This window comes from Pogona vitticeps, chromosome 10 (genome assembly GCF_051106095.1).
Source record: "Pogona vitticeps strain Pit_001003342236 chromosome 10, PviZW2.1, whole genome shotgun sequence".
Lineage (NCBI taxonomy): Eukaryota > Metazoa > Chordata > Lepidosauria > Squamata > Agamidae > Pogona > Pogona vitticeps.
In genome coordinates this window covers 6,630,144-6,743,811 of record NC_135792.1, presented here as the reverse complement: position 1 = coordinate 6,743,811, position 113,668 = coordinate 6,630,144, and the positions used below count along the sequence as shown (strand labels likewise).

The 113,668-nt window shown below is 42.4% G+C and overlaps 1 protein-coding gene across 1 annotated transcript; it reads right to left on the bottom strand.

Moving 5' to 3' along the window:
- Positions 1–45,854: 45,854 nt before the first annotated feature.
- Positions 45,855–95,385, bottom strand: SLC6A2 (solute carrier family 6 member 2). The gene is made up of 14 exons (XM_072980495.2): positions 94,467–95,385; positions 76,729–76,860; positions 72,420–72,654; positions 68,654–68,792; positions 67,849–67,983; positions 64,733–64,836; positions 61,685–61,809; positions 61,137–61,249; positions 59,039–59,167; positions 57,012–57,111; positions 53,444–53,544; positions 50,265–50,432; positions 47,498–47,569; positions 45,855–46,113 (listed from the first exon to the last, which is right to left on the bottom strand). Exons 1-14 carry the CDS (start codon positions 94,810–94,812, stop codon positions 46,090–46,092), a joined length of 1,923 nt encoding a protein of 640 aa, XP_072836596.1. The 5' UTR covers positions 94,813–95,385; the 3' UTR covers positions 45,855–46,089.
- Positions 95,386–113,668: the final 18,283 nt, after the last annotated feature.

Sequence of the window (113,668 nt, the reverse complement as noted above, 5' to 3'; positions counted from 1 at the left end):
TCTCTGGGGGACATGGTGGCGCTGCGGGTTAAACCGCAGAAGCCTCTGTGCTGCAAGGTCAGAAGACCTGAAGTCGTAAGATCGAATCCACATGACAGAGTGAGCCTCCTGCCAACCTAGCAGTTTGAAAGCATGTAAAAATGTGAGTAGAATAGGTACTACCTTAGCGGGAACGTAACGGAATTCTGCACTGGCCGCATGACCACAGGAACTGTCTATGGACTAACACTGGCTCTATGGCTTGGAGATGGGAATGAGCACCATGCCCTAGAGTTGGATGCGACTGGACTAAATGTCAAGGGGAACCTTTACCTTTACTTGGCGGTTTGCAACGTAATCATACAAGTTACACATTGCCCCCACCCTCCTCCAATAAGCTGGGTACTCTATTTATTGACCTTGGAAGGATGGAAGGCTGAGCCAACCTCAAGCCAGCTACCTGAGCCCAACAGGATAGAACTCGGGCCATAAGTACAGTCTTGGCTGCAGTACTGCAGTTTAACCACTGTGCCATGAAACAAACAAACAAAACTCATTTCCATTTATGTTTTTTCTGGTTGTACATATGATATTGGAGGTGGAGGGAATCCACGGGCATACAGGGATTGTAAAAAATGGCCCTGGTGGAGATGATGGTTGACAGATTACTCCCCTTCATGCAGATTTTGAGATTGCCTCTTCTGGCAAAAAGGTTGTGTCCCTTCAGCTGTAGATGTTCAGAAAAGCATGCATGTGTTTGTATGTCAGGGAAGTTCTCTATCCATAGACATCATCCTTCCCACTCTCGTGAACAGCAATTAGAAGTGGGCGCAAAGTGCCAATTTTGTGGTTCATGCCAGTTCATCAGATGTTTGACACTTCCCATTTTGCCTTCTCTGGTGGGCACCCGCTCAGAGGCAGTGCCTGGAGGAGGTGGGGTGGGAAATTCAGGGCACTGTGTCTGAGTGGGTACCCACAGGAGGAGGTGCGCCTGGGACGTGCTGAACACCCGTTTTTCCAAAGGATGAACTGGAGCGAATTGTCAAACCCGCAGTTCGTGCCCATCTCTAATCTCCTCCAAACTTCTACAGCTGGTGGGACATCAATTTTTTCTGAGAGCCTATCCTCTCTTGATCGCTTTAGTTGAACGGGAGCAGAACAGGGAGGCTAATATTAATAGGGTTTCAAAAGCAGAATGTCAACGGGAACTGTTCTTTTAACATGGTTCCCTTGTACAGTCTCTATCTCTCTTCTTTTTGGCGGGAGAACAAATTAGATCACCCATTCGCCTGGATACCAAGAAAAACAAATTACAGCACTAACAGCTTTTTGTATGCACACACCCAGAAAATATATGCACTTCCTTCCCTTTAACAGAAAGAAGGAACCCAGGAATCCTTTGAATTTATGTATCACTTTATGTCTTCAAAGGCCTCGAACTTCAAAGCTTTTAAATGAGTACTATTAATATATGCACAAACCAAAATAGGTGATATTTTTTCCCCATTTGCACCTGGTAAAGGTATGATTTGCAAAAAGAAGAGAGTCACATCCACAGAAGTGGTTAATTCTTTTAGTGATTTTTCTTTGAAAGCCCAAGTTTCCTTTAGGTGACTGGTACTTTTGTAAAACTTGAGAAGAAGTCACTTTTTCTAGCATCCTGAAGGGGAAAGATCGAGTATTACCTATAGTACGTAGGCTGGGGATGGAGGAAGTTGGAACGAGGACGTTGCCTGGGGTCAACCTCTTGTTCCAGTCTAGTCTATTATGTATTTTGACTCAGAACATGGAAAATTACTTTTTTGGGGAACTAGAATTTCCATTATCTGCCAGCCAACATGAGAAAAAATGTAACTTTTTCAGGCTCTTTTACTACTAGCAGCAACCTTCTAGAACCTCACTGAATGCATACAAATACCGCGCCTGTATCTAGAAACAGTGCTCCCTTAAGTCTAAAAAAAAGTCTGGTTATGAAAGTTTGATAAAAGCAGAAGTATGCTCGGTGGAATGGAAACACTGGCTTCTTTTGCAGAACAGTTCTTGGCTGGAGCAACTTGGCCAATGATGAAGAATAATGCAAGTTCAGCCACATCTGGAGGGCTACAGATTTGTTGTCCTCTATGGTTTCATTAGAATCTCCAAGTGTGGACCAGACAATACTGAATTTAGCAGCACAAGCCTAGTGATGTCTCCTCAAGAGTAATTCCCATGGAGAACAGTAGGGGGATTACTTTCAGGTAAGAGGATAAAGATATATAGAGATTAAGTGGATAATCTCGTTTCCTTCCCCTTCTTTTTAGAGAGGTGCTTAAATATGTCTTCAGAGAGCCATTTCTGCATTATAGATTTGCCTTCGCAGCTCATGTTGGCCTGGCCCCCAACCCCAAAGCCCCTGCTTCCCATTTCTTCCCTACTCTAATTTTTCAAGAAATGTACACTGTATTGCATGACATCTCCCTTGCCAAGCAACAGCTGAGAATGGTAATGTCTTCAATTTACATTTGGCACCAGAAGCCACGTTGTACAATTTGCAAATGATAAAAGGCTTTCTTGGAGGAACAATGCAAATATATATAAAAAAGGAAACAGACTGCCAAAATAGCAACACTTTCTCATTAAATCCCAGCTAACTTTGGCTACGTTGTTGCCGTTGCTATCTCTGCATATTGGTGCTAGCATTCTTCTGTGAACATAGAGATTCGTACCTGAGACCAAGGATGAGGACTCTAGTAGCAGGACTCACTGTCAAGTTGAACTTAATTCGCACCAGTGACTCAACTCGGACTCCACTTCCCCCCTACCCCTGTGACTTGGACTGGACCTGTGACCCAGAATCCACCCACCCTCTCTATTTTTCTGAGGGGAAAAGCTTATTTTTAATAGGGACTCAGACTTAAGGCTTGGGACTTGGTGCCAAAGACTCAGACTTGGTACTTGGTACAGTGGGGTCTTGACTTGAGAACTTAATCCGTACTGGAAGGCGGTTCTCAAGTCAAAAAGTCTGTAGGTCAAGTCTCCATTGACCTACAGTGCATTGAAAACCGATTAATCCCGTAACAGGCCGTTTTTGTTCCATTTTGGTTTTTTTCTGGTCTGTAAGTCAATTCTCAGGCTGCAAGTCAAACCCAAATTTTGCAGCCAGAGAAGTCTGTAACTCAAAAAGTCTGTAAGTCAAGCCGTCTGTAAGTCAAGGGTCCACTGTACCAAAGACTCAGACTTGGGACTTGGTACCAAGGACTCAAACTTGGGACTTGGACTCCAAGACTTGCCAATATCCCTGCATTGAGACATGTTTGTTCCTTAAGAAGGGATCTAAATGAAGGAAATGCCCTATATGGTTTTTGTTACCGATGGCTTAAAATCAGTTAAGGGAAGGATCATGGGCAGACTGAAACCTTTACAGGTCAGTCCTGTCTAACAGGATTGGGAAGGAAAATCCTACAGAGTTTAGAGGAGTGAATTTGCAGAGAACAAGGGACAAGATAGGGCTGTGAATAATCTTTTTTCACCAGGTTGAGAAATTTTCTCCCCCAGAGCCATCGTTTATTGGGGAATCCACGAAGACTTCAATATTCATGGCAGGTACTTATAAAGTAGGGATGTGGAAGGCCAGTTCATAGCAGTTGGTGCAACTTCAGTAGGGCTCTTAGTTTTGGGGAATGCTGATGCAGGCAAGACAGGAAGCTTTTGGTCAAAACAATGGCACTCTGCAGAACTCTTCTGCGGATTTGTAATTAAGGGTCCTGCAACCCCCTTCTGTACAGCTGTGGTTATGAGGGTCAGGACATTGAACTGATCCTATAATCAATGGCTTTGTAGAAAGAAAGGCAAGGGAAATTCATTTTCAAGGTAAACGGTGCTATTGGTACCAGGTCAGCACTTTCCTTCCCTCTCTCCCTTTCCTTATCTGAAAAGAGGTTTTTTTTTTTTTAAATTAAACCACAATGTCAAATTTAACATGAGGGATCCAGTAACACAAACACCTTTTTGCTTTACAAGTCTGGTCACTGAAACATGGGGTTTTGAAGGAAGTGTGTGTGTGTTTTAAGAAATACACAATTACCTTATTGTTGCCTGAATTCCCTGTTAGTCTTATCTCATGTTTGGGGGGGGGGGAATGTGGGAAGGCAAAATATTGTGGCTACTCAAAGACTGACAGATTTGCTTGCCTTTATGTTTGGGGAAGTCCATTTTGATCCATGGAAGCTAAGACACCAACCAATCTGTTATCCTTCAAGGTGCCGCAATATTTAGTTCTCTCCTTCCACTTCCTGCTCTTTGGCCCTCCTTGTGTTCAGTTTTCTATAATTCGCTTCACATCTGTATCCCTGACAAGTTGAGATGTATCCTATTCAGAACAACTCCGATAAACCCTTGCATTTCACCAGAGGTTTTAATCCTTTGAACCCTGTCAAACGCTCTCTACTGTGTGATTCCAATTTGCCATGGAACGGACTGTGCATATAGAGGAAGCAGAGCTGTCTCCACACTCTGGAAACTGGCTTTCTATTCCATTCTGAAATAAAAATTCAAACAATGTTATCTTTGAATGGGATTAGTGTGCTGAGGAAGTCGCAGAGAAATTAAAATACATTTTTTTCCCAAGCAGGTCACCAAATATGTTCTCAATTCTACTTGAGAGTTTGAAGATGAGATGATCAAACTGGCTGATTCCACGTCAATACATTCTCTCCCAAGGCCATTTCCATGAACCTATTTCCATTTCTATTCGCAAGCATATTTAATTTGAGCGGTTATCCACAGGATCACTCAAATGGGACTCCTCAAAACCAACCCAGTTATCTCCCCAGCCCGGAGGAGGAAATGTTACTTCTTGGTTGGGCTACAAATCCCATGATCCCCTCACCAGAACTGCTAAGGACACCTGTTAAGCGGGTAACTTTTTCCAAGTTCTGCCCTATTAATTGGCCAAGCTGAGATTGGCAGCCTTGTGATTTTTCCACTCGACAGGACCAGAGAGAGAAAAGAGATGAGAGGAAGTGAACCTCCTCCTTTTTGAAGGCCTGCGAGAGACTCAATCATTATTTTCAAGGTGTCTTCCCTTTGAAGAGCTGTGGAATCAAAGTCTGAATTAAAGATAATGAGCCATAGGGAGGAAGGTCAGGGACCCTGAAACGGCTCAGCCATCACACGGCCAATAACACCTGGACTCCTCTGGCATGCCACTTAGTCATTGTCTTTCTGACCTGAATTATGCTCTTCCAACGATAAGCATCATTTCCCATTTATACATATAAATTAGCATATGCAATGTTAGGCAAATCACAGCCCTCTTTTGTCCTCCCTGTTCATGATAATAGGTGTGTTGGGACCACCACGGATTCTCTGGGCTCCTTCTTGTTGCCATCCTTCTACCAGCAGAAGAAGAGCTATCTTGTGAAGGTCTCCATCAGCTGCTGGACAGCACAGTGGTTTAGATATCTGGCTATGGAGCCAGAGGTTGGGGGTTCGATTCCCCAGTGTGCCTCCTTGACAGGGGGCTGGACTTAATGATCCATAAGGTCCTTTCCAGCTCTGCCGTTCTAAGAGAGAGAGAGAGAGAGAGAGAGAGAGAGAGAGAGAGAGAGAGAGAGTAATGTGGATGGACTGGCTGAACTCCCTTCCAGAAAGATAGCATATGGAAACTCAGCACTAAAAGATCTACAGTGACACCTACTGTCTCAAGGCTGTTGTGTTACTTAGAAGAATGTCCTTTTATGTTTCCGCCAGGGTTGCACATCAGCTTCAGATGAAGCCTGGGTTATTTATTTATTTATTTGATTTATTTATTTGATTTATATCCTGCCCATCTGGTCTAAAAGACCACTCTAGGCGGCTAACCCAATGGCCTGTTTTGCACGGATTCGTATGAGGTCTGGATTAAAGGAGAGCAGCCAAATTCACTTCTTTGGAATGCTGAGGTGAATTTACGATCTGAATTAGACACAAATCATGCTGGTCATTTCTGTTTTGTTTTTCCGAACAACTGCTGAAGAGCTCATTGGTTCAGGCATTTGGCTGTAGTGCCAGAGGTTGGGAGTTTGATTCCCCACTGGGCCTCCTGGACAGGGGCTGGACTCAATGATCCATAGCAGTGGTCCCCCCACCTTGTAGCCTGAGATGTTCTTGGAGTAAAACGCCCAGGGTCTTGCTGTGCTGGCCAGGAATTCTGGGAGTTCTGCAGTCCAAGAACATCTGGGATTCCAAGGTTGAATAGGGTCTCTTCCAGCTCTGCAGTTTTTATGATGATGATTAAAGTGTCTAGTATGCAGACCTTTGAAGCTATCATCACAGTAAGATTCCCCACCCCACAATATTTCTTTTTCCCCCCACTGAGTTGTAGTTTTAGAAGAGGTGGAGGTATTCATCTGTACTTAAAGAAGCATCACATCTCCAGGAAGAGAGGCATTTGACTCCGGTAAAATTCTTGCGCTGATATGGAGAAGGGAGCAAAGTCCAAGGAAGGAAGAAACAACAGGATTCTTGGCTTGCGACTTCCCAACATTCCTTACCGTCAAATATGGTGGCTAGTTGCTGTCCATCAACAGCTGGAGAGTCACACTTGACCCACCCCTGGTGCAGATAAGGCTACCTTGTTGGGATGAGTAGCTGAACGTTGGATAAGTAGTTGTGGCCGACCTGATCAGGCTAGGAGGGCCACCCGAGAAAGGGGACAGGGCCTCTGTACTTCTAATGCTTGTGGAGAAGAGGGAATTTCAGCACTTGTAGGTTGTCACGCAGACTTAACACAAATATTAAAGGTTCAAGTGTCGTAGGCTCTTTTCTTTTTTCATGTGACCACCCAAGCTGGGCCTGATCCACCTGCTTTGAACTCAGATGGCAATGGAAAAAAAACCACTCTCTGCCAGACAGATGGCCACCAGGAGTCAGAGGAGAGCATGCTGATCTGGTCAGGATAGAATGGGACATGAAGAGTCAGGTGGCTTTCTCCCACCCACCACCCCCAATGCACTCTTCAAGTCCTTCAATTCCTTGCTCTGGTTTCCTGCTGTGTGCACACCGAGAGAGATCAGCAGGCATGCTTGAGAGAGAGAAAAGAAGACAAAACAGTCAGTCGTCAGCTGTGTTGCTGCTTCTTGTGCAACTTATCCACACGATGGCAGCAGAGTTAAAGGATTGAAACATTGCAGCCTGCCCTAAGGGTGTCACTGGCAGGTAGCAGGGATCAACACTCAGAATGGTTTTAAACTAAACTTCTGAGAATCTCCTAGCCAGCCATGGGATTCTGGATGTTCTAGGTCCCCCAGCCAAAAGGGTAATGTGTCCAAGTTTTATAGAAGGATGGCAGGTGCTGAGAGAGACAGCCCTACCTTAGATAAACTGTGGGATGGCACAGTGGTTTAGGTCTCCAGCTGTGGAGCCAGAGGTTGGGAGTTCAATCCCCCCACGGTGCCTCCTTGATAGGGGTTGGACTCCAAGATCCATAGGGTCCCTTCCAGCTGATGATGATGATAATGGTAGAGTGAGATGGTGGCTTAAGGTGGAAGATTTTGAAGGCACCATTGAGAAACCAACAGCTGTTCCTCTAGAACATTGGTTCCCCTCCTTGAGTCCCCGGATGCTTCTGGACTGCAACTCCCAGAAGTCCTTGCCAGCACAGCTAGTGGCAGAGGCTTCTGGTAGTTGCAGTCAGAGAATGTCTGGGGACCCGATGTTGGGAATCACTGCCCTAGAACTTGACCTCAGGCTTATCAGAAGACCCTGTCCTGTAGCCGCTCTTGAATGACGGTTCAACAAATAAAAGTAAACCAATAAACTGCCAGTCCAGTCAGCTTTTGTATATAGAATGCTGAAGGGGTGCCATCTTACCCTTTGCCTTAGGCAGCAAAATGTCTTGGGTGGTTCTGAAAAAGTTGGGTTATCCCCTGTTCAGTAATGGAAGATTTGTTGTTTAGCCCTTAAGTCATGTCTGACTCTTCATGACCCCATGGACCAGAGCACGCCAGGCCCTCCTGTCTTCCACTGCCTCCCGGAGTTGGGTCAAAGTCATGTTCATCGCTTCGGTGACACTGTCCAACCATCCCGTCCTCTATTGTCCCCTTCTCCTCTTCCCTTCACACTTTCCAAACATCAGGGTCTTTTCCAAGGAGTCTTCTCTTCTCATGAGATGGCCAAAGGATTGGAGCCTCAGCTTCAGGATCTGTCCTTCCAGTGAGCACCCAGGGTTGATTTCCTTCAGAACGGATAGGTTTGTTCTCTTTGCAGTCCAGGGGACTCTCAAGAGTCTCCTCCAGCACCACAACTCAAAGGAATCAATTCTTCTGGATGGAAGATAGCCCCCCCCCAAAAAAAAATACTCTAGAAGACCAGCATTTACTGGTTGTGTTGCTGGAAGCAGGGGAGGCTGCCTGCACTGTCAGACATTTATTCCCAAACTTTCAAAAACAGTGCTTAGTTTCTTGAGGTCATGCCACCTTTTGGCACCTCAACAGAAATTGCCCTCTGTTTGATGAGAACACAAATTAAGGAAAATTGCATGGGTTTTGCTCTAATCACAGAGTGAAATCAAAATCTGTTCTCTTTATTCGGAGGATGGGTGGCAACAGCCTCTCCCTCATCATGGAGGGCTAAGGTGGTCCTTAAAAAGGATTTTGCATGGTATGTTTTCTGCTCCTGGGAGCATCCACAATGGTACAGGCAATTACAGCTTCTATTACCAGATATAATTGATGCTAAAACAGTTTGCCTGTAGTTTCTTTGAGAGTTTTGGGTTTTTTTGTTTTGCCAGCAAGTGGCCATTGAAAGTTTTTGAAATTATACAAACAAAACGCTGAGACGTCTGTAAACACAATTTCTTTTCTGTGCCTCATTGCCGTTTACTTGATACCGGGCCGTAGACTGCACCGCCAAATGACAAAACCATTTTATATATCTGGAAGTTCAAGATGGGAAGAATACTTTCTTGGTCTGAAATATTATTTTTTGAAAAAATCTACAGGGGAAAAAAACCACACAGTGAGAGACAGATGCTGTCCAAAGCCCATTTGAAATATTTCCTTTTTCTGCCTAAGCAGCTGTTCTCTCTTTTCTCTGAAATAACATTTGCGGACCTGGTGTGAAAGTTCAGAAGTGGGAGTGACTTTCATAACAAATTATGGGTGTAAATCCTATTCATGCAATTATGCTGTGTAAGGCTGGTGATGTCATCAACCACAGTGATGCTTTGTATTTTTTTTTTTTGAAGTATAATTTCCCCTCTTATGCAAAAGTCCAGAGACTCCCATGAAATCCACTTCATCATAGGGAAGCTAGCTGGGCTTCAGGATGGGAGAGGGTGTCTTTAATTTCTAAAAATAGCTGTCACCAGATTTTACGAGTGGTAGAGATTTTTGGAAGTTAAAGACTCCACCTCCAAAGGTCCCGTGGCCCTCAACAGGTCTCCTTGATGAAAGGGATTTGATAGAAACTGTGAGACCCTTTTTTTTTTGAGGGGGGGCAGAGGAGATCTTGGTTTCCAAGAAATTGCAATGGTTGATGACATCATCAGCCTTATGCAGTGTAGTCGCATGAACAGGATTTCAGTCGCTGTTTTTCCACTTCCAAATCTGTCTTGGTAGTGATGCAGAACTAGGCGCATCATTTCTGGTTTCATCAAAGCTGTGCTCTGTTGACAACAATGATTCTTGAAGCACTATGGGGCGGTATATAAGCAGCACACTTTGCTTTGCTATAATATCCCACCATCAGCTACACTGCTGGGAGGTGGGGTCCAAAACATGTCCAGAGGGTAAAATTTGCCCCCCCCCCCCAGACTAAACAATCTCCTTTAGATGATGAAAGGCTTTGATACAAACAAACTTCCTATTAGGATGGGGTGGGATCTTAGCAAAACTATCTGTTTGATTACAGTCCTCCATTGGGACAGCCAGTGGAATGATCAAGCTCTTATAAAGTGAGAAAATGAACAAATTACAACTTAGCAGCTCGCTGGTTTGATCTATGGAGAATAAAACAGACATAAAAGTCCAAGGTTGGGGATGGGAGAAGAAGCTGCAAGTCACAAGAGATGATGAAGGGGGACAAAATGAAAAAGGAAATGAAGAAGGTGGCCATGCTGTGAGAGAGTTATTGTCGGACTTGTAGTATAAAAAGTAGCATGCCTAAAGTGTGGAAAGAGCGCACCGTGCATAAAGTGTCTCCTGTGGAACTCAAGGGGCCATGCAATGAGCATGATAGGAATTGTAGTCCATCACTCCGAGCAAGAGGATTATTGCCATTACTAGAGGCCTCTGCTTCACATTCATTTCCATCTAACAATGCTTGTTTATTTCTCAGAAAAGCAACAACAATATAGGATTCCCCCCCCCCCAGGTGGAAAACCTGGCTGTGCTGTGGGGCTACTTCCTCCTCCTCCTTTGTTTCCCCTTCAAAACAGGCAACGTTGTAAGTTGTGGTGTTGTTGTTATGTGTCATCAAGCAGCCTTCGAAACATCCTGTCCTCAACAGCCTTGCTCAGCTTTTGCAGACACAAGCTTGTTGTTCCTTTAGGGAATTGGTCCATCTCATATTTGGTCTCATTCATTCATTCATTCATTCATTCATTCATTCATTCATTCAGTCATTCATTCATTCATTCACTCACTCACTCACTCACTCACTCACTCACTCACTCACTCACTCACTCATTCATTCATTCATTCATTCATTCATTCATTCATTCATTCATTCATTCAACTTCTATTCTGCCCATTGGGCTACCAGGGCCGCTTTGGGTGGCCTTCTTTTCCTGCTGCTTTGCACCAGCATTATTGTCTCTCCCAGAGAATATTACCTTCTCATGATGTGCCCAAAGTAGGATGGAAAAGGTGTGAAATACATATAAATATCATTAGTGATATTTGCTTCATACAGTTCCAGTTATACTATCCAAAACATGATTTTCTTTAGCCCTCTTGGAGATGTGCTACTTAAATCTGTCAATTCAGTTTCCATGTGCTGCCCATTCCATGTTTCTGGCCTAGCTGTTCCTTCCCTCCTCCTGGTTAGCTCTTTCTGGTTTCTGTTGGTGTTGTTTTTGAATTAGTTAAGCACAAAGAGCTCTTGCTCGAATTCGTTTGAAAAAAGAGGGAACACAGAGACTGAAAGTGAATTGTAACTCTTTCTTCACCTGCCTATGAAAAATTAGCCAGCCTTTTCTTTATTAAGTGAGAATACCTTATAACTGAGCCTCCATGAATTGGAAATAAGCAGACAATGGGTACTTGATGCATTTGTGCACTGGAGTAACATCAAGCACCCTACACCCAAGTATCCTCAACAGAAGGGTTGTGAAAATGGTCAGAAGTATATTCCATAGGGAAACGTAGTACATCACAGTGTTTTGCTTTGCTTTGTTTTCCTTTTGTAGTATCAGCAGGTCAACAGAGCAGTCACCTTGTCAATTATCTGCGACAAGTTGCACAATCCTTACATGAACACTAATAGGACTTGGGCCACTGCTTTTTTAAAAAAGGAAGTAGCTGTGCTATTCATTTGAGATAGCTGTGGTTGTTGTAATGTACCACCAACCCACTTGGTGGTACATTACAACAACCACGAATTAGTGCAAACTAATGGCCATGGCGTTCTTCATTGAGTTGACCCATCTCTTCTTTACTCTTCCTCTTACCCTGTGACCTTCAACGTTTCCCAGCATTATTGTCCGATCCAACAAATCTTGTCTTCTCATGATGTGCCCAAACTAGAGGCCACTGGATGATTTTTACTCTTGTCTTCCCTAAGCTTTCTCTGGCTGAGGGACATAGGCACTAGGTCAGTGTGAACTTAATCCAATGTAGGGGTTGTAATTTCCAACATTCGTAGGCTGGGTAAAGTTTCAGTTGGCCTTGAGCACACACTGCTGGTTCTCAGCCATCAGGGCTCATTAGAATCACAAGCTAATGCCTACAGCATGATTTTCTTTGTGTTCAATGCCCTGTTGTATTCATTGTTGTGATTTCCCAGTGATCACTTGTAGTATCTCTTTGTATGAGCATAAGCTCTTCGTATGAGCATAAGCCCCACTGCAACCTTTGCCACCTCAAACTGGAGATCAGAGGAATTCTGCGGGTGGAGCGTTTTGCCCTGCCAGTGCTAAACAAGATACCAACTGTAGTGTGGAGGGAAACCTAAATTCACTTCTGTGCCATAAACTGCATGCTTTCCAATTACTCTTTAGATGCAATAGGGGCATGGAGAGGCTTTAAGAACTAAGAAGATTTGGGAGTAAATGGGTGTATAATGATAATTACTTTAACAGATAAATGCATCATTGTTTGGCACTGTGAGTTCTCAGTACAATTGTGCCCATAAAGAACCCATCAGATGTTCAAGGAATGCAAGAATGAAATCCTTTTAAAAACGCTGATTGCCCTGGGCATATTTGTTCATTTCACACTTTTCCCAAGGAGGTTTCAATGCCAGTTTGCCAGTGATATTGGCTGGCTTGAAGGCACCGAGTGCCAACTTTTACAACGGAGTAGCGATGATTCCCTGAACTCAGCTCTTGTTCTGGGGTGGCAATTAAGATTTCCAAGAGGCTGAGCCCAAACTTTGTCATGCGTATACCAGATGCACAGAAATTCATGGGACAAAGCCTGCAGGAAAAGGATTCAATAAAATGAGTGATCATTGGGGTGAGGTGGGGTGGGGAGGCAAGGAATCACTCTATATGTGGCATCTTTGGTGGGCCTGAGCATCGGTTTTTACCTTTAACACCCAGCATGGACTATACCAGATCTGCAAATTTCCTCTCAATAGAAAAAGAAATAAATAAAATGGGGAAACTGCCTCCTACAATCAGCCTGATATTCACCCCTTCCTTACATTTGGAAGTTCCCAGGAATTAGGGGGGAGCACACCACATTTTAAATTGTTTTGTTTTGCATTGTGGGGGACACAAAACTGTAAAGGAGCCCACTGGAGTGCAACATGGCCCATCATCTTTTTGACAGTCCAGTCTACTCCAAGACAAAGTCTGGAATCAGCCCAATGTTTTAACAGGACTTCTTTCACAACCAAACATCTCTGAATACAGAGATGGGCCAGTCTTTTGTGACCCACCAAATCTAAGGTGGATCTTCTGAAATGGAGAGGCAGAATTACAGGTCATACTTTATGTGGCAGCTAAGGAATCGTTTGGAATAAGCAGTTTCTGCATATACCAGGAGAGGCGACATGGATGAATCTGAGAGTGTGGGGGGGCACTGTTTTTGGGTTGGTTTGTTTTTACTGGATTTTTCAAGCATTATGAAATTCAGGAAAGCAATGTGAGAGAAAGATCCCATTTTAAGGGTGGGTTTTGGTGGCCAGAGATGGAAATCGGGACCATTTCTTTCTTTCTTTCTTTCTTTCTTTCTTTCTTTCTTTCTTTCTTTCTTTCTTTCTTTCTTTCTTTCTTTCTTTCTTTCTTTCTTTCTTTCTTTCTTTCTTTCTTTCTTTCTTTCTTTCTTTCTTTCTTTCTTTCTTTCTTTATGTTTTATTTTTATTTTTTGGCCATATATGGGTTCCAGGCTTTTCCAGAGCTGCTAAATAAATAAATAAATAGATGAAAATTCATGAAATAACACTCAATTTCTTTGGCATATCGATGGAATAATAGAGAAACCTTGGCCTGCTCTATTTCTTGACCGTCTGGTAGTCTTTTTTAAGTCACAGAAGCTCTGCCAGGAATATATTTTAAGGCGACAACTCTAAAGCCAATAAATGAGTGTGTTTGCCAGGAAAAGAAAATGTTCCAATCTTCCACCTTCTTGTTTTACTGATATTTTTTTCCATACGGAGATATGTGGATCAGTTTCATGCTGTGGTTGTATAGGGCCCTCAGGCTGTAGTTTTTACACTTCAGGGTTAGTTTGTGTATAGGACCAGGTGCAAATTCTTACAAGGCTGTGAAGCTCACTGATTTTGAGTCAATTACCACAGGCCAACACACCCGTTTGGTAGCAAGACCCAAGCTTTGCTTTCAGAAAATCACCAGTTCAATCCGCAGGAGAACTACACAACTTTAACCTTGACAATGAAGAAATTGAAATAGTTAAAGATGTCGTATACCTTGGTTCGGTCATCAGTCCAAACAGAGACTGTAGCCAAGAAATCAGAAGAAGGCAGAAAGAAAGGCAGCAATGAAGGAACTAGAAAATATCTTCAAGTGTAAGGATGCATCACCTGATCACCATGTATAGGCCTGAAAGCTGATGGGGGAAAACTGATTTGTTTGAAATGTGCTGAAGGAGAGCTTTGCAGATGCACGGGACTGCCACAAAGACAAAACAAGTGGGTTCTAGATCGAATCAAGCCTGAACTCTCTCTGGAGGCAAAAAATGTTGAAACTGAGGCTGTCCAACTTCGGTTGCATCCCCACTTCAGCGAAAGAGGAGGCAGGATCCTCCGGAAAAGGCAATAATTATTGTCTTTACAAATCTCAATTGCCACCCCAGAAAAATGAGCTGAATTCAGGGAATCGTCGCTGCTCCTCTGGAGAAGACAATAATGCTCAGAAGAGTTGAAGCCAGAAGAAAAAGGGGAAGATCAAAAAGGAGCAAGCAAAGGAATGTTAGAATTCTTTAAAACGTTAGATGGATATGGCCTTGGTAGTGGCCTAATGGTGTGACATCAAGTCAATTCTGACTCATGGTGACCCTTTCCATGGTTTCCTAGATAAAGAGTACTCAGATAGCATTTACCATCCCCATCTTCTGGGGGCATCTTTGGATTGCGCAACTTGACCTAGACCACACAGTTCAGCTTTTCTGGGATGCAGAGTGGGAATCAAACTCCTGACCTCTCAATCCAGTCCACTATTGCTTAACTCAAGGGTAGCCAAAGAGTCATTCTAGGGCCATACATGGCTCCCAAGGCTATTATTTTGCTCTCCAGCCTTCTCTAGCCCTAGCTTCCATTAGAAAGGAACTGCTGGATAGCTATGTGTCTTAGATCAAGCCACAGGTTGGGAGTTCGATTCCCCACTGTGCCTCCTTGACAGGGGCTGGACTGGATGATCCACGGGGTCCCTTTCAGCTCTGCAGTTCAAAGGTTATTATTATTATAAAGGCATTCCCATCTTCCCTCTCTCGGGCTTGCTATTTTCTCTCATTCCCAGAAACACACAAGTAACAATAGGGAAACTTATGTTCATAAAGCCATTCCACCCATCTGCTCAAGGGCATTTAAAAAACAAACAAACCCAATGCTAATAGTTATCCCTTGGTATGTATGAACTCTTTGTCTCTGACATTACTTGACATTTGCCTGCCTTTTTTGCTACCTTACAACGTAACCCTTTGTCGTTGACTTTTGAGTTGTTTTCTTAAAATACCAAGCACTTCGTTTATTTTATTTTATTTTTTTATTTTTTATTTTTGCTTTGTACAAGGTTATGTAGAAGCACCTAAGGCAGCAGAAAGATCCGTTGCATGTGCCCAGTAAATATTATTCTGCCTCTTGTATAAATCTGCGCTGTCTGCTTCAACTAGAAGTGGGTTATTTTCACAGAAGCAGAGGGCAAGTGGGTATCTGTTAATGTTTGCTCCTACAGCCTCAAGACTGTCACCTCAAATCCTTTTGTTATGTTTCTTTTGTCAAGTATATTCATATTCCTCTTGCTTGTGCCTTTTTAGGATGAATGGAGCATCTCTTTGGGGGAACAGTGGTTGGAAGGGAAGATTTTATTTTATTTTTAAACCACCCACTATTTAACAAGGCCTTCTGCCCGGATTCGCCTGCCATTGCCTGCCCTTCCCCAACATGACCTTGTAGAGAAGAAGTAAACCAAAGAGAAAGTGAAGGGACCTGAACTTTGTGGGTTCTGATACGAACTGACTTGATACACACTTCTCCGATTGGAATGCTCTCCACTAGATTTTGTATTTCTCCGACATCTGTTAACACAGTCATTTTTTAAAAAATCCATTTATCTTAGTTCTTCCCTGGCCCACCCTATTGTACCAAGACACTCTTGGAATTTTTTTTGATAAATTCACATTTCCAGTGTTTCTCCCCACTTTTTAATATAATTGCCTGTGTTAAGCTCCACAGTTCCATGCCGTACAGTAGAACTGAGAATACGTCATATGAAAAAAAATGTGCATTCTGAAACCCCGTTTTAAGGTTTGGTTTTATATTACGTTCTTCTTCTTAAGGAAGCTGCTTTCGTTAGTCTCTGTTTGGACCTCTACAGTATGGCTGTGCTCTCACCGTTCTTTCAATCTCATGTCAAGGACCCTACATGAGTCACTTTCGTTTTAGATCTTTCACTTGATTTCTTGGTTTCCTAGATCAAATTAAGCCTGAACTCTCTCTGTTCAGGCTTGATTTGATCTAGGAAAATCCAAGAGTGTCTTGGTAAAATAGGGTGGGCCAAGGATTTTTTTTCCTGCCTGTGATTAACTTGTTTTTCTTCATTTTTAGGCCTTGTTCATTACTTACTACATTGACATTTTTGAGCAGCCTTTGCAGAATCTTGAATCAATATGCACCAGAAAATAAGAGTTACTGCTGTGCATCCTAAAGTTTCCAACAAGCAGCCAAATTCAGAATAGGCACCCGTCTGAAAGCCAACTTTGGGTAATCATGCTTACCTTAAATTACTTCTGCTCTACTGGTGCCCAATGTAGCTGATGGTTTCTCAAAAGGCAAATTGCAGATCTTAGAGCCATCAACGGGTCCTGCTTAATAACAAAAAGGTCTTTTGGCTTGCCCATTCTGAAGTATTGCTTGTGTTAGCTAACAAATGGCCGACATTTTAGAAATATCAATAGTTGTCCACAGTTACTACAGAGTTTTGACATTTTCATCATCCGTGATGGAGGATTTGTTTGTCTTAAATGTGCCATTTAAAATATTTTCAAGCAAGTTATTGGCATTTCAGCCTGTTTTTTCCACCCCATGAAGTGCTGGTCAGCTCAGTTTAATGAGAAGATAAAGGAGGGCTACTTTTGAGTGTTTATAGACACTGAACCGAATTTTTTTCCCCAATCTGAATCCCCCTCAAAATTTTGTTTGCTTGTGAGATGGATGAAAATGCAAGTGCCTAGTGGACAGCTGGAAGTTTGTGAGGCTGGTTGGTTGTTTTTCCTGTGGTAAGAAGGCTCCACAGGGGAGGAAATCACATGGAGAAACTCCTTCATGATGTCTTTTCCCAAAAACATTAGCATGACATGAAGCTTTTTTTTCCATCAGTCTGCAATCTGTCAAACTGCTCTTTCAGTACATAAAGGTGTTTGTTGGGTTATGACTGGAGGTGGGCACGAACTGGGGAAAATGGCAGTTCATGATAGTTTGCACTTCATTCCTATTCACAAACCAGAAACATTCACAATCTTTCTGACAAAATTCATTATTTTGTGGTTCGTGTGATTCGGGACTTCTGGGAGCAGTGGAATGATCCCTGTGTGAGACAGAGCTCTGAAACCCACAGTGCAGCTTCTGACAACTCTTCTCCCACCGCCTCCCAGTTGAGCAAACACTGAATTGGGGATGTCCGAGTGATAGCTCCCCAAAACAAGTCAACCTCGAAAGTATGTATGTATGTATGTATGTATGTATGTATGTATGTATGTATGTATGTATGTATGTATGTATGTATGTATGTATTTATTTATTTATTTATTTGTTTGTTTGTTTATTTGTTTGTTTATTTGTTTATTTGTTTATTTATTTATATCCCGCCTATGTGGTCTTGCGACCACTCTAGACGGCTTCCAAACACATAAAAAACAACTATAATAAGAAATTTTTACATCAATAAGCAAATTCTTCAAGAAAGGAAAGGAAATAGCAAAAGGTAAATAAAGAAAGGAAAGTCAAATATTAAATAGAGGGAAGGCCTGCGTAAACATCCAAGTTTTTAATTGGTTTTTAAAAATACCCAGCGAAGGGGCCGCATGGATCTCTGGAGGAAGGTTGTTCCAGAGGTGAGGAGCTACCGCCGAGAAGGCCCGGTTTCTTGTTTTTTCCTTCCGGGCCTCCCTCGGTGTCAGGCTCCTCAGCCTCACCTCTTGACTCGATCGGGTGATATGGGTAGATCTTGGTGGGAGGAGGCGTTCCACCAAATATCGAGGCCCTAAATCATTTAAGGCTTTATATGTAAGAATCAAAACTTTGAAGTTAGTGTGGAACCGAATGGGCAGCCAATGCAATGCAGACAGAATAGGAGAAATATGATGATGTTTTCTCACTCCACTAAGGGGTCTGGCCGCCGCGTTCTGCACCACTTGGAGTTTCCGCACCAACCTCAAAGGTAGCCCCATGTAGAGCGCATTACAGTGATCTAATCTTGAGATTACGAGTGCATGTACCAAGGTAGTGAGCGCCCCAACATCGAGATAGGGTCGCAGCTGGGCTATCAGCTGAAGATGAAAAAAGTAGTATGGACCACCGACGCCACCTGAATATTCTTTAATCTTCTGTGAGTTTGGCATTTCTAACTTGTGTGGGGACCATTCTACTCCTCCTGAAAGTCCCGAATCACAAGAACCACAGAGCATACACATCGATAATAGTTTAAGCATTTAATTTCATTCCGGGAGGTGTGTTTTCCCAAAGTGCCCCGAAATGAACCACGGAATGGACCAATTTGTGGGGTTTTCTGCTTCATGGTTCATTTTGCACCCATCTCGAGTCATGACCCATCACATGCAATCGCACCCCACTCGACTGGATCTGGTACAACCTATAAGCAGAAGAGTTTTGGCAGAACTGTTTTGGATGGTTTGTGATGTTAGAGATGAATTTGTCTCCTTGGTAAGTTGTAGGTAATTGAATTCTCCTCGCACTGTTTCGGGGACACACCATTGCAGTGTGCTACCAAATGGAAGGAATAAAGCTATAAACGAAGAACAGGCCAGCAGTAAGCCTGGTTTGTACACAATTTGATTAGCCCCTTATGAGCAGTGTTCCCTGTGGGATGCTCTGGTACCTGCAGGCTCTTTTTGTAGCTGAGCTTTTGTTTTTCAGTGAAAAGATTAGAACAATTGATGTGAGGAATGTGACCTGACGTAAAATGCCCAAAGAAGATGTCTAGTACTGGCAAATCAATATTCCAGGATCTGAGCATTCCTTCTTCTTTTTCCTTCCTGGAAAAACTATGCCTGGCAAGATGGGACATTTATAATTAGTTATAAAAGTGTGTATCCATTTTGAAAGAAATCAACCATGAGTGCTCACTGGAAGGACACAAGCCAAGGCTCCAATACTTTGGCCATCTCATGAGAAGAGAAGACTCCCTGGAAAAGACCCTGATGTTGGGAAAGAGTGAGGGCAAGAGGAGAAGGGGACGACAGAGGATGAGATGGTTGGACAGTCGTTCTAATCATCGAAGCGACCAATATGAATTTGACCCAACTCTGGGAGGCAATGGAAGACAGGAGGGCCTGGCGTGCTATGGTCCATGGGGTCATGAAGAGTCAGATGCGACTTAACGACTAAACAACAACAACGACAACAATAAAGTGTGTGGAAAAGGGTTTGCCCTGCGCAAAAATTTGTAAGGCCAACATTTTGAACCAAGCTTTGCTTGTTGCTGCTGCTGTTGTATAGTTATGCTCTGTCAAATTGCCCTGACTCATGGTGATCCTTTGAATGAGCAATCTCCATGGATGTCCTGTCCTCTACAGTCCTGCTCAGCTCTTGTAAACCCAAGTCCATGGCTTCTTTTAGGGACTCAGCCTATCTCATATTTAGTCTTCCTCTTTTCCTACTGCCTTCTACCTTCTCACAGCATTATTGTCTTCCTCATGACACTTTTGCTTTGCAGGCTGTAATATTCATAAGGAGTATATCAGGTAGTTGTTAAGAAGCAAAAAGATGCCAGCTGAAGATTTGGACTTATTTAATGGCATGAATGGAAATGCTTTTCATGTTTTCAGGGTTGCCTATCACAAGAGCAGTTATGCATCTGCTCTTGTAACCTTTGGAAGATCTGGCGCCCAAGGGGCTGTCAAGAAAACAAAGAACACCACATGTGTGATCGATCTTACATGACTGTATGAGCCAACAACACTCGAGTAAGAGTGCCTAATGGAATCTAAAACATTTATTGCGTCAGTGGTTTCTGTGGACTAGTCCAGTTCACCAGATTGGCCATTCTCAGACTTCTTCTTCTTCTTCTTCTTCTTCTTCTTCTTCTTCTTCTTCTTCTTCTTCTTCTTCTTCTTCTTCTTCTTCTTCTTCTTCTTCTTCTTCTTCTTCTTCTTCTTCTTCTTCTTCTTCTTCTTCTTCTTCTTCTTCTTCTTCTTCTTCTTCTTCTTCTTCTTCTTCTTCATGACCATTTTAGGAGCTCATTCCATGTTCCAGGACCCACTGTCAAATGCTACAACATAGCCATATGAATCTGTGGTCCCCTTCAAATGTGACTGGGCCCTCCAGGGGGGGACATGGTCCCTGTTGAGAACGACCAAGAAGTATTCAGCAGATTTCCACATATTTATGGAAACCATGTGTAACACAGAGAGCACTGGAATAGGTCTCAGGAGACCCGAGTTCAAATTCCACTCAGCTACCTGTTATTCTTGTTGGTCATAAAAGTTAACCACTCCTTGAACCTCTCACATAACTTGCAAAGTTCACCATAAGTTGGAAGCAACTTGACAACACAGAAGAAACACAAATAGTAAAACAGGCATGTATAATGCCTTCCCTCAGCTCCATACCTTGTTCATATGTAGGTTCTTTATCCTTGTCAGATCATGGAAAGTTCTTTTTTTTTTTTTGTGTGAGAAGTATCTAGTTATGGCTTAAAGCCAGAATCTACATTTCAAGTAGCCCCAGCTAGAGTGGACCCACTAATCCAGCAGGCTTTACTTGGGTTGACTCAACATTCAGCAATTGATTTCATGGAACAAGTTAAGATGAACATTCCTCCAAGGTCTACAAAACTAGTTAGTTCCCACTATAGTTACAATGTTTAAAAAGCAACTTCGTCCTTTCCAGTTTTTCACAGTTGCTGAAATAGATCCCTTTTAGTTACTAAAAAGTACAGCACATCTAAATACAGTTACGTGAGGCAGGAAATAAGACAACTGTAGGAACACTGGCTGTTTGCCCCTACCTTTAATCTAGTAAGGCCACCCCTTCTAATAATTAGAGTAATTAAAAAGTAACAGTTATTTCATTGCATTGCATTGAATTTATATGTGCACCCTTTCCTCCAATGAGCTTAAGGTGGTGTACCCTCCTAACACAGAGACATATTTGGGCTGCCAGTCTTGTTGTGATTGCCCATAAATTGAGAGCTACCTGGTTTAATAACCTTAACAGGAACTGTTCCAATAAGAAACAAAGCAATGTTCTGTCTATTATAGGAACATTCACTTTCCTAGCTATCTGGCTTTGAACAACTTTTAAGGGCTCTTTGTAAATCTCATAACATTGCTTTATTACATTTGGTAATACAGTATTATGATCCTGGCTTTTAAAATTAGGTTCTGAATTAGATTTGTGAGGAAAACATCTATTTCTTTTGCCTGAGATTGAAAAGACAGTTTATAAAATGCACCTTACAGAAATCTTCACCAGCACAAACTGTGTAGGTTATGGGACATCATGAAAGGAAGATGATGATGATGATGAGATGATGTATGGAGAGGTCAGGGCTTTGGGTATGAAAGTGAGAACAACCTGGTCAAGATTTTGTAATGGAGTCAAGACTCAGGGCCATCCAGAGACATTTTACTGCTCGAGGCAAATAATTTATTTTATTTATTTATTTGATTTGTACCCTGCCCATCTGGTCTATAAGACCACTCTAGGCGGCCATATAAGACCATATAACACTCTATAAGACCATATAACAATTTGGATCCTGATCCTATTCCATTTGCAAAAGTGAATTGGGCTAGCAATTCAACCGTTTCCATCCTCAACGCATGAAATGGTATAAACTGTCCTCCACCACACCAGAAGGTGGATGTAGGGCATAGTGGGTATAGATGCTTTGGTACCAGTCACTCATTTCTGCCCCAAGGCCACCACTTCACCTTGCCTGATGATAGGACAGATTCTACCAACTAGCCAAAGACTCTGTGGCTACTGAAATGGGAGATGACTGGGTTCCAGAGCAACCTATGGAAGCCTGGGCACTTTCTGATAGAACGTTCATAGATAAAGTTACATACAGACCATTTCAGAGAATTGCAGAGTGAGCAAGGAACCCAAGCACAATCTTGCTTGACCCCCTACAGATCCAGGAAATCCACAGCTGAAGCACCTCCAACAGAGGGTCACTCAACCTCTGTTTAAAAAACTACCCATGGAAGAGAGAGTTCGATGCTCTGTGTGGCAGTTTGTTTCAGGACCAAGCGGCTCTTACTATCAACAGATCTTCTATGTAGTTAGTGGAAATCTCATTATTTAAAATTTGACTCTGCTGGTTTGATCCCACCCTCTCCAGAAGCAGCAGGAAACAAATTTGCTGTGTTTTCCATGTCTTTCAGGTATCAGGCTGTGATATCACCACTCAATGCTCTCTTCTCCAGGCTACACACACCCAACTACCTCATCTTTCCCTTACAGGACTTGGTCTCCAGGGTCACCCATCCTGGTCAACTGTCTTTGGAGGCATGGCAATATCTACCTGGGTTCCTTACCTCTTGCTGACAGGTTTGATTTTCAGAAGAAGAACAATTAGTGTAGTCTCCAAATCCCATCTATTTAGCATTGATTAGGCCTCATTTAGAGTAATGTGTTCAGTTCTGGACACCACGCTTTAAGAACAATGCCAACAATCTGGAGCAACTTCAGAGGAGGGCAACAAGGATGATCAGAGGTCTGGAAAACAAGTCCTGTAAGGAAAGACTAAAATAACTGGTTATGTTAAGCCTTGAGGAAAAGAAGACCAGGGGAAGATACGATAGCACTTTGCAAATACTTGAAAAGTAGTCATGCAGAGTAGGGGCAAGATCTGTTCTTGATCATTCCAGAGTACAGGACACATAACAATGGTCTTAAACTACAGGAAGCCAGATTTAGGCTGAATATCAGGAAAAAGTTCTTAACTGTTAGAGTGGTACAATGGAAACAGGAGGTGGTGAATGTTCCAACGCTGGACAAAATTGGACAACCATCTGTCAGATCTGCTTTGATTTGGACTTCTGCATTGAGCGGGGCATTGGACTTGATGGCCTTGTAGGCCCCCTTCAACTCAAGTTTTCTATGATTCTTTGAGCTTATTAGCTTGCTGTGGCTGATGCATAATTCTAAAATAACATTGGGTAAGACAATGCACACTTCGCCAGCTCAGTTCCACATACTTTACAAGAACTGGTGCAGCAAGTTTGCTGAATGTGATTTGGACTGTTCTGAGTGTGCGTATGTTTCTGGAGAGGGTACGTCTGCTGGTCGGTTCTGAATATTATGGAATCAGTACCCTTGCAGGATGGTGTGTCGGTAGTGTTTGAAAAATGAATTCACCAGCAGGAAAGGACTGATAAGATGGCAGAATACTCTTTGTGTGTAAACAGCCAGCTTAGCGATCACAGAGCTGCCAAACAGAGAAGCACCACAGAGGCAGAAACAGTTGGACTGGGTTGGAGTTAGTAAAACAGTCCATATTTTAAAAAATTATCAGCAGGCCTGCAAGAGGCGACAAAAGACTGTTTGATGGCTTAATCTTACCCCTTTCAGTCCTGATAAATGTATTCGTTTTCTCTCTCCAAATTGCAGGTTCGCGGGGACGCTTTGCACACTCCAAAGACCCGATCGACCCAGCAGAGTTGCTATTCCAACTTTGCTGGAAGACAGCTTGTTATTGACCGAAACCCTCCTGTTCAGCTCGGGCACAAAAGATAAGCTTATCAGGCTGGGAGAGCCTTGGATGAAACCTCAGCAAAGCAGCTCCACCACCGTTAAGTTCCATGGAGTTAACAATGGGCCTTGAGAATGCTCTGTGCCAAGTTCATGCTCAACATCTACTAAAAAGGCTTTATCAGCGAGACAGATTAATGGGGTTTTCCATATCTCATGCCCTCTTATGTCTTTGCCTTCTCAGCTATGTTTGCTTCAGGGGGAACAGTTGCTCCGTCCAGCCGTTAGTGGCTGGGTCTGTATGGTGACTTTTTGAAGGGTGGGTGATCCACCAGTAGGCAAACATTTTGTCAGTGTCATTTGTAAGTTAGAGATCTGTCCGGACTTGACTTGGATGACCTATTTTCTGTTAATTTCTCTTTTTATTGTTCTGTCTACCTGTCTCCTTTTTTTTCCCCCTTCCCCAGAATCTTACCACATTGGGCCGAAATACTGGAGATTTTTGCAAACTCGCATGCTGCTTTTAATTGGGCGGGACCTGTCTGGGCTGGGGTGACTGTCAATCACTAACAGCACTAACCAAGAACTCCTTCCCTGCCTCTTATTCAAAGAGAGACCTGCGTCTCTACTCACCCCCCCCCCCCAAATTTCTTTTCCTGTTGTAAGTTGGTGAGTCTGTGGAGGCCTGGTACTGAAAGCAGCCAGTCATGTTTGTTCTCAGTTTGCTGATGAGTCTAAAGGTGGGTGTATTCTTCTGGGGAAAGATGATCCTTCTGATAGTCTGGACCCAAGCCACTTAAGACTCCTGGCATGGGCACTATGGGACTGAATAAGGATCTACATTTACATTTACATCTATAATTGCACCCAGGAGAGTTGGAAACCAGTGCAATACATATAATGTTGGAGTTATACACTCTCTGAAATGAACTTTTCTTAACATATTGGGTACCAGAGCATAGGATCCAATGAAAAAAGAGTACAAATCAATAGGAAGAATATGAATACAAATTGACATCCAAGTCGGAATATACCCACCCAGAGTAGTGCTGTGACACTAATGGGAGTGGGATACAAATTGAACGAACAAACAAACAAACGAACAAACAAATATACAAACAAACATAAATAAAGTATTTGCATCATGTTCATGTAGTGGGATTGTCCTATAATAAATGACTGTTTCTGACTTATGGCAACCCTTTTCCAAGACTTTCTAGGTATTTTATGTATGTATGTATGTATGTATGTATGTATGTATGTATGTATGTATGTATGTATGTATGTATGTATGTATTTATTTATTTATTTATTTATTTATTTATTTATTTATTTATTTATTTATTTATTTATTGCCCATCTAGTCCAGTGGTCCCCAACCTTGGCCCTCCAGATGTTCTTAGACTACAGCTCCCAGAAGCCTTCACCACCACCTCTACTGGCCAGGATTTCTGGGAGTTGAAGTCCAAGAACATCTGGAGGGCCAAGGTTGGGGCCCACTGTCAATTGACTACTAGTCAATAGAATACACAAGAGTCATTGACCATTCCTTTCCTCTAGGGGGCACCCTGGGACTCTACAGCTTGCCCAAGGCGACACAGGCTGGCTCTTCTTCCAGGAGCCAGGATGGGGAATCAAACTCCCAACCTCCGGCTCCACAGCCAGAGACCTCACCCACTGAGTCCTCCATCCAACTGAGAATATGGCCCCACATGAACTCAATACAAATATTTATGTAACTAAATATCCTATTCTTTGAAAGTCAGCGAGAAAGCAATAACATCAAGGGCTCTGTTCTCAGAACTGAAACCAGAAAATGCCACACAAGAAAGTTCATTGCAAAGTCCAACTGCAATTATTGGTAATCGGGAATGAAAATGTTGTTCCTATGAGCTGTGAATTGTTACTAGGGTGGTTTAAGGTCTTTTGATGATTAGCATTTATTTACTTATTTATTGGCTACTGTGAGAATAAAGGAAGGGAGCTTTTTATTTTTATGGATGCTAATTGGAAAAAAATGTTTCTTATATCTAGGATGGATAGAATCCAGACTTTCAGGATCTACACTTTTTTCTGATTTTTACTAGAACACTCAGTTCCATCAACTGGATCTTCCCCTCCCCCCTCCTCTCCTCTCCTCTTCCCTTCCTTTCCCTTCCCTTCCCTACTCTTCCCTTCCTTTTCTTTTTCAATGACTTCAGAAGAGTACAGCAACAACAAAATTGATGCCATTACAAGAAATTTAATCCTATAAGCTTTTGGATTTTGAAAGATTGGCATACAGAAAGTAACATTTCCATGCTTTGAAAGGGATGTGTTTAGCTGGGAGAAGAAAAGGCTGGAGGAAGGATACTCACACTTTCTGAATACTCATATGGATGCTCTTCCAGAGCCACTGCAGGGAGGGGGTCAGGAGGACTTTAGATCCAGTAGATCCAAGATCTGCCCTATCCTAGCCCACCTGGGAAGAACTGGATTGACTAGGCTTAAGTTACAGACAGGTAACTTTCGGATGAACTTCACGAAAAATGTCTTTGCAGATAAGAGGATAATAATGGCAATTGCCCAACCTGGAAGGTTGAAGACCACAGGGAGTCCCCTTACACTCCCTGACCCCCCAATTCTCAAATGTGTATCTGTTTCACCACATTTTTGTCAAGTTTTATCCAGACTCTGACCTCAAAATATGGTAAGCTGTTCCTTACTATAGATCGTGAAGCATGGCTGGATTTGTTGCCGTTGGACGTCCTTCCTTAAAGAGAACAATCTGAAATAAATTGTAAAAGTGTATTAAAACCCTGTTCAAATAGTCAGTAGAGCCGTCAACTAAGTAAATTCCCCTTCACATCTTGGGGACCTCTGAGTTTTGGGGCCCTGGGAAAAAAAGCACCAGATCTTCCAACCTAATTACAGCTCTGGAAGCAGAACAGCTTGCACCTTGAAGGATTAGTGTGTATTGTAATGTTGTCTGCTTATTAGGGGAATAAAATACTCCATTTTGGAACAGAGGTGTTTTCTTTAGTCTTAGTATTTTATTTTTGTCTATGGTATCGCTTGTAATTAATGAAGCGAGATAAGAAAATGCTATATATAGTGACTTTTTTGGTTTCTAGCTGGTTTGAACATTATGTGCAAATAGATAAGGTCCCCTCCCACCCCTGGGAGGAATTTCTGAGAAATCAGACCTGGATACAATCCATTATGAGCCTCTCCTTCTCAAGTAGGTTAAAAATAATTCTGGAGCCTGAATATATATGGTTTGGTAGTTTGTGCCAGTTTGTTTATTGGCCAAGCACATGTTGGGCACTTCATTTCCCTGCCTCCTCCAGCAGGCACCCGCTCAGAGGCAGCACCCAGAGAAGGTGGGGCATGGAAGCCTGGTGGCTGTCTTCAAATGGGTGGCTGCTGGAGGAGGCAGGGCTTTGAAGTGCCAAACAACTATTTGGCTGATAAACAAACCAGCATGAACCACTGAACTGGTGGTTCATGACCATCTCCATTCAGTAGATGTTTTCAATGGAAATAAGTGATGTTTACTAATCTTTCCAGCATCATCCTGTGCTCCTCTAACCATCCTTGCTGAGATGTCTCCTGAGCTTGAAAACATTATTTTTTAGGACTGCAGAGTCCTGAAGATGCAATGAACTATAGTCCGAGAAAGTAATTTTTCATTTGAAGCAGAATTTCTGAATTTGTATTTGGGGGGAAAAAAAGAATAATATTGCTTTGATAGAAAACCATGACAACATAAGGGTACATAAATCAACGGTATATTTAGAAATATAATATATTTCATTGACATTTCTTCTGAGTTTGAAATATTCCCCCCCCCCCGTAGTGGAGCCTCCAAAAATTGGCTTTGGATTCTGTGTCAAATTTAAAATGTGGTGAGCTGAGAATAGGAGAGAAATCTGTTTCCATTAAAAAAAACTACTACTATAATGAACCATTCACACATGGTTCCATATTCAGCATGTGAAGAACTTAAGAAGGAAAGCAAGCATATGGAGGATGAAACAAAACCGGCAATTGTGCTCATGGATGCCCCAGGCTCTGATTACTCTGTTCTCAACGGGCCAGACCAGACTGGCTCTTTGGGGTAGTGAGGTGATGGATCTGGCTGCAAAGGATCTGTCATCAGGGAGATAAGCAATGTGCCAATTGATGCGATCCTCCTATCTGAACAGCAAACTACCCATTGTAGCTATATCAGCTGTCAATTAAGTGCTTCCCCTGATCACCTAAAGAGGGTCAGAGGAAGTGAAATTATATTTTTGCATTGTTCCTTTTTCCCTCTCCTGGTGCAGTTCAATTTTTCCTTTCCCCCTCCCATTCCCTTATTCTCATCCCACTTTCTCTCTCCTCCCTGGGAATCTCCAACCACACTGGCAGAGGATGTTGGAGGAGGATGTTACCGTCAGGCTAAATAATGAACATGTCAAAAAGAATGCATATCCTACTGCTGGGTCAGAAAGGTGCATGACAGCTCTTAAAGGGGAAGGATAGCTTGATCTAAGTAAAGACACATGTGGATGAGGTCTTTCTCTCCTCCCAAATCTAAACTGTGCCCTTAGCAATCCATGTATCATGTCTATATGCCAGTGTAGACAGGCCTAAAGTCCAGGTCTGAGTCCCTATGTATATATCCATGTTAATGCTGAATTGGACTTGTCACCTCAGTTTTTGAAGAGTCTTCACATCTTCAACATAGACAAAAGGCAGCTGCAACATGGCTTGATTTCAGCAGTTGAGTTTGGTTCAATGCAGATGGGTGAATGTTTCATATTTTTTCCGAAGAAGTTTTAAAAACTGGAAAAAAATGTATTTAGGAGTTAAAGTCAAGTTTTTTTTTTAAAGTCATCTTTTAATCTGTAATTCTCCTCCAGTCCTGAGAAATGTCCCATGTCTTGGCAAACTTCCTTTAGCGTTCAGAACTTATTCCAGTGTTTCACCAGCAGGATATCTCTACATTTGCTTTCAAATTATGCATTGGGTGAATTTTATTGGGAAGTTTATGTTTGCATTTCTGAAGAAACTAAGGAGCAGGGAACAAGGGCCAAACCCTTGTTATTAGCTGTTGGAATAAACCAATTATTCCTTCGGTACCAATATTAGTCCTTGTTTTCAATCAAACTCCCAAAGTATATGAGAAATTGATTCTCGCAAACATACATTTTGGACAATGGCTATCCTCAGCAAAGGTGCCCTTTGAGAGTTTGTTTTTTATACAGTCTTAAAATATTCAAATTGGATTACATTGCAAGGTCTTCCTTGACAATAGTAGCTTTTAGCTCAGGAACCAGACGGATTAACATCTCGCCAATTAGATTAGCGTCACTATTGTCTGAATGAGTTTGTGATACAAGCTGGCTCTCCAGACACTCCTTTCTTCTCTCGAATTGGATTAAGCTCGTTCAAAGCCACAACCATTATGCTGAGGTTGGCGTTCGCTTATGCTGACTTTTATTGTTTAACCAAATTTGAAAGAATTTTGCGAGCCTGACCTTTCCTCGCATCTGATAACGAGGAAAGGTGGGGAAACGGGCTAGAAGTAAAATGGTCTGGATGGGAAAAATATCAAGTTGCCAGACTTTCTTGTACCTCATGCTGTCATCTGCAAAGACAAATTGCATTCAAATTCCAGAAGGGTTTAAAATGATGTTGTATAATCTTTACTGCCAGCATTATTCCTCCTTTGCTTAACGATGCCGTGTAAGGAATAACAAGATTTCTCCCTTTTCAAGAGTAGCACATAAGCAAGAATACCAGAAATTGCTTCTCAACAATTTGTTGGTGCTTGACGATGAAACACAAGTAACCTTGCAAAGTTTGCTTGCTTGCTTGTTTTTTTTTTTTAATATATTTTTTTATTTATTTATAACTATAACAAAAAAATCATATACATAAAACATATACACTTACAACACAATACCAGTGTTCCCCACCACCATATACGGGACCTCTTGCCATATTCTTCTTTTTCTTCTTCTTCTCATTCTTCTTCTTCTATTGTCCTCCTCTCCAGAACTGCATAGATTCTTGATTTGGAGCTCTCCCTTTTCCCCTTATTAACACATATTCCAAAAATTTGCCCCATATTACATAAAAATTATTCTTTTTCAACTCTCCTTTCTTCATCTTTAAATTACAAGTTAATTTATCATTTAATGCTATATTCCATATTTCTTTATACCATTCTTCAATTTGTAATTCAGTCTTTAATTTCCACTGTCTAGCAATAATCAATCTAGCTGCTGTTATTAAATTAGTTATCAATTCTTTAATCATTTTGTCATATTCCACATTCTCATATATTGATAACAAAGCAATCTCAGCCTTACATTCTATATCTTTTGCTTGCTTGCTTGTTTAACTTCTAGACCTCTCATCTGACCAGATGGTCACTCTGGGTGGTGAAGAACAATTTAAACAGCAAACCAAGAGCACATAAGAAGAAAAACACTATTTATTTATTTATTTTTATTTTATTTATTAGATTTTTACCCCGCCCCTCTAGACTATGTCTACTGCATAAGGCATGCAATAGACAATGATATGAAAATTAATTAGAAGAGTGCCTGTGTCAAACTCAGTCTTTAAACAATGGCATAATTTAAAAGGCTCGGCAAGAAAGAAAAGTCTTTTAGAGATTTCTTGAAGATCTCCAAGGAGGGGCCAGATGAATCTTGGGGTACAATTCATTCCAAAACAAAGGAACAACCACCAATAAGGAATGATTCATTGTTTCCTCATGCCAGGCTTCCCTGGGGGGTAAGCATCCTCAGCTGCCCAGCCTGAGAAGCACGGGTAGGATGGGCAACTATTCAAAGATTATGGCAGAGGGTGACATTTCCCCCAAATTTCAGGGATGGTGAATAATGATTTAATATTATGCAGCAGCTAAATTTCTTCCTTTCTTCATTTTTTAAAACTAGATTTTTAACAGTCTTTGGTCACTTGAAGCTTCAGGTCAACTCCCTCCACAGATTCTCATCATCTACGCTTTCCAGAAGGTCACATCCTGCCTCAAGAGGGTTCAACACTAACTTACAATCCCCTGCCACTGAGATATGCAGGCATGCTGCCTTTGATAATGTAGTATAGAGCCAAATGAATGAATGAATGAATGAATGAATGAATGAATGAATGAATGAATGAATGAATAAATAAATAAATAAATAAATAAATAAATAAATAAATAAATAAATAAATAAATAAATAAATAAATAAATAAATAAATAAATAAATCTTTATTCTTACCCTTCAGGGGCCTACTTTCCAATCCAACCTTCCTTTTCATGCTAGCTCAAATTGACAGCCATCACCTCCACACGTCTGTTGAGGAAAGAAACGTTTCCTTGTATTTGTCCTGAATCTGCCACCCTTCAACTTTAGTCAGTCATCTTGGCTTCTCGTTTTACGAGAAAATGGCTCCCTAAAGTTTCTCATCCATGTGCTATGTTAGCCTATCCCACCATCTTCATTTGACTTTCTTCACAGTGAAACAGACCCCGGCATCATAACTTTCCCTCCCAAATTGATTGCTTCAACCTCTTAACAACTTTGGCTGGCATTTCTGCTCACAGTTACTCCACAATGTTCACCATTGAGAACCCACAATAGCTGATCTAACATGTTTCCCATAGACAGATGTTGAGTAGAGCTTGCTTATTCTCATGTTGTATTCAACTGTTCTCAGTAAACATGCCAGGAGGGGAGCTCACTAGCTTTGGTTCCCTCTTCCTTATGCTTACTTTGAACATCTAAAAAGAGCTTAAATCTGCCCTAATTCCAGCAGCATCTCCACTAGATGTAGCCTGTGGGTCTCAGGAAACCTTCTAGTGCCCAAATGTAGCTCCAGGGCCAGGATCTCCGATTGGGGGGGGGGGGCAAGATCCACACACACAGAGTCATTTTTCTTAAAGGCTAAAAAAAATCCCTTTTGGTAGTGAAAACACACACACACACACACACACACACACACACACTTTACTTTTCTGGAAAGTTATTTTTAATATATATATATATATTTGAAATACTGGGGAGTGGGTGGAGTTCTGCAATGTCCAGGCAATGGATGGGGTGACCTTCCAACCACTAAATATTGTCCACCTTGGTGTTATACTGTTCAGGACCATGAACACAACGTCTTCAAATGGCAATAGCAAATCCAGCACTAAAATTATTTTTTTCCATGCAATTTGTTCTTGTTATTTCTTCTAGTGTATGGAAAGTAGTTTGTTGCTGTTACATATTACAGTGCTTGAAATGTAACTTTTCCCATTATTGAGTGAGACTGCTCATTACTCTCTCTCTCTCTCTCTCTCTCGGTAGGAAAAAATAGGATTGATAAGAGATGTCTGAATAATTGAAAATGTCCTGCCCCGATGCCTCTAAAATTGTCTTGGAAAGTAACTTTTTGAAAAGTAAAGGGAGGAAATAAGAAAGCTGGGAGAAAGGAATGATGGGGATATGCTCTCACTGCCCTGAAAAAATAGACCCTAAGTTCTTGCATCCATGAAAATGTAAGGAACACTCCCCCATCTTCCTAAGAATTTCTGCAGGGAAAAACACTAGTGAATTGAGATCTCTAGAGGCAGAGGGGGAAAGTGAACTGGCAGGAAATATGCTGGAAGGAATAGAATCTGCCTTGAATGTCATGCAGACATTACAACGTAGATCCAATTCACCCATATTATAGGCAGAGCAAATCCTGCTGTATTTGATGGTGAAGCTGTAGCAGAGACAGGAAGGAACCACCAGTTTGGCAGTCCATACTTCATCTGAACAGGGGTTTGGCATAACTATAGGAACAAGCCATTTGGATTGTGGGGATTGCAATGATGAAAATGGAACTTCTGAACTCATATCTTGTTAGGATTGAGCTGAAGTTTGTTTCAGTGTTAGAAAGGAACTTGCTTCACGCTTAGAACGAAAAGTTGGGTTTGATCCAGGTGACTGGAGCATTTTACAGTTTAGCAACTGCTCTATAAATAGATCTAAACATTTCATAAAGGATAGAACAATGAAGCAATTCAAGGAATTAGCAGTCATTTCAAGAGGTACATTTAATTATTTGTCCAGCGCAGACCTTGGTTGGTACACTCTGAGACGGTTTTCATCCACAGTAGAAAACATTAGCAGAATGAATGAACAGCCAGTCCAGTCTAATATAGTTGGGCAAAAACAGATGGATTCTGGGTGGAATAAAGTGAGTATGTGCCCTTAATCGTAGTAGTTACATAGAGGCTACAGAGAAGTTGTCAACTGACTTTAAAAATGTCAAAGTCAGCCCCTGTGCCTTTGATGGCAGGTTTATCTATAGAACCAGCATTTAAGCTTTCTGTACTGTAGTAATTGCAAGCCTTATTACTTGCTAATCAAGATTTTGCAAAAGACACAGGAGCAGGAGCTATCAAAATGCTGGCAATTCATGGGACTCCTTGATTTTATCTCCTCTACATTTTTTCTAGCTTTCTCTCCTCCTCGTTGGGTTTTTCTAGCCATTGCCTGCATGTTTTAAACCAATCTCTTGAGCTATAAGGCAAGCTAAACCCCTGTGCTATATGAAGACTCTAAGCCTTGTTTCTTTGGCTCCCAGCCCTTTCTTGGCCCTCTCACAGTGTGGCAGGATTAAAAAACGAAGCCTACAAGCAATACTGAGGTGTAAGAAGCAACGGCAACCAAAAACAGATTTTTGGAAAGAGGAAAAGGACAGCAGTGGGCTGGGAGAATTCAGTCTCAGCCAGCAAGAGGCTTCAGTTGTTCAGAAACTGAACTAGCATAGAAGAGAAATACAGAGAGTGGTGGACAGTTTATGAGAGTAGCAAGAGTCTGTGGGGTTCCACCAGTATTCCACCCCCTCCATGTCTAGTGCTCAGCTGCTGCAGCATTTTCTAAAGGTAACGTCACATGCGTTTTGTTCTGTCCTTTATTATTATTCAACCTCACCTGACATTCACCTCTTCTGAAGACAAATAGGCCACATAATGAAAGCAGCATTCACATCGTCTCCTTAATGCCTAGTTAAACAAGAGGAGTATGCTAGAGGAGGGGAAAGGTTGAGTCTTGGATGAAATTTGCAGGATTTTTGGAGAGTGCATGGCTCCATGCGCTCTGCACACAGCACAACGTGTGGTCTTCCAGATGTTGGTGGACCGTCCCTGCCATCATGCCCAGCAGTTCTGCCATCGCCCCTGGCAAGCACAGCTAACACAGATGGGGATGATGGGGATGACACTCCAATGACATACGCGAGTCCCCTTTTGGGGGTTACATTTCAGGGAGAATTTTTGAGACTCATATGTGGTGTTGGAGTGGCCTACCCACCACCCCTACCTGTTGGCTATGTGCTGTCCTTGGACAAATGGATCAGTACAAAATTAACCAAGGGCATTGGTAGGTTTCTAAGGCAGCCGTGGGATGCTGTTAAGGGACCCTCATTGCCACGAGTCGGAGGAACATTACATGACCCTCATGCTAAATCTTGGACTCCGACATTGAGGAAGGGGGAACAAAGAGGTGAAAGAGAAGAAATAAAAATGCTCTTTTTCCCTGGAAAGGTTTCTTCCTTAGCTTTCCTGCTACACATTGTTTAAATCATCACAGCCATGAAGCTCTCGCCATGTTAATTCCAGATCCAACTATATCTGAGAGTAACTGGAAATGGGCATGGAATGAGCTTGTCCTTTGACCGAACAGGAGTTTGGTGGTTCTCGGCCGCACCTCCTCCAGCAGGCACCCACTTACAGGCAACGCCTAGGGAGGTGGGGCAGGGAAGCCAGGGCACTGTCTTTGAGTAGGTGTCCACTGGAGGGGGTGGGGCTGGGAAACACTGGACGCCTGTTCGGCTGATAAACGAACTCTCACGAACTGTTGAACTGGTGGTTCATGCTCATCTCTAATCGTAAACCAATCAACACACAACTCCTTCCAGTTCCTCATTCAATTCAGGTCATCTTGACTCTTTCATTGTGATCAACACATCAACCTAAAACCATTTCTGGATATTTTTATACCGTATTTTTCCGTGTATAAGACTATACTTTTGTCTAAAATCTTTAGAATAAAAATTGAGGACCGTCTTATACACGGAAGTAAGCTGAGGAGAGAACAAAAACAAGTGGAGGGGAAAGCAGGGATCAAAGCGATCCTGCAAGGCTTTGATCCCTTTCACTTGCTAATCCCACTTAGATTTCTTACTTTTGGGTTTGAAAAGTGGGTGGCGTCTTATACACGGGGGGTCTTATACATGGAAAATATGGTAATTAACTATTTTTTTCTATGCTGCTTTCTATGCTATAGGTTTATTGGTTGATTTCCCCAACGTTACAAGTTCTCCAAAGGGCAAATGTTTATGTTCTCTGCAACCTATCCAGTCTGTTCTGGTATTGCTGGTGATGTTAATGAGATCCGTTTGGCACTTTAATGAGAAAAGTCTTGAGGCAAGTATTAAACAGAGATATGCCCAGCTAACAGGGCCTCCTTGCTGTTGATTCGGCGCCAGGTGTCCTGTCCAAAAACTCCAACACTGTTTCCAAACATGTGCTTCCGGTTAGCAGTTCGAAATGGGCAAGGATTTTATTTTTCCAAAGAAAAATTGACAACTTGAAAATAAGTGACTTGGGCCAGAGAAGATCACATTGTTGGTGAAATCTGTGGAACAGGACCTACCTCAGCACTACAAAGTGGGTGGGAAGAGGATGGCTTCCCTACAACTATTTCCTTGGTATAAACAAGTCTTAGAAATAGGAGGGTTGGAAAGGGTCTCGATGGACTTTGTATTTTGAGGGGAGGAGAAACTGACAAGCAAAGGAATGGACCACCTTTCAAAGCTTCGTCTCGGCTAATCATCACTTAGCAGGGAAGAGGCCAGGCAGAAGACAGTGGGAGAACTGGAAGACGTTGATGAGATGACAATTAAAGGGCAGATCAGACGGTGCTGTGAAAAGGGTTAGATGAGAGCAATTTCAGCATTCTTCAGGGCGAGAAAAAGGGGCTATGAGATGCTTTGGAGCGGAAATGAAAACTACTTACTCATTCTAGAGATTCTCAAGCTTTTAGAAGTTGGTCATGCTGGCAGAAAGCCTAATGTTGTCTGTTTATGTTGCTATGTGCCATCTAGTTGGAACTGATTTATAGAGACCCAACTAGGGCTCTCAAGGTGAGTGAGACATTTACAGAATGGTTTTACCAGTTTGCCCCCCCAATGAGTTTCCACGGACAAGGAGGGGTTCAAACCCAAACTTCCTGAGTCCGAGTCTTGCCAAATCCAAGATAAGGCAACCGGGGTTAGACACGTATGACGGGGACTCCCAGTTGTGTGAAGGACAATTGGAGGCTGTTGGGTGTCTGTAGATCAATAGTTCCCAACCTTGGGTCTCCAGATGTCCTTAGACTAAAACTCCCAGAAGCTTTCACCACTAGCTGTGTTGGCCAGGGGTTTTGGGACTTGTTGCCCATCTAGAGACCCAAGGTTAGGAACCACTGATTTAAATTAATGCCTCTTTGTTTTTGCTAAAGGCTGACCAGGTCACTGAGGCCCATTTTTAGATCCAAAGCATCACAACCCTTGCTGACATTTTTAGTCACAGTGACATGGACTTCCTTCCTTCCTTTTCAATATTCATCCCCATAAAGTTTTTTTTTTAAGACTTTCTTCTCCCCGGCTCTCTTAGCTCTTCATAACTGTCTTCTAGAAGCCAACAACAGCAGCAAAATATTTCTCATCACCTTTCATTATGCGGCTCTTAAGAAAGCCCCACATTTGCTATTAAACCATAGTGTAATGATTTATGATTGCGGCTAACTTGCCACAAAGCTATTCATTATGTCAAAGCACGACAGATGGCTTGGTCTATCAAATGTTTCCCATCGGACCGACTGCTCGTTGTGTTTCAAAATACAATCCAGTTTTAGTCCCACTTCAAATTAATTTTAGTTTGCTTTGTTTTGCTTTCTTTCATTTATTGTGGCCACACATGAGCCATAGAGCAGCACCTTTTACTGGAACGTGTGGATGGAGATGGCTGAGAAGTTTGTTCTGTTGAGTTTTAAGACAAATTTAGCCAGTCCATGCCTCACTGAATCGGATGTTCTCTTTTTATTATGTACGTGAAAGTGGCTTTTACCAGAGTTACTCTGTCTGACAACCTAGGAGGGACAGATAAGACAGAGAGGCACGTTCTCCTATCAACCCAAGCTGAATTTTCTATTCGTGTCCTTTAAACCTGGATTTTTGACAACACTGATAGTTGTTTTTAATTTACTTCTGTGCTGTTTTAGCTGTACTTAAAGGTGCAATCCTAACTCACCAAGATGGTAGTTGGCCAGCTGAGGTGACACCAGGCTAGCTGAAGCTGTGCTGATGATCCCAAATCCCTCTCAACCTTGGGATGCTGTAGAATATTCAAGACTATTCCCACCTTGGCCTAATTTTTGGGTTGCATGATGATTATTTCCCTAGATTCAAGACAGTTCAGATCTGGAGTAACCTCTCCCTTGTCCTGTCCATTCTCTGCCCTGTTTTATTTCTTTGGCTGGCTGATCTTAGCTAGCACAACAGATGTGTCAACAGCTAGCTCTTCTGGCAGATTTATAAATTTTTGAGAAAAGAATAAGAGGTTTCAGCCAAAGCTTTTCATCACTCCAAACCCACTAAAACCTCATCGTTGAATTAGGCTTGCCTTGTTAGTTTGGGGTGGAAAATAATGTGAGCGGTTTTGATATCCTTGTCAAAATTATCCATTTTACACCTCCCCAAAGTCTCTGTGTGAGACCAAGGACTCTGAACTTTGTACTTCTGTGGGGCTTGTAATATGTTCCATCCACATAGAACCATGCATATATTTTAAGAAAGGAGAACAACTTTAAAAGGTGTACAATTGAAAGAAATGGACATGCAGACAAATGGATGGCAAAAAAGGTTTTTGTCCATGGGGAAAAGTCTACATTCAGTAGAGAGTCTACATTCAGCAAAGTATGGAGATAAATATGTACAGTATGTCATGAAGGATTCATGCAGAAGTTCATGAGGGAAGGAAAGAACCTGAGAGATAAATACAATTTTTGTCCCAGCCAGAGCAGAGCCATTTGAATGAATGTGACTTGCTACTCAATATAAGGTACCGTATTTTTCGCACCATAAGACGCACCTTTTCCCCACAAAACACGGGGGTGGAAAGTCTTTGCGTCTTATGGAGTGAAGAAAACAGATTATATTTTCCTGTTTTCTTCTCCTAAAAAATTGGTGCGTCTTATGGAAAGGTGCGTCTTATGGAGCGAAAAATACGGTATTTCCCCTTGATTAAATAGGACTACATTCCTACAGGTTGCCAATCCGAGGGAAGCCAGGGAGACGTCCGCAAGGAACCAGGCCTTCTCAGTTGTGGGAACCTTTTGAGCATCCTAGGTTGAATGTTTGTTTAGATTCTTGCCCACCTCCTTGCCATTGTTAAAGTCTACTTAGTCTTCACATAATCATATATGTTGCTTCTTGTTGTATTATTTTGTTCTTATTTGATTATTTGCTATATTGAGCTGTTACATCATATATATATTGACCGGTTGTTGTTTTTTTTTTGTATGTAAACCCTCTGGAGTCATGGCCAACGCTAACTGGGTGGTATACAAGTCAACGGCAATAAAATAAATTTAAAAACAAACACCACCCTGGATTTAGAACAATGTCAGGGAACCTGATAAGAACAAAGAAAAGGATGATAATGCAGGCGGGTTTCAGAGACTCACAATGACATTGGAACCGTGAAGGTTTTCCAGATTCCCCTTCATAACATGGAACATTCCACATCCACAAGTGGCTCCGTATCAAATTCTGAGTTGGCGCTACAAGGCATCAGTGGTGGTGATGTTCTTGAGAACTTAAAGGCCCTTGGATCCATTGAATGTTGGCCGTTCCCAGCTGTTTGCATTAGTTTTTTCAGGAAACATATGCAAAATGCCAAGGGCTTGATCCAGGGAGGAAAGGATGTGAACTGGAACATTTAATCCGAAATGGGACTGAAGTGTACATTCTGTGCTAAAGGACCCGAAAATTAAAGATTGGCATGACAGGGCACCTGTTGCTCCCCCAGTTGCGGTTGTGCACATCTGGTCCCCAGCTGCTGTGTTTCAAAACTAGTTAAAAGCAGCTGTGTGGCTTTTGCTTGAACTTTTGGGGAAATGCGTTTGAGGTTGCCGTAGACTTCATGCAACACCAACCACAACAAATTCAAACATCGGTTTGGGTTTTTCCCCCTGGTGCCCTCATCCTGCTTAGTAGCATGTATTTCTGAATAATTTTATATGGCAGAGCATTTGAATGCCAGCCGTATTGGCCACTTGATACAATATTGGGGTCAAGGATCAACTTGCGCTTGGCTGGTTTATTAGGTCCATACTCCTCAAATGAGTAGGGGGCAGAAGAGAGAAAGGCCACAGACCCAAGAGACTCCTTAAAACTAGCAAATAAAGTTCGTATCTCCCATGGTCACGCTTTTCTCCATCCTCCGCTCTCTCTCCTTTCCTCTTCTCCATTCTTCCCTCTCATGTCAGCTTTCCTCTATCTTCTCCTTTCCTCTTACTGTTGACCTCAGTGACATGAATTTGAACTGGTCCCAGTGGGCAAAAAGCAAGTTGTAAATATTGGGACAGAGTAGTATTATAATGCTCACAAAAGCAGGGTGTGGCAGAGTGAGCAATTGTCGTAAGGTGAGAGAAAACAGCTGGATGGTAAAGGTATGCATGGAATAAATTCTTCTAATGCACATAGCAAGTGAACATTTACTCTTGTTTTATTTTATAATATATTACAATCTTATATGTTCTTTAATTGTATGTTTTTTTTAAAACTTTCTAGCTACATTTATTTCCTCCAACGAACTCAAGGCAGAATCCAGGGTTCTCCCCCTACACCCTCCATCTTCTCAACAACTGTGTGAGGGGAAAGACCATGACTGCCCCAAGGTCACACAATAATCCAGGCATACTCTAGCACCTAAGAGGGACAGGTTTGTAGACTCTGAGGGCCATTTTGATTCTGGGAGGGATCAGAGAGGTCTGGTTTGCCTGCTCCTTTTCCCCAGCCTATTTGAGGCTCAAAATAGTTCCCCCTTTAAAAAAGAAAAACTGGAACATAATTCCGGCCGGAAATAGGCCTACGAATGAAACTGAAATAGCCTTCAAGTTCAAATCGTCCTTCCACAGTTTCTGGGAAGCTATTCATAATTTTATCTGTAATTTTTCTTCATGTGTGTGAGGACTTGGATGACCTACCGGGGGGGGGGGTAGAATGTTCTTTACTTTCCTCTATCCTATCACAGACACTGGTAGATTTTACGTTGGGAAAGTGTGAGGGCAAGAGGAGAAGGGGACGACAGAGAACAAGATGGTTGGACAGTGTCACCAAAGCGACCAACATGAATTTGACCCAACTCTGGGAGGCCGTGGAAGACAGGAGAGCCTGGCATGCTCTGGTCCATGGGGTCACCAAGAGCTGGACACGACTTAACGATTAAACAACAACAACAACATAAATGATGATGATGACAACAACACAATAAGAAGCAGCGGAAAACACCCAGTAAATAGTGTATTGGTACAGAAGATAATCTTTATTGTATATACTTCTTCATGGTGCATATTTCTATCTTAACTTAAATAAGACTTTGTAACACAATATTTTAATAGAGCCGAAACATTTACAGTGCACAGTTTTATTTACTTTTTTAAATAGCAAAACCCGATTTTTATTTACAGTGATACACCAAAAGACGGGAGTGAAAAAAGGAAAAGAGGACAATACCGGACACTCAACAACTTGACCAACATCTTGAATATAGTCAACCAGTGTATACACCACACTTATTATGTCCATAATGATACAAAATGCAGCTATCCCTGGTCCCATATCTAGGGATACAGAACTGTTCCCATGGTTGTGAAGATGGCTAAGGCAGCAAGAAATTAAGAAATGGTTGCTTTCAGACATCTAACATATGAGGAGGGCCAAATCTATATGAGGAAACAACTGCAAAATATTTTTTAAAAAGAAAAACCTGGAACAATGCTTATGTGGGTGGTGAATGAGTTAAAACAGGTAGTATCTTTCTTGAAGATAAATATGATGTATGGAAGATCTCTCAACTTCCATAGTGCCTCCAAAGCCATTTCACCCAGACCTTGTTTGCTTACCATGCTGGAATCTCACTGTTCCTTCAAACATCTGGGGGCGGTTTCCATGTGGGTGGTCTCCTTTGATTCTCACAATCATCCTGGGAGATTGGCTGAGAGAGATTCGCCCAAGACCACCCAGTTGACTCAATGGCCAACCAGAGAGACCTGCAACTTGTTTACCCTTGTTGCTCTATCCCAGTTATTCCCAGCCATGGATCTTCAGATGTTCTTGAACTAAATCTTCCAGAAGTTTTCATCACTAGCTCTGCTGGCAAAGATTTCTGGGAGTTGCAATCCAAGAAAATCTTGAGATCACTGCTCTTCAAACAAATGATCCTTCGGTGAATTCAGAGGGTATCTGCAATGACTTCCTGGTTCATTTTTGGTGGGGGGAGTGATCCAGTACAGCTCAGTTAATGGGAAATGCAACGTGAAACAGGTCTGTGTGCATTTTGTACATGCAGATGATTAAACAGGGCAAGCAGATACGTTCTGTCTCCCACTCCTCAGTGTTTTGTTACATATACTTTTTAACAATAAAGTTGCACAGAAAAATACTCTCTGCTTTGTTGAGAATAGAGACTACAAACACACAGGATTTCCTTTATCATATTAAGGCAGCTTTGGAGAATACTGCACTGCAGATAACAACACTATCAATGTCAACGCATTATTCTCCTTGTTATCACATTACACTAAGGATCTAAAGGCAAATCATCCTACCAAACTAGATTGATCTATCCAGCTTGGCTGTTCGGATGGATTTAGAAGGGAAGGCGGGATTCGACAGGAGCTTTCCACACATAAAAGCTTCAGACGTAATGGTTTTACAATATACATTTGTTTTTCATTTGGTGAAACATAAAAACCGACAACTGATAAAAAATATTCATATACACAGAGGTACCCTTATTGAACCGTTTGCTATAAAAAGGTATTACAAATCAAGCCAATGGGGAAAAGGAAAGGAAAAGAAAATTTCCCAAATAAACCCCTTAACCAAACATTGGTTGGCATTAACCAAGTAAACGATCACAATAAAGCTCTTCTCCGTAAGGCAAACTTGAAAAGTCAACAAGGTGTGTCATATTTGGAAAAAGGTGTCTATGAAACAGATGACAGATAAACTTCCCAAAAAGCACACGGGCCGTGACCCAAAGTGAAACCTAACCATGGAATGTTAGAGGTTTTACATTTCCGGCCAGTTCATGGATGTCAGCCGTTCAAACTGGAGGGACAATGGTAGTTTCAAAACCACTTGGCTATATAAGATAGTGAGCAGATGTGAACTAGCCCTGAACCGATAGAGGATCAAGGGGGCATTTTCATGACGGTTGTAAAACGAGGCCAGTTGGTGGATCATGCTTTGCAACACTATGACAAACAACATCTAAGGAAAGCCCAGGTCCATCAGACCAAGCATCTGTTTTACCCAGTATCCTTCCTCTTTCTCAGTGGTCAGCAGGCTACCTTAAGAAAGCTTGTAAACAAAAGCACAGAGATCATGAGCCTTTTTCATTGATCGCCATCAATTAGTTCAGCAATAAACTTTTGGCAAACTTCAATGACTTCTATCATCTGAACATGGAAATCCAATAAGAGTGTCCAAAAGCAATCCCATGCTCTACTGATAAGGTTGGGCTTAATGTTAATACAGGAGCAACTACTGCCAAGGCATCTCACACTTGAAGGGCATGCACTACAAATTGAAAGGAACGCTGGCTAAAGAGAATGTTAGTGGAATCTGAGCATTCAGACAAGGGATATGAAGAATCCTAGCTAAATTCTTTGTTCATGTTGATTTCAGAGAAGAGTGGGCAACATACTATTTGCATGCAGCTCCCTGGATCCATTAGCCCTCCTAAGTCCATGTCTCTGCTGCCCTTTCCAAATTTGTCACCGTAATACTGATTTTAAAAGCTGTGTTGCCTTTAACACAAGATTCACCCTGCACATGCACCTTGCTCAGAGTTTGAAGGCAAGGATGAATACCTTTATTAGACCACTAAAAATTATTTTTTCAAACATATGCTGGTGTTCTAATAAAGGTATTGCCTTCAGATTGTGTGCAAGGAATATCTTCTCTTGTCACTGTTTAGCATCAAATAATATACCTGGGGTATACATAAACAAGGCTGTAGAGTGCACATATCTTGTTTTAAATGGGAAAAAAATGAATAGGGTTGCTGCTGCCACTACACCAAAAAAATAGATGGAGACGGTAGTGGTGGAGCTACTGGATTCGGGAAGGTGCCAATAAGACCAGCTGATGACCAAGCTTCTCCACCACAAAGGAGATCTTTGATCCAATGCCCTAATCAGAATTTCCCTCTGTAAAGCAATTAGATAGCTGGATGGTTTTTTTTTTACTTGAAGCTGTCTAAAGCAGTTATTAGGAGGCAATTAATGAAGGAGTGGGGCACTGCATAGAATATAGTGGAATGGTCACCTCCATAATTCCTTCTTCACAGTGGAAACTACTGGGGATCTGCTCTGCATTTTGGGCTGACACTAAAAGGAGTTATCCAAGGTGCTGAATCTATTCTGGGAGCAGGGCTTGCCCTCCTGGATAGCTCATGCTGTGAAATCAAAGCCAACCGCTTCCACTATAAGCTTTATATCATGCGCCTAGACAGAGCAGTTTGATTTAGAAGGGCGGAATGATCTTAAGGCACATCAGAGTCAAAGGAGGTCTAGATTTGGCCATCGAAACAGACAACACTCAGCGGATGTGCAAAAGGAAGAAGCGGTGGAGCAAACCTGGCCGCCAAACCATTGCCAAACATCTCACGACATTTGATTCTGAAAGAGGCATAAATGCATCCTAAGCTTGCCAACTTGAACACCAACTTGGAGAGTTCAGAGGTGCAGGCGAAGAGCCGCGGTGAGGGAGAATGCTAACAAGAAATGCAGGTTACAGAGAGAAAGAGCATGAGTGAGCATTCAAATAACATTTGCATGAAACTACATTGCACTGTTATAATAGTCTGATACCACTTTTACTGCCATGGCACCATCCTACAGGATTCCTCCATTAGCTGGTGTGTGTTTGTCTGTGTTCCTTAGAATCTGTGCTGTAGTTCAGGGAGTTCACTTAACTGCTGCCTAGCAAAGAATTCTAAGTGCTTTCACAAAACTGCACACCCCAGGATTCCACAAGACGAAGCCATAACAGGTAAAGCGGTATCAAACTGCTATAATGACACAGTGTAGCTATGCAGAGTGAAATTCAGTTCACACAGAGAGTGGAACTGTACAGCACAGATAATGTGCCATCAGAAGCTGGGTCGTGTTCCAGAAATGCAGTTCTAGTAGACCTTTGTCTACTAAGTGCTTTTGTCTTGGGGATTCTGGGATTTGGAGCAAAGACATTCAGGCTGTGGTCTAGAATCACAACACTGAAAGGTTGTGTGATCTTCTCTGTTTGAGATCTTGAAACAGAACCTGCACACCCTATTTGCCAGAAGAATACATTGGCTGTGATAACCTATAACACTTCCTCTAACTTCTTACACTATTATCCCATGATTTGATTATTCTGTTTCCGGAGGACTCCAAGTAAAGGTGTGATAGAAAGCAAACACTGAAAGAATATTTGCTAAATTCCTTGTTCACATCCATTTGGTCCATCTCAACATGGCAAGGTATCTCAGTGAGGAACTTTAAAGTCTCACAGTATTCTATGCAATCAGGAAGATGATTTCCTTTTTGCCCATTCAAGCTCCCTGCAGTTTGCACAAAATGTCTCCAGTGTCCCTTCCCTTTGAGAAGCAAAGCATGTGCACCCCTCCCAAATGCAAAGCACAGGAAGACTGGGTGATTTGCCAAGAAAGATGCAAAAAACCCATCTAGTGCTTCAAATCATGAAAGGAATCTGAAATCATACAAGTCTGCTGTTTTGTGCATAAAGGGAGGGGGCAGCAATGCACAAAATTAGCAAGATCTTTTTCTGACAATGTGAGAAGTCTACCAAGAGTGCCAGGAAATTTCTCAGCACCCTCGCCAGCGAGGGGAAGAATTTTGCACTTCTTTGTACTTGTGCGCAAGGATGAGACAAGGGAGCAGTTACATCCCTATAGGTCGGAACATCTGTTGAGAAGGGACAAGGTTTAAATGTCCTACATCAAGGGATGTAAATCCTGCAACATCAACGTCTCAACATGGAATAGAGGAAACAGTCCTTTTCTCCTCAAAGGAGATTCATCTTCATGATGTTTTCCCTCCAAGAAATCCCATGGTCTGCTTTTTGTGCAAGAAACATTCAACGGCACAGGATTATTACAATTCCTGTGCAGAATGGAATCTTTCCTACACAGGATTTGCACAAAAAGGGCAAGAGAAACATCAAGCTGTGCACATTTATTACAAATTCTATTCAGGCTGGCATCTTTCATGTGCAGAATTAACCTGCAAAAGGTATCCAGCTGTCTAGGATTCGGTTGCTTCCTGTGCAGAACAATAGGCAAAAATAATTGTTAAAAAGGGGGAGGGAAATTAGATTGTGATCTGATTTTTCTAGGAAGCTGGGAAATGTCACTAAAGCAGGGGGGAGCCTTGGCAAACAGTCTTAGCATGGAGAAACTAGGAAAATAGCTGAGAAATTTTTCAAGTAGTCATTAATATCCCTGCTTCAAAGGGGGAGAAGAGTGGGTGGCCTCTAATTCTATGATCCCATGAGTTCACCACCGAATCTTGGTCACAAGATTATGTGAATCCTGTTGAGGATCCAACTGAGAAGGGTCAGCTCTTTCACAGCTATCTAATGCCCACAGATTTTTCTGTAATGTATACCATGTCTTTAAAAAAAAGTTTACAAGTTGATGTATCTGCCCCACATGAAACAGATATCAACTAAACACTGATTATTCTTCACCAAACTTTTCTTTTTTGACTAGCAAAGAGGATCCTTATTGGTAAGGATCAAGGCCAGCACATGCTGCGAACCAGATTAAAATAAAAATAAACACTATTTGGGAAGTTTATTCAAAGGAACCGATCAACTGGGAGTGAAGAAGAGTGGAAGATGAGTTGTCACACAAAGAAATCTGGAGAAGATCTTCTGTGCCAGCCAGCCAGCCAGCTAGCCAGCCAGCCAACCGACAAGGATCAGGCATGGTTGAGAACTTCAGCGGTGACTTCTCAGGTAGTTTCAATTTAGCTTTATAAAGTACTGGCTTTCCCCTTCAACTTGCTCAGTCATCATATAGACAGCCAATGTTGGAGCTGCAAGGATGGGAGAAAAATGATTTGTCTGGGGAAAAAAAACTCATACTGCTTGTCATTTCATTGGGTTCTCCAAAAGAAAACATCACATTGAGATAATGAAGTGCAGTGGTAGATGTATCATTGGATGAACAAATAAATAAGAGCACGTGTAGACTCTGAACATAAAATCTTTTAGGGTTGTGGTATGAGACCTGTTCAGAGAAAAGGTTAACAGTTCTTTGGAACAATTATGCAGGATCTCGCTATATCAATAGTGCTCAACATCCAGCAGTTTTGGCTTTGAACTTTGAGAAGCTTTCAGCCCAAGTGACCAATGGTCAGTGATTCTGGCAACTGAAGAACAACACACAGAATCATAAAATAATAGAATAATGAGAGTCGGAAGGGGCCTATAAGGCCATCAAGTCCAACCCCCTGCTCAGTGCAGAAATCCAAATCAAAGCAGATCTGACAGATGGCTGTCCAATTTTCTCTTGAATGCCTCTAGTGTTGGAGCAGTCCCCACCTCCCAAGGCAATTGGTTCTATCGTCATACTGCTCTAACATGATTTTTCCTGATAACCAGCCTAAATCTGACTTTCTGTAGCTTAAACCCTTTATTACGTGTCATGCAAGAAAAGATCCTGCCCCTTTATTTCAAGTATTTGAAAAGTATGATCCTGTCTCCCTTCAGTCTTCTTTTCTCAGGGCTAAACATGCCCAGTTCTTTCAGTCTTTCCTTATAGGGCTTGCTTTCCAGTCCCCTGATCCCTCTTGGCCTCCTCTAAACTTGTTCCAGTTTGTTAGCATCCTTCTTCAAGTGTGGTGTCCAGAACTGGACACGATACACTGGATGAGGCCTACCCAGTGCTGGGGGTGGGAGACTAGTACTTTATGGGACTTGGAGGCTATACTTCTGTTAATACAACCTAAAATAGCATTTGCCTTTTTTTGTAGCCACGTCATACTGTTGGCTCATATTCAATGTGTGATCTACAACAATCCCAGTATCTTTCTCTCACTATTATTGAGCCAAGTATCCACCATCTTGTAACTGTGTGCTTGGTTTTTTTGCATCTGGAGAATCAATGGATGAAAACTATTATTTTTGATAAAACCAGCCCAATACATTCTGATAGTGACCAAACTGGATGGCCTTCAAAGAGAACTGGAGAAATTCATGGAAGGCAAAGCTAATGCCTTCCTGCCTGATTGGGGCTTCTCACTAGAACATCAGGATAGTCACAACAATGGGCTAGAGAAAACTTTGGTTCAATGCACCATACCTTCTATTATGTGCTTCATATATACACATGAAACACATGGGAAGATGAGAAGAGCCATGGTGGATATACACATACTTATCTCAGAATGAAGACCTCAAAGTCAGGAGAACACTAACCTTAAATTGTCTCACATTCCCGTCTTGTACAAGATGATGTTCATTCTCAGGAGTGATGCAATAAGCTAGTCTCTAAAGAAGGAGGAGAGAAAGAGAATAAAATAACCGTTCAGGAGACATATATTGGCACCAGTGCATACATACTTGGAGGGAATGATAAAGCTAGATAGATGAAATGACATCAATAGGACAGTGATACCCAACCTTAGGTCTCTAGATGCTCTTGGACTAAAACTCCCAGAAGCCTTCACCACTAAGATGTGCTAGTCAGGATTTCTAGGAGTTGTAGTCCAAGAACATCTGGGGACCCAAGGTTGGGAAGCACTGAGGTAGAAGTAGCCAAAGCTCTTGAATAATACATCTAGGTCATTTACTCACACAACTGTTCTAAACTTCAAGATCCTCCAATCTTTGGCTAAGTGTAAAGTTTCGGGCACACCATGGCAGCTATTCAGCAGGTGTCTGGAGATGGACTTGGGCAGTTTACCAGAAAGTGGTAGACTGCCTCATAGCATAAGGCATTCAAATGTGAAACTCAAAAGTTGTGCTTGCATCCTACGTTACTGAAGGGTGGAAATACACCAAAAGGGGAAAGAATTTTTTTTCTTAAATCCCCATATTGTACAGGGTTGTGTGGGATTTTTTCTTTCTTTCTTTTTTTTACAGTGCCAAGAAGAAAATTCTCCTGCGGGGGTGATTAGATTAGGCATCCTTCAGTCTCAAGAGACTATGGTAACGTGCTTTGTATGGAGGACTTGGAGAGTGTCCTCTCCAGAGCCCAAAGCCTGGGTGGAATAATATGGAGGATAGGCTGTTACCCAAGCAGCAAATCCCCCCTCTCCACATCACTGAAATAGTAACATCATTACCAATCTTCAATCTGCACAGTTCAGAGAAGGAAATTAGGAGGGAACTGTGGCAAAATTGGGATGCAGAATAATGGGGTGCACTTTTCCACCTTAGAAGCCAAAGCCCTCAACAACTGGAAAACAGCACAGTCTCTCTATCTGTGCAGATTTAAAAAGACAAATAATTGTTCTTTGGACAATTTTGGAGTCCAAAGAAAATGACTGGCACATTTCTGGTTTCTGGGTAGGAGGTTTCCTAGGATGTTGTCAGAAGTACAGAAGAATGCACTATCACATTATTCTCCTTGAATGATCATCATCATCATCATCATCATCATCATCATCATCATCATCATCATCATCATCATCATCATCATCATCATCATCATCATCATCATCATCATCTCAGAACTGCAGAGCTGGAAGGGACCTTATGGCTCATCGAGTCCAGCCCCTGTCAAAAAGGAATAGTGGGGAGTTTAACTCCCAACCTCTGGTTGTACAAACAGATACTTGAACAACTAAGCTATCCAGCAGTTCTTTATGGTGAATGTTTTCCAACTTTTCCTGGAGTCTTATAGTAATTGCTGTTTTTCATTAGTAGCATTTGACATTCCAATGTTACTCAATGTTCGACCACATCTGATCGCTGGAATATATTGGCCATCATTGTGTGACCGTCTTTGACAATATTTGCCGCCAGGCATTCAACAGAAGCCTACATGTGAGACTTTAAATTCATCATGTGCAGCAGCAATATATCTGAATACCAAGAGACCACATTATATGGACTTGGTTGACATATTTAGCTATGTATAAAGTGTCAGCTTTCAAATCTGGTTGTCAGGTTTAGATTCAGAGTCAGAACACTTAACTTGAAGGCCAAATTTGGATGACGGATTTAGAAAGTTTGGAAACTGCGGTGCTAGCTCTGTTCTGCCTCTCCATCTCAACAAGGCCCTTAAGGACAAACTAGACATTTTGCACAGAGATATTGCCCTACCGTGTGGAGATTCAGTATACTGGCCTATAGGGGGAAATCAGGACTGGATCTCTGGAAAGCCTTTGCCTTTACTTCAATCCCAGGAATTTTGGAGATCTGTTACATTTGATCATTGTTACAAGAGATAAAGGCTAGTGGTTGTTGTGGGTTTTTCAGGCTCTTTGGCCGTGTTCTGAAGGTTGTTCTTCCAAACATTTCACCAGTCTCTTTGGCCGGCATCTTCAGAGGATAGCACTCTATGATGCTCTGAAGATGCCGGCCACAGAGACTGGCAAAATGTTAGGAAGAACAACCTTCAGAACACGGCCAAAGAGCCTGAAAAACCCACAACAACCATTAGAGCCCGGCCGTGAAAGCCTTCGCGAACACGATAAAGGCTAGCTCCTGTTTTCCTTCTGAACTCTTTCGCTGATCACACATGACAGAGCTTCTGATAGATCTGCTGCAAAACAGTTACAGTTACTCGTGTTGCACACAATGTTCTTCCAACACAGCTAACTACACTTTCAGGAAAGAAACTTGAAATCAGGGGGAAATGGCATCAACTGTGCAAGGAAGGTTCAAAAGCGCCCTCTTCCAACAACTTCCTTGATCTAATTAGCAAGAGTCCCTAGCTGCTTTGAAATACATTAAAAACCCCAAAAACCTGGGAACATCTTATGACTGCTGCATTTCTAGTTTGTCCCATCATAGGTCAAATTCTGGGGGTTTGCTTTAGCTTCAAATGTCCAGGACAGGAAGTCAAAAAGAGTCCTAAATCCTCTGTCGAAGCGGCAAATTACTTAGAAGCTGTTTCTGAAAGGTCATCTCTCCTCAAAGCGTTTGTGGAATTAAAGAAAGCAAACTCTTAGCTTAACACTGGCGATTTTCATTTCACAAAGAACATTTCCATGACATTTCATTGCTTTAAACTCACTTGCTTAAAGGTCCCCCGTGCCTTCAGTAATTTATACAGAATGTACGCAGGTACAAGGACCATGGATGACGATGCCACCCCCCATCCGACAGAATTGGCCCAAGATGGGAAGACGTACTCATCGTAAGTCAGAGGCTTGAAATTTATTACACTGACTATTACCACAAACTATAGGGAGAAGGGGAAAAGAGCAGAGAGATCAGTTGCCTTTCAACCATTAAATTTACTCCTAATGCGAATTGAAAAAACCAAGAAGATTCTTCATATCAAAAACAGATTCTGGCATGCAGATAATCTCAAAATGATCACGGATCCTATATTTATGCTTACCTTGGTCCTCTAGATTCTGATCAAACTGAGTTCAACCTGTAGAACTGCAAGGGTTATTTCTGCTTAGAATATGACCGTTAGAAGGTTAAAAACAATATTTATTCGGTTTCTGCTTGGGGGGAGGAAGTGGTGTGAGGTATATGTTACTGTCTAAGAGGAATGGGCGAAAAAGGTTTTATTATTTGACTTTTGTTAATTGTGGAATATTCTGCTTAAGAAAATTCTTTGCAGGACCAAATTTACCTCTCACTCTTTCCCACTTTCACCTTTTGTGAATTTTTGGCAAAACTGATAAAAAAAGTGAACCAGAAGAGTTTTTTTTACCCTTCTCCACCTCCTAGAATTGGCTTTCATGGAGACTGTTATCACTCAGAACTATAAATTTACCCCAGTAAGATGTACACTGCTAGCCAAAGACGTCAGAGGCAAAATACTTTTCTGAACACGTTTCTTGCATCTGTTTCATTTCCCAAAAGTCTGAGGTGTGTCCTTAGTACAAAATTCCGATGGCCTCTGCTAACATCGTTTGACATTTGCTTTTTAACCGTGGCTATTAGAAATCAAATCACAAGCACAAACGACAATGTCAGGAAGGAGACCAGTCCTTAATGCACCTTCTTGTTTAATACTGAGTGTCAGGTCCGATCTCATCACAAAGAAAGGCCCCCAATTTTGCCTGCAATGTTAGTTATTAAGTCTGTCACTCAAGTATCAAGTTAAAGGTATTAGATGTCAAAGAAAAAGCTTCATTGCGAATGGACGTTTTCTTTAGTAGCACACTATATTTGGTGCAACATGCTACCACTAACAAAAGTCTAATATCATAGAAACCCAGGTCTATCAATCTGCTTGGCAGATGGCATCATCTCCAGAGGATTGTTCTGGAGCAGACGGCATGGTGGCCACTTAAACATCACCATAGAACAGTGGTCCGCAACCTAAGGTCACCAAGGTGTTCTTGGCTTGCAATTCACAGAAGCCTGCACAGCTGAGTTACCCAAGGCTGGGAACCACTGCCATAGAGGAACAAAATAAACCTCCAGATTAACGTTTTGTGGATGCTACTTTATAGAGATACAGCTTTTGAAAACTTTGCTATAACTGAAATAGCGATACATTATGTCTTGCCAAAGTTTAATGGACTGCGACCAGGTGAACTTGTGTGTTGACCTACCCAGTTTGTTGTCAAGGTGGTTGTTTTTGATGATGAAGATACTACTACTACTAATACTACTACTACTACTACTACTACTACTACTACTACTACACACTTTATACATAGTCAAATCATTTCTAACTTATGACTACCCTTTTCAGGGTTTTCTAGGTAGGGAATATTCAGAAGTGGGTTAGCTTTCCCTTCTTCTGGAGAAATCCTGGGAATGCGCAGCTTGCCCAAGGCTACACAGGCTGCCTCTTCTAGGATACACAATGGGGAACTGAATTCCCAACCTCTGTCTCTGCAGCCAGATGGAAATGCAGGTGTAAATGCACTTGCTAGTCCCAACTAGAACATACCCATTGCATCAATTGCTGAATTTCAGGGCAACACGTATGTAAATTCATTTTATTCAATGAGTCTACTCTAGTTTGGACTAGCAAGTAGATTTAAGCCAATAACTCTCCTAATATTCAGCCCAAATCCACACTTCCCTAAATTCACACAAATGTTTACCAGGGTTTACTGAGTTCATGCCTCCTTTACACAACATTTGGACCAAACTACCAGAATTTTTGCTTTTCTATTTGGTTCCTGATTGGTTCCACATTTGTTTCAATAAGCATCTGGTGCTCATCACCATAACTAGGAGCCAGGTTTCATTCTTCAAATCTTCTACGACAGCAGACTCCAGAAAAGTGGACCACATTTGTTTTTTATTTCTATTGAAATTCCACAATTATGCACTAAATGGTCTTACAAAACTCAATGATTAGAGCTAGTGAAAAACATTGTTGGATTTTGCAGTAGGTGATTTTTTTTTTAAAAAATAACTCTCTAAATCTTTCCAGTAGAAATATTTAAAAGACACGAAATGGCCTTTAAGCCTTTCCTCTTCTTTTAAGAGTGAATAAATAAATATCTAATGTTAGGAATTACTTAATGGATTCTCCACAACTATAGCTCAAGATCTAGGGGGACCTGCCCACCCAGCAAAAATAAAAAATAATTTTTTTTAAAAAAAAAATAAACAATATCTCTCATTTTTGCCCTTTGATCTTCCTGTCCCTGAGACTCCAAAACAATGGTTCCCAATCCTGAGTCCCTGGATGTTCTTGAACTAAAACTCCCAGAAGCCTTCACCACCAGCTGGGCTGGCCAGGATTTCTGGGAGTTGTAGTCCAAGAACATCTGGGGACCCAATGTCAGTAGGCACAGTAGTGAAGCAATCGACCTCCTACACAAACCTCATCAAAATGTATCCTAAACAGCCCCCCACTTTCCAGTGTGAGTGGATTGGAGAGTACCAAGATTCCCATGCACATACCTTTTGGCATGAAGACCTATGTCCCTGCATACATTACCGTGTATCAGTCTTCATCTAAAGTCAACAGCTGGGATATGGTATGCCTTCCCATCCCTCATACTCCCACTCTCTTTCAGTTCATATTCATACAGACAGATTGGATTCGAACCCATGACCATAAATCCAAATGCTAGGAGCTACCGAAATAAACCTACTGAATCAATGGGATTTATTACACCATTGACTTACAATCAGCAGCTGATTCAACATTTGTTAGTTGGGACTAACAAACAAATTGTAGATTCTGAGCTATCACCAAAGCAGCAGCTCTGACAGAGATAGATATACAAGTATTATTTCCACCGAGAGGACAGAAAGGCTTACCAATAAAAAAGCAGGGCTCACAAATTTCCAGCACAGTCTCCAGTAGAGGCCTGGCTTGAAGCCCATCATTCGTTGGATGTCTTCACTAAATCTGTCCACACCTGAAGATTGATCACAAGTGAAAGAAAGACACGGATAGCAGAACATTTGTTATAGTCGACTGTAGAGGCCACTATAATGTTTTCTGTGGCAGCTGTTTGGTTACCACCAATCCACTGAATATTGGTAAACTGTTAGTTATAACTGATTGGCTCATGGCACAGTGGTTAAATTGTTGTACTGCATCCAAAACTGTGCTCACCACCCAGAGTGTCAATCTCAGGTAGCTGTCTCAAAGTTTACTCGGCCGTCCATCCTTCTGAGGTTGGTAAAATAAGTACCGGAGCGACAATATGTAGCCTGCATAATTAACTTGTAAACTGCCCAGAGTGTGCTTTCAGTACTATGGGGCAGTATATAAGCAGCACATTTTTTTTCCATAGTCACATTTGGGACAGACACCAGAAATATCAGAATTCTCTTGGAGACCTATGAAATGGCGAAGAGTTGGCCAAAGAGCTACCATTGTGAAGTCATCACAGTCAATGGGCAATGAGAAACCAATGGCTTCCACCCCCCCCCCAGGTTCCATCAACTACAACTCTAATTTGGTTCAGTTCTCATGTGATTCTGATAAAGGTGTGCACATCTGGGCTACAGCTGTCTCATCATAGCCCTAAAAGTTTGTTTGCATTCACACTCATTTCAGTGCAAGTGAAATATCATAAGTTCACCACAAACAAAAACTTTCCCACATTGCCATGATGATTTTGGAAACCAGTTATGGTTCCGATGGACCGCCATCTTTTAAAACGTTACGATAACAAAAATCCAAGTCCTCCTTTGTAATGATTTCCAGATGTTTCTTCAAACTGGGGGCTAAAACTGTTTATGCATCTTCAGTGAGGGCAGTGCTAATCCAGGAAGTAATGTCTAGGGTTGCCAATTGGCTCCACTTAACCTCAGTTGTGACATCATGGGGCAACACCTGATTAACTACATAACTTCATGATGTCATCACGTGCCCCTATAATGATGTTCACTGGTTGGAGTTTGAGAAGGAACACAACCACTAAATGAATTCAAGTGACAGTGGATGAGGCAAACAATGTCAGAAAACTTGTCAGAAAGAAAAGAAAGTAGTAAACATGTGCACATTTTCAAGGGTACAGCTGGAGTGGAAACCATTTTGAAATCTCTCTTTCAAAGCACTAACTACAATAATCAGGACTAAACAGACAAACTGAGCCCCTATAAGCAACATTTGCTCTGTTGGCAAAGATTGCAGTTTGTCTTAGTAAATAACACACCTAACGTGTAACAGGCATTTGTAAGCACCCCTATATAATAATAATTAATCTGCCAAACACACCTGGAATTGCGGTTTCCCCAAAATCGTCTCGGGCACACTTTAATTACCATACAAGTATTTCAGGAAAAACAAAATAAAAATTGTGTGTTCGGTGCTAAAATGTTGAGAGAGCCTCTTAGCTAAAGAGAGGTTCATGAGGGTCACCTAGGTAAGTAGAGCATGATGGGAAGGAGACAGCAGGAGGAGGGGAAGGAAATTTAACCCAGAAAACAAGAGGTGGACAGAAGCTATGCCACTTTCAACTAATTATCAGTTTGAACATTTGCCCGCAGCCATAACAAACCATGCTTTATAGAGAAATGGCTTGTGATGTGTTAATGAAAGGGGAATATATATAGATCCCTTGTTGTCATGGGTCTCCACAACAAGAGACACTGTGATAAGGAATTCTGAAATGAGGTTATTTCTCATCTGTAGCAAAAGACAAGGAGCATTTTTCCGCACCAGGGGCTTCAGATTTTGTCAATATTCTCTGAGCAAAAATTGTGTCCTTTCTCTTTGAGAAGCATAACAAACATAGAACAAGCACAGAAAGACTGGCTGAATGTAAAAAAAGACACAAGCTACCCATCTTAAGCTTCTAATCCTCAAAAGTTCATACAATGAAGCAGCAACCTTTATATTTCTCTGCAATTTCTGGGGGAAAAAACACTTAATGCCACACCACTGATTGATACAACTAGTAATATCAACCTGGGAGTGGGAAGAGCATTTGGGCATTCAAATGAGGATTTGCATGCCACAATGGGGCATCCCACCGCAAAGACGTTAGATTGAGATGGACACATTCTGGTAATAACATGAGCCCTGACTTGTGGTGGATGGTCTTTTCTCCCACTTGACCAGCCCAAGTGAGACATCATGATGTGTTTACTTCTTGCCAAAGCTATCATAAATGATCAAGCACCATAGCTGGGGTTTACAAGAATACAGGTTTATGGTTGAAATATTTCCTGCAATAGGTTCCTGGAATCTGCTCTTAATTCATAGCAGGACTCTGCCTGGTGTGTGAGGAAAAGTTACTTAAACCATGCTTCAAATTCAGTTGCAAATCCCTCTCTAAAAAGCCAAGGTGAATATAAGGGCACATATGAACCCTAATGCCTTAAAAGAAGATACCCATCTACTCTTGTCCCCATTGGGACCAGCCAGATGTTTCTCTGATGGCTATAAGCAGATCGTGAAGATGGTACTCAGAAAGTAACTGGTGGAAAGCCAAGGTTCTTAGGCTTAAGGTGTTCCTGGATTCCTCTCTCACCAAACTGGTCCTAGAATGCTTTTCCTCTGGACAGAACAAAACAACAGGAGTGAAGTAATGTTCTGATTAGGTGGGAGACAGGATGGAGATCACTTTGCTTTGACTGTAGGAACTGGAAAAGCACAACTGTGTTCCTCATTATATTGCACGCAGGATATGGATGAAACACAGAAACAGAACATCTGGATGATTAAAAAGAGAATCATAAAAAACATTTTTTAAATGACAGTAGTTAATGTTGACTTTTTAAGTGGTGCATTATAACGTCTGAAATTACACAGCTGGAGCAGAATTACTTCTCTGAACCTGAACCGTTCAAAACTGGTTTTTATTAGGAGAAGAGAGAAAGATCACTTTCAATCAGCTTTATATTGTTTGTGTGACAATGTTCTTTTTTGTCTTTTCTGAAATACTTAATGAACTGTTGGCAGAAGAAAGTAAATTTCCACACATATTGGCTGAAATCAGTAAGAAGCTGCAACTTAGAGGAGGCCCATTGAACCAACAAGGGTCTGGTGAGTGGAGTCCTCTGTAAGTTCCATTGATTCAATGGGTCTACTTTAGGTTTGACTTACTACTTGATTTCCCTCACTGTAGCACATGGGGAGTCTCTTCTTATTTACAAATACGTAAACATCATGTCGAAGTTTTGGTACTGTTTTTGATTATTACCCTGTGAGCCACTTTGATGTCAGTTCAACAGAAATGCAGAATATAAGAAGCAAACAAATAAATGAACTGGAGCTATCCTGGAAGCCAAGGCATTGCTTATTGACAATCTTTGGTAGTTAACAATGTTTGGAACCAAAAATTGTTGGTGTTCTTTTTGTCATGTTAATTGCTATTTTTGCATTGGATCAGTTTGCAATAATAAAAATAATGGAGTTATACCAACTCACCATAAAACCAGGAAACGCCGATGGCTTCCATTAAAACAGCAAACAAGATGGACGTCCCGGCAGCAAATGTATCTAGCAGGGTAAGTACATAGATTCCACCCTAAGTGGAAACATTCGAGAAGATGAAAAAGCATTTTCAGGACATCCCTAAAGATTCAGAGCTTTGGCCAGGCAAATTTTTACTTGCTTGATTCCCTGTATGCCTAGCCAGTCCCTTTCAGCTCTTTGAGAAGTTTGATTCAACACACATCGATCAGGGGAATGGAGGCTTTGGGTAACAGGAGCCTTGCTGTTTCTGGGGATATTTTTGAAAAGATTTGGGGGTATTACTGAAAAAGTTAAGACATTGGTGTTGCTTTTCTAAAACTATGCATTACCACTACGCATTATAATTGATGCCCCACCACGTGTACCAAATACAGTGGTGCCTTGCTTAATGATTGCCTCATTAAACAACGAAACCGCTTGACGATGAAGTTTTTGCGATGGCTTTTCCCTGCTTCGGGAACCGATTTTTCATAAACGATGATTCTGAAACAGCTGAAACGGTTCTAAAATGGCCACCCACTGTGCAAAATGGCTCCCTGCTGTGTTTTCAGGACAGATTCCCCGCTTTACAGACACCAAAAATGGCCGCCCCTATGGAGGATCTTTGCTGGATGGTGAGTTTTCAGCCCATTGGAATGCATTGAACAGGTTTCAATGCATTTCAATTGGCTTTTTCGTTTTGCTTGACGAGGATTTTGTTTAACAGCGATTTCAATACAACGAATTGTCTTTGTCAAGCGAGGCACCTCTGTAAGATCTAGTAGATGACCAAGGTAACACTATTCAAGTAGCTCACTTCTGGTCAAAAAGGAACTGCTGGATAACTGTGGAGCCAAAGGTTGGGAGTTCGATTCCCCACTGGGCCTCCTTGATAGGGTCTGGATGCGCTGATCCATAGGGTCCTTTTCAGCCCTGCACTTCTAAGGTGACGATTATAGTCTAATTGGCTTAACATGTTAACTTGTTTTTAAATTTGTTTTTAATTATACCCATATTTCAGATGTGTCCATGATTTTAAATTGTGCAACACACTGAATCAAATCAAGGAAGAAGACTACTATGTTGATTCTAATGAGGTTTTTGAGAATCATTGATAAAGTTTTTTTCTTAAAAAAAAAAAGGAAAAAAGTTCTGTAAGCACCTGAAAACAGCTTTTTATAACACACATTTTTGGACTAAACAAACCACACAACATTAACTTTCAACACATTACTTTCAAACTGCATGCTCCAATTTTTTTAAAATTGTCTTGTTGGTGGTTCTGACCCACCCCCAGATCATTTCTTACGTGGAACAGCAGATACATTTCGTAGATATAAATAAATGTTAATATTATAGCAAAAACTGAAGGCGAAAGCAAAAGAGACACGGCTGCTCCAGATAACCAAAGTGTTATGCTCACTGGCTTAGGTATCTGGCTGTAGAGCCAGACGTTGGGAGTTTGATTTCCCACTGTACCACCTTGATAGGAGCTGGACTCAGAGATCCATAGGGTCCCTTCCAGCTTTGCAGTTCTAAGGTCTAAAATTATAATTCCTGTGCTATGCTTTAGCAACTGTCTTTTTCTAAATGAGAGCCAAGGAAAAACCAGAATTATTGTATGACTTTGAAAACAGTCCAGGGAATTATCAGACATAATAATGGAGACATTATTGTTTGAACGAATGAGTTCCAACAGGTCACCTTTCGATTCCGTAATTTTAGGCTGATGCTCATGAGCAGAGAGCATTAAAAACGTTGTAAGTTTTGTATTGGCTGAGAAGTGCAGGTGGCTGATTTCCTTAATATATTTATGCCACATCGTATCATATATTAGATACTCCAAACCCTGCAGAAAATTATTCCGCCCTGCCTGTCCATTTTGGAGCCTCCCGCAATTGACCTAAAAATGGATGGGACTTTTTCCTCCCTCGTTTCCTTAAAATCAATTCATTTTGAGAGCCCTAGTATAGGCATTCCCTCCCAAAGGGGATACTTACGTTTGTTATGCAGAAAAGAGCGAGCAGGAAGGTGCTGAAGGAGACACAGAATGTGAAAAGCTTCCTACGCCTTTTGAGGATCTGGAAATCGTCTGCTAAGCCGGTGATGACCGCTTCCATGCCACCCATCTAAGGAAGGAGCAGAAAAGACCAAAAAAAGAGCCATTGGTTAGTAAATGTTCTCTAAGAGATCATTTATGATTTCACTTTTTGGAACGGACCAATTAGAAGGTCAGTCTGCCTCCACTTCTGGCCAGACCAAAAGCCAAGATGGACAAGGGAGCCTCATAACAAGGGCAAGATGGACAGAAACTTTTGTTTGACTCTCCAAACAAAAACAAACAGATATGTGTCTGAGCATGGGAGATTTCATGGATAGTTGTGTACTCTCGCAGATGTAGGTGAAGCTGGTCCTCTGAGCATAGCTCTAAACCTTTAATAAAACCAAACTATTAAACTGAACACCTAATACCACATCCTGTAGCAGGGGATTTCACCAATTTAATTGTGCATTGGACAACCTTTTTATTATTGTTATTATTATTTTTCTTTCTTTGTCTTTATTATGGGAAGGAAAAAGCAGACATTGGAAGAATGCTTATTAAAGTTCTCATTCTCACGGCTTCATGCTAGTTTGCATTAGTCACGGCCAAGAGAAATTTGCAAGCCCCAGGAGAGTTGAGACAAGGAGCTCAAGTGTGCTATAATTCGAACAACGTGTCTCTACGTAAAACTATGTCCGTGTCCTTTTGAGAAGCAAAGCGCGCACAGACATCAGCCAGAAAAGGGCCAACTAATTGTTCAAAAAGATGCCAAGAACCCATTCAGTGCTTCTGTTTTTATAAGTCCATGAAACACAGCAGTAAGCGGAGTAGTTTTGCACCATGTTCATGATTTGAATGTAACATGGTTCTTGGAAATGTCAAGACCTTTGCCCAAATGGACAGGGGGAAAAAAGCTCTTGTTTTTGTGCATAAGAATGGGACAAGCATTCTTGGATTCACATCTATTTGAACAGGATTTGCATCTGTCTGAACAGTTGTCCAATTTCAACCGAGTTTCAAGATAAAGGACCCTACAAAGAGATCGCAATGGCCTGGAATTTACCTATCAATAGTGGTCACCTGGGCAGCAGCATGAGCAGGTGACACACAGGTTATCTGTCCATAGTTTTGAAAATGGTAATTGATAATTTCCATGCGTTATCGAGTTGAATGGGAGAAACTTGACATTCCTTTACTGAAAGTGATGTCATCTCTTTTCTACAGCACAAGGATTTGTGAATGGGTTTAGATGTTAAGAACAAATGAGCTTCTACAAACCCAAGCTCATCATGGAAAAGCTTACAGGTGAAGGACTGAAATCCCTTAAGCCTTGTTTTCTTCTTCTTGGCCACCTCTTCTTATGAAATTGCAAGAGGCATCATGAGCATCACAAAGTGTCAACCAATATACTTTTGCCAGGGACTGTGTTTGTTTTTCCCAGAAGTGAACTGACTCTTGATTTAAATATAGACAGGATGGAAATCTTGATGCCACTTCAGAGTTAAGAATGAGAAAGGCCAAGAGCTATTGGAGTACTCTGAATATTTGGAACAAACCAGGCATTTCTGATAACCTCTTAATTCATAGTTAAATAAAATACATATCTGCATTGATGAAAACATTTCCCCTTCCTTTCATGTCATTTCAACAAACCAGGTTGTGAATTACACTAAAACCACCAATTGAATTCAACTGGAGGGGAAAAAAAAACACCAAGCTAATATTATTTTAGCAAGAATCCCAAACCAGAATGGAGAATGGGAACTGTAGTCCAACGTATTTGAAAAATACCAGGTTGAGGAAGGTTCAACTGGTTGGAATCAGTAGATCCTCTTGACTGTAAAGTATGGATCCCTGAACCTCCCCAAAATCTGGGAGACCATGTGAAATGGGTCGTAATGTACTATAGAAGACTGTGGATGGCGCTCAGTTAACCCAAAAAAATCACAGTTCTTTAGGTGTACAAAGGACTGTCTTAGCCTATGCTTCTAAGAACAGCAAGGATTAGCAAACAGAGGGAGTTAGGAGAGAGAGAGAGAGAGAGAAATACTTACAGAGCTGTCAATGCCCAGTGTGAGCAGCATTATGAAAAATACTATAGCCCAAAACGTTGATCCGTTAAGCGTTGAAATAGCTTCTGGATAAAGGATGAAAACTAATCCGGGTCCTAAAGAAGAAAATAGAATTTGTCTCCTGATTTCATAAACATAAGGCAAGTTGGTATAATGCATTATTGTTATTATTGTTGTTCACATTGGATAAAACTGACTTTTGCTGAAGCAGTCACACTAGTTCAGGGGGTTTCTACATCCCTTGGTTGGAAACATAAACCTGCTATGTTGCAATGCTTATAATCTGTCAGTAGGTGTCACTATAGCCATTTTACACAACTAATAACACCAGTACAACGAAGCAGTATATAAACTGAAACATTCCTACCTAGGAAGAAAACAAACCAACACCCCTTGAAAATAGTCAATCTAGTCCTTATTCTTTATGGCAATGAGACTGAAGTTTGTCTGAGTAATATTCATATGACAATGATCAACTGCGAATTAATTCAGTTTTGGGGCTGTAGGCTGGAGAGCAGCCTTCCTCATACCTTCAGTGGCCACATCCTGAATGCCAACTTTGTATTCATGAGCCATGTAGCCCAAAATAGAAAAAATCGCAAATCCTGAGATGAAACTGGTGACACAGTTGATCGTACTGGTCATCAAGGCGTCCCTGAGGCAAAACAGAAGATAGCAAAAGAAAGGAAGGAAGCCCCCAGTGTCAAAGACATTGTGGAACTGGGCATCATGTAAGTAGTATGAACTCTGGAAAAGCCAGAAAATCATTAGCAAAAAAAACCAATTGTAACCTATAATTTGTTTAAAAACATATGTGAATCTGCTAGCAACTTGATAGATAGATAGATAGATAGATAGATAGATAGATAGATAGATAGATAGATAGATAGATAGATAGATAGATAGATAGATAGATAGATAGATAGATAGATAGATAGATAGATAGATAGATAGATGGATGGATGGATGGATGGATGGATGGATGGATGGATGGATGGATGGATGGATGGATGGATGGATGGATGGATGGATGGATGGATGGATGGATGGATGGATGGATGGATGGATAGATAGATAGATAGATAGATAGATAGATAGATAGATAGATAGATAGATAGATAGATAGATAGATAGATAGATAGATAGATAGATAGATAGATAGATAGATAGATAGATAGATAGATAGATAATTCCCTTCAAACACAGTATATTCCATTTGCTTTGGATCCAAATCTTATGTTAAGTTGATTAAAGATGAAATAATATTTCAGAAAACAGGGCAAATTGATATTTTCAGTAATGCACAAACAAGAATTTAATAACTTTTCAGTCATCTTAAACAGTTGTGGCTCTCTTCTCAAAATACCTTTCTGTTTAATAGATCCAGGGGTAGTGCTGGCCTTATTTTTTAGAAAGACGTTCCATGGTAAATTTACTCAGATCACAGGAGAAAAGCAATTATGTGGGAAGTCGCCCGGCCCGTTCCTCCCCCCTCATTTTTTAAAGACACACTTCCAAGTGATTGGTTACGATTAACAGTAATCTAATTGCCCAAGGCAAAGAGTTGTCATTTGGTTAACCATGGGTGATTACAGGTGTCACCGCTGCTACAAGATGATGGCTATTAATTATCACCAAGGCGTACTTGCAGGCAGCTGAGAAGTTGCCAAAAAGCCAACAAAATGACCTGCTGCTCAGATTGTGGGTTTCTTGTTAGCAAAGTTCAGCACAGGAGATGTGAAACAATCCCCAGTGGCCTGAGGAAGTGGGATTTTGCCCACAAAAGCTTGCAATTTGTTCCTTTTCTCTCTCTCTCTCTCTCTCTCTCTTTTTTTAGTGGTTCAATACGGGTATCACCTTATTCTTGCATTGGTGTAATCTTGAAACACATGTCCCTTTCCCAATTCTTTCCAGTAAAATACAGACTCCCTGGTCCAAATATTTTGTCTTGATGTCAATTTTAATGGTGGAGGAAAAGCTGACGCTTCTATTTAGGTAGGCAGTAGAGCTGCTGGATAGCTCTGTGGTTTAGGTCTCTGGCTGAGGAACCAGATGTTAGGAGTTCGATTCCCCCACTGTGTCTCCTTGAGACAGGGGCTGGACTTGATCCATCGAGTCCCTTCCAGCTCTGCAGTTCCAATATTTATAACGATGGGGATGACGACGACAATGACAACACATTAATAATCTTGCCCCAGATGTCCGTCCTAAACACCCCTTGTTCTTGCATCAGCTCAGCTGCCTCCGAGACCTCTCCTGGAGGATGTCTCTAGATGCTCTAGAAGAAGTCCAGGGGCCATCACTGAAAAGGGCTTCCCAACAAAACTTGGAAGAGTGACATTCGGACCTTACATTTCCCCCTGCACCCTCTAGTACTAAGTCTAGCGGATATGCTGACTGAAGTGTTCTGGGAGCTGTGGTTCAAACAAAGTAACTTCCCCAAACTCTGCTTGGAATACTCTCCCAGAGGAGAGTCACCTGGTGCCAAACGTAATTATTTTCAGATGCCAGGCAAAGATCTTGATATTTACCTAGGCTGTCTAATCTTTTCTCTTCTTAACTCCAATAAATGCAGCTCTGTGCTTCTTTTATTATTTTAAACTGTTCTGCTGGTTTGGTATCATTTCATATTATTATTATTGTGTGTGTGTGTGTGTGTGTGTGTGTGTGTGAGAGAGAGAGAGAGAGAGAGAGAGAGAGAGAGATGGAAATGAGAAAGAGAGAGAAATGTCTATACAGTATATTATAAAACATTAATATGGTAAACTCAAGAATTAACCCCTTCTGAGGAAACAACTATCTGAATTTTTTGCTTCCTTTCCATACTTATTTAAGATCACATTGTTTAAAAAGGAACTAAGTGCTCCAATTTATATATTTGAAATAAAACAATGGAAAATAAATAAACCTCTGATTCATTATCTATCTATCTATCTATCTATCTATCTATCTATCTATCTATCTATCTATCTATCTATCTATCTATCTATCTATCTATCTATCTATCTATCTATCTATCTATCTATCTATCTATCTAGCTAGCTAGCTAGCTAGCTAGCTAGCTAGCTAGCTAGCTAGCTAGCTAGCTATCTAGCTATCTAGCTATCTAGCTAGCTATCTATCCTGTGTAATTAGTGGCAGAGCCAGTATTCAGGGTGGCTAACAAGACGAAATAGAATAAATATAATAATAATAAATAAAATAATAATAATCAAAACATAAAATTAATTAATTAATTGGAGGCAAGGCTATGAAAGGCTTTCAAAAATATCCAGGTCTCCTCTTGTCTCCTCAGGACAGGGAGGGATGAGTCCAATCACACCTCAGATGGAAGGGAGTTCCAAAGCGATGCGGTCACCACCTAGAAGGGCCAGTTTCTATGAAGAGATTTCTGGTCCTTCCTCGGAGTGGCCACCTGAAGCATCCCATTATAAGAGGTATGGATGGGACAGGTGGACCTTTTGAGGGAGAGGCACACAGACAGGTAGGAAGGTCCTAATCCGTTTATTTATTAATCTATTAATAAATATTTATTAAAGGTTGAAGATGAACAAAGAAAATAACAGCACCTGGATTACCTGTAACAGTTGTTGTCAAACTTATTGTAGCTGGCAAAAGCTATCAAGACCCCAAACCCGGCTCCTAAGGAGTAAAAAATTTGGGTGGCTGCATCAATCCATACCTGCACAAAGAAAAATTTAAATGCCATTAATCTATATCCTGTTCTTCACCTTGTGAGATAAAAGAAAACAAATTTAAAAACAACAAGAGAGTAGCCAAATCTGGAAATTTAGCAAGCAATGCTTGACTTTGATGTACCAAAGGCCATGTACGTCCAGCATTTGATTACTGTAACTACTATAGTGAATTCAATGTGGGGCTGCCCTTGGAGACTGTCTATCTAGAAAACAGGCTATCTGATTTGATTTCAGAAATTAGATCCATAGAAAGTAGATTATGCATCTGACTTTCTCTGGCTTTGTTGGAGTTTCCCTGATAAATGGGAGGAGTGGTGTTGGAATGGCCTGCCCCATGCCAGTCTGAGGCCTCTGAAATTCCAATGGCAGGAAGTTGTAACGGCATTGATTCCGCAGTGATGAATGAATGGTGGCTACGTAGATGTCTAGCCTCTGAAACTGCGTATCTGTTTCACAAAAGGAGCAGCAAAAGCTGCTCAATGAAATCTGAGAAGCCAGGAAGCTCATGTATCTTTTCTTCATTGTTCTCTATATACAGCTTCCTGCTAATACTTGACTGTCTGTAGATCCCCTGATTGTTCTGTCTTCCTTATACTGTAAATTTGCCATTTATTATGTGTAAGCAAGAGTTATGCACCAGCAAAATGCCATCATGACGCATCCCTGCAGCTCAGAGGGAGAGACTGGCTGGCACCTCTTGGAAAAATATTTAGCAAACTGCAAATAGTTTGGGAAAGCTGCACTGGCAAATGAAGTCAATACCCAGTGTCACTGCCGAGTCAACATTTCAAGGTCTGTTGTGTCTGATAATCTACAACAACCATCACAGAGAAAGTTAGCTTTCTTTTAAAAACACATACCAGAGGAGAAATGAGAGTGCAAGCTTAAACAACAAAGGAAATAAAATTATTACTGGATAGCTCATTGGTTTAAGGTCTGTGGCTGTGGAGCCAGAGGTTGGGAGTTCGATTCCCCCCACTGGGCCTCCTTGACAGGAGTTGGATTTGGTGATCCTTAGAGTCCCTTCCAACTCTGCAGTTCTAAGATGATAATGATAGGGGAGGTAGGGATAGGGTCTGTGATGCTGGGATATAGGTAAAGGTAAAGGTAAAGATTCCCCTTGACATTTAGTCCAGTTGTGTCTGACTCTAGGGTGCAGTGCTCATCCCCATTTCCAAGCCATAGAGCCAGCGTTTTGTCTGAAGACCGTTTCTGTGGTCATGTGGCCAGCGCAACTAGACATGGAACACCGTTACCTTCCCACCGAGGTGGTACCTATTTATCTACTCACATGTTTACATGTTTTCGAACTGCTAGGTTGGCAGGAGCTGGGACACGCTATGGGATCTCACTCCGTTGCATGGATTTGATCTTACAACTGCTTGTCTTCTGACCTTGCAGCACAGAAGCTTTTGCGGTTTAACCTGCAGCGCCACCACATCCCTTAGTTTATAGTTTAGCATTAAATGAAAGCTAAAATCAGGGATCCAGGATATGTTTCTGCTCACAGAATGGATCCACTGGCGAAGTGTCTCATTGACCAATTTTAAGAAACAACATTTTCCATCCATACATTGCTTTCTACAGGTCTCCTGACACTTTTATATAGCATTTTTAGAACAGTGCAAGACTTATCAATCCACTGGAAGTCCCACTAACTCTAGAGAAGCTTAATTCCAAACAAAATGCATTCAGTTTTAGTATAGCCTGATTAGGCTTTTTTTGTTTTGTTTGTTTGTTAATTGGTGATAAGCCCTAATAAGCATATTCTGAAGATGAGTGGCAAGAAATTTTGCCATTTGAAGTCACAGCAGTAATGTACTACTGCATTACTCCTCATGAGATAAGTAAAATTGTTGTTCTTGTTGTTTGAAATGTCAGATTACAAAAAGGGATGTATATCATAGCTGGGATTGCTGAGAAGGAAGAAAAGTTGCCCTGGTGCCATCCAGATGATTTTGATTACAATAGCCACAGTCCCAGACCATCTAACATACCAGCCGAGGGCTTCTGAAAGTGATAATCTGAAACATCTGGAGAGCCTTGGTTGGGAACCCCATAGTCACTCAGAATTCATCTGGCATTGCTAACTTAGAGCCTGTCCATTTGTGTTCCTACTTAAAACTATCCATCCTTCCCCTTTAAGAGCTGGCCCCGTATCTTTCTGGCAAAAGGCTAGGGCATGCAGCCTTTTTGGGATGAGTCACTGAGATGCAAAATAGCTCTTTGTTCTGCCTTTGTGGATGAGTTTAAATAAATTGCACTGAAGGTATGGATCTTTTTAAGCACCAACTCAACCAATTTTCACAGTGTAGACAGGCCCTTAAAAGGTAAAGGTTCCCCTTGACAATTTTTGTCCAGTCGTGTTCGACTCTAGGGGGCGGTGCTCATCCCCATTTCCAAGCCATAGAGCCAGCATTTGTCCGAAGACAGTTTCCGTGGTCACATGGCCAGTGCAACTTAGACACAGAACGCTGTTACCTTTCCACCAAGGTGGTTCCTATTTATCTACTCACATTTGCATGCTTTCGAACCGCTAGGTTGGCGGGAGCTGGGACAAGCAACGGGCGCTCACTCCGTCACGTGGATTCGATCTTACAGCTGAAGATCTACAGACCTTACAGCACAGAGGCTTCTGCAGTTTAACCCACAGTGCCACTTAGACTGGTGCAAACAGACTATTAACAGGACTGGTTCCTAAAGATGGAATAGTTTATGCCAGATTTGGGACTCCATTTAAGACTCCTGACATCAAGGATTAGTTTGAAAAACTATGACACCATTGAAAAAGGGCCAAAGTTACCTCCCAAGACTAAGGGGGGGGGGGAGGGAGAGAGACAGAAATTAGACACATTTATGCAAAATTGGATTTACTTTGTTATATGGATAATAATAGCATGAATGATTTCAGTGAAGCATGTTTTTCTTATTACGGCTTTACTGTGATCTCCTGCAGTGTCTATTTGTAAAAAAGAAGGGGTAAATCGAACACTCACGGTGGCTTCTTTCAATCTTCTGAAATCAATATTGAGGTACTCTTTGATTCCGTCATAGGCACCAGGCAATGTCAGCCCATGGATTAACAGTACAGATAAGACAACATAAGGCAACGTGGCTGTTATCCATACAACCTGTAGGATGAGAGGAACACAAAAACTATGGATCATACTTTGAGATGGTGCTTTGAGGTCACCACGTTGATCTTACACTGGAGGGGGGGGGCTAGAATCTAGTTCTCTCAAGTCCCAGTCTAATTCAAAGATTATTCAGTGGTTCCTCACAAAGTTCCACCCACACCTAGAGGAGAGGACCAAATATTACTTCTCTTTGTACTGCCTTCTCCAGATGGAACATGACAGATTGGCAAAGTAGACATCCCTTCTCATATGTTGGCCTCTTCACACAACAAAATACCCTGATTTTCCAGGGCTCTAGCTCACACGCAGAGCTCACATATGAGCAAAAATGTCTTCTTTAGAGATGGGTGGCTCTGTATGATGATAAAGGAGCTGCAAAGGAGGAGAGGCTAGGAAATCAACCGTAGGGATGATAGGTCTATCCATGTGTAGAATGAATGAGAAGGGCTATTTAATGACTACACTGTTTTGGTTTTGACTAGATAAGGAGCTCCCAACCTTGAGTCTCCAGATGTTCTTGGATGAAAACTCCCAGAATCCTTCGCTGCTAGTTGTGATGGACAAGATTCCCAGGAGCTGTAGTCCAAGAACATATGGGGACCCAAGGACTAGAGAGAGGAATAGATGGGTAAAGGCTCTGTGAATTAAACAGTATTTGCCGTACCTTTCCAGATGTCTTCACACCTTTCCACAGGCTAAAGAAAAGAACAATCACCACTACCAAGAGACACAGTGTGAGCTGCCATTGGGGCAGTCCGACGTCTTGAATCCCACGGCTTTGGTTCAGCTGCAACACCCGTCGTCTGGCCAAAAAGAGACAGAGGAGTGGTAGGTTTCACTTTGTACAGAGCAGCACTCATGTGTCTCTTGCCTACCACGCCTCCCCTCCATCGGACCTAGTCCAGTCTTGCCAAAGTGTGACTTATTTGTGCAACCCAGGTTTCATGAAGCCAAGCACCAACCGGGACTTCAAGGAACAGTAGTTAAAACAAAAAGAAGGAAAACTCATGGTTAAGACCTACAAAGATCTATACAACTTGGGTCCGGACTATCTAAAAAGACTCCATCTCCCCATATGAGCATCCTCCAGTTCTAAGATCTTTAGAGGAGGTGTTCCTCTCACTCCCACTTCCTTCACAGACCCACCTATTCAACATGAGAGACAGAGCTTTTTGGTGACTTCTTCCACACTGGGAAAAACCCGTCCACAGGAGTCCAGCATGGGGAAATGGCAAATTATGCTCCATCCAATTTGATTTGTCCTCTGGATCCAAAGCAATTTGTAAATTAAGTTCGCTTCACCCTGGAACCAAAATTGGCCATCCTGCTTCAGCCCGACTGCACAGAAATGTGTCTGATCCCGGATGACTCAAGTGAGAAGTTGGAATTTTTCTGAATCAAGTCCACAGGCTATTTGGTACGATAGTTTCTCGGGAGTCTCCACCTGGCCTACTTTACAAGGTGATTGCCAGGATTGCAAAACTTGTCTATATGAGAAAGTTTTCTGAGACTAAGACAGAACAGCGAGCATCAGGAGTATGATAAGAGGAACAAACACATTGTAAAACTGTGGCAGACTCTTAGATTCCCCCCTCTGTTGTGTATGCCCTTTCTCCTTTGTGAGCTTCATTGAAAGTATGGTCTTTATGGCGCTGTTAAAAGGATATGAAGCCTAAACAGGAAACTGAATTTAAAAGAACATGACGTGACTCTGTGGGATGTGCCCATTTTGTTTTTCAGTTTTGGTCTTTCAAAAGAAGCCAGAACAAACAAACCTAAACCCCCAAGTCCTAAGCAGACGAGAGAGAGTTGCAGCTGCATAGATTCCACTTGCCCATAGAAGGTAAAAGCTTGAGATGGGGGGAAATATTACAGGGTAGGAGATTGGGGAGTAGAGAAAATTAGTGAACTACATTTCCCACAATGCCTTGCCACGAACCATACTGATGGGAAGTATCAGCCAAAACATCTGGAGCATTGGTTTCCAATCTTGGGTCCCTGGATGTTCTTGGACTACAACTTCCAGAAATCCTGGCCGGCACAGCTGGGGGTGAAGGCCTCTGGGGTTTTTTAGACCAAGAACATCTGGGGAAGGTTCTTGGTCAAAGGTCGGGAGCCATTGCTCTAGAGCAGTGGTCTAGAGCAATGGTCCCCAACCTTGGGCCTTCAGATGTTCTTGGACTTCAATTCCCAGAAATCCCAGCTAGCAGAGGTGGTGGTGAAGGCTTCTGGGAGTTGTAGTCCAAGAATATCTGGAGGCCCAAGGTTGGGGACCACTGGTCTAGAGCATCAACCTTTTCCATCCCTCCTGTAGCTGAACTAACTGCTTGAAATGCAGACAGAACCAGGATTAAGTTATAAGGGAGATCCTTGTTTGAATGTCAAAACATGTTTATCTGTTCCTAAAAGGAGCTTCAGAGTTGCGGGACCAATTTGCCCCCAGGTGGGAAAGGAGAATTAACCCGTCATGATCAAATTACAAGAGATATACAGCGACTGTTTCAAACTTGGATAGCTTCGTGAATTCATTGAAGGGAGGCTCGTTAAAGACCACGAATCAAGATGATTATGCATTATCTCCAGCATCAGACACAACACCTGAAGGACACGAGACAAAGGATGCAGTTGAACCGCTGGCTGGCTGGCTGGCTTTCCCCAGGTGACCTATGGCCACTGTGTGCATTTGATGTTGGACTTGGTAAAGCTTTTGGTTCTTTTTGATGGCTCTTTTTTATGTGTTTATATTTTCAATTAGAGGCACACAGATTTGGGTTCTTGGACTATGATTCTCAGAAGTCCCTAGCAGCACAGCTCTCTGTGGGGAATTCTGGGAGTGGCAGTCCAAGCTAGCAGATCTCTCTTTGATGAGGAGCTTACTGACGACCATGGTGGTGATGAGGCACTTGATGCTCCAGAGGCAGAAGGGAGTCATTTGAAGGTGTTTTGTTCAAAGCCCTAAAGAAATACAGGGCCAGCACTGCACTTGAGGGCTTCTTCCTCAGAAAAAGCCTAGCGATCTAATAAAACTTAATGAAACCAATTGTGAAATGAAGGCCCTTTGCCAAGAAGAAAGCAATCTATGTTTGTTCTTGAGCTGCCAATGTGATAAGAAGAACCACTCTCTGGCCGTCCTTCCTGTGTTATCATTTTGTTGCTATTATACAGAGAATGAAAGGAAACACTCCTTTTCTATGTCATCCCCTACTGACATAATTACTATCCAGATAAAATAATAGAGACAAAGTTATGCTTCCCCCCCCGTACGTGCCCCTTTACTATTTTCAAGATGACTAGCATAAACAACCGATTTCTGCACCATTTAATCACATAAATATGGAAGCCCCAGATGGGTTACCAGCAGTTCATGGTCAGCAGTATCGATGGGTACACAAATATTTTGATCCTGATTAACAAATATTTTGATCCTGATTAGCTTTCCATTCTTCTGAGGTCGCTGAAATGAAGACCCAGCTTGCCCAAGTCCAACCAACCAACCAACCAACCAACCAACCAACCAACCAACCAACCAACCAACCAACCAACCAACCAACCAACCAACCAACCAACCAACCAACCAACCAACCAACCAACCAACCAACCAACCAACCAACCAACCAACCAACCAATGTTGATTTGTTCAGTTTTGAATGGACCGCATCCACATGCTCTGAGACTCCCCATATTCATGAGAGAATATCCACAGTTTCAGTTAACCACAGTTTACTGTAGCCCTATATAAAATGTACATGGGGCAGGCCTTGTGGCCTTTGTCTCACCTCCTTGTGTGTCGTATATAAAGTTTACTAATATCTGCAGTTATAGGCACTTGTGGTACACCATGGAATGGATACCCTGTGGATACAGGGGTTCCTGCCATAAAGAGCTTTTCATTGTACCTAGGGCCATAATGTGAAAATGAGACTCTGCCAGTCATTGCTATGAGATCAAAGGTAGGGTTATCATCATTCAAGCCCCTAACCCTGTTCCCTCCTCAACTTTTATTTGTACAGATACTGAGGAAGGGTGGAAAAATGTTGATTCTTCAGATTTCTTGTCTTAAATGGGCAAAGATTAATGGGGGCTGCAACTCAATGCATTTCCCACTCCCTTTCTCAGGGGTTACTTAAAAACTGCGAGGAATTCCAACTCATGTGTAAAGGTCAAGCAATACAGGTAGACAATACAGTTAGCATATCATTAGTAGCAAAAGTCTCTTAAGATGTTGACACTCTGGATGGACATTTAGTCTGATCTAGGATGAGTCTCCTTGTATTTATAGCCTCAAAAGGAGTTCACATCCATCACTGGCAAACCAAGCTTCTGTACAGAAGGAGCTTGTTTATTGTGAAGGACAAGACAGAAATCCCAGAGAAATGACTTAAATGTTTTCTTTTTTGAGAAGCAAAATCTCCAGAAAGATTTTCACTTACTCATAAAATTCAGCTGCAGGAGTGATCTTGTACTTGGTGTAGGAGGTGCCTGTGACAAAGGATGATCCGTTCCTGGGATTGGTGCAGTTGGGGCTGTTCCAGGGATTGCCACACTTGGTCCATGGGAGTTCCCCCAGGGTGAATGATGAAAACAGGTAGTACAAAGACCAAGCAATGATCACGTTGTAGTAGAAACCCACATAGAGGGCTATGAGGATCACAGCATAGCCTACACCTGCAGAGAAAGCAAAATGAGATGAAAGATGAAGTGGTTCCTTCCTTCCTTCCTTCTGTCCTTCCTTCCTTGGGGGCAAGAGACAAGATTTTTAGTGGAGGAGTGGGTTGGAAAAGTATATGTAGGTCTGGTGTTACTCACCCATTTCTAAGAAAATCCAAGGTATCTTACAGCAGTGACTGTGACAATTGCCCACGTCACTCATGCTATTCATATTCATGAGCTGATTTGCATGAATGTATGAGAGGACTGGAGAGGTGGATTCAGCAGCTGCTTGAGGCTTGGCAGGAGAAGGAGGAGTCTGATAGGGCTGGTTAGTCAGAGAGAGAGGGAACAGAGACTGAGAGAGATAGGGCTGGTTAGGTAAATAGGTAGAGAAGGTGGTAATGATATAGCAATAGAAAAGAAGTATTTACTGAGAGAACTGTTGATGATTTGCTTATGTATAATGTGCATCTGAGAAACTCCTGTTATTTATCCAATCTGCTTCACTTCAGTAAATAAGTTCTGTTTCTGTTCACAAGACAAGTGCTCTGGCAAACATCATTTATATTGTGGATTGAGGTAATCCACTGGTGGCAGCGAGAAGAAAATGCGACGTGAACCTTTGTGAGGGAAAGACAAGCAGGGGCCACAAGGGCAAACATCACAGTGACTATATGCAAAAGTTATACAACTGCAAAACAATGTCATGAATGTAGCTTTGGGCCTACTCTAGTTATGACTTACTGTGCTAAGCAATGGGATTTCAGTCCGTTGATCTCACTCGACCCATACAGCCTGCATGTCACTGTCGTAGCGTGCACATCAGAGTCTGGAAAAGTTATATTTTTTTGGACTAAATCTCCCACAGTACCTCAGGCAGTATGACCCTCGGTCCTAGACATTAGGAATGGAAAGAGTACTAGTGAAATTTCACATTCTTACCAATTTTCAAGAAAAATCATTGCCCTCTTTGTTTGGAAGGAGAATCATGTTGCAATGTTTCCTCCTTATCCAAGAGGACAAGTCAAGGGAGAATTTCCGTCCCTAATTCTAGGAGGTGCTGTCTCAAAAAGTAACTTTTCCCATTTCTGGCCTGGTTACCTAACTGATACGAATGCAAAGCAACCGTTCAGAAGAACACACTCAGTGTAAATTGCCTAGCAATGTCATCGGAGCTGGTTAAGACATAAACACCACCTTTTAAGTCAGGATACAGTCCGTTATTAACTACAGCTGGGAGTCAACCAAGCTTCTAAGATTAGATCCTTTGAATGAACATTTCCAGGGTGATTGCAGGGTCCAGCGCCAGACAGGATAAGACCACGTCTTTACTGCCAACTCGCAAGTCCCAACATCGCCATGCGTATCTAATATTACCAGTGCTATGCTTTATGTTCCACTTGATGTCTGCACCTGGTTAGTCATCCAGACTAGAAATTTTTCAAATTATGGTTCCCTCCTCCCATTTATGGAAAGATCGTTCCCCTTCTCTTTTGCCAGCTTATACCAGTTAAAATGGCAATAAGCAGAGCAGCTCCAGATACGTTTGTCTGTAAGAATCTGCTTGCTTATTAGCACAGTATGATTGCTTTGGTAGATAGGGACAGTGTCTGGAGCTGTACCATTTGTGGTTTGTTTGTGAATTCGTGCCAGGTGGGTACAGTGTCTGGAGCTGTGTTCCGATCATAATGAACAGTGTGGGAAGAGGAGTTTAATTTCTGCAGCTTGGGGAAGTTAAATTTTTAGATGACGAGCCCCAGAATTCTTCAGCTAACATGACCGTAACATTTGCATGATATGCTCATGTCCTTTGTGTGTTTCAATATTATTATCTTCTGAATTATAAGAGCCTCATGGCGCAGTGGTCAAAACACTGTACTGCAGCTAAAACTGTGCTCACGACTTGGGGTTGAAATCCCAGGTAGCCGGCTCAAGGTTGACTCAGCCTTCCATCCTTCCGAGGTCAGTAAAATGAGTACCCAGCTCGCTGGGGGGGGGGGGCAATGTATAGCCTGTATAATTAAAAAATTGTAAACCGCCCGGAGAGTGCTTGTAGCGCTATGGGGTGGTATATAAGTCCAATAAATAAATAAATAAATAATAAATAAATCATGACTAGAGATGGGCATGAACCATTGTTTGGTGGTTCGTGCTAGTTCGTTTTTCATCCTAACGAGTGATTGGTGCTTCTCAGCCCTCCCTCCTCTAGAGGGAGTGCTTGGAGGAGGCAGGGCAGGGAAGCAGGGCTTTGCCTGTGAGCGGATACCCACTGGAGGAGGTAGGGCTGAGAAGCACCGGACATTTGTTTGGACAGAAAAATAAGGCAGCACGAACTCCCGCACCAGCAGTAATGATGTAACACTTAATTGTGAAGCTCTTATGGCTTCAGAATGCCATGTTTGTTATGGGCACAGGCACTGATTTCTTCTCAGGTTATCAGTTCGGGCATTAAAACGTGTTCTCCTCCTCCTCTGGAGTCCTGTCTGATGGAGTCCACCACTCCCTATTAAGAAAGTGACTGAAATTTACAGGATGGCATCATTTCTTACAGTGTCCAAACATCCTCACAGTAAGCATATTCAGACCATCACTGCAAGAATAACCGGATCAGTATAAAACGATGACACTTTACTTGCTTTAGGGTTTGGACACTGGTCAATAATTCATTCATATTATTGTGACGTATGCCGCAAAGCCATAAACAAAGAAGTTCAGTTATGCTTATTTATCAGAACTGCCTTTAAAAATGACATTAGCAATTTTTAAAAAACTGACATTTTGCATCTTATCTGTCAATAACTCTCTGATAGCCATGTTCCAGGATGACACCAAAAGGCAGAGCTGATCATCGACTCATCCACATATCATAACACTTCACTCTTCAGGGGCTATAGTTTAAGGTTCATCCTTTTTTTTCCTCCCAATAAATTTATTATACTGATATTATTATGCAATGGGTACAGTTTGCTTCATTGAAGCAAACGTTAAATCCTGTCCCAATAAAATAAGACCTGCTGAAATCAATAGAATGCATACTAGAGATGGGCACAAACTACAAAAATGGTGATTTGTGGTGGTTCGTCATTATTCACGAACCATAAACTATTTCATGATTTGTTTGATTCAGGACTTCCAGGAGCAGTAGAACAGCGTGAGTTGGAGATGCCAAACTCTTAGCTAAAGAGGACTTTTTTGGGGGGGGGATGCTTTGGGGGGGGCTATAACTCAGACATCCTGAACACAAGCTTCACCAAACTTGGAAGGAGTAGGGAAGAGAGGCAGACGAAGACTTGCTGTGAGTTTGGCAACTCTCTCTCACAGGGGGTGTATTGTGCTTCTTCTAGAAGTCCCAAATTGCACAAACCATGAAACATATGAATATAACCAATGTTGATAATAGTTCGGCATTACATTTCATTCTGGATAGGTGGGTTTTGCTGAAGCACCCCAAAATAGCCTGATTCATGGATTTTTCTTTTGCTTAATGATTTGTTTCATACCCATCTCTAATATGTATACATTGTCTGTCTGTCTGTTTGTCTGTTTGTCTGTCTGTCTGTCTGGCTCTCTCTCTCTCTCTCTCTCTCTCTCTCTCTCTCTCTCTCTCTCTCTATCTATCTGCACACACACAGATACACACACACACACACACATAGAGAGAGAGAGAGACAAAATAAAGCAGAGGTGTGCAATTTGTGACCCTCCATATACTGGAAACTCACAACCCACCACAATTGCCTACTCTCTCTCTAGGGCTGATAAGTGTTTTACTCAACATCTGGAGGGCTACATGTCACTCACCTTTGTTATAAAAGAATGTGAACCAAGAAAATTCAATGATTCTTTTTCTCCACCCAGATATCCAACCTTTTCCCCCCTGAAAGACTTTTGAATTCTGCACTGTCCATCCTTTAAGGCGAAACCATTCAACCCTATGAATGTCTGTTTCTTATGTGAAGGCGTCATGGGCCAAACAGCCGTAAAGCAACAAATTCTGGTCCAGCAAAGCCTTTCATACAAAGCATAGGGAATTTGTACAGTATTGGCAGCCACACTCCGTTTTTATGAAGGAGAAAACCCAGGATTTACCTTTAAAAAGTGGACAGATTTTCCATACGGTTGCAGCCCCTTCTCTGTTATACTGGCCCAAAGCGAGTTCCATATAGAATAAAGGCATTCCAGCAATAATGAGGAAGAGGATATAAGGGATGAGGAAAGCACCTGGGGAGGGGAAAAGAAAATATTAATTAGTAGCCCATTTTGCTTTGAGTTCTTTTGCCTTGAAGTCTTTCTCTGCCTCTTTCCTGACTTTTTTATCCCTCTCATTGGTTGATGGCAGTTGTTCACTTGCTGTTGATCAGTTCGGCTGGTGACCTATGCCTGCAGCCAAGAAAGTGACAAACACAAGCCTGTCTTTTTAAAGCAAATGCAAGTAAAGAACTTTTCATATTCTTTTTCTTCTTAAAGTGAGCTTTAAGAGCCAGTTCATGAGGAAGGGGTGGACTATCCGTGGAACTTGTAGTTATTCTCCTCTGTATTTCTACTGCAAAGCAATAAAGGAATGTTACCACAAATTCAAAATCCTGGAGGGGGGGAAAGAATTGTGCAAAACGGGGAAAAAAGTCACGACGGGATTGATTGTTGACTAAGGAGCTCCACAAATGGAGGAAGCTTCCAGTGGTTTCTTGATGGAATCAAAAGAGCTAGAATGTCCATCAGAGCTGAAAAGAGAAAACCATCAAAGGGAGAACCGAAGAAGGTGGTACAGTGGAGCCTCTCAAGAGACCTTCAGAGAAAGGTCTCAAAGACTTGTCAAGACTAGCCCACCTTATCGCCAGAACATCAAGAACAGTGGTGCAGGATCAGACGAAAAGCATTTTGCCCAAACGACCATCTACTGAATGCTGATGGAAAGCCTGCAAAAAGGTTTCATAGCACTATCCTGTTTACATTCCCCAGGAAGTAGCTTTAAGTCACATTAAGAGACCTTGGCTACTTACTGGTTTTGGACTGCTAATACTGGAACCTCTTAGCCAGCCTGGCTAGCTGTGGGCTAGCTGTGGGATTCCACAAATAATAGTTCAAAAAAAGTTGTGTTTCAAACCTCTGAGCAAGAGGGTCATTTTCCTCCCCATTATGGTTTCTGCAAAAATACTTCCAGGCTCCTTTACAACAACCCACCCAGGGCTTCAAATTCTTAAACCAAGAAGCAATAATCCTAGTTTAGGGCAACAGGCATGATTTGTGCAATTCACAGAGCTGTTTTGTGCAAAACTGGGCCTCTGCATGCAAGATAACTAACTATTCTTGCTCATCTAAGAAATTTATTGAGAACACCAGCAAATGGATTGTTATCTCCACTGGCAAAGGGGAGAATGTCCTTATTTACATGGCCTGTATGTGATAGTAAGGTGTGTGTGTGTGTGTGTGTGTGTGTGTGTGTGTGTGTGTGTCTGGAGAGTCTTGTCATTCACTTTTGATGGGTCAGGCATAACTGTATACCATGCCAACCACCCATCCCTTAATTTGCTATTTTTCAAAGCCTACAAAGCCCCAGCCTATAACTTTCCCTTCCCAACAAGCTGGACACATCCACAGAATAATGGTAATCACAAGCAAGCCAGGTCTAAAGCCGCACTTTTCCTCAGAATTATATCTCCACGCACAGACTGTATTTTTTTAGCCGATTGTCAGGTTCTCTTTGGCTACAGAGAACTTTGTTGAGTGAACAATGTGTCTTCAGATGTGGGATGCAGTGTAATGTTTTTGCCAATCTTTGTGTGTGTGTGTGGAGTTGATGGGGGGGAGGAATTATACAGCTGGATTGGAGTGATAGCTACAACGTTTGACGGAGTAAATCCATCTCTGTGATTGCAGTTTCCCTGGGAAAACAAGTGCATTCTCCCGTCAGGATGTGGCTAATTTAAATATCAAAGTGTAACTAGAGTTAATGGGGGATGTTTGAGATCAAAGAAAATAGACTCGGGCAGATTGCATGCATTCATTCGGGTAGTTTATGAACACCGGAGCACTACCAGAACACAGCAAAACACAAAACACACACACACATATTTGTAGGAGAGATAATTGGAGGACTGAGCAATAGCACCATTTATTTATGTATTTCTTTTTTCATTTACCACTGGGTTTCGTTCAAAACCCTTCCCAGTTATACCAACTTTCCAAATCCCTCACTGTGTGATTGTAGAAACACGGTGAGACCATTGTGCTTTTTTTAGCTACACCATCCCCACCCCCAAAATGCTCAGGAAAGCTAGGTATTTGGTATTTGTAGTGTTCTCTATTTATTGGGTCTATGGTTTATGTTTGTTATGCAATAATGGTTCATGCATATTCATATTGCTGAGAGAGATGCTATAAGAGGTGGAGTCAGAGAGTCAAGGGGTAGATTGGGTCAGTAAGAGAAATGTAAGAATCAGGCAGTAGAGAAAAAGTTAGAGAGAGTAGTAGAGTGTGTAGTTTGGAAATTCTGAGGTGTGATTAGTTACTGAAGATATCCATGAATCAATCTCTGTAATCAATAAACCAAAGTTTTATTTAAAAGAACTTGAAGTGTGGACCTGAATCATTCTGAAGTAATGGTGATTTAGAGATTGCCTGGTGGCAGCAGTGAAAAGAGGAGAGTGTTTGCCTTCCTGCGCTCTGAGGCTTGAAGGTCAAGCAAGGGGCACGAGGGTGGACGTCACACCAAGTCAAAAGGCCTGAAACCAGGATAGGAATTAAGCAAAGTGATGATAAATAATAATAGTCATCTTAGACCTGCAGAGCTGGAAGGGACCCTAAGGATCATCAAGTCCAGCCCCCATCAAGGAGGCTTAGGAGAGACTCAAACTCCCAACCTCTGCCTCCGCAGCCAGAAACCTAAACCACTAAGCTATCCAGCAGTTCTATTTCAAGTTAAGATACATCTTGGCCACAGGTGAACAAAATGATAGGTGGAGGTGGCATCAGTGATGAGTTTTGCCCCATCCTCCTCCTTTAGGTCTTGTTATTAGGTGCCATCAATTCACCTGTGGCGTACTGCAACCTTAGGAATGGATGACCCAAAGTCCTATCCTTAACAACCCTGCTCAGCTCTTGCAAACTCAAGGGCATGGCTTCCTTTATGGAGTCAATCCGCCTCCTCTTTGGTCGTCCTCTTTTCCTGCTGCCTTCAACTTTTTCCTACCATGGTGGACATTTCCTGTGACTTCACTTGTGATGTGCCCCTCCATCCATCCAACAGACTCAGTCCATCATTTTTTTTCCATGGAAGTACTGCAATATATATTTTCTTAACCTTTGTCTGGATTTAAAAAGAACTTCGTTGTCACTATCTTAGACCTGCAGGGTTGAAAGGGACCCTATCAAGAAGGCTCGGTGGAGAATCAAACCCCCAACCTCTAGATCTGCTGAGTTTGAATATCTTAGTTGCCATGAAGTCAAGAGAGCCTGCGTGGTGAGTTGGAACTATGGTACTCTGGTGCATGTGTTTGTGTGTCTTCTCTTTTTAACTGATTCAATAAGAACCCCTTCCTACTTTTCTAAAAGCCTACACCACTTTGATTTTCAGAGCTGAAGCCCTAAATAAACAAAAAAGCTGTGCGCCGTCTCAGAAGGACACTCCAAGAGAAGGACGGGAAAAATTAGAAAAAAAAAAAAGAATATACGAGGAGAATTGCTCCACATCATTGTTTGTACATCAGGGTGAAGAAAAGTGCTTAAAAATTTCTAAAATCAGCTCTGTGTACCTTTCAAGGGCATTAATGTGCAAGCCAATAGGAGGTAAATGGCTGATACTTCTACCAGGAGTTGGATGAAACCGAAAGACAAGCATCTTGAGATAGCACTTCAGATGTGTCTTACTGTGCCCTAATCAGCTGCATTTCTTAACTATGCAAGTGGTATGTCTTCAGTTTAGCAACTGGAGCAGAAAGGTTTACTGCTGTCTTAGAATACAACTGACAAAGCAGACTGGCAGCAGACACTGGAGACTACTGTAGTTCCAGTCACCATGTATGGGTGTGAAAGCTGGACAGTAAAGAAAGCTGCCAGGGAGAAACATTGATTCATTCAAAATGTGGTGCTGGAGGAAAGCCTTTTTTATATAACCCAGACTGCCAGAAAGATGAACAAGTAATAGGTCCCTCTCTTTTTTATGTCTTCCATCTTTTTTTCTTGTTGGAATTGTTTACTGTGGTGGTAGACCTTAGAGTTATAGCCTCTGGATATCTGGTGGCATAGTCCAATCCCAGGTAGGTGGGGCTCATCAGCCTTGGATGGCAGCCCATCTAGGAAAAGGAAAACTCTCATTTCAAACCTCCACTGCCTTGTGGCTAGATCCACCGATGGAAAAGGCTTCAGGAGTTAACCTCTAGGCAAAATCTAGAGCCAGTGTCCCGGAGGCAGTTCGTATTGTTCTATCAACTCCTGCGACATCGCTGGAACCAATTGTATTGGCTCTTGCCTTTCCATTCGACTATTCCAGCAACGTGGAGAGGGGGGATTTGCTGCTTGGGTAACAGCCTATCCTCCATATTATTTTACCCAGGCTTTGTGCTCTGGTGAGGACACTCCAGCTCAGAGCACGTTACCATAGTCTCTCGAGACTGAAGGATGCCTAAGAAGAAGTCAAGGTTCAAATCAAGCCTGAACTATCTCGGGAGGCAAAAATGATGAAACTGAGGCTGTTCTACTTTGGGCATATCACGAGGAGGCAGGATTATCTGGAGAAGACAATAATGCTGGGAAAGGTGGAAGGTAGCAGGAAAAGAAGAAGTCCCAATATGAGATGAATTGATTCCCTAAAATAAGCTGCAGGCTTCCGTCTGCAAGAGCTGAGCAGGGCTGTTGAGAACAGGACATTCTCAAGATCGCTCGTTCATGGGGTTGCCATAACTTGGGGGTAACTTGATGGCAAATAACAACAACCAAGCAGACAGGTGAATTTAGGACTCTGTTTCCCCCCCCCCCCCAACGCCCAAGCTTGCATCTCAGCAAAAGTTAACCATTGCACCCTTCAAAGATCAATATATGGAGGAGAAAGCAGCAGTTCTTCAGTTTTCTCCAGCATTTTCAAAGTTTTTGGTGCAGTTTTCATTAAGAAAAATGGCCAGGAACATTTGCACAAAAATGTACATTTTAATAACAAATATCTCTAGCAAAGCACAGAATTTAATTATGTTAAAGTAATCACACAAAAAAGTTTTTGCATAGTTCCAACTGTATTCAACTTTTTTATTTTTATTTTTCCCCTCTTTTTTGTCATCTGCAAAACTTGCAAACCATATGTACAATTTTATGGTTAAAATTCAGTTGTGCAGCTCTGCCAGGGCAATGGGAATGGCATCATCATTAGGGGCAGATTGTTGACAATTAAAGATTTTCTTTGTTCAATTCCGGCATGCACATGGCTCACACACAATGAGACAAAGTCATGAGCATCCTAAAATTGGGAAAGGAAGCTTTTCATTAGTTACAATCTTCCACTGGCAATGACATCATTCCCATTGTGCAGGCAGAACCCACTCAACAGGATTCTGACTCATGTGTGTGAAATGTATCAGTAACTTTGCAAGTATGCATTTTTGTCTGTCTGTCTGTCTGTCTGTCTGTCTGTCTGTCTGTCTGTCTGTCTGTCTGTTTGTTTGTTTATAGGCAAGGTGTGCTTTGGCTCATAATAAGTCTTGGGAGATGCAAAAGGGGTAATTTCAGTGAGACCTCTGAAATATCTAAAATTCTTTCCCTGTGTGCAGAATGACATAAATTCTGTTGCTTAGCGTAAGCAAATTTGTACATTTCAGTACATTAATGAAGAGCCCCCATCATGATTTTCAAGAGTACACAAGCACCCTCACTCGGTACCTGCATTCCTAAGAATCATGGTGGGGACTCTATTTCCCATCAAGAAATGGATGGAAAGTCAGAAATTTGCTCACATTTAGCCACAGGATTTCTGCTAGTATGACATCAGATGCACCTCTTCTTTCAACTTAAGTGATGTCTCTCAAGCATCATAGCTCGGAAGTCTCTTTCATTTGTGAAACTTTGATCTGGCAACTAGAAACCCCTTCGACACCCATCTTGATGTGCCTATGGGATAATTTCCATGGAAGTGGAATTAATTATCTCCATGTTGTGGTTCAATAAACCACCTTTGACTCTCCCCCCCCCCCACGCTCCATAAAGAGCTGTAATTCCGTACATGGTGAAAACATCCTGCAGAAATGCAAATGATACCCAGTTGCTTTGCCTTTGATCCTGCAATCCTTTTCCGAATGCGTTGACGGAGCACTTCCTATCCTTGTTATCCCAACCCATGCGACTGTTATTCGACATCAAAGCATTCATTTACGAGTCTTATCCTGAAAGGCTAAAATGTGCAAGACGAGACCCTACAAGGGAGGAAAATCATTTTCCCTCCCCCCCTTTTTTTTGCTTTACCTTTTAGAACATACTCCTAAAACCTCATAAAAGAGAATTCAAAAATCACATGGTTTCCTTCAACAAATTAAATATGCATTTTCTCCCTGTAAAGGAGAAAAAGCAGCTTTCGAGGCTGCCCATCCTGTTAAAGAAATTGTCTGCATTTTATTGTACTTTACGCACACATACACAAATACACATAGAGAGCAAAAAGAGTTATTACACCAAGCTTTCCTAGTCAGTGGTCCCCAGCCTTGGGCCTCCAGATGTTCTTGGACTATAACTCCCAGAAGCCTTCACCACCACCTCTGTTGGCCAGGATTTCTGGGAGTTGTAGTCTGAGAACATCTGGAGGCCCAAGGTTGAGGACCACTGCTTTAGATCACTGGTTCTTAACCTTGGGTTACTCAAGAGTTTTGGACTGCAACTCCCAGAAGCCTTCACCACCAACTGTGCTGGCTGGGGTTTCTGGGAGTTGCAGTTCAAAAACATCCTAGTAACAAAGGTTAAGAACCACTGCTTTAGATGACAGACCACTAACCACAACATCTGAATTTCACAGAGGTCTCTGAGAGCATCCTGACAAGATTCTGCCTTACCCTGCTGCCTTATTTTGGGTTGTCTTCTTGTGTTGTCTTCTTCTACCTGATTGGACCTGTTGTACTTATTTGTTATCATTCTGTTACCATTTATTGTTCTATTGTTGGATCCACTGACTGTTAACCACCCAGAGTAGTGTTTTCAATGGATGGGGCAGCATAAAAATGTAAGAAATAAAATGTATAAATGAATGGGGCAGTATAAAAATGTAAGAAATAAATAAAGTATGACATTCATTGGGTTTCTTTTGTTTTCCACTCATGAACTGGCATTTTAAGGGCCTGACAATCTCTAGCACAAATAGAAGTCCTTAAGAAACATATTTCGGGGGTCTCAAATTTTTTTCCAACTGTGGACGACTTTAAAGTTACATATATACTCGCTCTGTGCTGTGTGATTGCCAAGTTTTACTGCTCCACCTTGTGGTCTGATGGAAAGAAAAACGAATGCTAGAGGTTCTTTTGAAGCTCTGTGGCAGAAAATGCACAAAATGCTTGAGAAGCTGGTGAGGAGCCTCCCCCATCTGCTTGGTGCACTGCTTGTCTTTCCACTCTTTACATGCTTCACTCTATAGAAAATCTGCAAGGAAACCTTTGATCATTACCCTACCGGGCATTCTCGTTGTTGTCATTGGCACCAAGCGCTGAAAAAGACTGCGTATATATTTTGAAAAGTGCAGATGTTACAGAAGGGGACTTTTTTTGGAGTGAGGGAGTTTTCCATGCCCCAGCTTGGATTTTGTTGTTGGTTGTGTTTCCCCATCTATTTATTTTTCTAATTGCAGCTTTTTCTCTTGGCTTCATAAACGAATGGAGGAAGAAGAAAGGGTTACATCTCAGGAACAATGCATAAATGGGAATGCCTCGTCCAGCTTTGGGGTTTCCAGTTGGTTGTAACGGGAAGGCAGGCCGTGGGGCCACTTAAATGGTTTCTTGAACATGGATGCCTGAGGGTTTCCCCATTCCTCCCGATGTGACATAAACCCTAATGGGAATGCAATGTTTGAAGACCAAGAATGCTTCCTCCAGGACACAAGAGACGTTTCTGTGCAACATCCTTCTAGCTATGTTCACTGGGTTCAATGGGGCGATGACTGGTCTACCCAAGTGGCAAAAAGAGATAACATAAGCGTCCCCCTGTATCCCCAGGTGAGAGACTCCACATGCTGCCATGGATGTCTGAAACTGAAAGGTAAAAAAGGTAAAGGTTCCCCTTGACAATTTGTCCAGTCGTGTCTGACTCTCAGGGGCGCTGCTCATCTCTGATTCCAACCCGTAGAGCTAGCATTTGTCCACAGACAATCCTCTGTGGTCATGTGGCCAGCGTGACTAGACACGGAACGCCATTTACCTTCCCACCATGGTGGTACCTATTTATCTACTTGCATTTTGCATTTTGTGTGCTTTCGAACTGCTAGGTTGGCAGGAAATGGGACAAGCAACGGGGGCTCACTCCGTCACGTGGATTCGACCTTACGACTGCAGGTCTTCTGACCTTGCAGCACAGAGGCTTCTGCGGTTTAACCTGCAGCACCACCACGTCCCTTGAAAAAACCCTATTAGGGTCACTATAAATCAGTTCCAATTTGATGCTGGAGAAGTCTGGGGCAGTCCCATGAAGGACACCAGAGGCTTCTAAATATTTCACTGAAGTTCATATCTCGGAGTTCTACAGGATGAAGCCACTGCAGCTGAAGGGATATCACACTGATCTGTGAAATGGAGATACACTCAGAGTCTGAAATTCGCACAATCCTTTCTCAGCCCCCTCAGCATTCCAAACCTCAGTTCTGGGGCATGTGGAAACCAGACACAGCCTTATCCTCAAACAACCAGGATTGTCCCCTCAGTGCTGTGATTCTTGGAGCTGACCTTAGAAGTTCCACTCCTCTGACATGGCTTTTCTACAGGAAGCCATTCATGACACTGCTGACTTCAAGAGCGTTTTTATTTGCATGGGCTAAGAATAGCACTCCCCTGTGGTGCGGATGATTCTCTCCGCCTTACACTCATGTTCAGAGTGGGGAGTACAAATGAACAAACCGTTGGACAATCACGGGACAATGTTAAGCCTTTTTAATAGATGCCAAAGGAACGATTTTCTAATTTGACAGAGTACTTGCTAAAAAAAGAGAGAGAATCCTCTTTTTCACCCTCCTCCTTATTATTTGGCATACCGAAATGTGTGCTGTGCCATACGATCTCCTATTTGCAACCAGACGCACTACGATGTAGTGAGAGCTGGACATGCAACTCATCTGAAATTCAGCTCTACTTAAAGAGATGGGCACAAAGCATAGGTTTGGTGGTGTTTGGCACTTCCCAGTCCTGCCTCCTCTGATGGACACCTACACAGAGGCAGTGCACAGAGGAGGCAGGGCAGGGAAGCTGGGATGCTGCCTCTGAATGGATGCCTGTAGACAGGGCCGGGAAGTGCCAAACACCTGTTTGTCCAAAGAACGAAACAGCATGAACCAGTGGTTCATGCCCATCTCTAAGCAATCGAGTCTAGCCCAGTGCATCCACTGTTCATCCCAAAGAAGCCACGTTAGATCAAAACTCTACCAGTGTACAGAAGCTGTAGATTAATTAAGACTCTCCCCGCTCTAATCTCACTTTCTGCCAGCAATTGTGGCCGTGTCCCTTGACCAGAAGATCTGGATCTGGCATAATCTGGCTCCTTCCTTGCTTTACCCTGGTTTCCAGCAGATATCAGACACTAAAGCAGGTCTGCCACCCAACTGCTCTGTTGTAGATCTCCAAAATCAGCTGGCAGAAGAGGGTTCTGCAAGGAGAAAGGTGGTTCTGCAAGCCAAAGAGGCTCATGCCTCATCTTAACCCCCTTACAGGCATGACGTCTTTGAGCCAAGGTCACATCATTGAGCTCACCAGAGAGGCAGATTCTTTGTAAACTTGGCATGCGCTTCGGAGCATGAGAGAGTCTTTAGATGAAAGAGTCTGAAAATCTCTTAAGTGCTTGTTAGAAAGTTTTCACTTTCACTTTGTGTTAGTTCTGGGGGATACGTGACCTATAGATAAATGCTGGACTCTGAGTCCTATTATATACTGTACCTTAGTCTGAACAATGATGAAGGATGGGGGTGGGTGTTTACCAACAACTGGAGAATGGCAGGTTTCTCCTTCGCAGCTTGACAGCTATGGGTTCATGGGCCTGAAGATCATACTCCAGGCTTCTGATGAAATGAGCTACTGTAAGTGAAGGCTTCTAAGACTTCTGATTCAAATGTTTGCAAACTGGTCTTTGCTCTCTTGAATGCAACAGACTAACACAATACTCTTTGGAAACAACAACAACAACAACAACAACAACAACAAAAACAAAAACAAAAACAAAAAAGAAGCTCTGTCAAGGAGGTACAGGTGGGGAATCAAACTCCCAACTCCGCAGCCTGACACCTAAACCACCAGCTACTCAGCAGTTCTTTCATTGACAATGAGAGTCTCTCAAACATTCTGGAGAGCTACATAGAGGCAACGTTCTGTAGCTGCAACTAGCTTTTGAAGATTTCTTTGGGAAGATGCCTCCAGTGGCCCACCCTTCTTGTACTGGCCCACTTCATTCCCTTTCGGAAGACTCTGGCTGCCAAGTCAACAACATCAGGCGATGGGTTCCTGTGATGTCACAAGGAAAGACCCTGTGACATCAAGGGCCCTGTGACATCAAGGACCCTGTGACACCATAGAGGTGGGACAAGGAAAGGCTGGGAGATAAGCAAGCAGAACACACATACAAACATCCTTATGCTGACAGAGAATCCTGGCACCATGTGGGTATAGGTGAATATTTGTTTGTTTATTTATTTAAAATATGTTTGCTTCATCTTTCTCCATAAAAGGACCCAAGACAGTTTGCCTCAGTCATTAAAGAAAAGTCTGGCGGCTTGTGGAAGGACAGCAAAGATAGGGCCAGCCTGGCGTCCTGTGGGAGGGAGTTCCAGAGACTGGAAGTGGTGGAAGAGACAGCCCTCTCCTGTGTCCCCACTAAACATATCTATGAAGGTGGTGGGACTGAGAGAAGGCTTCCCCTGATGATTTTAAGATGAAGACGGATGCCCAGGCTTTATAGCCACTTTGCACACAAAAAACTAACTTTTGCGTCCTCCAGAATTGCATGCCTGAAGATATCTCTCCCTTCCTGGAAGCCCAGAGAAGCACAAAAATTCTTTGACCCTTCAGTTGACCCCCTCATCAACACTGCTCCTTCACTTTATCTTGCTCTCTTTTCAAGTGACACAACTTTCCAGAAAGTTATAAGCTTGGACGAAGCAATTCAATACAGAACAACAGCCAAAAGGAAGCAAAGAAGCAGGACTGAGGGTTACGGTCTATAAGTCATGGCATTCCTGTTGGTGTTGGAGTGGTGGCAGTTGAACAGCCAGGCCAACACTTGGTACCCTCCCTAAGCAGACAAAACCAACTCATGGCATTTACATCTTCCTTTGCAAAAGAGAGAGAGAGAGAGAGAGAGAGAGAGAGAGAGAGAGAGAGAGAGAGAGAGAGAGAGAGAGAGAGAGGCAAGTTTTGCTTTTATGTTTGTCATGTTTTTTCCCCAAAGGGGTTGAATATCATAAGAACATACAGAGATAATAGACAGGGTGTACTGAAATTATCATATGTGACCTTTGTAGTACAAGGGATAAATAAAAAAATAAATAAGTAGCAGAGAACAGAAAGCCCCAGAATATGTTTTATTTAATGATCCTTAAACTATGATTTGGGAAATAAAGCCAAAAAAAAAAAAAAAAGATGAAATTCAGAGCTTGTGCAGAACAATTAAGGTCCTAGTAGAACTCTTTCATCACAGATCTAGAAGCGTCGGCATCAAGATCAGCTAGGTTTTGTTATGCGTTGTCAAGTTACTTCCAACTTATGGTGACTCTAAAGGGTGTTTAAGGGAAATGAGATGTTTGAGACGTGTTTTACTACGACCATCACATTCCCAGTGATGGGAATTCAAACCTGGGTCTCCAGATCAATAAGCCCAACACTCTACCCACCACCCCACACTGGTGTGTTAAGCAGACGTGGTTAAGTACACAGTTCTTAAAGAGGGTCACCAGCAGGCGTAGGAGAACCAGTGGGCCAGGGAACTGGTGTCATATACTCCTTGATTTGGAAAATGAAAATTCACTGCACAACACACTGTCATTTGACCTGTCTCACAGCTTGTTGTGAGGATAAAGTACAGAGGAGGGCAGCCGTACACACACTGAGCTAAATACTCTGAGGGAAAGGCATGCATGCATGCATACCTACATACCTAGCTACATAGAGTTGACAGCTAGTTGGCAGAGTAGGGATTGCAACACCTTGGGTCTAAATCTATCCGCGAGCCCCAGCTAGAACGTGCGGTTTTTCTGTGTCATCCAGCTGCTTCCAACTTAGGCAGACTGCACGAACGAGAGACCTCCCAAAAGTCCTATCATTAGCAGCCCTTCTCAGGTTTTGAATACAGTACACCCAGTGACTGTAGAGCCCTTAAGTAAGTGGGAACATACCTTTGAGCAACTGGCTTTCACTGAGACTTGAAACAAAGTTCTGACTTTGGAGCCTTCCCCAGATATACAGCCATATCTTTCTTGAGACCTGGTTTTTCCATTACCATAATCCTGTTGAGGATTGCCTCTAACCAGGGAAGCCATGGGCAGAGATGGGCAAAATGCTGACCTCCAGATGTGGCTGGACTATAACACCCATCACTCCTCACTACTGACTATGGTGGCTAGGGATGATGGTGGTTGCAGTCTGTAGGGCTGCCTTCGGCTGTTCTCTGCTTAGAAACCTAATTTTTAACTTTAATTTTGCCGTGTTACCTCTGAATTATAATTTGCACTCTTTTTTTCATTCTGACATGTTCTTCAGCTTTAATACTTATACAACACCTCCTCCGGCACTATAGGCCCAAAGATTTCTCTCTCTTCCTGGAGGCTCAGAGAAGCAGAACCATCACCTAACCCTTCCACTGGCACCCTCATCAATACTATTCATTCACTTTCTCTCTCTCTCTTGCTCGCTTTTTAAATGACACAGAATAACTATACCTATTACTGCAAATGGGAAAATGACATTTCTATCTGTTTTTGAAGAATTTATCAGAATGCCTTCATAATTTGGATAGAAACACCCTGTGGCTGAAAAAGTTCCTTCCACTGAACTGGACAGTGAAACAGACAGGTCTTCTAATTTCTAATTACGCTATTTATCTTGAAGCCCTGCTCTTATCATATGATGGATATCACCCAAGGTTCTTGGAGGCTACGCCAGTTCACTACAAGGTCTTGGAAGTTCTGCCAATCAGTTAACGCTTTAAGTATGACTCTAGCAGTGGACTTCATGATCCAAACAAACTACAGAGGGGCTCATTACCATAGAGATGTGACAGATTTTGGCCAGTTGGTCCCTTCCTGTTGGGGCAGGCTGTCTAAGCTGAGAAGTCACTGAGACCCATGAGACTTATTGCTCCCGGTGCAAAATGAAACAAAGAATGCAATTTGAGCAAAATCCCTTTGTACAAAACTACCATCTCTCTTACGCAGAAAAACAAACAAACAAACAGACCAAGAATTGGATAATTAGTCTAAAGCATGCAAACCAACCACTCCAATAATTTTCACTCCATGCAACAGAGCAGTGGGGACAATAATTTTTCACAAGTGCTCGATTTTTTTCCCCTCTCACAAGTGTGAAAACTCTTGTTGGTAATGGGAGAAAAGAGCTTGTTGCTTTCCAGAGAAGAACTGATTTATTTTCCTTACTTTTTAACTGAAGAATAAGACAAGCGAAGGTTTACATCACTAAATTACACAAGATTAATCATCAGCTGATGAATTGGCCAGGGAAAGTATGAAAAACAAAACAGAGGGAATAGTTGGGTCCTTTACCGATAGAGAGACATGTGATGAAATCACAGGTCTTTGATGTAGCCTCAAAATAAAAAGCATTACAGAACCAATGTACAAAGTGAATTTTCCCTTAACTTGCTATCCTATGGCTGTTTATTTGGAAGAGAATCAGTGGAACGTCTTCCAGATCCTTCTGTATAGGACTGTAGGCAAATGTTCTGGTCACCCTCTTTATTGCAGAGTATGAATACTTCATGGATTGAAGCACCAAGTTGTGATTTGTGTACACGCACAGGCCACCACAGCAGCTACATCATAGATCACTGCCTTCTCTCGCCTCACTTGCCCTCAGATTTATAGTGGTTCAATAACACCTATTTAGATATTTAATGCCACATATGTGTGAGCCCATTCACACATACATCCAGATGTCTAGTGTACAGGACTTAGGCTTGCCAAGAACATGCAGCATACACACATGTGAATAAATCCAAACAAGAGCAAATGGGCCCTTTTGAATGTTGTAAATTCCAGTTACTCTGCAAACAAATGATGGTTTACAGCAATGCAATTTCGTTTTAAATCTAAGGAATCAGTGGCATGTTCGAACCCACTTTTCCAACGGTCAGTTGACATCCTGGCTGGACAATGAAATCTGGACACGCGGTTGAGTTTCAGGCGTTGTAGATCAGTTTTGTTTTATACCAACCCTTTTTTTAAAAAAACAACAACAACATGAACTTTGTAAAAGTTTACAGAAACTGAAAATGCAATTCTTCATTTCCAGAGATATTTAGGAATCTGTTTCCCATGTTATGTGGGTTCAAATCCCTCTTTTATCACCCAGGCACCATAAGATAGCTGCGCCTTCCATTCCCTGAGTCCAGACACCTTCGATTCCTATCTTTCCTCCCTCTTGTCAAGAGCTTCCCCTCTGGTGGCATGCTCTCTGTTCCTCCACTAGGGGACTGGCAGGTGCCTCATCTGGACTGTGGGTGGGGATTAGACCAAACAAACAGGACAGGGGGAGCTTGCTGTCAACACAAGGTCATAGTCCACCAAGATGCACATCACGGAACAGTTGACAACAGATGTATGAGCCAGCGGAGCCTACAGGCAACGCCCTGATAACTCTTTTTATTGACTTTGCAAGATTACAAAGTCTGTTGTGAGAATTCTGATAGGATACTAGTTGCCTAATTGTATCCAGGATTGACTGAAGAAACACTTTGACCTTATGCTGTAGCTCTAAGCGAAAGGGCAGATTGAGGGTTACCCCACCCGTTGGCTGCTGCCACTGATACAGAATGAAGCTACAACCTTTAGGCAGATGTTTCCCACAACCTTGTACCACTCAGCTAGGATTTTTCTCATAAAAGAGATAACAGTCTAGTCCTCATGGTTCTGGAGAAAAAGATGATTTAAAAACTGGCCCACTGGAATCTCCCAATGCTTGAAAAAGTTTTGGATGAGAATGACAGGAGCTGGCTCCTGTCTTCAATTTCATGAGTGTATGGGCTCTTTCATTGTTTTAATCAGCCCTTTGCCTGATATTTTACCCTCTGCTGTTTTGCCTTTGGTTCTGTCTCCTGCTCTTTTTATTACAATTCACGTGTCTCCTCTAGCATCCTCATGATTTCAATTCCATGAGTCACTTTGTTTATCTACAGGTAGAAAAAAGGGTGGCAAAAAGCAATATTTAAAGCATTCAACTTCTCAAAAACCGCTTTGAAAACACACTTTGCCTTTGTTTAAGGCTTTACATCCATGTCATGTCTGTAGGGTTTGTTTCATTTTGCTGCATTCATTTGGCTCTTTCCTCCCCTGTTTGCATATATTTACCAGCTAGTTCTAAAACTTGTGTGCAATTTATTATGGCAGGGAAAAAAATTGCCATGCAGATGTCACAGCACTCAAAGTTGTTTTTGTTTCTTTGTTGAGTGACAGACCAACACGGCCACTCCTCAGGAAACTAAATCATGTAGCCCAGGCTCCTAGTCCTCAAGATCGCCTGCAGTTTCTCTGACAAAAAAGAGTTGTTGGAAAAGTAGACCATTGGGATGTTTTACTATAAAGCGGAGTACTTGTGGCTGATCATAAAAGCGCAATGGGACCCTGTTTTAGAGGGTGGCCTGCCAGGGTGGAATCCATTTCCCAGCAATTTAAAGCAATTCCTTTTAGATTTATGCCAGATTAATCATCATCATCATGATCTTAGAATTGCAGAGCTGGAAGGGACTCAATGGATCAGGGGCTGGACTCAGGAGAGAGTCCAACCCCTGTCAAGGAGGCTCAGTGGGAAATCAAACTCCCAAGCAATACATAAACTACTGAGCTATCCAGTAGTTCTGGATATGCCTGATTAGCTGCAGTGGTATCAATAGCCATAGCTTGATATATTTTGGTAACAGCCCAGCTACCTCCAGTGGGAATTCCATCAGAGTATGTGTAACTTTGCAGTTAGAAGTAAATTCTGGTTTTTAAAAAAATACTAATTTATAAACCAACAGAGGCAGCATCAAAGGCCAAGCTACCTGCAATGAAGCCAAACACAGGCTAACTTCTCCTGCCAGGGGTAGACCATCAAATGTCCACCCAACTAAATCAAGTACTTAAATCCGGATAAGTTATTTTGGCCACTAAGAGAGAAAAATCTTACTTCTGTCTCTTCTCCTAGCCAGCATGAAAAATTCAACAATAATAATCGTGACTACAATCTGACTCTCGAGAGACCATTTGATGCTCCCTAATAGTACTGGCGGGATAGCCCAGTAAGTTAGGTCCGTGTTTGGGGAGCCAGAGTTTGGACGTTCAATTCCTGACAAAGTAGAGCCAGCTTGGGTGGCCTTGGGCAAGCTGCACAGTCCCAAGGCTGCCCCCTAGTGGAAGGAATGGTCAACCACTTCTGAATATCCTCTACCTCAGTGGTCTCCAACCTTGGGCCTCCAGATGTTCTTGGACTTCAACTCCCAGAAATCCTGGCCAGCAGAGGTCGTGGTGAAGGCTTCTGGGAGCTGTAGTCCAAGAACATCTGGACGCCCAAGGTTGGGGACCACTGCTCTACCTGGAAAACCCTGAAAAGGGTCACCACAAGGCAGATAGGCTATCTGGCTAAGATGCAGAAGACCTGGGTTCAGATCCCTGCTCAGCCATGGGAACTCATGGTTTCTCTCTCTCTCTCTCTCTCTCTCTCTCTCTCTCTCTCTCTCTCTCTCTCTCTCTCTCTCTCTCTCTCTCTGTGTGTGTGTGTGTGTGTGTGTGTGTGTGTGTGTGTGTGTGTGAATGATGAACCACTCATTGAACATCTCAAAAGGTCTACTAGAATTATTAGAGGTCAGAAGCAACTGGGAAGCACATAAGGACAAGTTTTTAATATTTCCCTCCCCCTTCCCCCACAAAGGTGGGTGTATGACTTAAACATTTAATTTGTTTTTGTTACTCTGAACTTTTTTTAAAATAATAATAATAAATAACCAAGGCTGAACCTGGCTGGATATGGTGGGATTCGAATCCATGGCACCTCAGCATTAGATTCTAAGGGTTCTTTCCCCCCTCCCATTACAAAGAACACCTCATTAGAAGAAGAAATGGATGAAGTGAAAGCTTCTAGCTTTGCCTCCTCCTCCTCTTCTTCGCAGGCGACCTTGCTTTGTTTTGTGATTGGTCCCGGGGAGGTAAACACAGCCATCCTTTACATGTCCTATTTCTCAGAGCTGACAAGTCTGCGGAAATCGCCTCTCTGAAACTTGAACTGCGATTTCAGCTACCAAGGCGAGCTTGCTTTCCTATGTCGCTTGGCCCCACATCGCCTCCAAAGAAGGGCAGAAACTTCCCAAGTCTTAGCTTTCATCATCCCTGCCCCGTGTCCCACACCGGGGAGAGGATGGAAATAAGAGCTGGAAGACAGACAGACAGAGAATGGTTCCCAAGCCTCTCTTACCTCCTCCGTTCTTGTAGCAGAGGTAGGGGAATCGCCACACGTTGGCCAGATCCACGGAAAACCCAATGACCGAGAGGAGGAAGTCGATCTTCTTGCCCCAGGTCTCCCGTTCCGGGACGGGCGAGCCGTCGGCCAGGGTGTAGATGGGGGTGCTGCCCCTCTCCAGGAGATTGGTGCTGGTGTACTGGACGCCGTTTTGCTCTTTGACCAGGATGAGCTCCACGTCTTTCTTCTCCGGGACCGTCGGAGGCAGAGGCGGCCGCTGGGGCGGCGTCTGCTGCGGATCGTCCCGTGGAGGTATCCCCGCGGAGCTGCGCTGCTCGGGCTGGCTCTGGGGCTTCATCATCCTCCCTTGGAATAGCCAAGAAGCGGGGAGGGGGAGAGAAAGAGGAGAAAGAGAGACAAAGAGAGACTCAGCGTGGGAGAAGGCGAGGGGAAGCGCCCGTGGGAGGCGAAAGAGGCAGGCGAAGGAGAAAGCGGAGCCGGCGCTCCGGGCGTGCGCCCTGGAGGAACCTTTCCAAGAGCGCAGCGCAAAAACGCGCGCCGCGGAGGAGGGAGAGGAAGAGGAGGGTGTGCAAATGATCTGGAGGGGGCGAGAGGAACTCCACGGCCCCGCCCCGATGGCAACCCCCTCCAGGAGCCCTTCGGCTTCCTCTCCTCTCTCTCTGCTCCCCAGCTTGGCCACCCAATTCCAGCCCACCGACTGGCAACCGGGTGGCCAAGCGCGGCTCGGTTTCTGCGCCTCTTTCTTCTTTTTTTTCCGCCCTCCTGGCCATGCCGGCCATCCTCCGTGTTCGTCTCCTCCACCTGCCTGGTTCCCTTCCCTCGCCCCACGCCGCTCAGGGTCCGGGCCGAGAACTCCAGCCTCCCAAAGCCCTGAGCATAAGGAAGCAGCAGGTCCGGTTCGGTGGCGCACAGGGGTTTCGGGGGAAATGTCCCGCCTGGGCTAGCCCAAACTCTGCCTCCTTCAGCCCAGGAAACCCACCCCACCTCCCCGACGCCCCTTTCCGAAATATACACTCAAAACATTTCAGGGGACAGGGAATCCTCAAAAGTTTTTGAGGAGCTGGGAAGGTACCTGAAAGTAAATTCAGATCTGTCCTTCCGCCACCTCCTGAAAGTTATTAAAGGATTCTTAACTGACTGTGGAGTTATCAACCAGGTAGCTGTGTTAGTCTGTTTCAGAAGGCAGGGGAAGAGTAAAAACAATCAGTTTTTTGAGTGCCACGGTATTTCTCTTTTATCTGTGTGTATACATATATACTTTCATTTGTATTTTTAATTCTGGGCTTTTCCCATTTATATTGCATTTCACTACCCACCGGTATCCTACTTAATAAGGCTGCACTCTATGAAATGACCTGGAGTCGACAAAAATCTATTCTAATTGCTACTTGCTAGTCTTTAAAAACCCAGAAGAGCTCCATGGGTTTTGCTAAACAGGAGCATTGCCCTCTGAAAAATATCCAGAGCATATTATTAATTTAGGAGGTCTCAGACTGCAGTCAGTTAGATATTATAACAAGGATCCTAGAAACATCAAACTTAAACAGACTTGCACGGAATCCATAAGAGCTGTTCATGCAGCTGGGGCATTATCATCCCCGTATCAAATACTTCCACCCTCCTGAGCTGGAGGACTACAATTCCATCATCTCCAACCAGCATGGGTGGCAGATGATTTGAGTTGCAATACAACCCTTGCCCCCTTATCCATGTGGGTTATGGACGGCAAGTCTCCATAATTAATTAATTATGAGCTAATTAATTAATTTGTTTTCTCACTTAATTTAGCCATTTGTTTGTACCACTGATCCATATAAACAATACCCAAATACTTTGGGTTGCTTACACAGACACTGCAATCGTAAGGACATCTTTTGCTTTCTCCATCATTAAATGCTTGAAAAGTTCAAAGGCTTCCTATCCCAGAACTACAAGTTTTGATTAGATCTTCAAAAATGAAATAAGTGACATTCTTGACCATTTACACTGGAGAAATTCAACAAATCCAGGCTTCTACTCACCCCCTAACCAAACAAGTATTAAAGGTGACACACCTCCTACAGGAACGAAAAGTGGGAATCTTATGCTGGCATCTCAGACATGGTTGGATGCAGTAGGAATCCAATCTAGACTTTTAAGATTTTAGCCTTCAGAGATGTGGACCTGAATGGTTCAACTGGTCAGTTTTTACTCCTTCTGCATTCTTTTTTCCTCTGAGTTGTACATTGCTCCCATCCTGAAGAGGATGTGAACAATATTCCCATCCGTAATACACCAATTTCCATATTTTTTTTTTGAATTTTCATAAATTGTTACTTTAAAAATGAACTGAAATACATTTGTGCTCAGATCTTAAGATTGCCAAGGGAGGCCAATAGTTCTAGACCAGCATTCCCAACTGGTAGATTTGGTGAGGACACAAGACAGGGCCTTCTTAGTGGCTGCTCCCAGGCTATGGAACTCCCTTTCAAGGAAGACTAGGCTGGTTCCATCCCTGCTATTGGCTGACAATGAAAGCCATTTCTGTTCACTTAGACCTGGGGCTACTGACTGACTGGTGAGGAAGGGCATTTTGATGGTAGATGTTCTTTTTGTTGATATCTTTAAATAGTTTCCCAAACTGTACAATATGTGTGTTCTCTTTAAGGTGATGGTCTGTTTTAGTACTGTAATTTATTGGCTAGAACCGTATTGCTAATACCCTCTTGCGCAAGTGCAGTCCACCGAACTCTTGCAGGCAAATTGCTGTTCATTAACACGCTGGTGATTGCATTCCCAGTCACGTGCACAATTTGAACTTGGCTGCGCACCCAAGAATGCAACCGACACTTTATCCATGAGCAGCGATCTGGTGCAAAGACTTCACAGGACTTAAGTGTGAATCAGGAGTCAGACCTTGGCCACTTTATTTTATTTTCACTCTGCACCGTGCATGTAATGAGAAAAGGTGAACCAAAGTGATCCTATACACTTTGAAAGAAATGCAACACATTGACTTTAACTGGAGATTCTCTCAGGAAAGTTGGTATGGAATTGGAACTATGCTGCAATTCATAATCCAGATACAAAGTTTGCTTTTGACTCATAGATTCCTAGAATAAATATTCTATATTGACTTCAGCATGGTACTTATTCAATTTCTCCCTTTTCCCCTCACCAGGGACTAAGGACATGGACTGACTAATTGTCTCTGGCTGATCCTCTTACACACAGAGAGAGAAAGAAGGAAAGAAAGTGAGAGAGGTGTGGGGGCATATCTAGAGTTTAGCAATGTATGACAACACTGAATTTCAGTTTGCCAAGTCCCATTTATACTTGCTGCCCATATCATGGAGCTGGGGTGTGCGCAAAGCGAATGAGAAGAAGAAGAAGAGAAATGAACCAAATAATTCAGTTATGGATCATGGTGGTGGTGGTGGTGGAACCAAGAAGACAAGAAATCAGTTTCAAATTGTGATTCATTTCAAAAAGCAGTGCCCGGATGGGTCTTCCACCAAGGCAGAAGTCCCATTCTATGCCTATAGTTGAATTAGCCAAACCTGAGAACATTTAAGCGCTATTGCTTGCACTGTGAAAACTGTTATGCCTCTATGCACAGAGTTCCTTTTTCACATTAAAGTCTCTGACATTTAAAAATGCTGAATGGTGCTCAAATCACAGTCTCGTCCTGGATTGCTCCAGAAAATTATTATACTGCGCTTTAAAGCTATCTGGCTCTATTATGAGGAAGGATTTTTTCCCCCACTTCCTGCCATTTTTGCTGTCCTTTCTAAGTAACACTGAAATCTTTGTGTTTTTCCCCCCACTTTTCAGCAACCAGCTCCTACTATGTAGTGGAGACTATAATGTGAGCTGGAATCTCTCCATAAAGAAGCAGTGCAAATAAATGCAAATGTTATGGCCGTATAGGCTTTGCTTACACACTTGGCTTATGGATGACTAGATGTTCTGTGAGCTCAATACGATAGTAAGAAATGGCTGGATTTAGAAAGGAACACTCTGTGTGTTTTTAAATCATCATTACCATCTTAGAACTGTAGAGCCAGAAGGGACCCCATGGATCATCAAGTCCAGCCCCGTCAAGGAGGCACAGTGGGGAATCGAACTCTCAACCTCGGGATCTGCAGCCAGAGACCTAAACCACTGAGCTATTTATGTGTGGGATATAAAGGGACATTCATGTTCTAAAACTCAATGGGTTTTAACCTCTCCTGAGCCTGAATCTATCTTTAATCCCCTATTACAATATAAAATCCATTGGATTGGGAGAGATCTGGGTTGAACTCCATACCTAACTAAAAAAACAATGCCTACAGAGTTCATACAATCACAGAATAATGGCACTGGAAAGGGGCCCAAGAGGTCATTGAGTCCAACCCCCTCTTCAAGGCAGGAATCCAAATCAAAGCAGATCTGACAGGTGGCAGTCCAATACTCTTTTGAATGCCTCCAGCATTGGAGCGCTTACTACCTCTCAAGATAATTGGTTCCATTGTCAGTTCGGAAGTTTTTCCTGATATTTAAGGAATACCAGGGAAATATGATACAGTATTTAATTTCTGAAGTTTTTTTCTGATATCTCTATCTATCTATCTATCTATCTATCTATCTATCTATCTATCTATCTATCTATCTATCTATCTATCTATCTATCTATCTATCTATCTATCTATCTATCTATCTATCTATCTATCTATCTGGTGAACTGCATCCCTTAAAGAGATCCAGAGCAACCTTGATTGCAGTGTTGTTTAGTTCTCATCTGTTTTTAGCTTAAATGCTTCTGTTTGTTAGTTCCTGAAGGGCGCAGTCAACCACTAAAAGCATATAATAGTGAGTAATAAGCAGAAGCATTTAAGCAAACGTTTTGGCTTCCACCTGCTTCCTTGTCTGCTTTTTCCTAGATGACTATTATGGAGACTAAATAGAGGACAGGGTGCTCCAGAGGAGATGAATTATGTCATGTGTTGCCTTCTGCATTCAGGCAGGAGGTGTTAAGGTAGCCAGCCCATAAATCCCTCTTTTTCACAAGTGTTATGCTGCATGTAGGTAAATGTGAACATTTTACTGGGAGGGCTTCTGAGAAGAACCTTTAGAGCCCATGGCTTAAAATGACTGAGATTGAAGTGGGAATTTGAACTTCATAAATAAGTAGACCTCAAAGGGAAGCTTTGTTATTTCCAGTTTGTTTGTTTGTTCCTTCGTTCCTTTGTTTGTTCTTCATTTGTTTGTTCAACTCTTGTATATTTTGTATTTTAAAATCTTGGTAGCAGCTCATATCCATGCTCAGCCAGGAACCTCTCACTGTTGTGGCCTTGAGCCAGGATCTTACCATCACATCGGCCTATTAGCCTTTGCCCTGCTTCGTTTTGAACTCCAAGGCCAAACTTATCTGTTGTTCCTTTTATCTCTTGACTCCTTACTTTAGCATTCCAGTCCCCTGTAATGACAAGAACATCTTTCTTTGGTGTCAGTTCTAGAAGGTGTTGTAGGCATCCTTCAGTCTCAAGAGACAATGGTAACATGCTCTGTATGGAGGATTAGGAACAGCGTCTAGTGTGGCTGAGAAGACCAATTCGGGAGTGACAACCCCTTCCACACTGAAGACAAATCCAATCTGTCCCCTGTCCAGCTCCCTGGTTTTGCTGCTTTCGGAACTGCCTCTTCGCCTCGGCCTGCTGGACAAGGGTCTCTTCAAATTGAGATAGGCCATGATGCATTGCCTGCTTCCAGGCTGAATGCTCAGATGTCAAGTTTTCCAATCTGTTGAGATCCATTCCTAAGGCCTTCAGATCCCGCTTGCAGATAACCTTGTATCACAGCTGTAGTCTCCCTCTGGGGTGATTACCCTGCACTAATTCTCCATACAGGAGATCTTTTGGAATCCGACCATCAGCCATTCTCATGACATGCCCAAGCCAACGTAGACATAGCTGTTTCAGTAATGTATACATGCTAAAAATTCCATCTCATTCTAGGACTATTCTATTTGGAACTTTGTCCTGCCAGGTGATACCAAAAATGCATCGGAGGCAATGCATATGGAAGGTGTTCAACTTCCTCTCCTGCCGTGCACAGAGGGTCCAGGACTCACTGCAGTACAGGAGTGTGCTCAGGACACAGGCTCTATAGACCTGGATCTTGGTCTATGCCGTCAGCTTCTTATTGAGCCAGACTCTCCTTGTGAGTCTAGAGAACATGGCAGCTGCTTTGCCAATGCGTTTATCCAGCTCAACATCTAGTGAGAGTCTCAGAGATCATTGATCCCAGTACAGCTTTTCCCAATCTTTTGTTGACTATCAGGGCTATTCCATTTCTTTTATGGGATTCTTGCCCACAATAGTAGATATGATAATCGTATGAATTGAATTTGCCCATTCTCATCCATTTTAGTTCACTGGCACCCAGGATGTCAATGTTTATTCTTGCCATCTCCTGTTTGACCACATCCAACTTCCCAAGGTTCATAGATTTTACATTCCAGGTTCCTATGCAGTATTTTTCTTTCCAGCATCGGACTTTCCTTTCACTTCCAGGCGCGTCCGCAGCTGAGCGTCCTTTCGGCTTTGGCCCAAGCACTTCATTAGCGCTGGAGTTACTTGTACTTGTCCTCCGCTCTTCCTCAGGACGCCTTCCGACCCAAGGGGCTCATCTTCCAGCATCATATATTTTAGCCTTTTGTTTCTGTTCATGGGGTATTCTTGGCAAAGATACTGGAGTGGCTTGCCAGTTCCTACTGCAGGTGGATCGTGTTTAGTCAGAATTCTCCACTAGGATCTGTCTGTCTTTGGTGTCCCTGCATGGCCTAGCCCATAGCTTCTCTGAATTACTCAAGCCCCTCTGCCATGACAAGGCAGAAATCCATGAAGGGGGTGAGACACATACCTACCTCAAGTTTATCTAAATTTGGCCCAGTCATCAACACCACCTCTTTTTCCTCCTCACAGTCTTTTTATTCCTGTAATCTTTTGAATAAATTAATGTCCTTTGCTTCTTATCTTCTTTCATCACAGCCCAAACAAGTTCTGCTGGTTTTCAAAAGACTCAGAGTTGCTCTTTTTTGGATCGATGGTCAGATTGCTCATTAAGGCAAACTACATTTCCTGCTCTTACGGAGTTATCTTTCCAGGCACACAAATCTGTCAAGGAAGGTATGTGCCTGGGAAATCAGATACAGAAACAAAGTGGTCTGTAGTTCCTGATGACCCAAGAAAGTAGACTAATGCGCCTAATACAGACGGAGACAACCTAATTTTAGAATTCCTTTTTGGGGCGCTATCCTTCTCACAAATTGTCCATTGGCCCTATAGCTCCCAAAATTGTAGTCCAAAAATATAAACTTTTCACTCTCTGGAAATAATGCAATTTTACCTGCCAGCTGAGCCATTTTTGCAGCTGAGTCAAATGGCCCTGTCCCAGCTTACTGGGCTCTGAAACATGGATGTGACCTTCCCTACTCCCGGGAAAAAGTAGTAGCAGAATGTGGTGAGCCCAAAAGAAAAAGAACATTTCTGCTTTTGAAAGGGGTGTGTGTGAACAGGCTCAGGAGATGCTAGCATTTCTTTTCCTAAATGTTGGCACCTCAGGGCAAATACCAGTTGTCTCCCTCTAGTTACAGCCATGCCTGTCAAATTGTTTTACTAGAAAAAAAACTGGTATCATATCATCTCTCCTCTTTATGTATTATGGGAGTAGAGATGGGCAGGATGTGGTTCTCCTAACATATCAGTTGAATTTGGGACCTTCTGTATGTCAAACAAGTAGTTAAGGCCTTAGCTATGGTCTTGGAACCTCACTAGATGAGACGCTGATTATGTCCCTGGAAACAGTGCACCCTTCAGAGGAAAATACTATCTGTGTGTCTGAAATGAATTTGTCTCGGTCTTCATTTGGCAAATTAGCCTGCTGTTCTTTTGTGATGGGTCCACAAAAGTCAGCCAGACTCTGTTTGCATGATTGATGCCATATCTATATAGCATTGAGAGATTTGTGTGTAATAATTTAAGAGATGGAAATGCAAATTTGGTTTCATGTGTGATGTGGCCATCAGGGTCAAATTAGACCCTGTAGTCAGCATGTCATTGCAAGGGCTTCAGCCACATAATGTTTTCTCCCAGCAGGGAGCCGAATGAATCAGAATGCAAACCAAGCCTAATTTTAACCCCAATTGCCAATCACGAAGCACAGTAAGCTAATTTACAAGCTATGGGAGGTGAGAAAAGATGGCAGAATTACAACCAGACAGCTTTTCACAAAAAAGTGGAATTGTTGCTTCTTACAACAACCTCTCTGCAGTATCTAGTTTGGCCTTCAGGCCCGCATTTCAGCCAGTTCTAGACATCTGGAATTCAGTATCATCCCAACAAGTTCTAGATTGCAACTCTCACCAGCCCCAACTAGCACAGACAATGCTAGGGATGATGGGACATGTAGTCCATGATATCAGGAAGACGTCTGGTTGTGTGACTATAAATGATGGCATGAATAGAATCATAGCTCACAGAATTACCATCCATTATAGATAAGAAGATATGATAAGAGCCATACTGTATCAATAAAAGGCCTCCGTAGTCCAATCTTCTGATCGTACAGTGGCCAACCAGATGTGAGCCCCTCAGTTTCAGGTTCCCCAGGAAATGATGCCTAGAGGCTTAATATTTCTGCAAGTGGAGGTGGTACATTGCTATCCTGACTTGGAGCCATTCATGGCCCCCAACCACGTGAATCTATCCAAGCTTCCTTTAAAGCCATCCAATTCGACAACTATTCCTGCATTTTGTGGCAATGAGTTCCACATTGGCTTATTTATGCTCAATACGCAGAAGCACGTATTTATTTATTTATTTATTTATTTATTTATTTATTTATTTATTTATTTATTTATTTATTTATTTATTTATTTGTTTGTTTGTTTGTTTGTTTATTTATTTATTTATTTATTTATTTATTTATTTATTTATTTATTTATTTATTTATTTATTTATCTGCCACCTCCCTCTCCATAAGGGGCCCAAGGCAGCTCACAGCAGATCAAATTGTTAAAGAAACCATTTCAATTACTATATAAATACCGCACTTCTTGTTATCTCAGCTGAATCCCTGACCCTTCCCCTTCAGGGAATAATCCTGGTTTCTGGTTGATGAGGGAGAGTTGTTCTTTACTTTCTCCACACTGCATAGTTTGAGACACATTTATTATTTCTCTCCCTACAAGCCTTTAAAAAAAAAAAAAAGCAAAACAGCCCTAAAACATTATAACTTTTCCTTAGCTTTCACTACATTATGCATCAGGCAAACTTCTCTCTAGGTTTGGCTAGAACGATTCTTGATCGGTTGAAGTGACTTTCACCCATGCATATGTGCCCACATAAAGAAAAATACACACACGGCCCAATTCTGTATGCTCACTGCATTGCTGTGCAAATGGGAAGTTGATATTTGCTTACACTGACAGAGAGCCACAGAGAAGCAATAAATCTCGCCCCTTCATTTGGACCAAAAACTGAAGTTGATTTACTGCCCTCTATGACCGTTGTGGATGTCCTGGACTACCAGAAAGACAGACAAGAGGAGTCCTAGAATCAAATCATGGCCAAACTATCTCTGGCAGCAAAAACGTAAAAACGGATGCTGTCCTACTTTGGGAATATATCATGAAGAGGTAGGATTAATGGGAAAAGAAAGGTGGAAGGTAGCCGGAAAAGAGGAAGACCAAATTCGAGATATATATCAGCTCCCTAAAGGAAGCCACAGACATGTATTTACAAGAGCTGAGCAAGGCAGCTGAGGACAGAACATTTTGGAGATTGCTCATTCATGAGTTGAAGGGGGCTTGACTACACACGACAAGGACGATGACAAATAACAGACACTCAGGGTTGAGTCACTAGCTTTGCTGTTTTTCAGGGCTGCCCAAATGGATTGATGGCGGCCCCCACCCCGCCAAACTGAGGCCTTAAGGGAACTCACCGGCAGAGACAGGTAAAGACTCTCAACAGGAGACGGCACTCAACGCCGAGGGATGTCCCATTCCCCGGGTGGGAAGATGGTGTGCCAAACACAAGAGATGGAGCGAGACCTTCTGCCCTTCAAATGCTGTCTCCTTTGGGATAAGAGTAGAAGCTGCAGGCGAGGCACGGGAGAGCTTTTTAAATGCCAGCCCCTCCACGTGATTGAATTACTGGATTAATGAAACCTCACAGATGCGTTCTGCCCTGGAGCATCTTCACGGCCGGGCTTCCTGGGAGAAGCTAGGCTTAGCCTGAAGCTGCTGGGCAAGGTCCCTTTACGAAAACCTCTATTTATCTCCAAATCCAGATGTTTTGCTGTAGGGACTGGGGTGGGTCTTCTAGGCAAATTTAACAGCAGGAGGTGTCAGAGAACACGAAAACTTATCTGGCCCTTCCTTCTTGGTTCTTCTGGAGAAGGGGATCTGGCGCGACCTTCTCCTTCTCTAGCCACGGAGCTTTTGAGCAGAAAAGTGTGAGCTGGCTGGTTAATGTAATAGCAGATACCCCCTCAAGGTAAGACCTCGATTGGATTTTTTTTTCCCCGTTTCTTTCTCTTTTTAAAATAGAGCTTAATCTAGAATCAGTCTGGTCCACGTTGTGCCTAATGGGGCTTGACAGGAGTTTAAGCACTTGCAGGCAAGGTGGTGGGGGGAGAGAGAAAGAGGAATATATTAAATGTTCTGGCTGTGTTGCTTTCCTGGAAGGGGTGAGTTAAAAAACATTTGGTGCCTTCTGTCAGTGGTATCCATCAGAGTGAGATCCAAGATGCGAGTTTAAACTTTAAACTTACAGAAGGTTGATCCTTCCAACGATGGCTCATATTTTTACCTCTTTCATTTGAGTTGGGAATTTGAGCCATCTACATCCTTTTTTCTTAAAAAAAGCTCTGGTGGTCTGAAAAAGAAACTTTTTAAAAAATCTTGAATACCTACATTATGATCCAGGTAGCTGCTTCCTAGCTGATCCGTTTTTCTGGTCTGCTTTTGACCTGAAGAAAAAGTCATTAGATTATTTATTCCCTGAACTATCTATCACTGGAGGCAAAAAATGTCAAAACGGAGCCTCTGCTACTTTGGGCACCTCACGAAAAGACAAGATTCTCTGGAAAAGACAATAATGCTGGGAAAGGCTGAAGGCAGCAGGAAAAGAGGAAGACCAAATGAGAGATAAACTGACTCCATAAAAGAAGCCACAGGGCAGGGCAGCTGAGGCCAAGACATTTTGGAAATCATTCATAGGATCACCTTTAATATTTATAGTTGGGAAACCCCCCCCCCCCAGTGGTGTTGCCTATAAAGTCTGAATTAAATCTCAGCACAGAGTCAGGGCCACCAGCCTCCACTAGATTAACTAGTGACTTTGGTAAACTCAAAGTCAGATTTGACATCACCCCCTGCAAGGTAGAACAAGTTGAAATCAATGTCTATCAGGTAGATGAGCCACCTGCTAAAAGCACCTCCAAGCACTTCCATTTTGTCAGTATACACCTTGCTGGAATAAAAGATGCTCAATGAGGAGATGAATGCTCCCAAACAGGCACCAAAAGCACATTCGACTAGTCTCCAATCATAAATAAACAGCAAAACAGGAAGCTTTGTGTCACGGGGAGACCAGATGTCCTGCTTGTATTATATTGGCCATCCAGTCTCTTAAATCTACATCTGAAGGTAATATATCTCTACTGGTCCTGTTGATGGTTTACACTAAATTTGGATCTTCTTTTTTCCTTTTCTTTTCTTCTTCTTTTTTTTGAGTTTTAGTATGATATGCGTAGGTTTTTCTTTTATTTATTTATTTTTCTAATGTTCTGTTGGTTGACTGTATAAAAGTTCATATATATTTAAAATTCTTGCCATTCAGTATTCTTTATATATATATAAAGAATACCGAATGGCAAGAATTTTAAATAAATCACACGTATTTAGAAAATTCAAACAATCTAGACCTGACGCTTCCTTGTAGATGATATTTGGCAGGCTGGACTAACAGAGATCAAGATAGCTTCAAGGTGGACCCAATACAGGGCAGATTGGAACAGCCCCTTTCTGGATTACAGCTTCCAGAATCCCCCAGATTATCGGAGATTATTGGTGGGAGATTATTGGAGTTGTTGACCACGCAACCTTTTCATCATTTCGCCTTTCCTTCGAAGACCATTATATGGGGGAGGGAGGAGAGAAAGAGAAGGGTGCCACCCAATGGCAACAGCTGGTATTTTACCTTTTCAGGGTGTTCTGAATTGCTCCCATTAAAGCAGCGGTTTTGTTGTTGTTTGAGGACTTGAGACCCAGAAGATCTGTCCCATGCAGGCTTTCTTTCTCTTGAACGGCTGCCATTTTCTGAAGGCAAGAAGAATACCTCACAGGATGGCATCTTCCCAAGGACAGGGAGGTCATGATTGAAAAGCAGCCCCAAAGCTACCTCCGGTTGTTGACTCCATAGTAAGAGGACCAAGGATGGCTGCCGAGCAACTAGGCCACTGGGTCGCATACTTTGGAGGTCACTGGTCTAATGACATTAGTCTGTCTCCTCCTGTCCTAGTGAAACCAACCACTGGCCAAACTGTTCCCTCTCTTGGTTATTGTGGATTTTTCGGGCTTCTTGTCCGTGTTCTGAAAGTGGTTTTTCCTAACGTTTCGCCAGTCTCTGTGGCCGGCATCTTCAGAGGACAGCAAACTGTGCTCTGTCCTCTGAAGATGCCGGCCACAGAGACTGGCGAAACGTTAGGAAAAACCACTTTCAGAACATGGCCAAGAAGCCCGAAAAACCCACAACAACCATTAGATCCCGGCCGTGAAAGCCTTTGCGAATACATTGTTCCCTCTCTCCCTGATAATCTTTTTCATTGCCTTCCTTGAGTCTGTTTCTCTCCCTGTCTACAATAGACACCTGTATTAGCATCAAACCAGATTAAGGAAGGACAGCTTTGCTTTCTATTAAATTCATTTTTAATTTAAAGCAAACCTCCAAAACAACAACAACAAAAACCCAGCAGCTTCTTTTGTGTGTATTCTGGTCATTAAGATATAACAACCTAATAACCTTTGAATTGCAGAGCTGAAAAGGACCCTACGGATCACTGGGTCCAGCCCCTGTCAAGGGGGCACAGTGGGGAATCGAACTCCCAACCTTTGGCCCCCCTTGGATTGTGCCTCTTTTGCCTTGCTGTGCGGTGTGTCACTTTTAATCTTCTCTCTTCGTGAGGAAGGGACCCAGATCAAGGAAAGGTGTATTTAATGTTTAAAAGCTGAAGTGCCAAATGAAAATCACGGGGGAGCTACTGCAGTCTAGCAGGACTTGCCGTATTGCTGTACAAACAGTGGCCGACATGAACGATAAATTCACTTCGTTCTTTACGGGAAAGGTAGCAGCTGTTTAAACACAGATGCGTGGAATTAGGAGAAGCCTTAAAATTCATATAGCAGCTCCCCTTTATTTTAAAAGGCACGCCATCAGAAATGATGTTGCTTTTGGAAAACACCTTTAATACTGGTGAGCACCACTTTCTGCATGCATATTTCAAGAAATGGACCTTACTACATATAGGACACACACAAAAAAACCCCCAAAACCCCAGAAGATTTGTTTTAATTGTGGTGCTGGAAGATGGACAAATCCTGCATTGAATCCAGCGTGAGCGCTCTCTCAAAGTAAAAAATGGCAAAACAGGTGGTCATATTTTGGGCACATGATGAGAAAACATGACTCTATGGAAAAGATGACCGTGCTAGGTAATGTTGAGGAGCAGCAGGAAAAGAGGAGGACCAAATATGAGATGGACTACTGACTCTGTAAAGGACGTCACTTCCTTCAGTTTCCAAGAGGTCATTATGTGCCATCAAGCCATCCCCAACCCATAATAAGTCTATGATTGTGTGACTTCCAAAATGTCCCATCATTAACAGCCTGGCTCATCTCTTGATGAGCCAGGCTGTTAATAATGGGACACTTTGGAAGTTAGAGAGTTAATGAGTTAGCGTTAGAGAGAGAGAATCTCATGGGAGGTCAGTTAAGAGTGTTAAGGGAAGCAGTTGAGAGTGTGGAACTTATAGAGAGTTAAGTGTGAAATAAGTTATTGCAAAACTACTGAATACTTTAAGGTCCTTGAAGAACTTCCTTATGTGAACTGTATCCAGCAAACCTGTTTTTGTTAAATTTACATGCAGTATGGACCTCCATCTTTCTTAAGTGAATCTCTTGATGAGCCAGGCTGTTAATAATGGGGCATTTTGGAAGTCACACAATCATAGACTTATCATGGGTTGGGAATGGCTTGATGGCACATAATGACAACACATTACTATGTAGAAAGTGCTCAGAATCCTGAAGGGGAATCATGGCCAAACTTTAGACCATCTTAAGTTATCGTGATGGATCTACACTCAGTATCATGTACAGCAGAAGTGGTTCAGAGCAGCTAAAGCCCAGTCTAGGAAACACAGAGTACTCCCTCTCTAACTCCTCCTCCCCATGGAACTGTACAACAAGCATATTTGCACCCTGTCACTTACTGCAGGACCATCTAAGAAAGACAGGTTCTAGAGCTTCACCTTAGTTCATGGCCTTCTTCTCAGCCATCATCTGCTTGAGGCAACCACCTCCCCCTGCTTCATGGCAGGGCTGTCTTGCTCCTCAGGACATTCTTTAAAAAACAACAGTTGCCAAAATGGCTTATTGCTTGGGGAGCCGCAAGTCCTCCTTTGAACAGATTGTTTGCAAATTAAGCCCATCGATGCTGGAAAGAAACTGGAAAGCCTCATCATTCAAGGTCAAGGCAAGCCAGCCATTTGGCAGCTCTGGCGACGATCTGTATTTTAGCAAGAGCGATTCAATTATTGCTGAAGATGCTTCTTGGACATAAAACAATTAGACTTATTGGTTGGTGCAATGGCTTTTTTTAAAGGAGGAGAAAAAAGAAGAAGAAGATACAATTGAGTTAAAGACTTGAGGGAGTTTATAGGATTCATTTGGACAACTTTGCCCCTGGGCTGACAAGTCACAGAGATATTAAGCTCTTGAAATTACACCGAGGAATCAAGAGGACAGGGCATAATTGATCTAAAGGATCCTTAGTCATTTATATTAGATAAAGTTGGAAAGATAAGTAAAAAGGTTATGAAAAAGAGCGCTTAATTGAAGCATAGTTGATCTGGGAACAGAGATGTTTCTGTACAATGCATTTTGGGGGCATCTTGGTAAGGACGTCCAGCAAACAGACAGAAGACTTGGTGGATCATGTGAGCCATATAACAAAACCCCAGATTATGCTTGTCTGCCACATCTCTCTCTCTCACACACATTGAGCAAAGCTTTCCTTTAACATTTCCACATTGGTTGTGAAGTTGCATCTTTTAAGACTGGCTTCTAGTACCTTTTAATGTATTTCAAACTTCTTAAGGGTTTGTTGTTGTTGTCATGTCCGACTCTTCGTGACCCCGTGGACCAGAGCACACCAGGCCCTCCTGTCTTCCGCTGCCTCCCATAGTTTGGTCAAATTCATGTTGGTAGCTTCTATGACACTCTCCAACCATCTCATCCTCTGTTGTCCCCTTCTCCTCTTGCCCTCACCCTTTCCCAACATCAGGGTCTTTTCCAGGGAGTCTTCTCTTCTCATGAGATGGCCAAAGGATTGGAGCCTCAGCTTCAGGATCTGTCCTTCCAGTGAGCACCCAAGGTTGATTTCCTTTAGAATGGATAGGTTTGTTCTATCTTATAGGACAGCTAAATTCGGTCCAGTACAGAAATTTAAGAATGAGGAAGGTGAGTTTCAGCTGTTAGCTTTTCAGAGCTTCTGATTGTTAGAAATAAAAGTAATTTCTTAAATAATAAACTAATCATAATAAACCTCAAACCGGGCTGTTCTCCCAAACAGGCAAACATTGACTTAATAATGATAATAATAAGATTAGAATCATAGAGTGGGAGGGGTCATTGTGTCCAGCCCATTGAGGCACAGTGGGGAATCGAAGTCCCAAACCACAGAGCTATCCTGCATTATCATGTGATCACAAATGGCACTGCACCCCCCTAAGATCCAATACAGGCAAAGGCCAAGACATACAGAAACAGACACATTCTATACTTTGCTTCTTGTCTGAAAACAACACCAAACTTCAGTCACTTGCTTAGCTTTTCTTTTCCTACCCTTCGACAAGTTTACTGTCACATATGTCTCATTGGTAAAGCACCTATGGCTGGACAGTACATGTGTCCTCTTCCTTAAAAGTTTCAACTTTCTACGAGAGATCAAACTACAAATCCTATGTGCCTGTTATTAATACATTGCCTGATTAATATGGTCAATAAAAATGATTTCCTGACATTGCATTTCTGGAAAAAGAATGTATAGACATGTTCCTTTACACTGAGAAGTTTGATGTGCAATACACACCTTGTACCAGAAGGGGGCACCCTTGCCCTCGGCATCTGGATCAGCTTTTTTTGAATTGAGCCAATTGCCAGACTTGGCGATCAGTGAACTGAGAACTGAAAAGAGAGTCCAAAGTACACGCAGAGTGCTCCTGCCACATGCTGGGTGGGGCTGATGGGTTATGAAGTTGGAAAAAAAAATTGCATTTGTGGTTTATAGAACATGCCTCTCCAGAAACACTTTCCACCTCGTGTTGGGAAAATTGAAGTTTGTCTGTTTTCCCACATTAAATTAATGCTCCCACGGGCACATTGTTTTCACTTTGTGGTTGAGAAACCAGCCACCTGCTGCAGACGTGGGTCCGATGATCGATGCAGCCCCATGCCCAAATCCCGACAAATTCAGCGGGACCCTGTTTCCACAGAAATAGATGCAGAAACTCTCCTGAAAGCACAGATCTACTGCTTTTCCATTAGCTTAAAACTCGTGTGCTTGCATTTTGGCTTAATGACATGTCAGGCCAACTCACATGCTAGCGAACTACCCACATTCGTAACCAGACGGTGAACATGCCCCCCTCGTGGCATCACCCAAAGTTTGTTTTTATTTTTCCAGGTATCGCAGGAACAAAGAGCTAGGGGCTCTCGGCTAGATTGCTTACAGGACAGGATATAATTGGGGGAAAGTGTTTCTCCTCCATTTTTTAACCTCCCGGGCTTTAAAATGAATGGATAGGGATTTTATTGGCTGCTCAACCCATTACGTGCCCAAGTAAGGGCATTAGGATGGCCTCCACACCCTTTCAAGGGACTCACTAGGGTCTAACCGAGATCATGAATCTCAGAAGCATCTGAAGCTGGTGAACAGGAAAGGATGCTTACAGGAACTCCATCTACTGATAACAAGATAAGGCTGGAATGTTGCAGCACAGTTACTGCTTGGAAGAGAGAGAGGAAGGGATACTGGAGAGGAAGGGAATTAATTACCCCCGAGAATGTCACTTAAGGTAAAAAGGAAATAAAGGAGGTAAGAAAGGAGCTACCAGGCAGCCCTGATTTCCTGACTGAGAGGAACCACCAGGCAGCTCTGCTTCTCTGCCTGGAGCACTACTGCCCCCTGTAGGTTCATGGTCCTTAGTGCAAGGGATGTTGAACTCATTCAAAAAGCATGTATGTGGGGTCTTGCTTAGAGTAACACGCGTTTGATAATCATGCACTGTCAAGTCCATTCGGAGGTATGGTGATCCTTCTTCCATTTTTTAAAAAAAGTATAAAGCACTCCTATGGTTTACCATTCCCTTCTCCTGGAAGTATTCCGGGACTGGGGAATTAAACTCATCCTGACTCCTGATCAGGTGCTAGGATCCACTGAACAACCCACCCAGCTTCCACATTGTTTGGGCATTTGACATAGAAACACAGAAAGCTGTCCCATACAGAGTTAGACTCTTGATTCAGTATAGTCATCAGAATCTCTCCAGGACCTAGCCTTATCTGGAGGTCCCTGGTACGTTCCAGGGGTCTTCTGTCCAACCGACCACCAACTTTGCTTAGCTTCCTAAAACTGATGAGATTCAGTGTGTTCAAGCTCATACAGAGTGCTGTCCTCTGAAGATGCCGGCCACAAAGACTAGCAAAACGTTAGGAAGAACAACCTTCAGAACACGGCCAAAGAGCCTGAAAAAACCCACAACAACTATTAGATCCCGGCCGTGAAAGCCTTCGCAAATATATCATACAGAGGTACATACGTTATGTCCATCTCACTATTCTACTAACAGCAGCACACATAAGCTTCCTACTAGTGATGGACATGAACCAAATAATGAACCAGGATGGTCATCGAAAATTGTTGGTTCGTTGGTTTGGGTCAATTCGGTTTCATCAAAACTGATGAAATGAAACAAACGGAACCAACAAACTCGATTTAAACAACTTCCTGGTTCATTTGCCCCCCCACCCCCTTTCCACTGCCCTCAACACTTCTTTACTTTGTGCTGACTCCTCCTCCTTTTCCTCCTCTGCTGCCACCATCATCTTCAAAGGCCTGCTGTGATCTGGAGGAATGGCAGATGGTCTCCCTGCTCCTGAGTACGGGCATTTTCCCTGTGGTAGTGAGATACAGCTTGCGCCATGGAGATTTGGATTGCAGCTTGGGAATGTGATGACTCTAGTGGTGATCCATTCCAGGCTGTGCCACGGCATGGAAATGGCATTGGTCGCCCTGTTTGATGACCTATTGAGGGAGGCCGACAGGGGCAAAATGTCTCTGCGGGTCCTCCTCGATATCTCAGCCGCCTTTGATACCATCGACCACGGCATGGGGAGGCTCATCGAGTTGGGAATCAGTGGCCTGGCTCTTGTTCCTTCTTGGAGGACCGCCCCCAGAGACTGCAGATTGGAGAGAATTTCTCGGCCCCATGGAGCCTCAATTGTGGGGTTCCGCAGGACTCGATTATCTCTCCAGTGCTGTTTAACATCTATATGAGGCTGATGGGAGGGATTATCAGGGGATGTAGGGCATTGTGTCATCAGTACGCCGATGATACTCAGCTCTACATCTCCTTTTTTCCCAACAACATTGGTTGCTGTTTCGTCCCTTGAACGCTGCCTGGGGGCTGTTCAGCAATAGATGCAGGTGAATGGACTGAGGCTGAATCCGGCAAGACGGATGTCCTTCAGGTGGGTGTCCCAGACATCAGTGGTCTGGGAAACTCCCTTTCCTTTGGAATGTGAGGACAACTGTGTAGAATTGATAGGGTGGGGGCAATTCTAATTCGTTATTAGAATTTAGGATTTGTTTCCCTTGCTCCTATT

Coding starts and splice junctions, on each gene's coding strand:
- SLC6A2 (XM_072980495.2), bottom strand. CDS start 94,812: ATGATGAAGCCCCAGAGCCAGCCCGAGCAGCGCAGCTCCGCGGGGATA. Junction 68,793..72,419: donor CCTGCAGCTGAATTTTATGA/GTAAGTGAAAAT, acceptor CTTTTTGGCCAG/ACGACGGGTGTTGCAGCTGA. Junction 61,250..61,684: donor TCAGGATGTGGCCACTGAAG/GTATGAGGAAGG, acceptor TTTCTTCTTTAG/GACCCGGATTAGTTTTCATC.